The sequence below is a fragment of the Bacillus rossius genome, chromosome 6 (genome assembly GCF_032445375.1).
Source record: "Bacillus rossius redtenbacheri isolate Brsri chromosome 6, Brsri_v3, whole genome shotgun sequence".
NCBI lineage: Eukaryota > Metazoa > Arthropoda > Insecta > Phasmatodea > Bacillidae > Bacillus > Bacillus rossius.
In genome coordinates, this window is record NC_086334.1 from 1,808,272 (window position 1) to 1,952,450 (window position 144,179).

At 42.6% G+C, this 144,179-nt stretch overlaps 5 protein-coding genes across 6 annotated transcripts in view; 3 read left to right on the top strand and 2 right to left on the bottom strand.

Annotated features, from left to right (window-relative positions):
• Positions 1–10,899: 10,899 nt before the first annotated feature.
• LOC134532480 (sialin-like) lies at positions 10,900–38,212 on the top strand. Its single transcript, XM_063368901.1, has 5 exons — positions 10,900–11,166; positions 28,675–28,849; positions 30,918–31,051; positions 37,397–37,520; positions 38,030–38,212. The coding sequence occupies exons 1-5, from the start codon at positions 10,906–10,908 to the stop codon at positions 38,188–38,190; spliced, it is 855 nt and encodes a 284-aa protein (XP_063224971.1). The 5' UTR covers positions 10,900–10,905; the 3' UTR covers positions 38,191–38,212.
• An 808-nt stretch (positions 38,213–39,020) lies between these two features.
• On the top strand, positions 39,021–42,484 carry LOC134533362 (vesicular glutamate transporter 1-like). The gene is made up of 4 exons (XM_063370882.1): positions 39,021–39,035; positions 39,980–40,122; positions 40,661–40,781; positions 42,096–42,484. Exons 1-4 carry the CDS (start codon positions 39,021–39,023, stop codon positions 42,252–42,254), a joined length of 438 nt encoding a protein of 145 aa, XP_063226952.1. The 3' UTR covers positions 42,255–42,484.
• Positions 42,485–47,780: 5,296 nt separating this feature from the next.
• LOC134532481 (uncharacterized) lies at positions 47,781–68,316 on the bottom strand. Of its 2 annotated transcripts, none has more exons than XM_063368902.1 (3): positions 68,183–68,316; positions 54,755–54,910; positions 47,781–48,791 (listed from the first exon to the last, which is right to left on the bottom strand). In XM_063368902.1, the coding sequence occupies exons 1-3, from the start codon at positions 68,226–68,228 to the stop codon at positions 48,625–48,627; spliced, it is 369 nt and encodes a 122-aa protein (XP_063224972.1). In that variant the 5' UTR covers positions 68,229–68,316; the 3' UTR covers positions 47,781–48,624. The 2 variants fall into 2 exon arrangements, with proteins under 2 accessions (XP_063224972.1, XP_063224974.1); XM_063368904.1 differs by having other exon boundaries at positions 54,797–54,910; positions 68,183–68,313.
• A 646-nt stretch (positions 68,317–68,962) lies between these two features.
• On the bottom strand, positions 68,963–87,240 carry LOC134533363 (keratin-associated protein 16-1-like). Its single transcript, XM_063370883.1, has 3 exons — positions 87,100–87,240; positions 69,656–71,251; positions 68,963–68,971 (listed from the first exon to the last, which is right to left on the bottom strand). Exons 1-3 carry the CDS (start codon positions 87,238–87,240, stop codon positions 68,963–68,965), a joined length of 1,746 nt encoding a protein of 581 aa, XP_063226953.1.
• A 5,517-nt stretch (positions 87,241–92,757) lies between these two features.
• The window catches only part of LOC134533365 (uncharacterized), a 59,464-nt gene continuing 8,042 nt past the window's right edge, over positions 92,758–144,179 (top strand). Inside the window, exons 1-4 of the mRNA XM_063370884.1 lie at positions 92,758–92,889; positions 139,582–139,788; positions 140,338–140,637; positions 143,207–143,413. Of these exons, the coding sequence (XP_063226954.1) occupies positions 92,758–92,889; positions 139,582–139,788; positions 140,338–140,637; positions 143,207–143,413 (846 nt within the window). The remainder of the gene's footprint in view (positions 92,890–139,581; positions 139,789–140,337; positions 140,638–143,206; positions 143,414–144,179) is intronic.

Here is a 144,179-nt window from a genome sequence, read left to right on the forward strand (position 1 = left end):
GATTACAGTGTTAAAATTGTATTTGAGCTTATACACTCAATTCTGCCAAGTAATATTTTCCAAAGTTACTGTAATATCTACTTATTTAATTACCTTTTTTATACTGGTTTTTGGGGTATCCATACATCACAAAAATTTTAATATAGAATAACCATTAAAAATCATACTAGATTAGCATCAAAGTGTTCTGCAGTAGCTCCAACACATGTTCACAGAACAAGTTAAATTTGTCCGCTGGTCAGACAGGCCTGTATGCTTAGGCAGTGACCGAATTCGTGTGAAGTACATGTACTTATATGTACTTGTACCCAGAAGTGACATCACAAAGGCTGTCCGAACTGTGAGTGGTGTTTGCAAGTAAACGAACCTCTGTTCTTTTCGCGTACTTCAAGATACAGAAACATCACCATTTTGAAGAAAAATAGTTCGTAGGTTATATTTTATACAACATTTAAGTAATCTAAAAACTTGTAAAATTATTGTCACTTCATATTTGACTGGCATTAATAAACCGAAATAAAACACGTTTGAGGAAGTTTCAACAAATACATACACATACATGCCGATCACACTTAGAAAAATAGGCTAGAATTATAAGTGTCAATTACAGTAAATTTGTGTGGCACTGATGAAGTAATACCAATTACTAATTTCAGATAAACTATTTTTTTTTTAAATAAAACTTTATTAACATACCAACAAATGTACACAACTTGTTCGGTTAAATGCTAATTACAGTTTGAAGAGGCCAGACTTTAACTCGTGCGGATTCGTCAAGTACACCACAAGGCAAGTAAAGTACGCAACACAGCAAGTAGACACCTGCGTAATAGAATTCGGATGCAGCCCTTAAGCCATTAAGGTGACTGAGGCAGAATGCAAGGTACCAATCACAGCCATCAAGCATGGGACATGTCTGAACATAGAGTTGAATCATCACGAATGGCAAGTCCCAAGCCTACCAAAATACACTACTTTCTTGTCGGAGGAGTGGGGGAATCAATATTAACCCCCCCCCCCCCTCACTTTTATTAATTTAACACCCCACTTCTGACCCTTGCTTTTTTCGTAAAGCTCTGTTGATTTATCACCTTGACTTTCCCTTAAAGTTTTGAATAAGTTTAACTTCCAAAAGTACACAGTCACACACACAAACACTATTGGCAGAATGTCTATACGAATGTTCAGAATAATAATTTAAGTTTTAATAGTAAACAACAGAGTTTTCACTTTATGTGTCGCTTTACTAAAGCTTGCCCCAGAAAGAGGAACTAGAAGCTCAAGTTTCCCCTCTTCCTCTCAGCAATCCCAAGTGCTGCATGGTTCGTTTTGCTTTTGACTCGTCGTTTGACCTACATATCGGCTTTAAGAATAACCATAGATAACGAGCGTGGGTGCACTCGACAGGCACTGACGGCACTGACAGGTCACCCTGCGTGTCCCGCGGTATCGCGTGAAGGCAGACGAGCCAATCAGCGGGCTGCTGACGGCACTGACAGGTCACCCTGCGTGTCCCGCGGTATCGCGTGAAGGCAGACGAGCCAATCGGCGGGCTGCTGACGGCACTGACAGGTCACCCTGCGTGTCCCGCGGTATCGCGTGAAGGCAGACGAGCCAATCAGCGGGCTGGTGACGGCACTGACAGGTCACCCTGCGTGTCCCGCGGTATCGCGTGAAGGCAGACGAGCCAATCAGCGGGCTGGTGACGGCACTGACAGGTCACCCGGCGTGTCCCGCGGTATCGCGTGAAGGCAGACGAGCCAATCAGCGGGCTGGTGACGGCACTGACAGGTCACCCTGCGTGTCCCGCGGTATCGCGTGAAGGCAGACGAGCCAATCGACAGGCACTGACGGCACTGACAGGTCACCCGGCGTGTCCCGCGGTATCACGTGAAGGCAGACGAGCCAATCGGCGGGCTGGTGACGGCACTGACAGGTCACCCTGCGTGTCCCGCGGTATCGCGTGAAGGCAGACGAGCCAATCAGCGGGCTGGTGACGGCACTGACAGGTCACCCTGCGTGTCCCGCGGTATCGCGTGAAGGCAGACGAGCCAATCGGCGGGCTGCTGACGGCACTGACAGGTCACCCTGCGTGTCCCGCGGTATCGCGTGAAGGCAGACGAGCCAATCAGCGGGCTGGTGACGGCACTGACAGGTCACCCGGCGTGTCCCGCGGTATCGCGTGAAGGCAGACGAGCCAATCGGCGGGCTGCTGACGGCACTGACAGGTCACCCTGCATGTGCCGTGGTACTACGAGCGAGGCCCGGGAGCTCGCGACAGAACTGCTTCTGAAACCGACAACTGTCTTCAAGAGCCGCCACGGAAGACGAAGGTGAGAATTGCTTTCTTTAAATGATTAATTCAATGGGGAATTTTGAAGTGATACAATTTTTTTGTTCAATCGTTGCAGATTTGCACTGTTTGTCATGGAAAAAACTCAACAATGCAAAATAAGAAATAAAAAAACATAAACCCACACAAAGCCTAAATCAACTGATGTCGAACAGATGGACCTAACAATGAACCTTAACAGGTATTAGACCTCTTCTAGCTCAGCCAATGGCACAACAGGACTGGAGCTGTGCCACGTTTGAAACTGCAATTGTTTCTTCTTCAGCAAAACTACCATTTACAACCTGTTGCTGTTTCTGATATACCTTTCGAAATGAACATTTAGCCTAAAGGATCCTTGAAAAGTACATCTTAAAAAACGTCAGCCATTTTCGTCCAACTTCCATATAGTTGTAAGGAGCCTTGCAGGATTGTCGTATGTGTCCTTACATGATCCTTGTGGCCTTTCTGGAGCTTGTGGCGCTCTTTCTTTTTGTAGAAATATGACGATAGTAGGTATTTGAATCAGCGAACTGCTAAATTTATCAACATACACGAGTAAAAATTAAACATTGTTTGGAAATAAATCATGAAGTACCGTATTGGCCCGAAAATAGGCCGACCTCGAATATAGGCCGACCCCTTCTACAGCACACTCAAAATCAGGGAAAACTACATTTTTCAATTTATTTGCTTGAGCCCGCCAGCGACACACATTCTTCTCGTCAACACCATATTTACGCCCAGCTTCCACATTATTTGTGGTTTCTGTTTATCTTATTAAACTTTTAAAATTGGCAGGAAAAAAGCAAACAATGTTTATTTTTTGAATAATCAATAAAATAGCACCGTAACGCAAGAAAACAATATGATAGTGTTACAATTCGAAACACCCGTAAATTCCGCAGTTAAACTCGCGATATCGTTCACACGACAATCCGGATATTTGAAAATATTTTAAAAACAGTCAACACATTAGTTTTCTGTGCACTTTTCAAAGGCTTTCCCGTTCTGTTTTTTACAAAACTCGGTCCGGCGTCAGCCATAACAAACCGTGCGCGCACGAATCCGAAATACAACTTTTGCGCCGGGCATCAACTGTATACTGTACGTAAATACTTGCCGACACATTAAACTGTATTGGATATCAATGGTGAAACGCTATAATGCTATATAACAACAATTGTTATAAAAAAGGCATGGTAAAAATACTTACAAATGTTACGTAACCAATGGACTATTTCTTGCGCACGAATAATGTGCGCGGCGGCCGGCAGCCAATGAAAATGTTTGTTTACAAGATGCTTTGTTTATTCCAAAACTCCGGTAAGAGTGAACGGAGAATACGGTAAATAACCTTACGGCAAAATAATTGCTGTTTTTACTAATTGTTTACTGTAAATACCACATTTTACAAGCAAATAAAATTACCGCAGCCTGTTAAATACAGTTAAAAAATAACCAGACCGAGCTTTTAAAAGCTATGTGCTAAAAGTGACCACATCTGTGTACTTAACTTAAAATATGATACGTTATTGGGGTTAAGTGTGTTTACTAAATTCTAAGTTGGAAAAATTACTAATTACACCTAAGTACAGCGTAATTTTAGGTCAATGAATTGTATATCTGATAACATTTTTATGCCATAAGTGTTTCTCCTTGAAATGTATGTGTTTAATTATACTATTTTGGCTAGTGCCCCATTATAGGCCGACTCTAGATTTCAAGGTTGATAAAACTGGCAAAATAGGTCGGCCTATTTTCGGACCAATACGGTATGTGCAAACAGGAACAAATGAAAACCTAAAAGTATTTATTTGTTGATACATCATGTTGTGTTAGCATCGAAAAAATTCCTACACCCTTTCACAACAAGTTTCTCACTATATTCAGCTTTTATCAGTTGGTAAGGGACGCATCCTTACTATTTGGAAATAGTCTGTGTATCTACGAAAGAAAAGACAATCAAAGTTGACAAAAAATTTTTGCTTTTTAAGATGTCAAAATACAGATTATTCTATGCCTTAAATAATATTCATCAAGTAAAGTCCAGGACTACTTTTCAGCTCGGATAGTGATAATCTGTACTCAACTTAGCTAAAAATCATTTTACCAATAAAAAGTTAAGGTGTCCTCTTGAAGTCCCATTGTCGTACGGTGGGCAACGGAATGACTGGACACCTGTTCAGAGCCTTGTACTTACAGGTGATACCTGATCATAGGCCCCAGTGAGCATAGCATATACCATTAAGATTCAGTGAAGGCCCCCACTCAAGATGTCCTGCTCCCAGTTCGGACTAGACTGCAGCCTCCCACACACACGATCAGTCTCGGTGTAACTGACGCTGTTAGATGTATCGTTTCATCGAAGAATATGGAAGAAACTCTGCATGCTGTAGTTGCAGTTGCACGAAGGAAAAAAAAAAAAAAAAAAAACCAAAAGTATGACCAAAGATGACTGCTAATGGACTGATTGTTTGAACTGGCGAGACGCTGTTCCCACGCACGGCAGTTCGGACTGAGGGTTCTCGAGCCCACAGTCCGATTTGATGGAAAGCCACCAGTTCGTCAGTCCATCAACTCCGACTGTTCAGTTCCGACTGATAGGTCCAAACTGTCGGTTCGGACTGATCGTGTGGGGGGCCTTAACACAAATACACTGGTTACCTCTCCTCCCTCAATAAAGGCAACGGTACTCATTAGATGCAAAGTAGGCTCCGAATCATTTATGGTATCTCGACGAGTTGATTTGCTTGTGACGTTGTAACCATCGGTGCTTGGTTATTCGTAAGACAGTGGCGTCTTCGCGATCAGCCATCGAGAACTTCCCTAGCAAAATGTTACTGCAGATTAACTATTTTTTTTTTGAATATCTCGAGAACTCATGATCTTACGTCGATACGCCAAGATTTGGTGAAACTTTTACCCTATAAATACTTAAGAGAGAAAAAAAAACTAAGTTAAAAAAAAAGTCAAGACTTCTGTCGCCAAAATAGTTACGTTAATTACTATGGGGAAATTATAATTATGTCAATAAATATTCAGTATAAATTACTTATTATCGGGAAGTTTTTATTCCATAACTGCAGACGGATATCTTGATTTCATAAAAACGTTACTTTAAAAGTCGTCTAGCAAAAACCAAATTTAATTTAAAACAGTTCTGATTATTATAAAGAGACATCATTCCAGATGGACATAGGTTATGTTTATTAAAACAATAGATATATAATTACGTAAGATATCGCAACAATTATCTTAATACGAAAATAAAACCACCAAATTTACTTTCTCCCTGACTTACAGGGAGTACACATTTACAGATATAACAATATAAGTTTTCATTAAGAATGCATGAGAACACTGAGCAATTAAATTTAAATTGTCTATGATTACCATATTAAGTATAAATTATGAAACACCCGCGAGTCTTGGAATAAATGTAAATTTTTGGATATTCTATGCTAACAGTGCTACTTAAAATGAGAGGGACCCAAGACACTCAAGTAGCCAGCGCGCTCCGTGTGGGGCGGGACAGTATCACACTTCGCAGGGGCACACACATATTTATGTTCGGTTACACGGGTACCCGTATCAAGATTATCGTGGACTGTAGTTTTAGAATTAATCATGAGATGTGTTACAGGAAGTTTTGAACATGCCCCTGCGGGTCGCCTACAAGCATACTTTTCACACAAGTTTCGTTTCTGTGTGACGTGAAGTGAATTCCGAAACTGGTTTATTTTTACGACTTCCTTGTCTTAGCATGTCACAATTATAACCAACAACAATATTCACATATTGCTGTATAATATGATGCTTCCAAAAGTTGAAATGATTATTTGCTAAGAACAACTCAACTGTGACAAAAACTTGTCAGAATGGACCGAAAAAGTAAACAATTGAGATTCGTATTCAAATTCTTGAAAAAAATAAAATATTTTTGTTACCAAAAACACTTAGTTTTAGTCTAATTCGGAATGAATGGAAAGTGTTCAAATACTGTGGGAAAATTTTTTTAAAATTAATCGTTTAAATTAAAACTCTCTGTGGTTTTGGTTGATACCATGAACACCCAAAGGACTGGATTCAGTAAAAACAATGGAATGTGTTGAGAAGAAAATTGTGATTGCGCGAAATAGCTTGAAGCTCTCCTCAGCTCCCACCAGAGTGGTCGAAGAGCTTCTCTGCTGGCTGTGTCGGGGATACGTGGTCACCGAGAACTTCAGTTATTAATTCATAGTACCGTAATTATTTAATTTTATGTTAGGTTCACTTGCTCTAAACTAAGCCTTACAATCGTTAAGTGTACACTATCTATTTAGCATTTTTTTTGACTTGATAACATCTTATAAATCAATGAACACCGGCTGCATGCACGAAAAATTGTCACGTTCCGCCTAAGCCGAGCGTGCAAGAACCGGCCAACCACCGTGCGAGAAAATCTTCTATAATATCAAACATGTTAAGGCGGGCTTTTTAACCAATGGTTCGTGATTATGTTTAAACAAATTATTTAAATTAAATTTGCAAAAACTGTAAATAATATTTGAAAATGAAAAAGTATGCAATTTTTAATCAATGTTTTCTTATGACGTTATCACGTAAAATTATTGTCCGTAAACCGACTTTAGAGACAACCCCCTTTTTTAAATTTTATAATACACATTTGCACAATGTGTACAATACATTTGTCCAAAACTAATTAATTTTAATTTTTTTTTTGTAGATTTTAATTTGTGACTCAAGACTTCCTAGTTAAAGAAAAAAAATCATTTCTATTACTAAACATAAATTCCTATTCCTCAGTTAATAACGACGAATCAAATAAAAAAAAAATTCCCCTGATGTATTATTAGACTTTTTTTTTCCTTCAGGGGTGAATCCCAGAAATGGAAGTTCCTAAGACTTCTCGTGCGATCGCATCTTCGGACAGCCGGGATCTGCCTTGCCCAATAAGAATGTGAGTATAAAAGTAGCCGCGCATTTGATAAACAACGAAACAGCTCTAATAACATTTTGGGTGAAAAATTATGACAATTTTGCTAAACGTTTAACTGATGTGACAGGTGAATCAATAAAACAATCGTTTGTGGCCGCATGAAAAAAATATTAAAATCAATAGATATAAACTGTTAAAAAATATATTTGAATGAACCGCTGTTTGCGTATTTACTAGTCATAATGTTTTATTGTAATATGCGAAGAGCAACCGCACTAAATTATACATATGAGGAAACAGTTAGTCTAAGAACTTTTTTTATGCTTATGAGTAAAATACTTTAACTGGTTTTACTTTTGACATTATCAACATAAGATAATGAAGGCACTGTCATCACAGGTCCGTATGCGGAGGGGGGGAGGACATTGTTAGCGCAGTGGCAGGCCATGTTCTGCTCGTGTTTCGCGTGGAACACATTTGTCATTCACTGCTAGCAGGACTTAGTAGCTCAAGAGTGGAGCTTATGTTCACTATATATACCCCGGAGGCATAAGACACTATGCCTCACTAATCATATTTTTCATGAGAGCCGTTTAAAGAATTATAAACAGTACTTCTCTTATTTACTCTCAAATATGTATGTTTAAACCCAAAATATGTGAGTTTTCAACATATCGTAGATATAAGTTGACGTCGTCCGGGCCTGCGGCCCCTTTGAGCCCGATATGCCACCGCCCAACCACCATCCCTATTCAAACCTCCCACTCGTGTGTGCGTGTGTGCGTGTGTTGCTAGCCCGGCAAGAGGGCGCTTAGATGCAGTGCGCCGCACCCCTAATAAATATTAATTAATATTGTAATCCTTTTTCTTTCCGCCCCAAAACAGTGTAACGATGGCTATGCATGTGAGTGTATTTTAATTAATAACTTCATGATCTTTTGTTGTTTAATAAGTCCAAGCACGAACAAGGACGCTCCCTAGCGGGCGACGGAGGAACTAGCATGCAACTCATTTGAACCATGTTTTATGCTTATAAGTAATTATTACAGACGGTCTGGACATGGAAGTAATTTAAAAATTATTGTAAAAGGATTTATGTATTTTCTAATAGTAACCCGGGGCACGCTACAGCAAAGTGTAACGGTAATTGTGTTCGGCGCGAAGGGGCGCCATATTGCCTCCCGCGAGCCATGAGCTCAGCCCAGTCTTTCTCTCCCGCCGGCCGAGGGCGGACGTGTCTCTGCCTTGAGGTGACCACGTGCGTGGTTCGCCTCCTCACCTAATCTAATTCGTGCCTCGGGCGTTAAAAATTTTTTCAACGGAGGATCGTGTAAGGACGTGTACCATGAGTAAAATAAAACCAATTAACTGAGTTACGTGTTTTGTGTTCGGGGGACCACGTGGGTCCTTAACCTGGTCAGCAGCGTGTGGGACGCCCTAAGAGCCCACTGCGATAATTAGGAGCGTGCCCGACGCTGAGAGCGGGCCTAGTTAGGGACAGGTGATACGTAAAAAGTCAGGAGGGCTAATATCTCGCCGCACACGGGCCACGTAACGCCCTGAGTTATGAGTTTTCCAGCCGGGTCCACGTGCCCACTCACATGGTGGCGCCCATTAATCTCGACCGATATTCCCATCACAACACCGGTACGCCCTCAAAGTGTTGTATGTTGCTAGAAAATATGTCAAACTGTGGTCAATTTTATGGTCAATATTTACCCCAAAAGTGGACATAGTGTTTTATGCCTCCAAGGAACACATATATTAAATAAATAATAATGTTAGTAATTTGGCTTTATTCTGACACGAAAAAAAAAATTGCCATAACCTTAAATTATTATTAAAAAGCTAACACAGCTGCATAAGTTTATCGGATTGAGAGAATGCACATGAGTGTTTAGCGATAATAAATGGAACAATAAATGTCTCGGGAGGAAGTGCTGGTAGCTGTGGTCCCAAACACGCCCCGAGGGTCTGCCCTGCCACTGCTTGCACCACGCCACCTTACGTCACCTCATGCCACCTCATGCCAGTGCTGACTTCTCTGTCGCTGCTTATTCGAGAACCCCTTTCTCGATGGACCAAGGGGATACATTTTACACGTACTTCGAATGTATACTCTTGTATATAAGTATTGCCGTAATTAAAAATATAATTGAATATAACACAGTAAGGCCGGTGTCCGCAGGCTAGCTCTGAGAGATGCCGCGCTCGGCCCCAGGTGGATGTTCTGGCGCCGCCGGAGAGACCTGCTGGCGCTGCTGGCGTTCTTCGGCCTCTTCAACATCTCGGGGCTGCGCGTGAACCTGAGCGTGGCTGTCGTGGCCATGACCGCCATGCGGGACGTCCCCCTGGGCAACGGCACCGTTCTCCAGGCACGGCCTTCCCTCCCACGACCTCTCTAGTTCGGGCGAGCCCTCCAGACACCATTCACTACCACGACCTCTCTGTTGTGGGCAAGCCCTTCAGGCACGGCCTTCACTCCCACGACCTCTCTAGTTCGGGCGAGCCCTCCAGACACCATTCACTACCACGACCTCTCTGTTGTGGGCAAGCCCTTCAGACACGGCCTTCACTCCCTCGACCTCTCTAGTTCGGGCGAGCCCTCCAGACACCATTCACTACCACGACCTCTCTGCTGTGGGCAAGCCCTTCAGGCACGTCCTTCCCTCCCACGACCTCTCTGTAAATGCTATGACACTAAAAATCCCAGATTCTGTATTTACAGATTGCTACAATGTTGAACAATCTGTATCACTACAAAATAATGTTCGCAGTAATACTAGGTCTGTATTATTATTCGGGGATTTATGCTTCGTGTTGTTCCAGCAACTCCAATAGTTAAAAAGTTACTTGTAAGCCGTTCCTCAAATAGCTTACCAGCATTAGCTAGGAACTCAATATGCATAATAAAACCAAATGAAGTCGAATTATTCAACATTCGATGATATTTCGCATTGTTTAAAAAATTATTCATGAATGAAAAATCAATTAAAATACAGTACTACCACAGAATGTCCATGTCCATTGTGTCACATATGCAAAATGGAGACTCCTGAGAATTAGGCATTTTGTGTTTTGATGTTTGCTAAGAGTGAATCTGTAATTTCAATTACACGTGCATTATAAAAAGTTTAATTGCGGTTCCCCATGTGGCGAAACCATCCGCCGATGGTAGTGTTAATTCGAGAAAACAGAGCTCTTCTTCACTGGCCTCCACGTTCACCTGACATAACGCAATGCCATTGGGGCTTTATAAAAGATAGTGACTACATTCCGCCACGACTTAATGATTTGCCAGAGTTGAGACAAAGAATTAAAGAGGTACATTCATTCCGGTTAGAATTGGAATTCAGGTTGTATGTGTACCGTATAAGTAAAGGTGCACATATCTATTGAACTTTTGTAAGAAAATGTAGGTTAGTTTGCCTTCAATATGATGTATGATTTGATTTAAATGATATAAATTTAACTGTTATAGTATAAGAATGAAATTGGAACAGTCTTTTATGGCCACTCCGTATACTATAATACGCCCATATACGAAAGACATACTCTGTATTTCGTAAATGTAGAAGTTCTTAACCATAGCCATGTGTTGTACAACTAGTTTCAAAAGGAATACTGAGAGATGTACGTGGCGCTCTGTGGCGGGCAGCAGCGGGACTTCGAGTGGGACTCGAGGACGCAGGGGCTGGTGCACAGCGCCTTCTTCTACGGCTTCACGGCGAGCCAGGCGCCCGGCGGGTGGTTGGCCGGCCGGGTGGGCGGCTCCAAGCTGTTCGGCCTCGCCATCGGCGGCGCCTCCCTTCTCTCGCTGATGACCCCCAGCGTGGCCCGCGCCGGGGTGCGGCCCCTGCTCGCCACCCGCGCCCTGGAGGGACTCGCGGCGGTACTGTCCACGTCCGACCCACTCGCGTCCCTGCGGCACACCATGCCTACACACGTCCCTGCTACACTCCATGTCTCACACACGTCCCTGCAACACTCCATGTCTCACACACGTCCCTGCTACACTCCATGTCTCACACACGTCCCTGCTACACTCCATGTCTCACACACACACATCCCTGCGGCACACCATGCCTCACACACGTCCCTGCTACACTCCATGTCACACACACGTCCCTGCTACACTCCATGCCTCACACACGTCCCTGCTACACACCATGCCTCACATACATCCCTGCTACACTCCATGCCTCACACACGTCCCTGCTACACTCCATGCCTCACACACGTCCCTGCTACACTCCATGTCTCACACACCTCCCTGCTACACACCATACTTCACACACATCCCTGCGGCACACCATGCCTCACACACGTCCCTGCTACACTCCATGTCTCACACACATCCCTGCTACACACCATGCCTCACACATGTCCCTGCTACACTCCATGCCTCACACACGTCCCTGCTACACTCCATGCCTCACACATGTCCCTGCTACACTCCATGTCTCACACACGTCCCTGCTACACTCCATGTCTCACACACGTCCCTGCTACACTCCATGTCTCACACACGCCCCTGCTACACTCCATGTCTCACACACGTCCCTGCTACACTCCATGTCTCACACACGTCCCTGCTACACACCATGTCTCACACACGTCCCTGCTACACTCCATGCCTCACACACGTCCCTGCTACACTCCATGCCTCACACATGTCCCTGCTACACTCCATGTCTCACACACGTCCCTGCTACACTCCATGTCTCACACACGTCCCTGCTACACTCCATGTCTCACACACGCCCCTGCTACACACCATGCCTCACACACGTCCCTGCTACACACAACAGGAAATATGTTGCACACATGTGTCTCTAACAAGAGTTCATATAATTTAGTTTATAGTGTCCGTTGTTCTCACTCTCATAGATCGTAGAAGAATTGATAAAAATTATAGTTTATTATTACGAATATTTAATCCAGGAAAAAGTACCACGGCTTAGCTTTATGGTTGGTGTAAAGGTATTCGCCCCACAGTTAGGACACTTTTTGTAAAGGTATTAACCTTTTCTTACTTTCTGTACTGTAAACATAACCTTAAAATAACAAACAAAATTGTGCTCTGATATTTCGACTTGAGTAAGTTATACTAGCTACAATGAAAATCATAGCTTTCTCCAAACAAGCATAAATGAAATATTATTTTATTAATTAATAAGTTTTCATAACTACTCCAATAATATTTAAAATAAATATACATTATTAACTTCCATGTTGCCAGTAAGTTGCACACACGGTAAATCTGTATTGTACGGATTAGCGCCAAAAAAAATCGTACAAATATGAAATAACTTTCATTATATGCTATCTTACGTCCTCTTTTCAGAACCGCCTGCGGAGATAAAAAATTCCAATTACTTTTGGAGATATCGAATTTTTTAATATTAATTTTTTGGCGATTTTTTTTTAAAAAAATTTTAAAAATCCGAAAATACCTTTATTCTGTGCTCTTTAACTTCCTCTTTTCATTAAACCCGGCGGAGATCAGAAATTCCAAATACTTTAGGAGATATGGAATTTTTTAATTTTCATGTTGTGCACTGATGCGGCGTTCAGAGGGAAGCCTACGATTCACACATCTTTCTGGACATACCCGAATACTCACGTTGGCAAGCCTTCTTTTCTTAAAATTAGCTAGAAGTAATTAAAAATACTTTAAAACACTGTGGATGGTTGGTTATATTAGGTAAGTATAGCTACATTAAAAAAACTGTAAAATCATTTTATGGTTGCTTAGCAAATAACTTTTTAATATGTAGCTATCCAGCGCTAGGAAACCGTTTACATGATTTCACAGTATTTTTAATGTAGCTATCCTAACCAAATCAACCATCCACAATGTTTTGAAGTATTTATAATGTAGCTAACATAACCTAATTGACCATTAGTTTTCATGAGTTGCATATTTATTTACAATAAACAAAAAAAAACCGAAGATGCACGATCGGGCGTTCGCCTCTCGTCTGTTGAAAGAACGCTTGCCAACGTGAGTATTCGGGTATGTCCAGAAAGATGAGTGAATCGTAGGCTTCCCGCGTTCACAATTGTTGCTTGTTTACAAGTATTATTTTTTTTTTTCCGCGACGTAGTTGAACGACTACATCACGTAAAATGAAAATTACGTGAGTTCCTACTGTTCATCCTTTTTCCCGGTTTGTTAGGTCAGGTCAGCTACATTATAAATACTTTAAAACTAAACAACCATTAAAATTAATTTTTATTATTTTTAATGTCCGTTCAGTTTCAAAGTATTTATACTGTAGCTGACCTGACCTAATCTACCTTTGTCCCGTTTTGTTAGGTCAGGCCAGTTACATTATAAATACTTAAAACTATACAAGTAAAATTAATTGATATTATTTTTAATTTCCGTTTATTTTGAAGTATTTATCATGTAACTAACCTTACCTAATGGAAAATTTCTGTTAGTTAGGCATTCACGCACACACGGCAAAATATAAAATGGCGTCTGTTGAATGATTACATAGGGCTTGTATTTCAAAATAAGAACGGCGATATCTCCAAAAGTAATTGGAATTTTTAATCTCCGCAGGCGGTTTTGAAAAGAGGACGTAAAAGAGCATATACTGAAAGTTATTTCATATTTGTACGATTTTTTTTGGCGCTAATCCGTACAATACAGATTTACCGCACACACTTTATCAAAAGTTTTTAGATGCGTAATTTTTGCCAAACAAAATTAAATTATAAATCTCAGGGTATTTTTAGCCAGCTCACTCAATCGGTAGAGTTTGAAATTCCACCTATCTGAACTACTGAACTTGGTAGTTGTGTAAAAGAAATTATGAAGTTTTGTAAATTGAAACACAATTAGTTTATTAATAATTTTCCAAATGCAAGACGTTTTTAGCAGCAACACACGTCTTTAATAAACTAAATAAACAGTATAGAGTCACTTCAAAGTTATGATGTAGCCACACCTGAACAGAAGCATTAGTAACGTCTGACCAAATATTCGTGAATAATTTAATTCACGAATGAAAATGATTATTTCCAGACGTATTATTATTCAATCTTCTTCACACACAGTTCCACGAGACGTAGCAAGCAATAAAACTGACGAAATCACCAAATTTCGTCGCACACATTTGCGTCTCGTGACGCCATCGTCACTAGGCTTTAACACACTTTTTTCGTTCTTTTCTCGCCTCGGCCAAACACAATTCAGAAAATTAGCGTTACTTAATTAATAGCCAATCAAATTGTAATTTTTAAAAATGTTAATTGTTGTCTCTGGGCGTCCTAGCCGCGTCGACTGTTTATTTTGGTAGTTGTCCCGGCAACGCACGAAAATAAATACCGGCCTATAGTACCAACATACAAATAAACAAATACCGCACACGCAGTTGAGGCGGTGAAAAACGTAAACAAACAAAGAAAAATATTACTCTGTACTGTGTATCAGTATTTAGTACATTGGGTCGGTAGAGAAATGATAAGAGATTCCGTTCTCATTTTACCACTGGGTATAGACTGTGACGTGTATATGTAACGATTAATTAAATTATAATGTTTGTCTTTGAATTACGTTAATTAGTTCTCAATATTCACAATGTTTTCATTCGTATATACAATAAAAGAACATTAGCTTAGGAGATTATCTCTTACGACGGGAATTGGGATCAGTTTTTACTCACGCCATATATGCACTCCTAATTACATATCTTTCCAGATATGCCCTTCCAGTAACACATATAATTATTATTACGTCGATTTAAAATATTCTTACACTCGGATAACCTATTTTAGCTCGAAGATTGATGACTATCAAAGGGATTAATCCCCTGGCGATTTCAATACCGCCGCCACAATTACATAACTCCCTTTCATTAAGAAGTTCTAAAAACTATTAACTTTTGTAACTTGGCCTCCTATTGGCCGGAACAATATAACAGTTAACGGAAATTTACACATTAAAATAATTACCGACTTTCAACAAAACGTCTGAAGATACCAAAATACGTTAAAATTAAAATAATAATTTTCAACAATGAACACACTGTTATATAAATTACGTGGAAAAAGTTTCTTATGCAGTTAAAGTCAATTGTGCCGAAGACGGGTCTAGCCTATTGTTGCTCAAATGTCAGTTCGTGCTACGTCATAGAGTGTAGCGCACGTAGATACGCCAAAATATAACTATAGAGCGTGCGTAACGGATAAATAAACCAATAACACTAAATATAATTAAAATGTTATTTTAAATAATAATAAGTCACTTTCTGTGCGCGGAATCGATAGTCATGTAACAGCACACTGGATTATGTGACTCTTTTAAAAATTTGTTTGTACGATGCACCTTGTTGAGTCAGAGGGCCGGTTGCACCAATAACTGTTCGGATCCGAGATCGTAAGATCTTTGTTTCAGTGTGATCTCAAGTCGAATCTAAGATCCAGTGCATATGTGTTGCACCAAAGTGAACTTACGAGTTCAGACATTCGATCTCACGATCTAAGTTTAGGTTGGTAAAGATCGATTGTAAAATGAAAGCAAGTTTTCTATTGGCTACTGAATTCCGTCTAGTCACAGAGAATTTTCTTTAGCATGTTTGAAGTTCTTGCTGTAAATGTTGGCATCGTGATATACTGATATTTACATACAAGCCTATTTGTTTACTGATTACAAACTTGTGGCAGGTTGCGAGTTGACTGTAGAGGTGTAAAAGTAACGAAAAAAAGCGTACCCGTATGTATTCGTTACTATAACAATTAGTACTCGTTACTATCGTATCGTTACGTTACTCTTTACTTCTGATACCGCATAACAAGCTATGTTATGTTGCAGCAACGAATCGAGTCGTATTGCGTACGCGTACAGTATGACGTCGCGTAAATAATAATAAATAGAATATAAACAATTAACAATATTTGATAATTAACAGTTTTTGTTAACCAAGAAACAATTAAATCTGATTAGAGAGGTTTTATTATATTATCTCTTTTAAGATAAAAAAACCCGTGAAAATATGCGATAATAAAAAAAACAAAAACATACATATTTCTAATTTGTAAAAAATACTTTCTTATAAATAGTAAAAAACTTGGACCACGAATTCCCAAATTATACTTTACTTAATAAACAAACATCGTTCTTTGTAACGTAAATTCGTCGAATATGCGCGCGGATGCGTAAAACATACGAAAAATGCGAGTAACGAGATGCCGCCGTGTGTAAGGTTTCGTTACGTACTTGTTACTAGATGGCGCACCCGTTACTCAGTACCGAATACATACGGTTTGCTACAGCTCTAGTTGACTGGGTTACACGCGAGTACACATGACGATGGAAAAGAAAATTTCAGTATCTAAAAAAAGTTTTTTTCTCTGAAAAAGAAAAAAATCATCCTTGTCGATTTGGTGCAAGAAAGACAGGATATTTTAGAGTATAAGGAAACTGATGGCGTGTTTTGTAAGCAGAAGGAAGAAGCTTGGCAAGAATTGGCATTATATTTTAAATAACATTATGATGACAATTACCGTACTTCGGGCATACCTAAAAACATATCGGCCTAAATTTCCTGTAAACTATTGTAACCTATCAAAATATCAATTGTAAACAAACCAGTATCTATGCAAACACGACTACAAAACACAACAAACCAACGAAAAATACACAAGATCTCGGATCCAACTGCTCTGAACCATCAATTTCGGTGGTTCAAACAGAGGTTCACCTCAATCCTCTGTTAGAAGGTGAACTCGAATGGTGCAATCCGTTTGTGTGACTATCCTGGTTCATTACCTCGTATGATCTCGGATCGACCAGCGATCTTCAATGGTGCAACCGGCCCTTTTAGTGTTTGAATCTAGGTGCTCGTAGGCTAATTGCCATATCCAGTGCCTTGAACTTTTGGCGGCCATATTTCTTTCAGATAGTTTTTCTTAGCTCTCCAAGACCTGAAATTAACATTATTTGCTAAGTACAAAATGTTAGTTTTCAGTATATTTGTTTTGAATAATCGCATATCCTCAGGAAGGTTATGTAATAAAGTAAATATCTAGTATTATAAAATGAGATAAAGCAATTTTGGAACATTTTTCTTGTACCTGAATCAAGGAGATATATATCTATTTATTTATTCATTTATATTAAGATATATTTATATGACTGTGGTTATGGAGTAAAATTTTCTGTCTGAGAATTTTGTCCAGAGATCATATGATTAATCAGAATAAAACTATTATTGAATTTAATTTACTTGTCTTGTTGATGTTCTGCCACCTTCAAAAATGTTCAACATTTAGGTTATTTTCCTTTTTATGTTTTTCTAATATGCAGGTTAGGCCCCATCTGGGCAAGCAAGTTTACCTTGTGTATGTAAACCTCGGAAAATAGAGTATTACTTGCAGTAGGGATTTGGGACCAGATGTGACCGGCCTCAGTGTCTGTTGCACAATACTTGAAATGTAATGAAATTAACTACATACTGGACCAATGGTAGAGGTTTAAAACCACACGTTAGGTGACTGATGACACATCATTTTATTTTTTAGTTTAACACTTTAAACTGGTAGACTTTTTGTGTGGCCGAACTGAAACAAAATGAAATATATATATATATATATATATATATATATATATATATATAGTGCATACTTTTTGTACTATTAGCTGGCAAAGTTGAATTTTTCACATTTTTGTGCAGTATGGATAATGAGAACTAAATTGAATAAATAACTGAAACATTTGGGTTTAAAGGCAATGCACGTGATATGGTTTACAATTTATTTCAGAAACATTTAAAATCATAAAAATTCTGATTTAAAAGGCCAATTAAAATTAAATATTTAGTTTTCTGAAAGAAATTAGACCATATCACACAGCAGTCAGTAAAAATTTACTTTAAACATAAAAATTTCCAGTTATATATTCCATTTCATTATTCTTATCCATACTGCACAAAAACATTAAAAATGCCACTTGGAAAGCTAATTATGCAAAAAGGAAGCATATGTATATATTTTTCATTTCGTGAAAGAGTAGTATAGGAATGGGGCTTCTGGGACATGGCTTCTGGCTGTGGTGCTTGGTGCCGAGCCACATCTCTGACGTCACGTCTATCTGTGACGTCACGGCGGCCATCTTGGACTCAAAATTCCTCAAAATTACTCAAAATTGACTCAAAATTCCTCAAAATTGACTCAAAATGACTCAAAATTTCCCGTTTTAAGAAAAAAATTCCCGTTTTCGAGGGAAAAATTCCCGTTTTGATGGAAAATTAGGATTTCGAAAAACCACAAATGTCTTTTGCCTTAGAAAGAACACAAATTCCTAAAACTGGCTTAAGCATCCTTAACTCAAGCCAGCGTTAAGCCATTTATAGGATTATGACGTCACCGTTGCAATTTTCGTTACGTCCGCCATCTTGAAAATCCACAATTTTTATGTTAGAAAATCGGGAAAATTTTTAAAAATCATTAAAAAATTATTTAATCAAATTAAAAAAATATTAAAAACCACTGTTGCAGTTATCGTTACGGTTGCCATCTTGGATTATATAAATGTTACATATTTCGTTACACCCGCCATCTTGGTTGAGTACCATGTCATTCTTACACTTTACGTTACGACCACCATATTGGATCCTATTAATGTTGCAATTATCGTTATGGTCGCCATCTTTAAATTTGGACGCCATCTTGGAAATCCGTAGTTTTTATGTTAGAAAATCGGGAAAAATTCCAAAATTCATCAAAAAATTAATGTATTTAAATTCTGTATGATTATATCGATGTACGTCCTTGGTTAGATTCCCGACGAGAGTAAACGGTCGATCCTTCCTCCATGAAAGCTACCTAGACTGATCTACCACCACCAGTACCAAGGTTTATATCATCAACTGGTATGACATCATGTCCACCATCTTGTCTTCATCCGCTGGAGTCCACCATCTTGTTTTCGTCTGCTAGAGTGTGCAGATACCATGTAGTATAATTATCTGGTCACCATACTTTTGTCCTCAACTGTTGACATTGATCATTGACCTTGGCCTTTGACCTTGACCTTGAAATTTGACCTTGACCTTGAAATTTGACCTTGACCTTGAAATTTGACCTTGACCTTGAAATTTGACCTTGACCTTGAAATTTGACCTTGACCTTGAAATTTGACTTTGTCCTTGAAATTTGACTTTGTCCTTGTCGACCATCATGGATCCGACATTTTATGTTCAGTACATGCTACCAGGAGCTACCACCTGCCAGAGTACTCCATCTTGTGTGTGTACTTGTATTATGGAGTACATTTCCATCTGGTTAATTTTATTCTAACCCGCTACAGTGCAGTAATCATTTATTACCGAGGTGCCCCCGCCATCTTGAAATTCGACCGCCATCTTGAAATTCGACCGCCATCTTGAAATCATGTAATAATGTAGCTAGAAAAGCGGGAAAAAATCCATAATTCATTAAATAAATCACTCATTATCTTACATATTGATTCGATCCGCTCCCGTCCTTGGTTCGATACCCGATCGATGCAATAATGTTTAATTTTATGAAAAAATAATAATTTCAATATACCATGTTCATCATTCTTAAAGAGACTTTAAAACCTCTACTAACATCATCCTATTAGACATCAAGACCACCATATTGGAAATTCATAATTGTAATGTTAGAGATTCGTGAAAATATTCAAAATTCATTAAATAAATTTGTAATCTATATACTGATTGATTAAATCGACTAAGGTCCTTGGTTCGATCCCTGGCCGATACAAATCAACTTTAATTTTAAAAAAGTACCAGAAAAGTGTAAGGTTCGAGAAATAAAACACCTCAAAGTCTTTTACAAACATAATATTTATTACACAATTTCTATCCTACTACAGAATCACTTGCGAAAGCCAGCAATCTTATAAAAATTTAGCCCTGCATAGACGTGCATCGACTACTTCTTAGCTCCAAATGGCTACAAATGCTTCAAAAGGCTCCAAATGCTCCAACAGCTCCAAAAAAAGGCTCCAAATGCTCCAATAACCACCAAATGCTTAACACAGCTCCAAATGGCTCCAAATGCTCCAAACGGCCTCCAAATGCTTGACAGCCTCCAAATGCTTGACTGCTCCAAACGGCTCCAAATGCTCCAAATGTCTCCAAATTGCTTCAAATGCTCCAAACGGCTCCAAATGCTCCAAATTGCTCCAAATGTTCCAAACGGCTCCAAATGCTCCAAATGCTCCAAATGTTCCAAACAGCTCCAAATGCTCCAAACGGCTCCAAAAGCTCCAAATGTCTCCAAATGCACCAAACGGCTCCAAATGCTCCAAATGTCTTCAAAAGGCTCCAAATGCTCCAAACGGCTCCAAATTGCTCCAAATGCTCCAAACGGCTCCAAATGCTCCAAATTGCTCCAAATGCTCCAAACGGCTCCAAATGCTCCAAACGGCTCCAAATGTCTCCAAAAGGCTCCAAATGCTCCAAACGGCTCCAAATGCTCCAAATGCTCCAAATGTCTCCAAAAGGCTCCAAATGCTTCAAAAGGCTCCAATTGCTCCAAACGGCCTCCAAATGCTCCAAATGGATCCAAATGCTCCAAATGGCTCCAAATGCTCCAAATGGCTCCAACAGCTACAAAAGGCTCCAAATGCTTCAAAAGGCTCCAATTGTTCCAAGAGCTCCATCTTCAATTGATTCCAACTGATTCCAATTACTTTTCTTATCGAACTTGGCATGGTTACTAACATGTCTTTATTAGTATACATTTTGACTGGCAGTGGTAACGTATTTTGCACCTTTAAGTTATAAGTTTTATTTAGAAATCAGATTTCGATAAATGGTAGATACCATTTGGAAAGAAAATATATTAATTTATCTTCAAGTTTATACACATTTAATTTAAGCCATTATTGTATGTAGCCAGCTTCCCTCGGTTCTTTGAGTATGAAGGATATTTCTTTAATGTTCGAATAGTTTCCTGCACAAAGCGATCCATGTAGTAGTCGTAGCCTGTCAACCAATATGTTAGGATCTTCCCATGAGGTATAATCAAACTCTTCTGCTGCGTTCATCATCCTTGCATGTTTATAATAAATATTATTATCTCTGGTGTCTACCGTTTTAACACCAACCTCAAGGTCACTTTCGTCATCGTGACAGTGATTATCACAAGCTTGATCAGGATAATTTATTTTATTACGACGTTTCCATCGTTTTGGTCTCAAACCACCATCACAGTCTTCGCTCTTGCATGCTTTTGGTGCTTCAGCACAGTACTCAATCATGTCAGCCTTAGATGTGTCAGCACAGTCTTCGTTCACGCCAGCTTCTGATGTGTCACCACAGTCTTCAATCATGTCAGCACCACAAACTTGATCAGGATAATTTATTTTATTACGTCGTTTCCATCGTTTTGGTCTCAGACCGCCATCACAGTCTTCGATCTTGCCTGCTTTAGGTGCTTCAGTACAGTACTCAATCATGTCAGCCTTAGATGTGTCAGCACAGTCTTCGTTCACGCCAGCTTCTAATGTCTCACCACAGTCTTCAATCATGTCAGCACCACAAACTTGATCAGGATAATTTATTTTATTACGTCGTTTCCGTCGTTTTGGTCTCAGACCGCCATCACAGTCTTCGATCTTACCTGCTTTAGGTGCTTCAGTACAGTACTCAATCATGTCAGCCTCAGATGTGTCACCACAATCTTCAATCATGCACGCTTCAGATGATTCATCATAGTCTTCGACCTTGTAAGCTTCAGATGGTTCTCCATCTTTCTCATTTTCATGGAGACGACTAGATATTGGAGTAAATATATTTTCATTTCTAATGTGGTTACAACTTCCTTCGTTTGTTTTAGATTTTAAATTATTATCTTGATCTAGATCAGTAATTTTAGCATTAGCTTTTTCGCCTTCGTTCCTCTTCCGCGATGTTGTAGCCCAGTCTTCGTTATCTTTATTCATCTTAATTGTACAGGTCTTGTAATGTCTATCCAAGTAATATCTTCTACCAAAGGATTTCTGACACTGACTGCAATGAAATGGTTTTTGACAAGGACCCAAATTACACTCGCTTCTCTCATGTCGTTTAGCATTCTTTCTCAAGGTAAACACCTTGCTACAGTATCTACAGTGATGACGTTTCGATACAGCGTCAGATCCTAAATCGGAATTCATATTAGTTACCGAGACTAATGCCAGATGCAAACTAAGAGTTTTAAATTAGATATATTACTTAAATAGAATTTTTTAATTATTTCATCAGCGAGAATTAATTTATCTCATTCAAAGGTACTTTTTGCAAGTAGTTCTGCTTTTCAACAACAGATGTCGCCACATGTTACTTGCAGGTAAATAATATTTAGTTCTTTTATGCGGGATGCGGGATGCTCACTAACGATCGAAATAGAACGATGGCTTCGCTAGACTCCAAGGAGAAGGAAGTTCGTCCATCCTGTTAGTGCTTCTTAGATTTCTCAGAAATTATTTGACTGAGTAATGATAATTTTTTATTTTTAATTTCCGCCTGATAAAAATATTACAAGTAATGATTGAGTAGCAGAAGTTCACTAATTATATGCAACCTTGAATAAAAAATGACATGCTTCATTAAGTAAAAAAATCCTTCATGCAGAGATAAATTCCTCATCAGTAACCAGAAGCACTCGGAGAAAACCATCAGATGTATAGTCAGGAATAATCAGAAGCACCCAGTGAAAACCATCAAAATATTGTCAAGAATAATCAGGAGCACACGGAGAAATCCACCATAATACTGTCAAGAATAAACGGGAGCACACGGAGAAAACCGCCATAATATTGACAAGAATAATCGGAAGCACACGGAGAAAACCGCCACAAGTTTTCTTTGATATCATAAAATTTCAGGAAAAAATAATAAAAAATAAAAATAAATTAATAAAAGATTTAAAAAAATATAATAAAAAATACATAAAATTCCGGCTTGTACTAGAACTATATCTTTGCTCAACAATGAGAAGTTCACAAGCTAGCAGAATCTGTTTATGTATTTTTTATTTTATTTTTTTAAATTTTTTATTAATTTATTTTTATTTTTTATTATTTTTTCCTGAAAATTTATGATATCAAAGAAAACTTGTGGCGGTTTTCTCCGTGTGCTTCCGATTATTCTTGTCAATATTATGGCGGTTTTCTCCGTGTGCTCCCGTTTATTCTTGACAGTATTATGGTGGATTTCTCCGTGTGCTCCTGATTATTCTTGACAATATTTTGATGGTTTTCACTGGGTGCTTCTGATTATTCCTGACTATACATCTGATGGTTTTCTCCGAGTGCTTCTGGTTACTGATGAGGAATTTATCTCTGCATGAAGGATTTTTTTACTTAATGAAGCATGTCATTTTTATTCAAGGTTGCATATAATTAGTGAACTTCTGCTACTCAATCATTACTTGTAATATTTTTATCAGGCGGAAATTAAAAATAAAAAATTATCATTACTCAGTCAAATAATTTCTGAGAAATCTAAGAAGCACTAACAGGATGGACGAACTTCCTTCTCCTTGGAGTCTAGCGAAGCCATCGTTCTATTTCGATCGTTAGTGAGCATCCCGCATCCCGCATAAAAGAACTAAATATTATTTACCTGCAAGTAACATGTGGCGACATCTGTTGTTGAAAAGCAGAACTACTTGCAAAAAGTACCTTTGAATGAGATAAATTAATTCTCGCTGATGAAATAATTAAAAAATTCTATTTAAGTAATATATCTAATTTAAAACTCTTAGTTTGCATCTGGCATTAGTCTCGGTAACTAATATGAATTCCGATTTAGGATCTGACGCTGTATCGAAACGTCATCACTGTAGATACTGTAGCAAGGTGTTTACCTTGAGAAAGAATGCTAAACGACATGAGAGAAGCGAGTGTAATTTGGGTCCTTGTCAAAAACCATTTCATTGCAGTCAGTGTCAGAAATCCTTTGGTAGAAGATATTACTTGGATAGACATTACAAGACCTGTACAATTAAGATGAATAAAGATAACGAAGACTGGGCTACAACATCGCGGAAGAGGAACGAAGGCGAAAAAGCTAATGCTAAAATTACTGATCTAGATCAAGATAATAATTTAAAATCTAAAACAAACGAAGGAAGTTGTAACCACATTAGAAATGAAAATATATTTACTCCAATATCTAGTCGTCTCCATGAAAATGAGAAAGATGGAGAACCATCTGAAGCTTACAAGGTCGAAGACTATGATGAATCATCTGAAGCGTGCATGATTGAAGATTGTGGTGACACATCTGAGGCTGACATGATTGAGTACTGTACTGAAGCACCTAAAGCAGGTAAGATCGAAGACTGTGATGGCGGTCTGAGACCAAAACGACGGAAACGACGTAATAAAATAAATTATCCTGATCAAGTTTGTGGTGCTGACATGATTGAAGACTGTGGTGACACATTAGAAGCTGGCGTGAACGAAGACTGTGCTGACACATCTAAGGCTGACATGATTGAGTACTGTACTGAAGCACCTAAAGCAGGCAAGATCGAAGACTGTGATGGCGGTCTGAGACCAAAACGATGGAAACGACGTAATAAAATAAATTATCCTGATCAAGTTTGTGGTGCTGACATGATTGAAGACTGTGGTGACACATCAGAAGCTGGCGTGAACGAAGACTGTGCTGACACATCTAAGGCTGACATGATTGAGTACTGTGCTGAAGCACCAAAAGCATGCAAGAGCGAAGACTGTGATGGTGGTTTGAGACCAAAACGATGGAAACGTCGTAATAAAATAAATTATCCTGATCAAGCTTGTGATAATCACTGTCACGATGACGAAAGTGACCTTGAGGTTGGTGTTAAAACGGTAGACACCAGAGATAATAATATTTATTATAAACATGCAAGGATGATGAACGCAGCAGAAGAGTTTGATTATACCTCATGGGAAGATCCTAACATATTGGTTGACAGGCTACGACTACTACATGGATCGCTTTGTGCAGGAAACTATTCGAACATTAAAGAAATATCCTTCATACTCAAAGAACTGAGGGAAGCTGGCTACATACAATAATGGCTTAAATTAAATGTGTATAAACTTGAAGATAAATTAATATATTTTCTTTCCAAATGGTATCTACCATTTATCGAAATCTGATTTCTAAATAAAACTTATAACTTAAAGGTGCAAAATACGTTACCACTGCCAGTCAAAATGTATACTAATAAAGACATGTTAGTAACCATGCCAAGTTCGATAAGAAAAGTAATTGGAATCAGTTGGAATCAATTGAAGATGGAGCTCTTGGAACAATTGGAGCCTTATGAAGCATTTGGAGCCTTTTGTAGCTGTTGGAGCCATTTGGAGCATTTTGAGCCATTTGGAGCATTTGGATCCATTTGGAGCATTTGGAGGCCGTTTGGAGCAATTGGAGCCTTTTGAAGCATTTGGAGCCTTTTGGAGACATTTGGAGCATTTGGAGCCGTTTGGAGCATTTGGAGCCTTTTGGAGACATTTGGAGACATTTGGAGCCGTTTGGAGCATTTGGAGCCGTTTGGAGCATTTGGAGCAATTTGGAGCATTTGGAGCCGTTTGGAGCATTTGGAGCAATTTGGAGCCGTTTGGAGCATTTGGAGCCTTTTGAAGACATTTGGAGCCGTTTGGTGCATTTGGAGACATTTGGAGCTTTTGGAGCCGTTTGGAGCATTTGGAGCATTTGGAGCCGTTTGGAACATTTGGAGCAATTTGGAGCCGTTTGGAGCATTTGAAGCAATTTGGAGACATTTGGAGCATTTGGAACCGTTTGGAGCAGTCAAGCATTTGGAGGCTGTCAAGCATTTGGAGGGCGTTTGGAGCATTTGGAGCCATTTGGAGCTGTGTTAAGCATTTGGTGGTTATTGGAGCATTTGGAGCCTTTTTTTGGAGCTGTTGGAGCATTTGGAGCCTTTTGAAGCATTTGTAGCCATTTGGAGCTAAGAAGTAGTCGATGCACGTCTATGCAGGGCTAAATGTTTATAAGATTGCTGGCTTTCGCAAGTGATTCTGTAGTAGGATAGAAATTGTGTAATAAATATTATGTTTGTAAAAGACTTTGAGGTGTTTTATTTCTCGAACCTTACACTTTTCTGGTACTTTTTTAAAATTAAAGTTGATTTGTATCGGCCAGGGATCGAACCAAGGACCTTAGTCGATTTAATCAATCAGTATATAGATTACAAATTTATTTAATGAATTTTGAACTTTTTCACGAATCTCTAACATTACAATTATGAATTTCCAATATGGTGGTCTTGATGTCTGATAGGATGATGTTAGTAGAGGTTTTAAAGTCTCTTTAAGAATGATGAACATGGTATATTGAAATTATTATTTTTTCATAAAATTAAACATTATTGCATCGATCGGGTATCGAACCAAGGACGGGAGCGGATCGAATCAATATGTAAGATAATGAGTGATTTATTTAATGAATTTTGGATTTTTTCCCGCTTTTCTAGCTACATTATTACATGATTTCAAGATGGCGGTCGAATTTCAAGATGGCGGGGGCACCTCGGTAATAAATGATTACTGCACTGTAGCGGGTTAGAATAAAATTAACCAGATGGAAATGTACTCCATAATACAAGTACACACACAAGATGGAGTACTCTGGCAGGTGGTAGCTCCTGGTAGCATGTACTGAACATAAAATGTCGGATCCATGATGGTCGACAAGGACAAAGTCAAATTTCAAGGACAAAGTCAAATTTCAAGGTCAAGGTCAAATTTCAAGGTCAAGGTCAAATTTCAAGGTCAAGGTCAAATTTCAAGGTCAAGGTCAAATTTCAAGGTCAAGGTCAAATTTCAAGGTCAAGGTCAAATTTCAAGGTCAAGGTCAAAGGCCAAGGTCAATGATCAATGTCAACAGTTGAGGACAAAAGTATGGTGACCAGATAATTATACTACATGGTATCGGCACACTCTAGCAGACGAAAACAAGATGGTGGACTCCAGCGGATGAAGACAAGATGGTGGACATGATGTCATACCAGTTGATGATATAAACCTTGGTACTGGTGGTGGTAGATCAGTCTAGGTAGCTTTCATGGAGGAAGGATCGACCGTTTACTCTCGTCGGGAATCTAACCAAGGACGTACATCGATATAATCATACAGAATTTAAATACATTAATTTTTTGATGAATTTTGGAATTTTTCCCGATTTTCTAACATAAAAACTACGGATTTCCAAGATGGCGTCCAAATTTAAAGATGGCGACCATAACGATAATTGCAACATTAATAGGATCCAATATGGTGGTCGTAACGTAAAGTGTAAGAATGACATGGTACTCAACCAAGATGGCGGGTGTAACGAAATATGTAACATTTATATAATCCAAGATGGCAACCGTAACGATAACTGCAACAGTGGTTTTTAATATTTTTTTAATTTGATTAAATAATTTTTTAATGATTTTTAAAATTTTTCCCGATTTTCTAACATAAAAATTGTGGATTTTCAAGATGGCGGACGTAACGAAAATTGCAACGGTGACGTCATAATCCTATAAATGGCTTAACGCTGGCTTGAGTTAAGGATGCTTAAGCCAGTTTTAGGAATTTGTGTTCTTTCTAAGGCAAAAGACATTTGTGGTTTTTCGAAATCCTAATTTTCCATCGAAACGGGAATTTTTCCCTCGAAAACGGGAATTTTTTTCTTAAAACGGGAAATTTTGAGTCATTTTGAGTCAATTTTGAGGAATTTTGAGTCAATTTTGAGGAATTTTGAGGAATTTTGAGTCCAAGATGGCCGCCGTGACGTCACAGATAGACGTGACGTCAGAGATGTGGCTCGGCACCAAGCACCACAGCCAGAAGCCATGTCCCAGAAGCCCCATTCCTATACTACTTGAAAGTCAGGCCATTCAAAAAGTCGGCAGGTTTAACCATGGGGAAAGTACATATAAAATAATGGCCTAGGCGGAACATACACTCTTAAGGCCTCCACACATGATTAGTTTGAACTGTCAGTAAAAAATGAAGAGTCGGAACTGTCGTGTGTGGACAGATCAGTTGGAACTGGTGGACTGACGAACTGATGGCTTTCCATCAAATCCTACTGCGCTAAAGACCCGCAGTCCGAACTGCCGTGTGTGGGATCAGCACCCCGCCAGTCCCAACTGTCAGTCCAAACAAACAGTCCATTAGCTTATTGTCTTGGCAGACATTCTTTTTTTTGTACCCTTTGGATCAGTTCTATTTTTACCTTTCTTAAAAAAATAAAAGAGCTACTGCAGTTGCAACATCTAAAGTTTCTTCCATTTTCCTCGATGAAAAGATACAAGCAGCCACAAGGCTGATCGTGTGAGGGGAAGACAGCTCGGACTGAGGACCCGAGCACCGCCGGAGTGGTTGTGCCGTGCGCAGGGAGTGGCGCACCCCTCGCTGGACGCGCTGTGGCCGCTGTGGGCGCCGCCGCTGGAGCGCGGGCGACTGGTGTCCTTCGCCGTGGCGGGCTATGGCGCCGGCATGGTGGCGGCCCTGCTGCCCTCCGGCTATGTGGCAGCGCGCTTCGGCTGGCCCTGGGTCTTCTACCTGTCGGGTAAGCAACCACCACACCCTCACTCACCCGGCATGGAGGACCACTAGACTGCAGGAATGTAACTAGTCCACCATCCACTCCCCCCACCAGGGCTCGGCTCTACTGCTCGTCTCTCACCGCGCACCTCTGTCCCAGCACTGACCACACGGTTTGTGAAGTAATAGATGGGATGAATTAGTTTTAAAACCTGGCAACACTGTATACTGTTTCCAACGCGGTCGTCCGCCGCTCATACAACACCGTCCCGGACGCTCCGGTCCTCGATGCCACGGGGTCACTCACCCTCGCAGGTCAATCTCCTCGTTCATACACCAATCAGCCCCGCTGTAGAAAGATCTCGTAGCCCTTCGAAGTGTCATCAGTATCTCCGACTTAACACTAGAAGTGGCGAGGACAATGCCTTTATAGTTACGCCACTTTACGCAGACGGAGCTGCAGGAAGAACCGAGAGAGGCAGAGAGCCACCGCTGCTAATCGGATCAGGCGTGTAGCGGTAATGTAGGGACGAGCACTACCTGCAGGCCTGACTGGCCAGTCTCTTCGCCAGTGTCCTCGTAACATTATCATGAAAACAAAAACTGCCAATAATCTAATTGAAAAGTGTTATTTTCTTTAACTTTGTGAAAGTTTAACGACTGAAAACGAAACGAATGTAATAAAAAGAACACCGTGGGCTTCTATGCACAAAACGTTTGCATCTTTAACAGATTTCGAAACACTTCTCTTCAAATATGGCCGCTGGAAATGCAAGAAAAAACGCAAGAAATTTGGGGTAGTTCAACAAAACATGAATTGGGTTAATATGCCTCGCGTAGTTTATAAACCGGTATTCTAAAATACGGTTGCTGAACATTCTGCGTTTTGTGTTCTTGGGTTCTTGCGTATTTTACAAACAAAACCTTTAATACTTCCCTTTTAGATTTAGCCACCGAAGTAAAAAAAAATAAAAATCACTGCCGTGAATTGGCAGCGAATCTGGGTGTGTCGGTCCTGCATGCGGATACGAAATCCAGGACATCCGTGCTCACTTCTGTTTCCCTGAACCACTCCAGGCACGTGATGTGGGTGGTTCCTTGAGCAGGCCAGGACAGGGTCCCGCTGCTCCCGTGATGCAGACTGTTTCCGGAGGCGCCCCAATAACAACCAATGCGAGGTTTGCCCCAAAATGGCAAACCCAAATTCTACAGCACAAACTACAGGATATAGGTTTCATTGAATTATTTTATGAAATCAAAAATTAAAATTTGGCGATATTCATTAACGAAGCTATTTTTCAAATAAATAAATAACACGAGTTGGTAGAAAAGAAAAGATTAGAAATGAACATACAGAAACATTCAATAAAGCTTCAAATCTAGTTAAATATTTATAAACAAAAGTTTCAATTCGTTTGCTTGTTTGTTTGTTTCTGATTCAAATCTTAAGTTTTATTCCGAACTCGATGAAAAATTTTTCTCTTGACCTTCGAAACACGAGAAAGTTCAATAAGAGAGATTTCGAGAAAACCATACCTTAAATAAGAATTTTTATAATTCTTGGTGAAATTTCTCTATTACATTGTTTTATTTTATTTTTCTATGGGAGGTGCGTTAGTGGCATTTGCAGTGATGTTTACGAGTGTGTCATGCATACGGACTGCCATAGCGAAGTACGGGCACTTCAGCTAGTAAATGCACACTTGCGCACTTGCACACTTGCATATGTGCACACTCGCATACCTGCACACTTACACTTGCGTACTTGCCAATTCGCAAACTTGCGCAGTAACATCATTTAGTGCTCGCATATCTAATGCGACTTCCAACAAGGTTGCGTTAAACGTTTAACGCTACAATGGAGAATAACGCTACCATGGAGAATTATTTGCATGCAATTAAAAACTATTTTTTAATGATGCCAAAGAAGTATAACTTCTCACACGCGTACCTAAGTACGCCCACCCATTTTTTTTTATTGCGACCTCAGCCAATGAGAATAATGTTTCCTATACGATAGCTAATAATATAACCAGCAAGGAGTTTGACCTCAGTAGCGCGCTGATCGCTGTGGTGGCACGTGTGCCCTGCAGGCTCGCTGGGGCTGCTGTGGTCCGTGCTGTGGTGGCTGTGCGCGCGCAGCAGGCCCGGGCTCTGCGGGGGCATCTCCCCGGAGGAGCTGGCCTACATCACCGAGTCCCTCGGCCACTCCAGGGGCGCGCCCCAGGTCTGCCCCACTGCTGCCTCCACACCCTAGCATGCATGTTGTACAGGGCCGGCGCGTCCATATAGGCGAACTAGGCAACCGCCCAGGGCGCCAAGTAGCTGGGGGCGGCGCAGCACGACACATAACAGCTCATATCATATGTCTAACGATTATTGAAACTAGATGAAAATGGATTTTTTTAACAGTTTGGAATGTAATTATTTAAAGTCCACGGTGACCTGTTTATGATTTGTAATAAGTAAAAAAGTAAAAAAAAAATACGAGCCTGTTTACATTTGATTGTTGACAAATTCTTAGGCTTACATGATGTATTTTGAGGCAAGTAAAATTTTTTTTGGGGTGTCCGGCCCGGGGGGGGGGGGGGGGCATTAAGGTTTTTCGCCTAGGGCGCCAATTTACCTTGCACCGGAACTGATGTTATGTTATGTTATGTTGGCGTAGTGAAAAAAAAAAAGTTGTCTGTAAAGTCGGTTTACGGACGATAGTTTAACGTGACAACTTCATAAAACATTGAAGAAATGATTGCATACTTTTATGAATAAAATTGAATCATTTTTATTTTAACAATAAAAGAATAAATACTTGCAATTATACTAGTATAGTCCGGTCGATATACAAAGGTCCGTGCGTTTTTCTAGGGGACCTTTTTTTTATGATTGGAAATCATTTTCGGAATGCCAAGGATGAAATTTAGCGTGGGAGTCACCTTTGTAATTTTGGCATTTGGCCGCCATTTTGAAAAACAGAAACTAGTGTATGCTATATGAGCTTTTCAGGTTAATACACCACAGCCTGTGCATTTTTAAACAGGACATTTATATTTCGATTGAATTTCATTATTAACATTTAGAGAATGAAATTTAGCATGGGAGTCACATTTGTAATTTTGGCATTTGGCCGCCATTTTGAAAAACAGAAACTTGTGTATGCTATATGAGCTTTTCAGGTTAATACACCACAGCCCGTGCATTTTTAACAGGACTTTTTTTTACATATGGAAACGTCTTGAATGTAACAGCACACATAGTTAATGTTCACTGTACATGAAAATCATCTCACTGATCTTCTACTGAATCACTATACTCTTCATCTGTATCGCTGGTTTACACTGATGAGTCATACAGAATTCCACTGACTTGCTCCTTTTCATCTTCTAATTCATTACCACACTCCTATGAAAGGGTTTCATTGGATTGAGGCAATTGGGTTACAAATGGAAGTGCGGGTATGGTGTGTGTGACAGGTCGCAATCCATCTTTGTGCCTTTCCCACCCGATGTTAGTAGGGGGCAACTGCTTTAGAAGTCTCGCATTCTTGTATTCATAAGCTTGCAAATGACTTCGGAGACAGTGTTGTCTAAATGAGTCCTCGTCTGGAGGCAACCTGGCAGAATCATAATGTCGTAACTGCCTCCATTTTCGTTCTCGTGCTTCACGCAATCGTTGACTCACAGAGTCATTGTAGATAATCCTAATCGTTAACAACTCCAGTTGAATGAACATTTCATGGGATAGTTCTTTGCCGACTCCTAGTTGTAGTACTGTCTGTAGGTATGTCAGATTGTTTGATTGGAGAATGCGTTTCATTGCTGTCACTTTGCCACAGCCAAAGAAACCTTCTACCGTGTCACAACCGGTAAATGTGTAGAGACCAAGAGCAGCACATGCTTTTCTTTTTTAGAGAACAATGAGCGACAGATGTAGAATTCTGCAGAACTTCCCGATTTCATTTTATACATGTACATATCCTGCTCGGTTATGTGACTGATGTATGAAGCAATAACCCATACGTCTGTGTCTTAGAAATCAAGTACAATTGGATGAGGATCATCTAATTGTGCTGCTTGGAAGAACGCCCTGATATCTGCTTCACATGGCAGTGGTGCTTCGAATCGGGGATCACATTCGTTGGATGTGAGATCATAGCAGAGAAGATCTTTCGTGTAATACCAGTTAGTATTGTGCTTATAGGATTGCCACTCATTGAGAAGGAAGTGTTGAAGTCTTAGTTTATTTGCAGGCTTTGAGAGAAATGAACGCCATGCACTTCCTGTAGCAATTTGCTTGTCAGCAATGCGGTAAATGTTCGGCACGAACCCATACGATTGCATACGACGTTTTTGCTCAAGATATTTAGTACTGTCAATCAATGTTTCTTCGTTGTAAATATCATTGACTATGTTAAATGCTACTGCTTCAGGATGGCGACTTAGTATGAAGTTGTAGAGGTTGTAGGCATAAAGACTCCAAGTCTTGCAAGATGGTATCTTGTTCCAGGCCATTCCGAGATCTACGATAGCATGGTAAAGCAGTGGTGCCATCACAGGGTGAAGATCTAGTAATGTCATGAATTTTGACTTAACTGGTTTATGGAAAATACCATTAGCTGTAAACAATGATAAACACACAGTTGTTATTCTATACTGCATGATATCAAGTAGTGTCATGGTCGCAGTTTCTCCACTTGTTAACAAATCGACAACTTGCTTTGTTGCAGCATGATCTACCAATGTCCTCAGTGTTTGCCTGCTCTTTGCAGTGGAGACAGTCTTCGTCGCAAATGTTTGGCTTTTCCTCTTTGTAATCGAGTTGTGGAGTGATGTAGTTTCTGAAGATAGTCGGTTCAATATTGCTTCTGCCAAGGCATTTCGCTCATCATGAGCTGTGTCCAAACTTTTCCCTATGTGTTCTGGTGCTGGCTGTCCAGTGCAAAGTGAGCGTAGAGTTGGCCGACTTAGGTCCCATGGGTTCGCATCCCATTCCTCTAGAGCAAGTTTCACTTCGTGAATCACTCGCAAGTCTTTCTTCATCCTCGATGGACCCAATTATGGGTGGCTGTAAAGAGGCTTCTTCATATCTATGGCTTCTTGCAATTGCTCTCTTAAGTACAACACAGCAGGCCTTCTTAAAATTTTAATAGCAATCACGGAGAGATTCTTGGAAAATCCAACCCAGCCACCACTTCTGCGGTTCTTGGATTGTTTGTTCATAGTCATTTCAATGACCTGGTCAGGAGGCAATTTGCTGTAACTCTTGCCAGTCAATGAAAATGAGTATATTGAAGCCATATGTTTCTTCTCATTATCTGCCAAGTTGGACATTCGCCAATAATAGAGAGAGAGGAAGCGAAGGTAATTTATGTTTCCATATGATGCTAGTAGAGGAAGCATTCTACAACAACTATTTAAGTAGTCATCAAAATTTACTCCACTACATAGACAATGGTAGTGCTGAAAACAGACTTCCACATCAATAATATAAGAAAGCCAAAATTTTGCCATATCTGAGTTACTCTCAAAGATGTTTTGAAACATCAATTGCACGAATTCATTAAATGAGTGTGATGCAACAAATTCATCAAATTCTTTTTCTGTTGAAATATCCACCACCTTTTCTAAGCCTTCAAATATATCTGGGTGATTTTCAATGTAACTTTGTGTAAGCATATGTATTAAAGCTTCTGCTATCAATTTGTGCAGACACAGTGCCCTGTTGTAATGTTTCCCCGATAATGCTTGACTTAAACTTCCTACAGCTACAACACCTGCAGCAACAGCTAATTCTTCGATACCACTTCCAGAATATCTTTTTCCTACAGCAATAAGGTATGACAATTCTGTGTGAAATCCACCTAACACACCCTTTACGAGAGACCACCTATCCTCATCCTCGTATAGACATTCTTCAATATATTTATATATTGCTTGGTCACCAACAAGTTGAATAAGAGGCATTTTTTTGTGTTTGGCAACTCGTTGGCACCAATTCAACACATCTTTGACAACTTCCTTACCTGGTGGCTGTGAATAAGATTTGACATTATATGTTTCCCACTTGTCTGTATCACTTGAAAGGTGACATTGGTAACCAGTATATGAACTGTCATATAGTATATACTGGTTTCTTTTTTTACATTAATAGCAAGTAAATGCTAAAATTAAACAAATGTTTACCATGCTAACTACATTATATAATGTAATGAATGGAATGGAATTATTAAAAAAAGCCCCGACCTAAAAAAAGGTTAGTTTGGTGAAATACCAAGAATTATCATGTAAAAGACACTGGTTTTTGTTTTTTTCAAAATGGCGGTCAAATGCCAAAATTTCAAAAATGGCTCCCATGCTTAAATTCCTCTTTGGCATACCAAAAATGGATTGTAATAATAAAAAAAAGGTCCCCCTTTAAAAACGCACGGACTTCAATAATTTCTACTGGACTAGTAATCAGATTTTTAAAATGCAAGAATAATTAACCTTTATTGCCTAAATTTTTGTTGTAATAAGCAATGAAAACCACATTAACTTTTCACTTCACTATATAAACAGTCGAGTGGAAGAGAGATAGATGCGGCGCAAGCGTACAATGAGCGTAACGGGACACTTTTTCGTGCGTGCAGCCGGCGTTCATCGATTTATTAGACGTTGTCACGTCAAAACTAACTTTTATTGTGCATGGAAATACCTAATAAATAAAAATAAAATAATAATAATAAAATGACTGAAGTGATATTATATATACGGTTGGTAAAGTACATACAAATTCAATCAAATTTTTTTTAAAAAATTAACACTCCGTATTGAATATTAATATAAACATGCGTATAAAGATTAATTATTTAATTTATTAAAATAATATATACAAATTTGAATTTGAATTGTTGCATGCTGCGCGCGCATGGTAAAAATTCACTCTCGTAATTTTTTTCTTCATAACTGGCCTAAAGAAGTCTAACTTCACGATGCTAGAGCAGACAGTATTTAGCACACACTGCAAACTGCGCGTGCACGGACTATAGCGCTGCTGGCAAGGACACACTGATGAGGAGGGGGGGGGGGGAACCGGTAGTCATTCAAAAGACAGCCTCGCCACGTGGGAAACCTAAACCAATAGGGTGACGTGGGAGGAGGAGGGGGAAGAGCGGTGAATGGGCAACGAAACCAGACGTGCATACCTACCGGAAGTTGACCCCGTAGGTCTTGGTAAACGGAGATTGCGTTACGAGCATATTTAAATAATCTATGAATTTGTTGTGTTTCCAGGGTGTGTTTGAAAAGCAATATTCGTGCACGCTCGATGACGTCAATAAGTAACGGCTTGAATACGAGTTCCGCCTTAAATAAGTCTGTAAAGTGATTAGCGGGCAGTTACTGCAACAAAGAGGCGAAGACTGTACTATGACGTGACACGGGGGGAGAAAATGAAATAAAGAGGGTATTTGCAAGACTTGGGGAAAATAGGGTAAAACTATAGATGTAAAAAATATACGGTACGTAAATGTAATTGTTTTTATCGCGGAAAAGAAAATATTTTAAGAAAGCATGGAGATATGCCATTTACAACATACCAGTCTGTCTGGGATTATATGACTTGTATAGGTGTGTGTGTGTGTGTGTGTGTGCGTGTGCGTGTGTGTGTGTGCGTGTGTGTGTGGAGTGTGTGCGTGTGTGTATGTAGACCTATAAATGATGTCTCATGGGCCTTTTATTTTTATGTTTCCCATATCCTCCATGATAGTTTTCCTTAGGACTATATATTTCCACATGGCGATGTTAACATAGTCCATTATACTATTTCTAAATTATATATATCCAATATTTTCGAAATTTAAAAAAATTAATTAATTAATTTTATTTATTTATTCTGGTATGTTTTAAAACAAAACAGGAAGATACTCCGACACTACACTGCAAGGGCGCATATTGGGAGGGGAACGTTGAGAAATGCCGGCCGCAAGGTCGGAATATATCTGCTCCGGTTTCACCTACTCATTCAACCCATCACCGCCCCAAAAACAATAAAAAGAAGTTTGACTGTAAAGTCGGTTCACGGACGATAATTTGACGTGATAACGTCATAAGAAAACATTGATGAAAAATTGCATATTTTTTAATTTTAAATTATTATTCACAGTTTTTGCAAATTTAATTTAAATAATTTGTTTAAATATAATCACGAACAATTAGTTACAGAAATAAACTGAAATAAAATCATTGTCAATAAATTTTTACTTTGAAATGACGAAATTGGACAAATAAATCCAATTTTTTTAAAATTTCTGCTTTCAAAACGCCCGCCTTAACCTGTTTGATATTATGGAATATTTTCTCTCACGGTGGTTGACCGGTTCTTGCACGCTCGGCTCAGGCGGAACGTGACACTTTTTCGTGCGTGCAGCCAGCGTTCATCGATTTATAAGACGTTATCACGTAAAAAAAAAATTGAACTTCAGCAGCTAATCATGCAACAAGTGTGTGAATCCACGTATAATTTTAATTTCGTTAGAGTTGGACTGCGGGAAAAGGCCACAAGCGTGAGTGTGATCGCGGGAGTGTGGTTGTTGCAGGTGGTGGCCTACCCGTGGTGCTCCATAGCCACGTCGGCGCCAGTGTGGGCGGGGGTGGCAGCCATCTTCGTGGGCAGCTGGAACTACTACACGCTGGCGGCCCAGCTGCCCACCTACATGCGAGGTGCCCCGTCCCCCTCCCCCTCCGCCGGGAAGCCTATCATGTACATTCTGTATTGCACAGACCCGAACACTCACGTTGGCAAGCCTTCTTTCCACAGACGAGAGAGCCAAACATTATAAATACTTTAAAACATCGTGCAAGGTTGGTTATATTAGGTAAGTATAGCTACATTAAAAATACTGTAAAATCATTTTATGGTTGCTTAGCAAATAACTTTTTAATGTGCAGCTATCCAGGGCTAGGAAACCGTTTACATGATTTCCACAGTATCTTTAATGTAGCTATCCTAACCAAATCAACCGTCCACAATGTTTTAAAGTATTTATAATGTAGCTAACCTAACCTAATTGACCATTAGTATCCTTTTATCAACACCACCTTATTTATTTACAATGAACAAAAAAAAAAAAAAGAAACCCCGAAGATGCACGATCGGGCGCTTGGCTCTCTCGCCTGTTAGAAGGCTGCCCGTGCAGCTAGCGGCGACAAGAACGCCCCCGTGTGCGCAGACGTGCTGTGCTTCGACCTGGGCCGGGCCGGTGCGCTGGCGGCGGTGCCCTACATGGCGGTGGTGCTGGTGGTACCGGCGGCCGGGCGCGGCGCTGATTGGCTGCTGATCAGGGGCCTCGGCATCACCCAGGCGAGCATCCACCTCTCTCTCTGTATTTAGGGACCGGAACAATTCGCAGGTTCAACGACCTCCAGGATGAACTCCACAGTTCCACGTACACTCGGTCAAAAGCCACCACCCACTCATTGGCTGCTGTCTTGTGAGACGTCCCAACGTAGCAGCCGGTGATTCTATAAAGCTTTGGGTTGGGTGTTTCTCATTGGCCCAGAGTCACCCAGGTGAGTGGTGAGCCAATAGCAGAGGCAGCACTGAGGTATAACTATTTGTATTTTAGCCGATCGCGAAATTAATTCGCGAATTTTTCCGGTCTCTATGTATAATGCACGAGACTGATGAACTCAGACACCGTTTGAACGATCACCGTGGAAGTTGGCACATCGAAGTGTTTGTTTCATGGATAAGGTCTTTATGCTGGCCATTATCTTGTAACTCTCCACTAGATGGCGCATCAACTTATATACCGTTCGACCGATCGCCACGGGTAAAATCATTTTTACAACAAAAATATTATAGGTCATAGACATACAGACAGTGAGTGTGTGCCATTTCTCCATGTCCGCCACACGGTCATGTAGTAAGGTCTGGCAACTTCCTATCCTTCTACATGGACAAATGAGAGGCCCAGTAGTTGTGTGCGACACAAATGTCATTTGCTTACAAACAAAATAATAATGGTTAATCATACCGATGTCTAGCACTTTGGATGGTAAAATGTATTCCATTTTAAACTCACTCACCAATTACTCCAATTCAAAAATGCTAGTCATAGAAATTATTTTGCACACTTGACGTTCAAATTAAGAAAACAATTTGCTGGCTACATCTGATTTCGAAAAAAAATCTCATTCAACCTGTGTACAGCTTGAGCAATGCCGGGTACTGCAGCAAGTATCTTGGATAATTAGTGATTGATCTAATCGCAATCTTCTTGAATCCAAATATCAAATTCGAATTCAAGAGTATTTCGAATATGCCCTTAGAATTCTAATCTAGGTGTCAAAGGTCAAAAATAGAATATTGTAAAAGAAATGGAAAATGTTTGTAAGGTGTTAAAACATTGAACTCCTTAATTGTCAGTTTCACTTACTAATATTCAGAAATTTAAAAATATTCAGTTTTATTCAAATAATTACATATCAATTGTATAATATCCTGGCGAGCAAATAGAATTAGCCTAGTATACTTCAGACCTATCAGTGTTGAAATTTTCAATTTACTACATTACCTATACAATTTTCCCTCGAATATGGAATGTTTCGAATACCTACCGAGGGCTCAACTGGTCCATCCCTATGTATAATACAAATACTACGTGTCGACGTCAGAGAGGTAACACAGCGCCATGTTGCACTGTTGACACATTCCAATAAGGCGCGAGTAATGGTGGAGGGATATGTCCACAACGAACACGTCACTGGAGCAGCCATGTTGGTTTGACAAGCCGTACCGCTTTGAGTTTCCATCAGATATTTCGGGCACAGGACTGCTTCTAAACTATGTTAGACATTACTTACGTTTCCGTTTTCACTAACAGGTTAAAATATAACATAAATAAACTAATTAGTAATAATAATGAAGTCTGTAAATAAATTGATCTTTTAAAAGCAATTGATGTTTCGTTATCTTTTAAAGAGTGCAGAACATGTCTTATACTACAAAACCAGTGTTGGTATGATTTAAATACCCATGTTTTCATTGTTAAAGAAAACGCGTCAAAAATAGTAAGCTGGAATACTCCATCCAGCATTGTAAATTCAGTATCTTAAGTTGCCAATGCCACCGCAATGCAGAGGTTAGAGCGACAGCAGTGCGGCATGGCTGGTCGCAGGCCAGGAAGCTGCTGGTGTGCGGGCCTCTGTGCACCGGGGCGACACTGCTGGTGCTCGCCGGCCACCTCAGGAACACCACCGCCATCTTGTGCTGCCTCACCGCCGCCATCTGCATGGACGCCGTCAACTGGTCCATGGCCACGTGAGTCCTCGCCCACCCCACAGTGGCCGGGTGGCCGAGTGGCCGAGTGGCCGAGTGTCCTAGTGTCCTAGTGGCCGAATGTCCTAGTCTCCTAGTGCGACTCTATGAGGGGCATTGAAGGCTATCTATCCCCCCTCCAAATTAAGAAATTATACATACACACACACATAGGTATACAGGGGGGGGGGGGGGGTAATCTACTCCTGTCTGCAATTTACCTTTTAAATTAATTATGCCTCTGTAATGTGCGTAATTTTTTAAACTTAAAAACTCTTCACTATCAAATGAAACCATAGTTTTGGCAATGCATTTTCGAAACATAATAAAAGCGTTAAATTAACTCTTAGGCGGCTATTGTTTTTCAGAAATTTGAACTTTCTTTAACTAGAAGCATGGATTGTCAAGGTAAAGAGGGTGGGAGGGGATCTACTTTGAAGTTACGGTAGTGGTTGTTCGCGACTCCCGAGACGCACCTGTGAGGCAGTGTGTCGTGACCCGGGTGAAGCAGCAAGCAGCAAGTTGCTCTGTGTTGCCGCAGACTCAACCACCTGGACCTGGCGCCCCAGTACGCCGGCCTGCTGACGGGCCTCAGCCAGACGGTGTACGGCCTGGGAGGAGTGGTCAGCCCCACTGTCACCGGCCTCATCGTGCGGAGCGGGGTGCGTGTCTGCGGGAGTGCTTGCCCCAGTGTGTTCTAGGGGACGCACCACAACGCCGAAATACCACAACTCCAAACGTACAATAACGCCGAAAACCATAACGCCGAATGCCAAATTGACTACAACGCCGAAGGCTAGAAAACTGCTGTGTACCACAACGCCGAAATACATTAATGCTGGAAAATGTCATTGCAGGACTGCCACAAAGGTTAGGTTAGGTAAGGTTAGCACACAAATTCATTCAGTTGTTTTTCATTTTGCTCCTGTGGCCCCCCCATCCCCGTAGCAACATTTTTCGGCGTTACTGTATTTCGGCGTTGTGGTACACTAGTTTTCTAGCTGTTGGCGTTGCGGTCAATTTGGCATTCGGCGTTATGGTATTCGGCGTTGTGGTATTTCGGCATTGTGGTAACGACCCTGCGTTCTAGATGAGGAGTGTGGAATATGGCAGGTTGGTTGTATGGTCAGGGTTCCTACTCCTGTAAGCTTGGTACTCTGTCGCGCGCGGGGTCAAAGTAGTTCATTCGCATGCCGGCCTGTATAGCCCGCCTCTCGCTGTGGTCTTGTGATGATTATTATTATTATTATTAAAAAAAAACTCTTCGTTTAACATGCTTGACTCTATGTATTAAGATAGTTGTATGTGAATTCTTTTGACTATACTCGGATTCGTAATCAATATGTATCACGATGCAAGAGCAAAGTTGCTGTTACGTCTGAGGTAACAAACGAACACGCGACCCTCAGCGAGAGACTGGCATCAGACTTGGTGGCTTGAAGTAATAAAAAATATTTAAGGAATCTTGAGACGATCTTAGTACTTCAAGCATGCAACATTTTAGCGGATTAAAACGGGAAATTTTCCTTTGAAAACGGGAATTTTTCTCCCTCGAAAAAGGGAAATTTTTATTTAGTAATTATGGGGATTTTGGAATCGTTTTTGAGGAATTTTGTGGATATTTTCCAAGCGAAATTTAAGATGGTGGATGGTCATTGACCCATACACAATCCACAGCCTGAATCTTGTCCCGACCTGCTGTATTCCTACTACTAACACTTGAATACACCCTCCAAAATGAATAAGAAATAAAAAATTCATGTTGGGGTCCCACTCCCCCTTTCTTTATCTGGAGCCGCGCCTGGCACAAAACATGGAGTAAAGTTTGGCGTTCTCATTTTAGAAACAGTTTTAAAGAACTCTATTTTATGACAGTGACTGTGTAAACGAGAGAAATTTTAATTGGTGGTTGTTAGTCACGCTGAGACGTTGCAAAGTACCATCTCTGACAGTGTTGCCGTAACGGTGTTGTGCAGACTGCGGAGGAGTGGAGGCTGGTGTTCACCGTGGCTGGAGGTGTGGCCTTCCTGGGGGCCGCCGTCTACCTGCTCCTGGGCTCTGGCCGCCGGCAGCCGTGGGCGCGCGCCGCCTCGCAGGGGTGCCAACCTGCCGCCACCTCACTCGTCCAGTCCTAGTCCCTGGCTCCTGAGGAGTGGAGGCTGGTGTTCACCGTGGCTGGAGGTGTAGACTTCCTGGGGGCCGCCGTCTACCTGCTCCTGGGCTCTGGCTGCCGGCAGCCGTGGGCGCGCGCCGCCTCGCAGGGCTGCCAACCTGCCGCCACCTCACTCGTCCAGTCCTAGCCCCTAGCACCTGAGGAGTGGAGGCTGGTGTTCACCGTGGCTGGAGGTGTGGCCTTCCTGGGGGCAGCCGTCTACCTGCTCCTGGGCTCTGGCCGCCGGCAGCCGTGGGCGCACGCCCCCTCGCAGGGGTGCCAACCTGCCGCCGCCTCACTCGTCCAGCCCTAGCCCCTGCCACCTGAGTGGAGGCTGGTGTTCACCGTGGCTGGAGGTGTGGCCTTCCTGGGGGCCGCCGTCTACCTGCTCCTGGGCTCTGGCCGCCGGCAGCCGTGGGCGCGCGCCGCCTCGCAGGGCTGCCAACCTGCCGCCACCTCACTCGTCCAGTCATAGTCCCTGGCTCCTCAGGAGTGGAGGCTGGTGTTCACCGTGGCTGGAGGTGTGGCCTTCCTGGGGGCCGCCGTCTACCTGCTCCTGGGCTCTGGCCGCCGGCAGCCGTGGGCGCGCGCCGCCTCGCAGGGCTGCCAACCTGCCGCCACCTCACTCGTCCAGTCCTAGTCCCTGGCTCCTCAGGAGTGGAGGCTGGTGTTTTTTTACCGTGGCTGGAGGTGTGGCCTTCCTGGGGGCCACCGTCTACCTGCTCCTGGGCTCTGGCCGCCGGCAGCCGTGGGCGCGCGCCGCCTCGCAGGGCTGCCAACCTGCCGCCACCGAACTCGTCCAGTCCTAGTCCCTGGCTCCTCAGGAGTGGAGGCTGGTGTTCACCGTGGCTGGAGGTGTGGACTTCCTGGAGGCCGCCGTCTACCTGCTCCTGGGCTCTGGCCGCCGGCAGCCGTGGGCGCGCGCCGCCTCGCAGGGCTGCCAACCTGCCGCCACCTCACTCGTCCAGTCCTAGTCTCTGGCTCCTGAGGAGTGGAGGCTGGTGTTCACCGTGGCTGGAGGTGTAGACATCCTGGGGGCCGCCGTCTACCTGCTCCTGGGCTCTGGCTGCCGGCAGCCGTGGGCGCGCGCCGCCTCGCAGGGCTGCCAACCTGCCGCCACCTCACTCGTCCAGTCCTAGCCCCTAGCACCTGAGGAGTAGAGGCTGGTGTTCACCGTGGCTGGAGGTGTGGACTTCCTGGGGGCCGCCGTCTACTTGCTCCTGGGCTCTGGCCGCCGGCAGCCGTGGGCGCGCGACGCTTCGCAGGGCTGCCAACCTGCCGCCACCTCACTCGTCCAGCCCTAGCCCCTGGCACCTGAGTGGAGGCTGGTGTCACCGTGGCTGGAGGTGTGGCCTTCCTGGGGGCCACCGTCTACCTGCTCTGGGCTCTTGCCGCCGGCAGCCGTGGGCCCGCGCCGCCTCGCAGGGGTGCCACCCTGCCGCCACCTCACTCGTCCAGCCCTAGCCCCTGGCACCTGAGTGGAGGCTGGTGTCACCGTGGCTGGAGGTGTGGCACTCCTGGGGGCCGCCGTCTACCTGCTCCTGGGCTCTGGCCGCCGGCAGCCGTGGGCCCGCGCCGCCTCGCAGGGCTGCCACCCTGCCGCCGCCTCACTCGTCCAGTCCTAGCCCCTGCCACCTGAGTGGAGGCTGGTGTTCACCGTGGCTGGAGGTGTGGCACTCCTGGGGGCCGCCGTCTACCTGCTCCAGGGCTTTGGCCGCCGGCAGCCGTGGGCGCGCGCCGCCTCGCAGGGGTGCCACCCTGATGCCACCTCACTCGTACAGCCCTAGCCCCTGGCACCTGAGTGGAGGCTGGTGTTCACCGTGGCTGGAGGTATGGCACTCCTGTGGGCCGCCATCTACCTGCTCCAGGGCTCTGGCCGCCGGCAGCCGTGGGCGCGCGCCGTCTAGCAGGGGTGCCACCCTGATGCCACCTCACTCGTACAGCCCTAGCCCCTGGCACCTGAGTGGAGGCTGGTGTCACCGTGGCTGGAGGTGTGGCACTCCTGGGGGCCGCCGTCTACCTGCTCCTGGGCTCTGGCCGCCGGCAGCCGTGGGCCCGCGCCGCCTCGCAGGGCTGCCAACCTGCCGCCACCTCACTCGTCCAGCCCTAGCCCCTGGCACCTGAGTGGAGGCTGGTGTCACCGTAGCTGGAGGTGTGGCACTCCTGGGGGCCGCCGTCTACCTGCTCCTGGACTCTGCCCGCAGGCAGTTGTGGGCGCGCGCCGCCTCGCAGGGCTGCCACTCTGCCGCCGCCTCACTCGTCCAGTCCTAGCCCCTGCCACCTGAGTGGAGGCTGGTGTTCACCGTGGCTGGAGGTGTGGCACTCCTGAGGGCCGCCGTTTACCTGCTCCTGGGCTCTGGCCGCCAACAACCGTGGGCGCGCGCCGCCTCGCAGGGCTGCCACCCTGCCGCCACCTCACTCGTCCAGCCCTAGCCCCTGGCACCTAAGTGGAGGCTGGTGTCACCGTGGCTGGAGGTGTGGCACTCCTGGGGGCCGCCGTCTACCTGCTCCTGGGCTCTGGCCGCCCGCAGCCGTGGGCGCGCGCCGCCTCGCAGGGCTTCCAACCTGCCGCTGCCTCACTCGTCCAGTCCTAGCCCCTGCCACCTGAGTGGAGGCTGGTGTTCACCGTGGCTGGAGGTGTGGCACTCCTGGGGGCCGCCGTCTACCTGCTCCTGGGCTATGGCTGCCGGCAGCCGTGGGCGCGCGCCGCCTCGCAGGGCTGCCACCCTGCCGCCGCCTCACTCGTCCAGTCCTAGCCCCTGCCACCTGAGTGGAGGCTGGTGTTCACCGTGGTTGGAGGTGTGGCACTCCTGGGGGCCGCCGTCTACCTGCTCCTGGGCTCTGGCCGCCGGCAGCCGTGGGCGCGCGCCGCCTCGCAGGGCTGCCACCCTGCCGCTGCCTCACTCGTCCAGTCCTAGCCCCTGCCACCTGAGTGGAGGCTGGTGTTCACCGTGGCTGGAGGTGTGGCACTCCTGGGGGCCGCCGTCTACCTGCTCCTGGGCTCTGGCCGCCGGCAGCCGTGGGCGCGCGCCGCCTCGCAGGGCTGCCACCCTGCCGCCGCCTCACTCGTCCAGTCCTAGCCCCTGCCACCTGAGTGGAGGCTGGTGTTCACCATGGTAGGAGGTGTGGCACTCCTGGGGGCCGCTGTCTACCTGCTCCTGGGCTCTGGCCACCGGCAGCCGTGGGCGCGCGCCGCCTCGCAGGGCTTCCAACCTGCCGCCGCCTCACTCGTCTAGTCCTAGCCCCTGCCACCTGAGTGGTGGCTGGTGTTCACCGTGGCTGGAGGTGTGGCACTCCTGGGGGCCGCCGTCTACCTGCTCCTGGGCTCTGGCCGCCGGCAGCCGTGGGCGCGCGCCGTCTCGCAGGGCTGCCACCCTGCCGCCGCCTCACTCGTCCAGTCCTAGCCCCTGCCACCTGAGTGGAGGCTGGTGTTCACCGTGGCTGGAGGTGTGGCACTCCTGGGGGCCGACGTCTACCTGCTCCTGGGCTCTGGCCGCTGGCAGCAGTGGGCGCGCGCCGCCTCGCAGGGCTGCCACCCTGCCGCCGCCTCACTCGTCCAGTCCTAGCCCCTGCCACCTGAGTGGAGGCTGATGTTCACCGTGGCTGGAGGTGTGGCACTCCTGGGGGCCGCCGTCTGCCTGCTCCTGGGCTCTGGCCGCCGGCAGCCGTGGGCGCGCGCCACCTCGCAGGGGTGCTTCCCTGCCGCCACCTCACTCGTCCAGCCCTAGCGCCTGGCACCTGAGTGGAGGCTGGTGTCACCGTGGCTGGAGGTGTGGCACTCCTGGGGGCCGCCGTCTACCTGCTCCTGGGCTCTGGCCGCCGGCAGCCGTGGGCGCGCGCCGCCTCGCAGGGGTGCCACCCTGCCGCCACCTCACTCGTCCATCCCTAGCCCCTGCCACCTGAGTGGAGGCTGGTGTTCACCGTGGCTGGAGGTGTGGCACTCCTGGGGGCCGCCGTCTACCTGCTCCTGGGCTCTGGCCGCCGGCAGCCGTGGGCGCGCGCCGCCTCGCAGGGCTGCCAACTTGCCGCCACCTCACTCGTCCAGTCCTGGTCCCTGGCTCCTGAGGAGTGGAGGCTGGTGTTCACCGTGGCTGGAGGCGTGGCGTTCCTGGGGGCCGCCGTCTACCTGCTCCTGGGCTCTGGCCACCGGCAGCCGTGGGCGCGCGCCGCCTCGCAGGGCTGCCAACCTGCCGCCACCTCACTCGTCCAGCCCTAGCCCCTGGCACCTGAGGAGTGGAGGCTGGTGTTCACCCTGGCTGGAGGTGTGGCGCTCCTGGGGGCCGCCGTCTATATGCTCCTGGACTCTGGCCGCCGGCAACCGTGGGCGCGTGCCGCCTTCGCAGGGCTGCCAACCTGCCGCCACCTCACTCGTCAAGTCCTAGCCCCTGGCACCTGAGGAGTGGAGGCTGGTGTTCACCCTGGCTGGAGGTGTGGCGCTCCTGGGGGCCGCCGTCTACCTGCTCCTGGGCTCTGGCCGCCGGCAGCCGTGGGCGCGTGCCGCCTCGCAGGGCTGCCAACCTGCCGCCACCTCACTCATCAAGTCCTAGCCCCTGGCACCTGAGGAGTGGAGGCTGGTGTTCACATTGGCTGGAGGTGTGGCGCTCCTGGGGCCGCCGTCTACCTGCTCCTGGGCTCTGGCCGCCGGCAGCCGTGGGCGCGCACCGCCTCGCAGGGCTGCCAACCTGCTGCCGCCCCACTCGTCCAGTCCTAGTCCCTGGCTCCTGATGAGTGAAGGCTGGTGTTCACCGTGGCTGGAGGTGTGGCACTCCTGGGGGCCGCCGTCTACCTGCTCCTGGACTATGGCCGCCGGCAGCCGTGGGCGCGTACCGCCTCGCAGGGCTGCCAACCTGCCGCCACCTCACTCGTCAAGTCCTAGCCCTTGGCACCTGAGGAGTGGAGGCTGGTGTTCACCCTGGCTGGAGTTGTGGCGCTCCTGGGGGCCGCCGTCTACCTGCTCCTGGGCTCTGGCCGCTAGCAGCCGTGGGCGCGCGCCGCCTCGCAGGGCTGCCACCCTGCCGCCGCCCCACTCGTCCAGTCCTAGCCCCTGCCACCTCTTACTAGATATGTATCACCTTCTGCTACTTTACTGCAGAATATATTATAACAAATAATAAAGGAATAAAAACATGTTTACTACAGGTGTTCATTAATTATATTTATTGTCATTTGGTTTATAAAGTACCACCATATGTCAGAGCATCTATATGAAATATCAATATTATCTTCTTTTCTTATACACAGGAATGACATTAGCTTCATATATCGCGTTTTTTTGTGGCTGTATATCTTTGAACACAGCCTGTAAAATTAAAGTTATTAAATAAAAATAATATGCCTATAAAATTGTCCATCTTTCAAGAGACTAAACCCACTTTCAGGCACGCTGCCATGCAGAGAACGGACATGCGCTTCTGTGTGTAATGGAAGACAAGTTGTTCGATGTGAAACAGTAGGTAAGACACGGAGCAGCACTTGAAGGTAGTGTTTTATAAGAGTATTTTTGATTAGGTAATTGATAACACAGCCTCTATTTACAAAAGTTCTACCCACTCAGGGCTTTTTCTACATTCGAATCTGTCTCTTCAGATTTCAATTATTTCTAAAACAGAAACTTTCGTCCATCTATGGCCTTATTACAATCATTTATCGAGTTTTATCACATCAAGTAATATTCTGATCACGCTACCCTTAATACTGTAGTGTATTTTGAATTGTAGTTATTAAATAAAGTCTTCCAGCACTCTTATTATGTAAAGTTTTGCACTCGAAGTCCACCTTTCAAACACTATCGGTCGTTCAGTAAGAAAATTATCGTTCAACCTACACTTCAGCTCGTCTTGCACTTGAAAAAAGTCAAGGTTTGTAAAACAAGCTGAACGGCCAACCAGACCAGCGAGCTTTCCACCACATTCGAAACTCACTCACGTCCAGAAGAAGACCTCGCCAGATGTCTGAATCAGCCAAGGAGTTCCGTACAGCACGGAGTGTCTGATCACACAAACATGAGCTCACGAGACGCGCTATAAAGTCACGAGTGGACCCGGAGGGACTACAGTCAACTCTCTCCCACTCACTCGACCCGACACTCCTGCTGGTCTCCGCCCTCTCGTGAGCACAAGGTCCATCACAGGGCTACCAACTGGTAACTGATGGGTTACCCGAAAGGGTTTGGAGATCTTGGGTCGGTCGGTGGTTCAACCACACAAGATCACACCATCTGTCGGACGACCACCAACTTGTACTTGATGGACCACAACAACAGTTTGTTTCTGCACGCCCTTGGAGGGTTGGAGATCTTGGGTCGGTCGGCAGCTCGCTCGGAGGGCTGGAGGTCAGCAGAGAGGGTGCAGGGGTCACACGTGCACCTCCTGGTCGTGCAGGGGCACTCGGCGGCGGCACAGCACCGGGTAGCACAGCACCGCGAAGTAGGCCCCCGAGCCCGCCGCCAGCAGCGCCAGCACGATGCCCACGATGGCCCAGGCGCCCAGTGCGTGCCCGGACACCGGCCCAGCCCTCGCCACTGCAACAACCACCAGGCCCACCCGACTCACTTCGGGAAGCCTTCATGTCACAGGCGAGAGAACCACACCCGAAGTTCCCCGAAGTTCATGTTCGCTTTTTTCCCCCCGTTCTATCTCATTGTATAAACCGGTGTGGCATTACATTTTGGGGTCGATTAGGATAGGTTAGCTACATTATAAATGCTTTAAAACATTGTGGATGGTTGGTTATATTGGGTAAGTATAGCTACATTAAAAATACTGTAGAATCATTTTATGGTTGCTCTACAAATAACTTTCTAATATGTAGCTATCCAGGGCTAGGAAACCGTTTACATGATTTCACAGTATCTTTAATGTAGCTATCCTAACCAAATCAACCGTCCACAATGTTTTAAAGTATTTATAATGTAGCTAACCTAACCTAATTGAACATTAGTTATCATGAGTTACAATGAACAAAAAAAAAAAAAAACCGAAGATGCACGATTGGGCGAATGGCTCTCTCGTCTGTGATAAGAAGGCTTTCCACTCACTTCTGACCGCTAGCATGGCCGAAAAAATTCAACACCGACACGAAAACTAATAGAATCAAAATTTAAAAAAAAAAAAAAAAATATTATTTCTTTAATGATGTGTAACATCTCAGCTCTCGGTATATGGCATTTATTCATAAAACCAAAGGGAAACCTTATAGTATAAACTGTTTAATGAATTTCAAAATAGTTGGGCAGTATATTTTTTATACAATTCCTTGTCGAAAATTAGATCCAAAGACTATTTACTATTTTTTCAAGTTTTTTTTAATTTTTTTTTTACTTTTATCGGATCCGTTTCATTATTTAGTTAGAAATTTCGGTCTGCTAATCAAATGATTCGATAGCCGACATAGCTGCTCCAGCAGTGAATTCTAGCGGCGGGTAGGAAACTACGTGAGATTCGCGTCAAGAAATGTAGTTGAAAATACAATTTGCGTATATTTATCTCGCTCGGCATTATTTTAAATAATTCTGCGTTACATTTCAGGTCCGAGTTCCGTATTATGAGAGTATTTGAAATACGAGAACACATGCATTTTCTCATTACCGAGGATATATGTTACAAATCTCCGGCGAGAGCTGAAAGACTCGCCTACATTTTTATTTTGTTTTATCATGTTGGCTGATATTAAATCGACAGACATGTCAGATGCCATTGAGGCACTTTGCATTAGCAGGTGACTTGGATTGGGTAGCAGTAAGTGTCACATGCAAGAAAAAAAAAAAGGGGGGGGGGGGGCGATATTATAAGACATTCGGGTAAGATATAGAATAAGCATCACATTGTTGGGACACAACCGTAACCTAACTCGCAGACCGTATTCCAGTATGTGTCCAAACCCAATCCTTGTTATGTAACGAAAAAGAAACCGTTTTAATATTCTGTGTCCTGAACGAGGCTAGAAACTAATTCCAATGCATTCTAGCGGCCGTTTGGCAACCATCGATACATTTGCTAAGCCTAAAGTCCTATCACGCGAAATAAACGGTGTATTTTTAATTTTCTCAAGTACTATACATCTTAATGTAATTTTTTTTTTCACACACCGCATTATAATTATGAGCCTACGAGCGTGTAAATATTTCGAGTCCAACAGAGAATATGCTAGTTAAAAGAAATTCAAACAAACATCGTGCGTGCAATATTTTAAATCTATAACATCTGAAACTCTCGTTCCCAACATGGCTTCGTGGCTGTGCGGTTAGCGACGCTGACTACCAATCGTTAGATTGACGGATCAAATCCCGGCGGCTGAATTTTTTTTGGACTTGTAAAAATTAATACGGCGAGCACGACACTTCAAAAGTAATAAATATATTTGAATTAATGCATGCAAATAAAAGTAAATTTATTAATTAAATTGTAAATTTCATTTCACTCCTTCTTTGTATCCATACAAAATAGTGATAATTCAATACAAATGATTCAATTTTATTCATAAAAGTATGCAGAGGTAGATTTTAATATACAAAATATAGAAAAATTAAAAAAAAATTCTTCCTCAATGAATATAATATTTTTAATGCCTAAATGGTTTGGTTGCAAAAACCTATTACGGCTCAGTCTCAGGCCGAATATGATATTTCCTTTTCTTCTGGATCAATCATTTAATCAATGTTTTGTTATGACGTTGTCACGTTAAACTATCGTCTTTAAACCGACTTTATAGACAACCAATTTTTTTTTTGTTTGTGTACTATATAACTTTGGTCCTGTACACGAGGTTACACTTGTTTCAAATTTGTGACCAGACGTCTTGCAACCAACTTCCTGTCTCCATTGCTCGAGAGATAAGAGCTAATCTAACACCACTAAATATCGTAGACTTGAGGATTAAATAGAAGACTCAGGAATCCCTGTGTACACACTCTAAGTTTATTGCTTGCGTTGAACACATACAAACCTCATTACCGTATGAGACTTGTTCATACGACCGCTCTTATTCAACAATGCGTTGGCTGGCTTCAGATAGTGCATGCATAACACATAGGTCCATCTTGCAAAGTAATATTCTATTTTGCTATGTGGGATACAGCTTGCACCATAGGCCATATGCCAAATTTCCCTTATTCTAATCTCTTTATCATCTAGTTATCAATCAAATATGTGAATACAAACATTACACCCATGCCTTACCCGGGACTCGGACCCAGAACCCCTCGCACCGTAAGCCGGCGTGCATCCGACTACACTACGGAGGTCGGCCTGCAAAGTAAAAATACACAATGTAACGTTCCTGAACGCGCAATGACATCGTATGGTGTACTTACCATTCGCATATTATTAACTTTCCATATGAATTGTACTTTTATTTTAATTAGGGAGGATAGGAACTGAAAAATTCCATAGTATCATCAATAGTTTTTATGCCTCAAATTTTTTTATTGTTTAATACAAAATATTAGCCTTCCTTAAAGACAAAAAACAACGCTGGACAACACACAGACGCACAAGCGAAACACAACGATGTGACAAAACAGATATTCTGGACACCTCAGCGATAACAGCATAGACGACACAGCAGACTCTAAGACAACAGTTGCGACGTTTCGGGAACTGAAATCTGTTCCCATCCTCAGGCGCATGCCGCTGGGTTAGTGTGTTCTGTCGTCGGTGTGGTGTTAAAATATCTTATTTGTTTCATTCTTGGGTTTCGCATGTGCGTCTTTGTAATGAGTTGTGTTGTCCACATTTTTGTTAAAATCATCGTTGGGTTCGTCGGTTTGACGTTGTTGTTCAAGGTTTTTTTTTTTTCACTTTATTTGTTGCTACTGTCTCCATCTGTATCGATATAATTTTTTGACTAATTCTATCCATGGAAAATTGGCATTGGCTGATCTTGCCTAGTTTTCTGTGTATTGGCATGTTCATCGTTTTTGTATATTCGTCTTTTTTTTGTCTGTTATTGATGTTCTAACCAGCAATGGCGTATGTCCAAGATAACATCTTGAATCAATCTTCCCTATTACAAGAAACATAAAAAAAAACTTAATTTAATGGTTTTTATGAACTTAAAGACGAACATTCCTAGAATATCATTCATAAATCAATTAAAACTAGGTTTTGCCGAAAAATCCGGAAAACTTCGGGTTCTATGGTTTTGAGAAAGACTAATTTGTATTGATTTAATTAATGATAGAGAGTTTTAAGACGAAGGCTGTTAATCCAAAGCTGTATACCACATAATTTAATGATTCCAGTTCATGCTAGGGCTTACATAAAAATTTTCCATTGAGTTCACAAAAATTATGTTCGCATGCTTTCACGGCCATTGTCTGAAGTAGCTTGGCTTCTGGGTTGTAGCCGTGTCCTTGGAAAATAATTCACCGGAAGTTTCGGTCGACATTGCAGTCGCCATCATCAGGAAGCAGTTACTTACTGAGGTTCTCACCAGTTGTCCTACCTTTATATACTCTCGCCTGAGGGGGAAGTTACTTCCTGATTGGCTGCTGCTGTGGTCCAATCAGAGCCTTCCTTTCTTCTGGTTGGCTGGGCTGTTTTTGCCAATCAGGGGCGATTTGTCTGACCCAGAAGCCAAGCTACTTCAGACACGGCTACAACCTTTGGTTGTTTGTGTAATAAGACAACACTAATTACATCCATGTCTTACACGGGATTCGAACCCAGAACCTCCGCTACAAAGGCCGACACTGCGTCGCACCGCTGCCTTGTCAGACAGTCAAACAATATCCTTGGAATTTTATTTTCAAATCTTTGAAGAGCCTTTTCTCGCTTCTTAGGGTGGACTCAGGAGAGGGTTTTTATTTTTAATTTTGCAGGACGTTGAAAGGAACACCTGCATGCTTCTACTCACACGGTTCAGGTCCATGTCAGTGAGCCCCCGACTCCGACACTCTTCTTAGTAAGATTTCAACTCTTAATTTGTCTGATATTGCAGCTTGCCATCCCCCCCCCCCCTTTTTAACCAGATCGTTAGGTAGATTTTAAAAATTAAAAAAAAAAAAAAAACTTGACGCTTCTAAGCCGTATCCTCCATTACAGCCAGGCGCAATGCAAGGGTCAACCCGGTGTGGCCACCCTGTGTCGCGGTTGACACTCCCGGTGTCACACCACCACAAGTTAGACACCCGTCTGGGAACAGCCTTCAACACTCCAATCTTGTTTATCTTTTTTAAATTATTATTTTGCACGCTGCTCCGAAAAACGAGTGCCCCAAAATTCATAAATAAATTATTCAAAAAGTTTTTAGAAAAGGAAGAGATCAGATTAATAGTATTTAAAATGAAAAGAACGTAATTACTCGAAATGTGAAAAACTTTAATGAGACCATTTGCGCATGAGCATGGTAAGGAATTTAATATACAACCAAATATCAAAAAAATTACAATTATATCTAAAACCATTTGCCCTATAAAGTTATAGAGGCTTTTAATATAGCCACGTTTTAATATATACCAATAAATAATAAATACTGCAATAAACGCATAAATAAATTCAGACATTGATACAAAAACCGTTCTAAAATATATATATATATATATATATATATATATATATATATATAATAAATTACAATACTATCCAAGTAAAAGTTAGTAAAAATTAATGTCTCTCTAAAACATCTTGATTACACCCGGGTGAATTTATTTTACGGCGCTTCATGGCATGCTTGATGGAAGGTTCGGTAAAAATGAGTACGAGGACGCAACATACACTCGACGTGGGAATTAGGGTCTTTTGGCAAAAATCATTTTTAAATTGTTCACTGTTATGGTGGGCACAGTTTATATCAACGCCCCGGGGTTACAGGGGCAAAAGTTCGGAGCCGGAATCACTTACTTGGATTAAACGTTGTTCGTCGCATCCCACCCCGGACCTCCTGGCCCGGAGTTTAGCCGGCTGTACTTTAGCACACATGCTAAAAGCTTCATTAACGAAAAATGTAGCGTAGACTCTTCATCGCCTTGGCAGCATCCACCACAATCTAAGTATTTGCCGAAGTTCAATATACGTCAGCTGATTTATGTTCAAAAATATTCACGAGTCCCCGCCGGCCCAATACCACGAGCCATCACCCGCGCTCGTCACGCCCGAAGCGCATACACGTCCACCACGGCGATCAGCTGACGACTCCCTCATACAGCTCATTCCGTCCCTCTTGACGTATTTCCCCCACCACTTTATTGCCTTGGAACAGTCCATTTCAATCTTCACCGGGGGGGGGGGGGGGGGGGAGCGTCGTACACCGTATTATGATTCAAAGTCCAAAACGATATAATTAAATATCAAGAAACTAAACCATTTAAAAAAAACATAATATAAAAACATATTTAAAAATAAGATTAACAAAACTTATAAAAGACCAATACTTATAAAAAAAAGACAAAGGGCAAATACTAAAACTAAAATTACGTCACAGCCATAATTCAACATTAATTAAAATAAATATAAAATCAAGTGGCCATGCCACCTATGGCCACACCTGGCACCGGAGTGACCGGAGTGAGGTTGGGGCGAGGCTCACCGGTGAGGTTGCGAGGCTGCGGGGTGCCGTGGTCCTCGAAGGCGGAGCGGTAGTTGAAGCCGCCGTACCCCACGGGCGGGCGGTAGAAGGGCGGGGCCTGCCCCAGCAGCGTCCCTGCAACACCACCCCTCCACACTTCGAGGAGCTGTCTCCTTACCTGCACTCTTTCCATTTCAATTATTAACTCGAACGGACATATTCACGTAGAATTTACAACATACTTGTAAATTTGTACATTTGCAGTGAAACAACTGCGGCACTACAAAGTAGTGTTCGCAGTTGTACTGGGTTCGGATTCTCATCCGGGCATTCGTACCTCCAATAGTTACAAGTTATTTGGAAACCGTTCCCTGAATATCTTTCCAGTATTAACTGCACACGTTAATAGGCTCGATAACAGATAATAAAGTCCAGGTATTCAAATTATGCTTGAATGAAACATCAATTGCCACACTCTTGAGGAATTGTGCTCTCTCCAGATTTTTTTTTTGCGAAATAGCACGTGAATTTTTTCCCTCAAAATAAGGAAACGTTTTTATTAATTTTGAGGATTTTCTTAGGAATTTTGAGTCAAACATGGCCAACCTTGACGTCAGAGCGATGGGTCATTGACCCCAACACACTCCACGCTCCAGATACAGCATCAGTATGCCCATTTATTTATTACTGGTAGGTATTGAGTTTTCTTACTTCGAACATGAATCTTCGTATACTAACAACACTTTCAAGAAAATAAACTCAACTTTCTTGCTACCAGGATACAGTTACCCCCCTCTCTTTACACTGCATAAGTTCCTGTACTATGTACAAATTTTTATTTACTTTACAGACGACGTGGTAAATTCTGAGCCCAAAAATAAGTAATCAATGCATTTTCCAGGTCGGTAGCACTTTTGTTTACTTCCATGTTGAGTGTTCGTAGACATAGTTTCTGGTGATGAAATGCAACATGAGGTGATATAATAAATTTTTAATCAATTTTGATATTCAGGATAATTCGTGTTGCTATAACTATTTTTTTACACGGAAACAAAATCCATTTTCTATACCGGCATAATTCAGTATTGGACGGCTGTATTATGGTCCAATAATTTCCTTCCTGTGGCGAGCAAAATGCTGATGTCTCACCCCGAACAAATACATGACTCATCAACCAAATCTGAGATCTGAAACATTTTATCTTAAATATAGTTCAAGTATCTTGCCAAAACAAAATAATTGAGAAACACCAAAACTCATTTAAATGATAAAATAACTGTCACATGGACGCACATTACAACCCACTAGTCCACCGGAGTGAGTGGTAACACTGGGAACTGTGCCACGGGAGGAGTCTTGGCCGACAGCTAAGCAGGCCTGCAAACATTGTCGGCGCTAACGAGTGCTAACCTGTGGAACACATGCAAACAAATTGCACGAGGAGAGTTCCTCAGCCAGCGGTGCACGCTGATTATCACCCGCCTTTCTCAGTCAGCACCTCGCTGGCCATCCGGCACGACATTCTCTCCACCTCGCAGCTTCAAATAAACTATGTCCGGAACAGAATGCCCCAGTTTCAGTGGTGTATTATACTTTTCAATTAGACTATTTACAACAAATCATACATCTAACTGCAGGTAAAATAACCTAAGTTTTTCTTTCAAATGTTCAATACTTAGGCATAGGAAAAATTCGCGGGTCCAATGACTATTTGTATTTCAGCCTATCGCGAAATGAATTTCCGAATTTTTCCGGTCTCTACAATACCTGCACCTTTAGTAATACGGAGCACATCCAACCTATAGTCCAAATATTCCCACATTTTGACTAACAAGTCATGAGTGATGGAAGCAATAGCCTCTTCAACTCTTGTGTCTCAACTCTGGCGAATCATTAGGTAACGGCGGAACGTAGACACGATCTTTTTCATAGCCCGAAAGGAAAAAGAAAAGTCGAATGGCGTTACGTCAGGTGAACGTGGAGGCCAGCGAAAAAAGGATCTGTCAACTCGAACCGTTACAACAAACCCACCGGTCAGAGACTTTTACCACTCTCGTGCAAAGAGATTCCAATTGGAAGGGGCTCCATCTTGTTGCCAAATAAAGTTTACGGGTTCACCCTCTACTAATAAGTATTTTCCGTAGATGACGCTGCAAGCGAGACTACAACAAAGCAGTACTCGCGCATAAGCTTATGTAAAACTGTTCAGCCATTCTAGGCACGAAAGTGTTAACATATTTTATCAATACCTGAATTGCATGAGTTAAAGCAGTTTGAGAGAGAGAGAGAGCGAGATAGAGAGAGATAGATAGAGAGAGAGAGAGAGAGCAGTTGGCGAAGATTAAATCAATAATCTCTCAGATGTTGAGGCTAGGTCTCACCTGCTATGTTTATTTTATCGTTTCTTCGTCATTTCTGTTTTTTTAAGGCTATTTCAAAAAACTAATTCAAATCGTTATTTTATATACATTTGTAGTTCTGCCAAAAACATGTTAACATATATTCACCTATCGTGATAACATTGGTGTGAACATTCACGCAAGTGGTTATACTTAAAAAGACTGACGCGCCTTTTTTACAACCGTATTACAATCAGTGACTCTCTGTTGAAAATATTGTCACGTTCCAGAATTTCTCGGTGTGGCCGAATTCAGACTTCTGTGTTTCATGGCGCGAGCTGTGGGCGGGCCGCTGCGCCCGTGCGAGAAGCGGCCTCGTTTCGTCAGCAACCGGCCGGCGGCGTGTTTGCCCGCGCTGCACATTCCTCATGAGTCGCGCGGACCGGCGGTCTGCTGGCGTGACCGGGTCGCAGCGGTGCTCGGGCCCTCATTGCCCAGTCTGGGGGCGGCGGCCGGGATTCTCTGGGAACGTCGGCGGGGCCGAGAGAAGGTGGAGGTAGCTCGGGGCTCACTCTGGGGGAGGCTATGCCTCTCGCCAGCGGCAACGAGTCGGATAGGGTTTAAGGATGTTAGGCTCTTTGAGGCGGAGGCTATGCCCCGGAACAGCAATACGTTCATGTAAAGTTGGTTGGGGTCGCGGAAGTAATGTTTGCGTTATTTTTGGAGAGGCCGGACCCGAGCGGATATTGCTGACCTCATGCTGGACGTATAGTTTTACGATTTGACCTTAGATAATTAAAAATAATGTTTAACTTAACTTTAAGGACTTAGAATGAGTTCTAACGTCGTATAAGATTTTGATACATTCTAGCTGCTCGTTGATCAAAGCGTTTGTAAATCATGATCCCCATTTAGTTGATTTCAGTTTAAGTACTTAATTGTAAACCAACTAAGAATGATTTACAGATTACCCTAGATTTTATTTATTAAGTTTAAATGTAAAAGTTAATACTTCATGATTTTCTCTCATCGACTAGCAACATTTTGTATGAGGTTAAGGTCTCGTGTAATAAACGTACTTTCTTTAGAACTAAGTTTTAACTCATTTTAAGTAATTCCTTCTCTCTCCAGACCTCCTGTACAGGGGGCGGAGCCTATTATTTTAAGATCCCGGGTTGTGAACAGATTTGATTACAAAGTACCCTTTGTTGCCAAGCGAGTGTACGTTTTATGCCCCCCCCCCCCCAAAGTAATAGATTTGTTATTTTTTTGATTAATCATCAACGCCAACGTTACAATATTTATGGCAGAAGAACTGATTCAAGGAAGATATCGAGTTGAATTTTTTTTGTAAGAAGTAACGAAAAAACGTAAAATTAACATGGCGGGTGACACCGGTCCTTAAAGTCAAGCATGTTGAAGTTCCTAAGTGGGAAACATAGCCAGCTGTGAGTCCATGCCACTTCCTTCGCGGTGGAGCAAGTGGCTGTGCAGAAACAGGCCGTGGTCCTGTAGGAGGGACCCGGTCGAGGGACGGGACACAAAACAAGGAGCGAGGACAGTGTTTGGTTTTTTGTGTCGACTCGGAGGGGAGCGAGACGATAACAGCGCAGGGCAGCCCAGGGGTGCCAACCACGGAGTCATGACGGCGCAGACAGTCTCTCGTCCCTGTGGAAGGCCGCACCAGAACTTGCGTCCTGCCAACACGGCTGGCAGAAACTAGTCGGTGACGCGCTTCTTCTGTTTGAAGATTGATTCCAAACAGACCCACGCTTTCGTAAAACTGCTGAAACATAAATGAGCAGTTGCAAGTAGGCCTACTGTATGTAACCAGGGGTGGCTCCCCGTGACTAGCGCAACCCCGCTCAGGCGTGGTTCACGTTTACTTTACTTGTTCGTCCGGTGTCCTGCTAGAAACATGGACTTTCATGGAAAATAACAGCAGCGTTGACGTTCACGACGCCATGTGACGTAACTGCGAGTGAAGTGAATGCTCGGGGCTGGCTACTGGCCGGGGGGTCTGCCGCCACCAGGCCGGGCGCCTGCAGAGCGAGACCGCGGCGCTCCGACGCGCACTGCTGCAGCCACGCTCCGCCGCCTGCTGTCTGCTGTCACGCCACACCGCCTGCTGTCTGCTGTCACGCCATGCTCCACGCGCTGTCCGCTGCCACGCCATGCTCCGCGCGCTGTCCGCTATCACGCCATGCTCCGCGCGCTGTCCGCTGCCACGCCATGCTCCACGCGCTGTCCGCTGCCACGCCATGCTCCACGCGCTGTCCGCTGTCACGCCATGCTCCGCGCGCTGTCCGCTGTCACGCCATGCTCCACGCGCTGTCCGCTGTCACGCCACACCGCGCGCTGCCTGCTGTCACGCCATGCTCCACGCGCTGTCCGCTGTCACGCCATGCTCCGCGCGCTGTCTGCTGTCACGCCACGCCGCGCGCGCTGTCTGCTGTCACGCCACGCCGCGCGCGCTGTCTGCTGTCACGCCACGCCGCGCGCGCTGCCTGCTGTCACGACAAGCTCCGAGCGCTGTCTGCTGTCACGACAAGCTCCGAGCGCTGTCTGCTGTCACGACAAGCTCCGAGCGCTGTCTGCTGTCACGCCACGCTTCGCGCGCTGTCTGCTGTCACGCCATGCTCCGCGCGCTGTCTGCTGTCACGTCCCACCGCGCGCTGCTTGCTGTCACGCCACGCCGCGCGCTGCCTGCTGTCACGCTACATCATGCGCTGCTTGCTGTCAAGCCATGCTCCGCGCGCTGTCTGCTATCACGTCACGCCACTATTTGTTGATTCTTCTAAAACCGTAAAATATTGTCTTTTAACAGTATTATTACAGTTGTATTCATTCTGAAAGAGAAAGATATCAATTTTATAAACCAATTATTATTTTACAGGCGAAATTTCTCTGTAGTAGTCGGTTACTATATGTATATAATAAACAATGCATTCCATTAATTATGTACCGCGTTCAAATAGATCCAAAATTTCTAATATTAAATTATATTAAAATTAATAAAACAACGGTTGAATCCAATAAGTAAAAAATTGAATTTTATTAGATGATGATTTTATTGAAATACAAGAAAAATGCAAAAAGAAAAAAAAAATATTTTAATGTTTTATATTCAAGGAATGTTTTTTTCCGGACAAATATTGTACCAAAATGCATGGATCAGGAAAATTAATTTAATTTGTTTAATTGTGCATCTCTTATTTAATCAGTTCAAACCACAGATGCCCGCTAATTTAATTAAATTGTTCCGAATGTACCTTTTAAAGATAAATTTATTACAAATTATGTTATCGTAAAAATGCAGTACATAAAATTTCCCCCTATTTTGTGGAGTAAGTTTTACACAACAGCTTATATAAAAATTAAAAATAAAATGGGGTCAGGCTGTGTCATGGACACGGCCGTGTGTTGTACACGTGAATACGTGTACTAAACAGGTAATACACGCTATTTCATGTATGTTATAATCATGTTTGAACACCAAGAAGTCGTCATCCACTTGCATAATTTCAACCGCCCCAGCTGCAGATGTACTGGCACCGTCGTTGATCCGCTCGGCCGTATTCATTCTTTTACGTTCCTGGCACTGCTTCACTCGGTCATATTGTGTTTTATTGGTAACATTCAGTTGCTTTTGGGAAGTCCTTTCCAACCTTATACGATCTCTGTATTTGGATTTGGCTTTTTGACGCGTATAGGCCGACATTATATACATTTTATTTTAACACCATATATATTCACTGTAACTATTTTACAATAATTTTTTATATATGCAATCGATAGATTTTGACGAGAGCTGAAGATTGAAACTCAAACGAACGTCGTAGTATCAACGAGTCAAAAGTTATACTAAATGGAAATCTCGAAACGCAGCAAAATGACCTCAAAATGGCGGCGCTTCCCTCTCCACCACGAGCGATGCGTCACAGTCCTCACTTAGCGTAACTAATTATTTGATCCTTTAGCTATCCAGTGGTGTAATTAAATTCTGGATGGAGATGATAGTCATGTAGCCGCAACACTAAACTGAATCTCCCGATTTTGTTATCATTAGTTTTTTGAATTGCCTCCCAGTATGGAAGCAACTTAAAGACGTATACATGTTAAAAAAAAAAACATAACGCTGAAATTTTATGTTTTAAAAACCATTTTAGACTAAAATTAAAACCAGAAAAGTCTTGTCTATAGCTACAGGCAATCCAGTTGGGTTCTTGCAGGATTGGCCACCCCTCCTCAAATGCCGGGCCAATGGTCGGACTTGTTGGTAGCGTTGTGGCGGGGTTGGCACGGCGCCTATTTGCGGACGTGACATGACGTCCTGCCTGGACCCAGAAGCAGCACGTCCTGTTGCGCGGCGTGACGTCACTCGCGCGGTCCTGTTGACTCACGCCAGCGGCGCTTCCTGTTCCTGTCGGCGGACACCTGGGGCTGGGGGTCGCGGCCGGTCGCAGTCTGGGGAGCTGGTCTTGTACCGCGACAAGTCCTTGGGAACTCAGTTCCACGGCAGAGCTTAGTACCATCTGCCATTCGTCAAATCTCTGCCTCGCAGTTCTACAAGCGATATCGTTGGAAACTGAGTTCCTAAGGATTTTACTTGTAAAATAGTAAAAAAAAAAAAAAAAAAAAGGGTTGTCTGTTAAGTCGGTTTACGGACGACAATTTTACGTGATAACGTCATAAGAAAACATTGATGAAAAATTACAAAATTTCAAATATTATTTACATTTTTTTTGCAAATTTAATTTAAATAATTTGTTTAAATATAATCACGAACCATTGGTTGAAAAGCCCGCCTTAACATGTTTGATATTATAGAAGATTTTCTCGCACGGTGGTTGGCCGGTTCTTGCACGCTCGGCTCAGGCGGAACGCGACAGTTTTTCGTGGCGTGCAGCCGGCGTTCATCGATTCATAAGACGTTTATCACGTCAAAAAGCACAAACACCTCGTGCAGTGCATTGTGTTGTGCCACAAGCGCGATGCCAGCCGGCCTCCAGACCCGGGGAGCAGCGCCGGTGGATGCGGCCTGCCTCGTCTCGGCGCGTGGTCAGCATGCGGGAGCGGCGGGCGCACCGTCTACCTGCCTCTCGCCTGGGGGCCTGGGGGCCTGGGGGCCTGGGGGCCTGGGGGCCTGGGGGCCTGGGGGCCTGGGGGCGCGACAGCCCACAGCGGCGTAGCAGGCGGGTGGCAGGGATGGCCCCCGCCAGGGGCGCCTGAGCAGGGGGGGGGGGACGCTGCCGCGACGGTTTCGCGGTTATTGAACCCCTCCCCCCTTCTCTGTTTAAATCCAAGAGGGGGCGCCATTTTCAATTCTGGCCAGGGGCGCCAGTCACCTTAGCTACGCCACTGGCAGCCCATACCGCGGCAAGCGGCGCAACAGAGATACTTGTGACATTTTCAAATTGTTTCTCTAATTTCTTTCTTCATTTCTATGACTTTTTAAAATTAAAAAATAATAATAACAACGTGTACGTGGAATCCACGCGCGACAGAAGTGAAACTTCTTGCTTTTTATTATCAAGCATAGGAAATATAATTCTCTTTGGCTAAGGTCATAGATAAAAAAAAACACACCACACACACATACACACAAATTTATTGCAAGTATGCGAGCGCTAAATTATTATATTACGCAAGCATACAAGTATGCAAGTGGGCAAATGTGCAAGTACGCAAACATACAAGTATACGAGTGTGCAAGTATGCAAGCATATAAGTATACAAGTATACAAGAATACAAGTACGCAAATGTGCAAACATACAAGTGCACGAGTGTGAAAGTATACAAGTATACAAATACGCAAGTGTACAGGTATATTGCATTATTTCCACCTCTCCCCTTGCCGTCTTCTCCTCTGTCGGTTCCTCCCACCCCGTACCTAACTATTCTCCTCACGCGATCGGAATTTTCGTAACGCTCGAAGATCGCAGCCCCTCCAGCAAAGAAGTTGCGCTTGGAAAGAGGAAGTCACAGGAAGGCACATGTTCGGGCGTGTCGGAAAGACTCCAGCATAGCGGGCTTCCCTCAGGCAGGTCGCCACGGGACAGCTGGCGCCGTGACAAGCCTCGGCACGGCCAGCTACAGCAAGCTGCCTTCTGGGAAGCTGTCCGGCTGACCTCACATCCGCCAGCAAGGCTCGCGTTACTGACGCATTATAGACTTCTGTCAGCGCGAGTGTCACGAGAATACAGAATGTCCACAAAAGACCTTTACAACTTCAAACCTAAATAAAAAAAATAATGTGTCGAGGTATCTGGATGGGGTTTGTGGCATTGTGATCAGAATTCCTCAAAGTTTTTATGTGAATTTTTTTCCTGTTTTTTGCAGTTGTGAATGATAACTGACATCCAAACATCACAGAAGATGGCTACACCCCAAGAGAAAGCGCAATGTGTACCCTGTTTCATAGAAACAAAATCATATACGCAGGTGCAACGAAACTTTAGGCCCAAATATGCGAGAGAACCACCTTCACGACTCACAATTCATGAGTGGCACAAAAAGATTATGGAGACAGGGAGTGTTCTGCAGCAAAAAGGCAGTGGTAGGTCGAACCGGAATACCTCAACATTTACATGACAATTAAAATCCACGATATAAACACATAACCGAGTTGTTGTTAATTTAAATTAATATGTTAGCATATAGTAGGCACACTCTATCGAGATAAGATAAGACATTCTTAACAGGCACTGAAAGAACTTTCAGACTTCGAAAGCTAATGTTTTTTTTTTTAAATTTAAAAAAAAGTTAAGCTAGTCTGGTGCTATATGATTCTATGGTTTTTCTATTTACTACGTCACAATATTCATCTGTCAAAGTTTGAATATTCACTGCAGCATCTGTCATAAATGTCTCACCTCATCCTAAACGGAGAGTAACTTTCCAGTCTTATGCCCGTGGGGATAAGTCTGGGATGTATTATAACTAATTAAAATAATAACCGAATCCGAACTAAAACCCAAGGTTAGAAGTTTATGTCAATAGACCACAGAGCCTTCAGTGACGATATTCTGTAGAATGTCCTCGAAATTAATTCTTTCGGTAGTACTCTTGCTGCAACACTCTTTAGCTAACACGATTATGCCAATCATTTGCTGAGCCAATAGGATTATCGGGTGCATATTTCACTTCTGCTCACGTACCGCAAACAACCAACGCGCGAAAAAAAAAAGACGGGAAAAGTAAGTTTTCTAACCCACGGTAGTGATCTGATCTACAAAAATACCGTGTTCAAGTAAAAATTATATCAAAAGTATAAAAGTGCAATTAAATAGTGGGCGGAATAAAATACACAATGTATTGTGTAAACCAAGTTAATTTTATCTTTTATACCTCAAAATATATAATTGTCGACTCCTTCTTGTCATAATTTACAGCTTTAAATAAGGTCGCATCAGATATCTATTATCTCTGTTGATAGACAATATTCGCAAAACAACGAGCGTATCGCCGTTATCGCTGTACGGCGGTGTCGAACGTGAGGCACAATGGTGTATTCAGGATCAAGTCAAGGGACGGGAACAGAACAATAGAAATTTTCTTTACCAACATGTATTGCGCTATAAAATCCTATTAATCAAACTACCTACCCGCAAATTACAGTAGGCCTAACGTATTTTTTTTTAGGTCGCTTAAAATATTTTCCATATTAGTTAATTGCATGTTTTTTTTGTAACTCATATAAAATGTCAGTACTTTAAGAAAATACAATATTTAGGGTATATATTTTGCTTGTGTCGGTTGGATGTGGAATTAATATTAATTTAGAATTGTATTTGGCACGGACCCCTGTGGTACCTAGATCAAGCAGCTAGACGACAGATGGTAGGTAATACGTGTTTTTAACGGAATAGCTTGAATACAAAATGCACACTTTATAAACAAGGTTCTTCACATAAGCAACCACGCCCGTCACAGAAGCACTACAGTTGATGGTCTCGCAAAGAAATGGTAAGGGCAAAAAACGCCGGGACACATGGAGGCAGACGGCTGCTCTGTGCTGCGTAGCCTTCAAGGCCACACACAGGCCGCGTCAGCTGCCTGAGTCTTTGGTTGCCAGTAGTCCTTTACCACGAACCACACCCCCCTATCCCCCCCCCCCCAACCCAAAAAAAAATTCGCTTGCTAAAAAAAACCGCACATTGTTTCGACGGCAGGAAGCGCAACGATGCGTGCCGTGCAACCCATTGTTGCCAACGTTGCGGCTATCGCGCTGGACAGAACCTCCACGAAGAAAAAGGACAAATATTCGTGATATCGGCTATTCTCGCCACAAAGCGGTAATACCAAACAAATAATAAGAATAAAAAAAGATTGACTCAGTAAATCCCATCTCCCGTTTACTAATCTAACACTAACTGGACGTTTTGAGGTTAGGTGAAATAAAAAAGTTCTTATTGTGGCAACATACGCTAGAAAAAAAAAAGGTTGTTCAAGTACGCAGTGTATAAAAGCGAGTACTTAAAAGCGTGACTATTTTAACACACACAAGAGAAACAAGAATCTGAGTAAAACGGACAAAAGTACAGCTGGTCATGAAATGACGCTGAACGGAGGGAAATAACCACTAATAGAACTTACAGCAACAGCGACAAGCAAGTAATAGTATCGTCCAAAAAATTCATTGACAAAATTTACGAGAGAAAAAGTCCTGAAGAACATCATATGTTATAAACAAGGCTCATCACCGAATGAACAATGAAAGAAGAATACGAATACTAACTGTGAGAATAGCAAGAGGCACCGCAGTCAGACTCGGTGAAGGGAGATGATATGGTAATGAAGCATCGGCGGAATTAATGGATGTGGGAAACTGGAGTATCCCGTACCTGACGGCGTCTGCCAAGTTTCCCAGTTTCAAAAAGTCTTGAATAGAATCCGATAGGAGGCGAGGGAACTGGCCACTCGAACATCGTGGCCATTCTAAAGAGGACGAGAAGAGGAGGAGGAATGAGAAGATGGCTAGGGATGGGGAACAATGAATAAAGAATTTGGCTTGCATAAAGAAAAGGTTTTATTGGGTTATTTCATTTCTACCACCATTCTAGCAAAGTGCATAACAATTCAGTACGTATTTCATACTGTCTCAAGTTGTATTGCCACATATTTCAGTGAACTCAAAACGCTCCAATCTTTGCTTGCGAGCCGCTGACTTCTTTGTGTGCCACATATTACAAATTCAAATAAGCTGAAAACATACAGCTTTCACTCGCATTGTAAAACACGCGTGAAGCATTGGGCCTCTTCCATTTCGTTCAGAAAAAGCCGATCGATAGCGTTACAGATGCGCGCAGGTTCGAGACTTCACGAGGCGATGCAAGAGCAATGCCTCGCGACAAAAAAAAAACCTTAGAGAAACGGATGGTGGCGGCATTATTGAAATGTTTGACCCGTTATTCAGAAATAGTACCTAATGTACTTAATTTTTAATTTATATATTGCTAATCGAATGTATGTATTATTTATGTAAAACACTATGTCAATTTGTATAAAATACAATGATGATAAGACGTTTTAGCCCATTTCTGGGTGTCGTCATAGGCAGCACCAGCGTGACAACAGCCGTTACGTTACTATGATTGTCAAAGCAGAATGACTCCGCCATGGTTTTTCATTGCCTTCGCGGGATGAAGGTGAAAGGGATTTCACAAACAACACTGAACCCAGGTATAATTTTTAAAATTTTTCCCTCAGGCGGTGAATTTAACCCGAGCCCCAGCAACTACTAGACGGACACGCTAGCAACTGGGCCAAGTCGACGGACCATAACTGAAAAATGTGATCGAATATTACCCTGCATACATATAACAGGATGGTGTATACAATCTTCATATCACTGCAGCGTAAAAACTCAAATTTTCAAGTGTGATATTTTGATCTTAGCAAACCTGTTTTCCTCTAAAATCCAAACAAAATAATAATAAAATACTAAAAAAATAACACCACCTACAAACGTGTACGTTTAAAGAATTATAAAAATAATAATTCTATCATCATTTCATCCAGCACAAACGTTTCATAAATATTACTATAATGTTGCACAATAATAATTCCGACGTTTGTAAAAATGTAATGTTAAAATTTCTAAACTATTTCTGTAATATAGTGCCTTGTATGGCATGTATATTATTGAAACTACGATTATTAATTGCCTATTTTAATCAGATAAATTTCTTAATAACATATAAATGTACGGTGAAACGTTAGCTTGAATACGGCTTATTAAAGAGAAATGAACGTATCGTCTCTCGACAGTAAATAATATGAATTTAGAGACTGTTGGTGTTTAAACTTAAGATGATTTGAAAGACGCATGAACGAGAATATGAAAAAAAAAAAAAAAATATCTGAACGACTTGACAGGATTCGATGGGTTTGTTTTACCGGCTAGACATTTTCATTACGGAGACCCATGTACAGAAATAGTCAATACAGTAAATATTAAAAAAAAAAAAAAAAATTGCAAACTGATTTTAGTAAAATAAGGACTTAAAAAAACAATTTAAAAAAAATTGGCTGAAAAATTATTAAAACCACATAACTAACACCTCTATAACTATCAAATCTTAGAACGAATAACATATTAGGCCTACAATTTTACGCTAGTTCAACATATTAAAACATTATATTTTGCAATTGTAAATAAATAGTAATTGAGACATATTTAGATAAAGATAAGGTTATTATAGACGTTTTTCTTAAGTAATTTTAATTATATTACAGACCATTTTTTACATTATTTTTTGGTTCAAGCTCTTATTTTATAGAAAAATTGATCGCATTAAAAAAAAAATTATCTATACCCAATATTAATTATTTCTGTACATTAAGGTCTCCGACATGAAAATATCTAGCCGATAAAACAAACCCCATCAAATTCTGTCAAGTCGTTCAGATTCTAATTCTGTTTTTACATTCTCGTCATTCATGAAAGGTGCGATCTTCCCAATCTTCTTACAACGGCGCCGACCGGCGAACTTCGGTAGCGAGAAAATTTAAAAAAAAAAATGCGACACTTGTTTCCGCTGCAATCCAGAAATTGTAACTCACCCGAGAGAAGGGAAGCAATGCAGAAAATCGTCCAAGCAGTTTGCATCTTCGCTCGCGATGCGGCGCGGCAAGTCCATCCGACGCGTCTTACGAGGCAACAACAAACACAGACCGTGCTTTGTCGCAGAGATCGCCGCGCCGCCACTCCGCTCCCGAGCAGCGGCAGTGCTGCTCTCTCGCGGCGATGCAGTGAACCGCGTGCCGCAAGTCTCTATGCGCTCGGTGGCTCACACCAAGAGCGTACGCAGGATTTGATTTTCAATAGAGCCGTTGGCGGCATTTTTTATTTTTTTTATTTTTTTTTATTTATTTTTTGTTGGGGTTTGGGGGGGGGGGGGGGGGGGTTGGAGGGCGGTTATTAATTGAACTGCAATGGCTACTGTTTACTTTCAAATTATTTCATTCTGTTGGTGAAAGTCAGTGGCGGATCCAGGATTTTGGTTTGGGAGGGGCTTGACCCAGCTGAGGCTAGGCTTTATCAAGGCAAACACTAAAATAATAGTGTACCCAGATTCTTTTGGAGGGGACTTGAGCCCCCCCTCTGGATCCGCTACTGGTGAAAGTGATAGATTTTCTTTTGTTTTTATTTCTTAGGAATGTACAGTCTGCATCACACTCGATATACATGTTTGTATAATATTTCAAAACAAATAATTCAATTCATCTGACCTCCAACATTACGGTATTGAAATTAATCTAAAGTACAAATAACTCTCCCAGTTTAGCTCCCTTCCCCCCCACAAGCCTCGTCACCCTCCTTTTAGTTACGTCCCTGAACATCTACTGTGCCTACAAACACGTGACACAGCCGTTGACTGATCAGAATCAGCCGAGGAAACTGATTTTTAAAATTTTTATTTAATGATTAAGGGTTGACGTATGGACAGGGGCGAAGTAGGTGAGAGATTCACCACCCTACAAAAAACGTTATTCCTAAAAATAAATCACCATTCCCCCTCCCCCTTTCCGAAATGAAATAGAACGCACGCTCCCGCGCTGTGTGTGTGGGGGGGGGGGGGGGGGCAGTAATAGGCCAGTGCCATCTGTCGGCCAGCGCGGGGACGAGCGAAGCAGGAAGCGGGAGCTTGTTTGCGGGGCACGCTAAACACTGACACCGGCACACAAACTATTTAGGGGAGGGGGGGGGGAGGACTCCACATCTCCGGGCAGCTGGGCGCTTGTCGCATCCCACGGCGGGCAACTGGTCAGCTACCCTCCTCACCCCTCCCGGCAAGGCGATCCTGTCGGGGCACGTGATTTTGTATGGAAGTTTGTTATTTTTGAAATTATAAATATGGAAAGTTTTTTATTTTTTTTATTTTTTATTTTTTTTTGGCAATTCATCAAAAATGAGGATGTGAAAGCCCATCAGGTACACTGTTACTGTTGAAATATTTCGCCCTGGCCACGAAAAATAAGCTGTCCGTGACGCAGACAGTGCTCGGACAAACTGCAGCGAGGCGGACCGCACACTGTGTTCTCGCAGCGAGGCGGGCCGCACACTGTGTTCTCGCTGCGAGGCGGGCCGCACACTGTGTTCTCGCAGCGAGGCGGGCCGCACACTGTGTTCTCGCAGCGAGGCGGGCCGCACACTGTGTTCTCGCAGTGAGGCGGGCCGCACACTGTGTTCTCGCAGAGAGGCGGGCCGCACACTGTCTCCTCGCGGCGAGGCGGGCTGCACACTGTGTTCTCGCAGCGAGGCGGGCCGCACACTATGTTCTCGCAGCGAGGCGGGCCGCACACTGTGTTCTCGCTGCGAGGCGGGCCGCACACTGTGTTCTCGCAGCGAGGCGGGCCGCACACTGTGTTCTCGCAGCGAGGCGGGCCGCACACTGTGTTCTCGCTGCGAGGCGGGCCGCACACTGTGTTCTCGCTGCGAGGCGGGCCGCACACTGTGTTCTCGCAGCGAGGCGGGCCGCACACTGTGTTCTCGCAGCGAGGCGGGCCGCACACTGTGTTCTCGCAGTGAGGCGGGCCGCACACTGTGTTCTCGCAGAGAGGCGGGCCGCACACTGTCTCCTCGCGGCGAGGCGGGCTGCACACTGTGTTCTCGCAGCGAGGCGGGCCGCACACTATGTTCTCGCAGCGAGGCGGGCCGCACACTGTGTTCTCGCAGTGAGGCGGGCCGCACACTGTGTTCTCGCAGAGAGGCGGGCCGCACACTGTCTCCTCGCGGCGAGGCGGGCCGCACACTGTGGTCTCGCAGCGAGGCGGGCCGCACACTATGTTCTCGCAGCGAGGCGGGCCGCACACTGTGTTCTCGCAGTGAGGCGGGCCGCACACTGTGTTCTCGCAGAGAGGCGGGCCGCACACTGTCTCCTCGCGGCGAGGCAAGCCGCACACTGTGTTCTCGCAGCGAGGCGGGCCGCACACTATGTTCTCGCAGCGAGGCGGGCCGCACACTGTGTTCTCGCAGAGAGGCGGGCCGCACACTGTCTCCTCGCGGCGAGGCGGGCCGCACACTGTGTTCTCGCAGCGAGGCGGTCCGCACACTATGTTCTCGCAGCGAGGCGGGCCGCACACTGTGTTCTCGCAGTGAGGCGGGCCGCACACTGTGTTCTCGCAGTGAGGCGGGCCGCACACTGTGTTCTCGCAGAGAGGCGGGCCGCACACTGTCTCCTCGCGGCGAGGCGGGCCGCACACTGTGTTCTCGCAGCGAGGCGGGCCGCACACTGTGTTCTCGCAGTGAGGCGGGCCGCACACTGTGTTCTCGCAGTGAGGCGGGCCGCACACTGTGTTCTCGCAGCGAGGCGGGCCGCACACTGTGTTCTCGCAGAGAGGCGGGCCGCACACTGTCTCCTCGCGGCGAGGCGGGCCGCACACTGTGTTCTCGCAGCGAGGCGGTCCGCACACTGTGTTCTCGCAGTGAGGCGGGCCGCACACTGTGTTCTCGCAGTGAGGCGGGTCACACACTGTGTTCTCGCAGTGAGGTGGGCAGCACACTGTGTTCTCGCAGTGAGACGGGCCGCACACTGTGTCCTCGCGTCGCAACTGCCGGACCTCAGCTCGCGGAGAGGCGAGGCAGGAGTGACGGAGCTGGTATCCGCGGCCAGGCAGCGAGTGTGTGACCTGCAGACCGCCGGACAGGACGAGCGTGGTCGCGGGCAGTTAGCGCACAGTCGCACGCGGCCGCTTCCTGTCTACAAGCCCTCCCCCCTCCCTCCTCCCACGACCGGCACTAAGCCCTCCACACACGATCAGTACAAACCATCAGTTGGGAGTTACTCGTCGGAACTATCACGTTTGTGCAAGGACGGTGGACAGATCAGTCGGAACTGATGGCTTCCCATCATATGGGACTGTGGGATCGAGAACCCTCTGTCCAAACTGCAGTGTGTGGGCACACGTCTCGTCAGTCCAAACAAACAGTCCATCAGCTGGGTGTCGTGGCAGACATCTTTGTCTACACTCTTTGTTTGCTTTGCTATTTTTTGAAACTGCAAACTTCAATATTCTAAGGATGAAATGATACATCCAACATCAACCCCGAGACTGTTCGTACGTGTGTGTGTGTGGTGGGGGGGGGGGGGGGGGGGGGGAGGGGAGACTTCAGTTAAGTCCAGACTGTCTGCTCGGACTGAGCTGGACTGTCGTGTGTGTGGTCCCGCCAGGCCGAGGGAGGCTCTGATAAAAACGAAAAACAAAACATGGAGATAACAAACCCCCGGCATTGGACCTGATTTTTGACAATGAATTTTGTTTTTTTTTTGAAAATACTGCCCATCTTGTTCACGTCCAGTGAAAAGTTTATGCTATAAAGTTTCTCTTTGGCTTTGTGAACTTTGGTTCGCGCCATCCGCCACAGATGGCAGCACCGTGGTTGTTACACATTTCCGTTCCACCAAATGTCGTATTTCGAGAGCTTAGGCCTTACATATCAAAGATTATTTCGAAACTCAACGGGGCCTCACCCTCCCCCCCCCCCTTTTCTTACGGCCTGTCGCCACGACTCGTGAGGTCTGTGTGACTCGTGCGGGGAGCGGCACAGCTCGTGAATACTGAACAATAATGAACCTTATTCATCTGAAATTAAAATAAAAGGGTGTAAAATATTCTTGGGCCCAGCCGTAACGTACTTTCATTAAAAATCCCTATCTTTCTAAGCCTCGGCTAAAATATATTCCTAAGGATCTTTGGAGAACCACAGATTCAAGTAAACAGTAGGGGAAGCGAAAACAGTATCAGATATATCACTCGTGGAAAACCGTCTCGGCTACGCTTTTAAAGCACAATAAAAAATTACGCTACTATATATTTAATTACAGGTAATATTTAAAACAATTTAATACCAACTGTAAAACTGATGAACCCAATTGAATTGTTATACCTAACCTTACTATTAAAAAGGTATCATATATCATTTCCCGGTCAAACAAGAGGTGACTTGGCGTTTCTGTTCGTGCGCCTGGGGATTCTGCTCTAGGCTTCCCGGCAAACAGTTCCGACTTGCAAGTTGCTTGGTTCCTATTCAGCCAGGGGTCGAGGCCTCTCCGTCCCAGTAATTAGGGAAGTACGACAATAAACCATCAGCCGTCTGGTTTAAAGCCACTCTCTATACTTTTCACGTATCATCATGATGGTAGTTTTATAGATACGTACAATCTGTGCATGTTGTTCGGTTTAACTAGCGTCTTTAATAATATGTGTAAGTTAATTCGAACATTATAAGTCAAGGTTGTGTTTCTTGCCCGCGAGTCCGGGTGGAGCCACATAGAAGGGGGGGGGGATAGAGAGTGTTTGAGCTTGCAGAGTTTATACATATAAATAAAATAATGTTTCAAGTGAACGTTTTTTGACGTGACAACGTCTAATAAATCGATGAACGCCGGCTGCACGCACGAAAAAGTGTCCCGTTACAAAACATTGTTCCGTTACGCTGTGTCCCGTTACGCTCATTTTACGCTTGCGCCGCATCTATCTCTCTTCCACTCGATTGGCCTATGCATCCGAGGAGAAGAAAGACAGCGGCAGCACACAACTTACATCTACACGTGAACTGTTTCGTCGATTGTTTATAAAGTGAAGTGAAAAGTTAATGTGGTTGTCATTGCTTATTACAACAACAATTTCGGCAATAAAGGTTAATTATGATTGCATTTCAAAAATCTGTGTACTAGTATAATTTCAATTATTTATTATTTTATTACTACAATAAAAATGATTCAATTTTATTCATAAAAGTATGAAATCATTTCATCAATGTTTTGTTATGACGTTGTCACGTTAAACTATCGTCCGTAAACCGACTTTACAGACAACCAATTTTCTTGTTTCTTACTGAAACTATACTTAGTTACCTCACTGCATGCATAACAATTATGAGTATGTCACTCGGAATAAATAATTCAGCTCGGGGAACAGAATGAACTGGAGTGTCTCAAGGCGGCGGCACCAGGAACAGGTCGTGAATGGTCGCCAGCTACGCTAGGGAGCTCGCCCGGGACCAGGACAGCAGGCGTACCTCGCGCCTTCGCGCCTGCGCGCGCGCTCTTGCAACACGCTATCACTGTGCGACGCTACCTCGTGCCTGCGTGCCTGCGTCCCGTGGACCGCGCGTCTTCCGTCTGAGGGGAAGCCTACGATGTACATTCTGTATTGCACAGACCCGAATACTCACGTTGGCAAGCCTTCTCTTCACAGACGAGAGAGCCAAACCCGAAGTTCCCCGAAGTTCATGTTTTTTTCCGTATCTTTAATGTAGCTATCTTAACCAAATCAACCGTCCACAATGTTTTAAAGTATTTATAATGTAGCTAACCTAACCTAATTGACCATTAGTTATCATGAGTTGTATATTTATTTACAATAAAAAAAAACCGAAGATGCACAATCGGACGTTTGGCTCTCTCGTCTGTTAAAAAAGCTTGCCAACTTGAGTATTCGGGTCTGTGCAATATAGAATGTACATCATAGGCTACCCGGGCTCGAAGCACGGCGAGGCGACTTCTCTCCCGCCGCGTGGGACATGACAGACTGACTGTATGTCAGTGACGGGTCGCTGCTCAGTCAGCTCGCATACAAAACTCCAAATCGGATCACAAAGCCTGCAGGCGGGATCACAACAGCCCGTCGCCTCCGTCGACCATCAAAAGCTTGGCAAGCTCTGACCTCTGAAAGACGGACCACATCCATGGTTGTGGCCGCGGGAGTCAGGCTGTTGCGCTTGTAACACGTAGTTCAGATGTTTTGTATGATAACATTGCGGTTCTTAAGAATCATGTCCAAACAACTGAACAAACAGTGAATTTTTTCCCAAGAAAATGATACTAAAATATGTACACAAACCTGGCATGAGTAGCAAACAGGATCCGTGTAAATCAACGAGAGAAAAACCACGTCTCGCGTGTTTACCTTTGTTTGGAACGAAATATGCACCGGGGAAGACAAAAAAAAAATCAGCGTAGTTCTATGCTTCGTTCTGTGGGTAAGTTTATTCCTAGACAATACATGTTGGCGAAACACACTGTGCCGTGTAGCTTGTCTCAGATATGAGACTTTTCCACGTAGCTTGACTCAGATTTGACACTGTGCCACGTAGCTCGTCTCAGTTTTGACAGTTCTGAAAAGTGGTGCCAATCCTTCAGCCACAGTCAAAAGTGTCTGTAAACATCTTCACCTGGCTGTCAGAGCACGGCGCGCGGTGCAGTTGTGTCACGGGTGTGGACCGACAGCCGCGCAGTCTCACGAGGCGGGCGACAGAACACCGGGTGTCTGGGAAGCAAGGTCGCCCCACGGAGCGAGTGAGGTAACGGCCGCCATTGTGCCCCGGGTCTCCCAGCGCTGGGCCCGGGCTGTGTCCGCCGGCGCCGCTTTCCCGGTCACGCGACCTTGCCTCGGGCACATTGCTCAACAACAATGCCAATTATAAACAATACACGCCAGTGGTCGGCTCGTTGGAGACCGGGACTACCAACCATGTCGTAAATCCCGCGTGTGTTGTGTGTGTGCGGGGGGAGTTGGAAGGATCCTAACAAATAAGCACTCCTCTAAGCGACCCTCTTGCACTTGCAAAATCTTAAATACTAAACCGGAATTACAAACGTAATTTCACGGAACCCAACTTTTTCCCCCCCTTCATCCCAATTCAATCCAACAATTTTCGCCCTAGCTACCAAGTAAACGAGCCCCGAAAAAAAATTTAATTCAAACGTCCGAAAGCCAATATATTAGTTCTGATTTTCCGGGGGTTTTACGGAAATCATAACAGGATAATGCTGGGAAGGCAACTCTCATTCTCCATTTCGTTTCCGACATTCTGGAACTATAAAGTTTTTTTTACTCTCGACACCAATTGTTAAGCCATTTCTGGCGAAATATTTTGTATCATATCTTCGCAATGTCTCAAACAACAACACAAATTGTTCACGGACTCGTTACGTGAAGTATACAATAAATTTTAAAATAAAAATGGGCGCGTGACTTAAGTATGTGCGTTAGAAGTCATACTTACTAGTCGTAATGAAAATACAAACTTTAATTTTGAATGCAAATAATAATTATAAATAAAATAATAAAATGACTGGCGTGAAATAAAAAAAACCGTTGGTAAAGTATCAATTGAATCCAATTAAAAAAATCAAGGAATGTTATCAACATACTTCCCATTTTGTTAAAATTCATTAAACAATTAATACTACAAAGTTTACATTTTTTTGGTTCGCGTCATCCGCCGCAGATGGCAGAACCGATGTTGCACATTTCCGGTCCGTGCGACTTCCGTTCCATTCATGAAATTACTCCTACGAAATTCCGCAGACCGGGAGCTGGGATGTTACACATCAAAGAATTGTTATTTCAAGTTTTGGTTAAGTTCTCACTGGCACCGCCGTCATTAATTTTAATTGCCTGAAGCATCGATTATGACAGCTACCTTAACGAGATAATTCATTAGAGTACTCGCCTTGGCAAACAATGTCATTAAAATGTTTTCGCGGTAGGAAACGGAAGTAAGCCTTAGGGAGTGCATCTCGACATGTGGGATATTTCGCACGTGAGACATGTGCGCGCTCTCTCGCACTGAGATCTGGAAGTGGAACACGACGATGTTTCAGAGTTCAGCAATTGTCTGATCCGAACCAGAGGCCAGTGTTTCTGTTGTCGTGGATACACCCGTTCCATCATTCACCTGAGTGAATCTGCGTGTGTTTGTGAGTGACTGGTGTTAGTGTGATTTTAGCTAATGTTATTTTTAAACATTAATTATATTTGAGCAGGTGTATACATATGTTTCCATTTTGAGTTACATGTGAGTTATTATTTTTCTTCCCATTCAAGTTGGGTTACTATCATCTTACCTACTTTATCTTCAAGTATATTTTGATCATACTTTATTGTTTTTTTTTAATATGTAATGCAATGATAGAGAATATTTTAATGTAGTTAAGCGTACGAAAAGGCTCAAAAGAGCCTAAGCACAAAGCAAAATGTACTTTTTTCATATTATCCACGCTATTTTCTTTTAATCGTTATTTTCTCTACCGCCCACGATACGGACCATATAAATTGTCTCAATTTCGAAAGTTCTCCACAGTGGTACCAACGGTGCGTCACGACACGCATGTTCACGAGCGCCGACAACCACACGGTGTTGTTCGTAGACCAGCGGCGCGACTGTCGAATCAGAGACAAGCCACGCGACGAAGACTAAGACCCCTCCTAGACGAGGCAGTTTGGCTGACTGCCGCGCGAAGACTCCTGGTTGCACTGGTTGCACTCCGGGGCAACTCGTGCAAGCAACTTCTCTTCCCGACGGGAGTAGGTACTTCTTGTGCTTGCTCTCCTGCAAGAGAAGCATACTTACTTACTTACTTAAATACTAATTTTTATTTAATTATATTTTCATTTATTCATGTAACAATGTTATAATTTATACGTTTTTTTGTTTATACGTAATATTGAATTTTAATTAATTTCTCTTTTTAACTCTCATTTTTATATAACTAATGTAAAGTTTCTTGGGTTATATTTTAAATATTTATTTCTCAGATATTATACGTTTACAATCGTCAAAATATCGCATGTAATTTGAAGTGACTAGATTCACTCACATACAAGCTTGCTTTCGCGAGTGCTAAATTTCCTGGTTAATTAAGTGAATATTGTTAAAAAAGTGTAAAAAAATGGGAAATAAAATATTATTATTATTATTATAAGAGGAAAGCCGGTTGCAGAATGATGTGGGTTCCCTCCGTCGCTGCACACTCACACACACTGACACCGCCAGGCGGGGACCTCGGTGGACCAGAAGGACGAGTGTGGAGCGAGCACGTGACAGCGACACAGGCGCCCACTGGCCACGCGAAGGGGAACTCCCCGTGACACAGTGTGACCAACTGGCAGGGGTCTTGCGCGACTGTCCCGCGCGGGGCATTGTGGGCCGGTGAGCGGGAGACCCGGGGCGCGTCACGACCGCCGATTTAACACACTTTCCTGGGGCTGCGTCGCCCGCCCCTCGCTGCAGGGGGGGGGGGGGGAGCTGCCACCACCCCCTCCCCTTCCCCTAGTCACGTCCACCCCAGCACCAACAAAGATACTCGCGACGTTCTTTTCTTTTTTTATTAGAAAATAGGTAAAACATGCCTCTGTGGTTCCACAAAAGCATCAAAAGAACCCATTTATAAGGAAATAAGTGTACTTTAATAGAAACGAATTTCAATGATTAAATGCATGAATTGTAACGAAGTAATCAAAGGAAAAGACTGAAAATGTGTGGAAATGTTATCTACTTGAACATATTATTGTGAAATAACCGAAATAATCTTTAACGATACAAATGGAAATGAAATAAATCCACATATACCGAAATGAGTGGGAAACCTAGAGTTTCACGTCTTGATGGTTGTTTCCTTTTTCATGTCATTACTATAATTTAAGTGTAATTCTCGTGTAACTGTCACTATAGATCTTTTAGAAATTTTGTTTGGTTGTAGAAATACCAAGCAAGTGGTCATAAAGTGAAGGAAAAAAAACACTCGTAAGTCTTGTTACCACTAATTGTTACAATTATCTTTTTTTTTGTAATGAAAAGTATAATGCAAGAAAACTGTAGGAATGAAATTACAGGAAAAGCCCTTAAATAATTGAGCTAAAAATGTCGATGAGAACGGGCGGTAGTGTTCAGGTTTGCCAACACGACGTTTCGTAAATGTTACCGAGATTAAAAAAAAATGTATATTTTATATATACATATATGACAATTAGAGATTTAAAAATATATATAATTTTTTATATATTTTATATACATACTTCTCACTTCAAAATAACTGGCCAGGATATCAATAGTTATTGAACAACCAATAATGATCAATTAACATAAATATTACTCACCGTTGAAATAACCGCACCGTCAAATGTTATATTAAATTTTTCAGGAACCAAACTATAGCATGAAAACAATTCTAACTATAGTTTATACACGTTAGTATTTCTCAGCAAGAACATTGATACAATTTAATAACAAGATTAAAACAGCGCGGGTTTTTCGGCATTCATTTCTTTTTCAAGTATTGACGGGGCCTCCCTAGTAAAAATGTAAAAATGTGTAGCGCGCCGGGCTACTGGCCAATGCTGCAGCTAGTGGGTGGGCGGAGCTTCTGGGGGGTGGGGGAGGGGGTAGAAGCAAGCAGGAGGCTGAATGGGAGGGTTGGAGGGGAAGGCTCTAATGTCATTGTATCTGCTGGAGTCCAGTTGCTGCGTTATTTGCCAACAAGGTTAAATAATGTGTTAGTGTCAATAGCAACGCAAGTGTTTCTTGTTTCTGAATGTACGCGAGATCTTTTCCTTTTGACGTGATAACGTGTTATAAATCGATGAACGCCGGGGCTGCACGCACGAAAAAGCATGACTCATTGTCACGTTACGCCTGAGCCGAGCGTGCAAAAACCGGCCAACCACCCGTGTGAGAAAATCTTCTATAATATCAAACAGGTTAAGGCGGGCTTTTCAAATAATTGTTCGTGATTATATTTAAACAAACTATTTAAATTAAATTTGCAAAGAAACTGTAAATAATATTTTAAAATTAAAAAAAAAAATATGCACATTTTTTATCAATGTTTCCTAATGACGTTATCACGTAAAATTATCGTCCGTAAAACATCTTTACAGACAACCCTCCCTTAATTTTTAATTAGAGGTTCAAATGCCACCCGTTGCGTATAAAAGGTTTTGTCCCCACCACTGATGCTGCTCCGGCAGTAAGGGTGAACTGTAAGCTGTCCTACTGCGTGGACGTGTGGAGCCTCGTGGTGGCGCTGCAGCGGGAAGCTGGGGGGGGGGGGGCTGGTAGGGGGTTGGCAACTGCCACCACCCACGTTGCGCCACTAATTAGCGCAAATGAGCAGCCGCGACGCCCGGGAAGCGTCGCCGCTCGGCCTGACGAAACAGCGCCACTTTCTCCGCCGAGGAGCGGACAGGTGGTGCCGGGTGGTGCCTGGTGGTGCCGGGTGGCGCACCGTCAGCACCACCCAACACCCGGCAACCCCCTCCCCCCCTCCCCCGCAGTAGTCAAGAGTGTTCAGGCATCTCTCAGAGCTGTAACACAAAACAATAACACGCACAATAGCATTGTTTGGGCGCGTGTACTTATCTAGATACGCGTGTTTGAAGCGATACCTACTTACTAACTTTAATTTTACCCTCAAATAACTAACAAAAATAAAATAATAAAAATAACTGGAGTGACATTACAAATACGTTTAGTAAAGTATAATTTCAATCAAATTAATTTTTTTAAGTTGAATACTCAGTATTCAAAATTAATATAAATCCAAGTATAAAATTTATTATTGAATTAAGTAAAAAAAAGGCCATTAACATTTATATTAATAATGAAAATCAATTTATATGCTGAATGTTAGATCTAATTAATTTTAATCATGTGTTAAATAAAAATGTTAAAATTTAAAATCCAAATAAATAATACACACAGGAACATAACTTCACTGTTATAAATAAACTTTAAAATAAACTTTTAAAAAGTTGTAAAGAAAATTTATATAAATTGTATTCGTATTAAAAAAAATGATTTTAATGATTGTAGCAACGTCTGTGTTTCGTGATTGGTCCAGCCAGTTCCTGTCAGATACATGACTAATGTCATCACACCAATCACAGTATTTCAGCGCGGTAAAATAAGGCAATGTCTTGGCTTGTAGACGGCAGCCAACCACAGCGAAGAAACAGCTGGAGTGGTCATGCCACATTGCATTCTAATAGGCGTTCTTTTTTTTTTCTCGCGAAAAATGCCTGCCCCTAGGAGTATGTCATGTCATACACGTATACCACCTTGAGTGCACCTTGAGTGATCACGGGAAATAAATGAAGATCGAAAACAGTTTGAGTTCAAGTAGTTCATGTTCAGACGTTAGAGTAGAGGAGCTCAGAGTTTTATGTAATTTTCATGTTATGTTGCCTGCAATGGCTATTAGCTAAGCTTGTGGCATTTTTCAGGGGCTTGGCGAAATTTTATAGCAGCTCTGATAAAATTTTCTCACCAATTTGATGTTGGTGTAATTTTTCACCAGCGCGTGATTTCTTTTCACGGAACAGACCCAGCAGCGATGCGAACGAGGTTCTGAAAACACGCTGGGTTCACATGACAATGCAGAAACTTTCTAATGTCGGTGAATACCAGATTATCACTTTCCAATCGACCCACTTGAAAGCAGAACACGATTTCAGTTGTGTATTCACTGACCACCATTGTGAACACTTCTGAAACTAATTTAGTTAATGGTTTCATAGAAAAGTGTGATTGCATTTTTTTTTGCAAATTTTATTTTATCTTCTTAAATAACATATGTATAAAAAATTATGTACATTACAGCAGTAAAATTTTGGAAAATGACTCAGTTATATAATAAATAAAAATATGACCGTATTGAACAAATAAAAGGATTTAAAAAAAATCATATTGAATTTCGTTCTATTTTTAAATTTCCGGCTAGAATTAAAGAAATATCCTTATGACATCGGCAGTATTGCTAGAAAGAAAAGGCTTAAGATAATTGGTTATATAGTATTTTTAAATTGTACATAATTCTATCCTTCATTGATTTCTACTTTTAAACCCTCACTTATGATCTGAAAATTTAAAAAAAAATTTTCTAATCACACGCACATGAAGAGGAACACACTGACCTTTGCTTAGCGTCTACTGACAACTATAACTGTCATCAAACCTTAAATTATCACACTTCTTTTACGTTTTAAACAGAACCCATAAAAATAAAATGTGTTTGTTCCTATTGTGGAAGTTAAATTCATTGTAATTTTTAAAGAAATATTGTAAAATATACAGACACATGAAAAGTAACGAACTTAAACACGAAATTAGTTCATATTTCAAACAGCCGTTGTTCCTGAATTTTACTAATAGAATTCACAAATACATTTTTTTACTTGTAGTTAAAGTACTTGAGGCTCGTAGTGGGAGTGACTCCATTGTAACGTCGCTACTGGGAGCTGTCTCACTTGATACCTTCCCATCCATCACGGAGACGTGAGGTCCAGACTCTACCTTACACCCGGCTGACAGGGGGAAGCGCTGAGATTCACTGAGCCCGGACATGCCTGAAGTTAGTCGCGTTCACGGTGGGAGTTTAGAGTATTTTGGACGGCGTTTACCAAAATGTAACCAACCTTTCAATCAAGCTATGATCACTTAGACGTGTGGGAACTTACTCGCTCAGATAAAAACATTGAAAACTAATTTTAGGGAATTATTTTAATGATTTTATACTTGACCAATGATTTTACGCAATATTTATGCACTCGAGCTAACCTAACCAAGCAGTCAGGACCCCTAGACGGGAAAAATCTTACTTCCAGAAAAATAAAGTATGAAAAAAATGAAATTTTGCGAAAGTTGAAATTATGTAAAATCCTTAACCTTACACACTTTTTAGGTTAACGAAAAAATAAATGTAAGAGAGTCTTTCAGTATTTGCCAGTAATGTGCAACATTTAACCTGGGTAACGAGCAAATTCACGTGTTCTCATGTTGCAAATACACTTATAATTTGAAACTTGGACACCAAAATTCAACGAAGAATTCTTTAAAATAATACCAAGCGTGGTAAATATACGCACATCGAGTTTTCAACTAAAACACTGTACGCGAATTTACTGCTCGAGCAGCTACGTCGAATATAGATTCTTTCCATTTGCAGAGAGAAAGGTTAAACTATATAATGAAACGGCACCGATAAAAGCGAAAAGACATGAAAATAAAAATAAATATAGCCCCGTCATCGGACCTGTTGAATAAGATACACATGTGCTGTTCATTTTTCATGACTAAATTCCTGCCACGGAATTATTGTGCTGTCTGATATTTAAAGTTTGAATGTGTTTGTCCGTGCTGTGGTCTTGTGTTGTCCATAATTCATGCGTAGTTTCATCTTGGGTCCACATGTTTCTGCATCAGCTGATTTAGGCGTGTTCTCTGTGGGTTTATGTCTTCATTTTTATTTCTTATTTTGCATTCTTGTTTTTTAAATGACAAATAGTTAAAAAACTGCAATGGTTTATGACCAAAAAAATTTAATGAAATTATATTTTAAATTATCGATCGGTGTGTAAAATTTTGAGATAGCCTACCTTAAATTTTCAAGGCAATTAAGTTCCATGTTTACCTAAGGGTTGAGAATAAAACCAGGACTAAAGGTTCCGTGTATTCTTCACTGCTTGAAGAAGTAAGCGAGAATGTTCGATGATGTTTTGTGGCATTGCCGGCCCTGGCCATAGAAGAGCGGGCTTACAATTACTCAGTGAAGTCAGCTGATAAGCCACACGAAACTGGTTACTGTCAAGAATTACATTTATACGCATAACATATTTCTAAAGTGGAAGCTTTTTTGGACGTCAGACATGAAAAAGATTGAAAAAGGCTTTAACTAACAGTATTCGTACCATTGGAACATACATTTTCATTAAAAATTTATCGTGATTTTTTTTTAGTAATTTATTACTATTTAAGGTATCAGTTATATCCCACTTAGAAGATTTTAGATTCATCAAACATAAGTCATGCATGAAAAAAAAGCTACCAAATTTCACATTCCATTGACACGTTACAAATTAAAAATAATTGGTTTAAATACAAGGTTGAAAGCTGTTTACATTCATTGTTTTGAGCTTGGAGCTCTGTATCTGTCGGGAATAAAAATAATGACATGCATAATTCATAAATATATTCGCTTGTGGTTCTGGCCGACTTCCAAGTTACGTTTCCTGATGAGCAACAAATTTACTTTCTCCGCCTGCATGTCAATACGTTTGCCAACTTTCCATTCGAACATACATTTCCAATTAGGTAAAACCTATCCTCGCTTCGCATGGTTATTATTATGGACGGAATTTTTCCTTAAGATACCACATTACATATTTGGTAAATACTTTATAATTTGGCTTGTTATAACAATCCAATGCGATTTGTGTTTATTTTTTCGTAAAATATTTTATTAAAAACAGTCAAAATTTTTAACCCTTCAAATTAACAAACACTTCACTATTATTTTGGAATTTTGTGGAATTTTAACGTGATGTTTATGAACATTCATGCAAGTCAATCAGAGTTTTTTTAAATCTAGAAACATGAGTACTTTTCAGGAAATTGAATACAGTTTATAATAATTAATTGCTGTTTGTCTTTACATGGGTCCACATAACGAAAGTTTGAATCAATGGCAGAGTAATCTATTAACTCTAATACATTATACCTTTTTTATGAGTCGACCATTACTCACATGTGAAATGTTTTTTTTTTTAATCTGTACTCGCTGACAAAAAAAAAGGTTGGTAATAAATAAGCTTACTCTTTTTCACGAGTAACATTAGTTTGCCTCCTAGATTACCACCAGCCTGTTATGGATGCTTCTTTTTTATTCAAATCAACAGCAGTAACGTGCGTCTCATGAATACATGAAAATGATAACTTTCTTTAGTTGGGTTTAGGCTTACGAATACTCACAAGGCAAACGTTTGAAGTTTCATGGCCGTCGGTCAGTTAGGACCAAGTCTAGAAGATGCACGACTTTTCGGACAGTATTCTCACCGGCAGTTCATTCCTTTTGCTGCTTCGGTCAAAACCACAAGGGTAAGAAGCTGGGGGTTGAAGTCAAACTGTGAGAAACCCACCTGTCCTATTTGGACAATATAATTTTTTAGTTGTAATGAAGTTTAAAGCTAATTCCTTGCTTATTAGTCATTTACTTCTTTGTTTAACAATTTCATATCTCTTGATGATGACATGTTGACGATTATTCCCAGATAGATCCTTTCAAGCTGTCAAGCAAAGCTGTAGCATTAGCGTTCATACAGCTACAGTTTATTTTGCTAACCAAATTAGAACTGAAGTGACATACATTTTAGTACAGTACATGCAACCATAACCACTCCGTGGGACGAGTCAGTATCATGCGGGCATAGTTAGGACTTGACTACAATCTTACAGATTCCGTCGCCTAGACACAACCGCTCTACGTAAGACACACAAGTCTTTGTCGAACATTTACATTGTCAACGGCTATATTTGGCTGTTGGACAAAAAACTTAAATTTAATTTTTTTTTTAGTTTATTCAACAATAAAAGCAAGTATTTTTAAACATAAGTTTATTCTAATTTTAATATTAAAATGTTTGTTTGCAGTTTTATACGGCTGTTATGACTACCGTAATAAAACATGAGTTTCACTACATCGGACTTTTGAACGAAGAGTTCATCGTAATTTCAAATAACAGAATCTTCGTAGAAAATTCGCACGTATTTTGACTTGCGAGATTTTTTTTTTGTTTCGTTCTAAACAAAGGTAAACACACATACACATTAACAAAGTTAGAGTGTTTCACTGTAAAAATATTTGTTAATACACCAAGAATATTCTATTGGACTCATGTTCAAAGTAAGCGAACTCAGATGCCTGGACACTCTGTAACCAGTGTTGTTCGTGAGTGATAGTTGGAAACTGTCGAGAGTGTGGCCCTGACCGGGCCAGAGGACCTGGTCACTGATGAACAATAGTCCCCATCATGCCGGCGAGAGTGTGGCCCTGACCGGGCTAGAGGACCTGGTCACTGATGAACAATAGTCCCCATCATGCCGGCGAGAGTGTGGCCCTGACCGGGCTAGAGGACCTGGTCACTGATGAACAATAGTCCCCATCATGCCGGCGAGAGTGTGGCCCTGACCGGGCTAGAGGACCTGGTCACTGATGAACAATAGTCCCCATCATGCCGGCGAGAGTGTGGCCCTGACCGGGCTAGAGGACCTGGTCACTGATGAACAATAGTCCCCATCATGCCGGCGAGAGTGTGGCCCTGACCGGGCTAGAGGACCTGGTCACTGATGAACAATAGTCCCCATCATGCCGGCGAGAGTGTGGCCCTGACCGGGCTAGAGGACCTGGTCACTGATGAACAATAGTCCCCATCATGCCGGCGAGAGTGTGGCCCTGACCGGGCTAGAGGACCTGGTCACTGATGAACAATAGTCCCCATCATGCCGGCGAGAGTGTGGCCCTGACCGGGCTAGAGGACCTGGTCACTGATGAACAATAGTCCCCATCATGCCGGCGAGAGTGTGGCCCTGACCGGGCTAGAGGACCTGGTCACTGATGAACAATAGTCCCCATCATGCCGGCGAGAGTGTGGCCCTGACCGGGCTAGAGGACCTGGTCACTGATGAACAATAGTCCCCATCATGCCGGCGAGAGTGTGGCCCTGACCGGGCTAGAGGACCTGGTCACTGATGAACAATAGTCCCCATCATGCCGGCGAGAGTGTGGCCCTGACCGGGCTAGAGGACCTGGTCACTGATGAACAATAGTCCCCATCATGCCGGCGAGAGTGTGGCCCTGACCGGGCTAGAGGACCTGGTCACTGATGAACAATAGTCCCCATCATGCCGGCGAGAGTGTGGCCCTGACCGGGCTAGAGGACCTGGTCACTGATGAACAATAGTCCCCATCATGCCGGCGAGAGTGTGGCCCTGACCGGGCTAGAGGACCTGGTCACTGATGAACAATAGTCCCCATCATGCCGGCGAGAGAGCGCATCTCTCCGCGCGCCGCCGAGAGGAAGGAACGGGGAGGGGGGGAGACACCCGCGGCGCAGGAACCGGACCTCGGGCCTGACTGATATACGGCGCGCATGCGCGGCGGCGCAGATGAGCTATCACCGCGCGCTGATAGGTGCGCGCCTGCTGGGCGCCGGGCAGATGTCGGCCGCGCGCATTCTCTTCCGCGTTCCTCGCGCGCCCCTCTCGGTCCAACACGTCCCGCGACAACCAGCGACAACACGCGACAACACGCGACAACCAGCGACAACCAGCGACAACCAGCGACAACACGCTACAACCAGCGACAACACGCGACAACCAGCGACAACCAGCGACAACCCGTGACAACCAGCGACAACCAGCGACAACCAGCGACAACCCGTGACAACCCGTGACAACCCGCGACAACCAGCGACAACCCGCGACAACCCGTGACAACCCGTGACAACCCGCGACAACCCGCATCAACCCCTGCGACAACCCGTGTCAACCCGTGCGACAACCCGTGACAACCCGTGTGACAACCCGTGACAACCCGTGTGACAACCCGTGACAACCCGTGAAACCCACTACAACCAGCGACAACCCGTGAAACCCGCTACAACCAGCGACAACCTGTGCGACAACCCGCGACAACCCATGTGACAACCCGTGACAACCCGTGTGACAACCCGTGACAACCCGTGAAACCCACTACAACCAGCGACAACCTGTGCGACAACCCGCGACAACCCGTGAAACCCGCTACAACCCGTGCGACAACCCGCGACAACCAGCCCGTGGCTTCCAGTCCAGTGGACGAGAGAGCGGTCAGGGCGGACAGCGACGCAACCCTTCTGCGAGCGTGAGCCGATCTCGCCGAGTCATGGAACATAACAACCCCTCGCTGCTTCCCTGCAACCAGGAGTCGCCTGGGGTCTGCCACCCACTCGCACATCCGGCCGAGCAGCCTCACGCCTTCAGAGTGTGGCCTCCAGTAGCGACCAGTGCACGTCATCATCTTAGCTCCCGGTGTAACAGCCAGATCGAGAATGGAACGGGAAGTCGTATGTGCAACAACAATGCTGCCATCTGTGGCGGATTTCACGAACCAAAGTTCACAAAGCCAACAGGAAAATATGAGCAGTATCTTAATAAGATTCCTTTTAGAAAATGAGGTCCAAATACTTTTACAATCGCTTTTATAGGAGCTATTTCATGGCATAGTTTAACCATTCCGGTCTGAAGAATTGATAGTCGACGTACATCTTTATATAACTAATGTAAAGTTTGTTAGGTTATATTTTATATATTTATTTCTCAGTTATTATACCTTTCGTCAAAATACCGCATGTAATTTGAAGTGACTAGATGCACTCACATACAAGCTTGCTTTCGTGAGTGCTAGATTTCCTGGTTAATTAAGTGAATATTGTTAACACAGTGTAAAAAAATGGGAAATAAATTATCTCCCTTCATCGACGTCTTCATACCCGGGTCCGTGTTGCCCCATCGAGACCCGCCGCGCTCCTGGCTGTGAGAACCGAGCCTGCGTGCTCGCAGACTGACTGCTACCCACGCCTGGGGCAACAAGGCCTTGTCTCACGAGCCGTGTTGGTTCATTCAGTTTCATGTCAGCACTTCGAGTCGACGACTGTTTCTGTAGCTCTTTGGAAACTTCTTTGCGACCATGTCCAGAAGCGGGGTTCTCAGTTCACCTGTAGTTTTGGATCAGCTCTCTTTAGTATACACACATGGCTAGAGACAGGAAAAATTCGCGGATTCATTCGGCGATAAGCTAGAAGTAAAATACATATACCTTTCTGATGATTTTGCTATTGGCTTACTGTTCATCTGGACGAATCTCAACCAATTATAAACCTCCAACCAAAGATGGATCGAATCACAGACAAACCAGCTGAGACGACTTACAAGTCAGCAACCCGAGTGCACAGGGAAATGTGCAGTCTATCCTGAAGGCCATTGAAACCGCGAATTTTTTCGGTCTCTACACATGGCGTTAGTTGGGGAACCATCATTGTCAAGATTTATGGAAGGTGTACCATCGGCTGCGGGAAGGGGGGGGGGGGAGCCCTGATGATAGCGACGTTGAAAACTGCAGAGAACTTGATGGAACAAATACCATCGTCATCGGATATCTCGATGTCAACGACGCTAGGCTGAGCTGGAGGAGAAATAATCAGGCGCGGTTCCATCGGTCAATGAGTCTTTAAATCCTTCAGTGTCTTCAGCGGAGGAGACTTCGATGCCTACTTTGGTGAATCCACCAGCGGCGACCGAGCACCGATTCCCAAATAGTGTACAAAAACCACTTTATCAGTACATCAAATGTAATATACTATTTGGTCTCCAAGATAAATTAAGTTAAAGCGACATGATGAAGTCTGCACGGAACCAGGTGTCATAAACTCGAAGTACAACACACAATTGTAATGATACCTATGAACGTATGATGTAGCCAGTTCATTAAATACGGAAAACTGAAAAGGCACGTTAGGTTTTGCAAAGAGCTGGTTCATCAATATCAAACTGTCTATTCTGTGGCAAGATAAAAACTTCAACGAATCACTGCGCGGTCAAGAAAACTAATTTGATGTTAAAAAATTTATTTAATTAAATAAATTCTTGCGAGTCTTAAATTCATTTTTAATCGAAAAAAAGATCGAACCAAGGACAGATATCCTTCGAATAAATAGTTACATTTTCAAAAGTATTCTGTTCATAATTAGATTTTCAATATGGCAGCCAAAATATTTGACTATTTGGTGAGTAAACAAAACCAATTGCACACGCAGCCACGGTATCTATAGACCTTGTTCAGCCACAATGTAGAGGGGTGGATAGTATCCGAATACTTTTACTGCTAGCACCATCTGTTGACAGTTGGTCGTACTAACAACAACGACCAATTTAAAAAATTTAATGTACGTATCGTAGATGTAATAAATGTTGGCGATCAAAATACAAATTGTCATGAATTTGAAAACATTAATAATATATATAATAAGCACTAAACACCCCTATGAGCCTGGTTGTGGGGCGGGCAGGGACAGCTGTCCGTCTCGCGTCCAGGCGATGGATGGAGTCCCTGCAGGATCCTGGTAGTTACAATTGTCTAGACATGTGTTACGTGGCGACATAAACGATAACATTAAATAAACAATCAGCTACGTATATATATATGAATAAACCAGAAAGAAAAAATTAAAACCATAAATATACATAATGCTACATTTTAACAGTGAAGGAAAATTAATAATAAAAAATCGAATATATTTTAAAATAATAATGTACACACATTCGTGGAACGAGGCGAAAGTTCCTATAAATTACGTTGCATTAATCTAAGTGACACTTACTCACATATTGATCAACACAAATTCAAAAAAATATTTTTTTTTTTTTAGTATGTTATAGGCCTATAAATAATTATTTTTTTTTTTTGCAAAACTCCGTTCCCCCGGAGAAACCCCCGGAATGGCCACCGCATGGGGAGCCCAAGAAAAGAAACGGGCTCCCCATTTGGAAGCCACCTGGAAGGTTTTTTTCTGTTCCACCCACCGTTTCTTTGGTAGCCTGACTTGTTACAAGGGATTGTATTCCTACCAGAGAAAATGCCGCCATTTCGTCTGGGCAATCCGCCTTGGAGGAGCCGGGGCGCGAACCCGGGTCCTACAAGTCACAAGGCAGGCGCTCTACCCCAGAACCAGAGTGGTAGAGCGGATACTTGCAGTCTTCTTAACGGTGTTAGTATCACGCGCTCTCTGCAGTTTGATGTGTGTCAGTCACAAGTGCTTATTTATGGCAGTTAGGTAAGCAATCATTACACACAGGAAAAGTACATTTGATATGTTGAAAAAGTACGGAATTAAATTAGTAAAAAAGAACAAGCGAAGGAATATCTGAATAATATATAAATGATTTAAATGAATTTTTATAAAGTATCAATAAAAACTAAAGATATTAGTTTATTTTTTATTTATAAATTAACAATTTTATGTAATTATTTAATATTTTTTCACTAAACATAAAGGACAAAGCTAACCTGTATTTTTTTAAAAGTGGTATTGAATTTATACAACGTGTTTGTATATTATGTCTTTATCTCTCTTATATTTTTCTGTATTAATATACTACAACATATTCACTATTAAATTCAGTTATTATTTTTTTGTGTTGTGTTAAAACACGAAAATGTATGTAATGAAGAAAAGTAGTCTTAAAACTTGGTATTGAAATTAGGAGCATATTTATTTTGAATTAATATTTTGGGGTAATGAATTTTATTTGCATGAAAGATGTTATCTAAGTTACACACGGTGATTGAACATTGTCCAACTAGGAAATCTTTATGTAGTTTTGAAGCAATAAATTTTAGAGTTTCACCGAGACGAAGATTCTTTTCAAGTGTAAGAAATGTTAATGTCTTCACCTTCGAATGCATTTTATTCAGCTGAATTGTGTTGGGCACGAAATAGCAAAATAATAATAATAATAATTAGATTGAAAATCCAACAGTGCTTAACCTATGTACGCGAAATGCAATAATTGTTTGTAAAAAGTTCATTCTGGTTTAACAAGCCAGAACAGTTTATACATGCTATTAATTATTTAAAAAAACTAGCCTAATGGATCCCTTAGCTAAGTGCATGCATATTTGCGATGCATCCCTTCATGCGTTTCTAGTGACTGGACCCTACATTCATTGGCTTCGGAATCGGATAATTTTTGTTTGCATATAATATTACTTCAGATTTTTGGCATAATATACTTATTGGGGTATTTAGTGCTTAGTACACGTATTTTTAATGTTTTGAAATTCATAACAAAATTTGTATTTTGATCGCTAAAATTGATAACATCGTACGTAAATTAAAATTTTAAAATTGTGTCGTTTTTAATACGACCAACTGCCAACAGCTTGTGCTAGCAGTAAAGGTATCCATCCCTCAGAAATGCGTCCTCTACACTGTGTCTGCATTTCCTAAGGGATGTAGGGATATGTATGGGTTGCGGACGCACCCCTACGTATTCGGATACAGCTTATAGCTAGAAACAAGATTTAATGGTTTCACTTTCAGTCCAATTTAGTTTTTTAAAACAGAGGATTTCGTTGTTGTGGTCTAAACGCGATACAGCGCGAACGATAAAAGTAATTTGAGATAATAAGAGATTCACAATAAAACAATTTAATTTTTTTTGACGTCTTATAAATCGATGATCGCCGGCTGCACGCACGAAAAATCATGACTCGTTGTCACGTTCCGCCTGAGCCGAGCGTGCAAGCGAGAGCGCGGAACAAGGATAGAGAGGCACGATCGGGTTGAGACGCATCTATCTCTCTCCCACTCCATCGGCCGATGCGTCCGAGTAGAAGAGAGACAGCGGCAGCACACAACCTGCACGTGAACTGTTTTGTCAACTGTTTATAAATGACGTTATCACCTAAAATTATCGTCCGTAAACCGACTTTGCAGACAACCCCCTTTTTATTTTAAAATTGTTTACCTTGGTACACTGTTTTTTTTTGTCTGGAAATAACGACATTCGTTGATTTTAAAAAAGTAATATAACAATAATTATTTATTTACCATTTTTTTACACTTTGTTAACAATATTCACTTAATTAACCAGGAAATTTAGCACTCACGAAAGCCAGCTTGTATGTGAGTGCATCTAGTCACTTCAAATTACATGCGGTATTTTGACGATTGTAAACATTTGTAAATGTATAGTAACTGAGAAATAAATATATAAAATATAACCTAACAAACTTTACATTAGTTATATAAAGATGGAAGTTAAAAAGAGCAATTTATTAAAATTCAATATTATGTATAAACAAAAAAACGTATAAATTATAACATTGTTACATGAATAAATGAAAATATAATTAAATAAAAATTAGTATTTAAGTAAAGTACAGGTAAAAAGTTATAACAATATATAAAACCTACTTTAATACTAAAGCCATCTCTTCATCAGTTAAATTATGTAGCCAAATATTAACATACTAGCAGACCCGGCCACGCATTGCTGTGGCTGAGTAATCTAGAAAGGATTTAAAAGACAAAATTTAACACAGATTAACATAACGTTTTCAATTCTATTTTATTATTAAATTATAAATTATAACGACCATTAATCGAAATAAAACCATCCTATCTCTCAAGTTGGGAAAAAATTACACATGAATGCCAATTTTCATTGAAATCGGTTGACTTGGTGAAGAGTTCACTGGAAACAAACATCAGGACGCTGGATTTATATATATAAAGATTTTTTTTTCATTTGAAAATAATTTAAAGTTTTTAGTTTCGCAGGAAGAATAACAACAATTTTTGGAAACAATAATTCTAAAGATCTGTGAGACATTGTTTTGTGATATTGAGGGATGATAAGTTGAGAGGTAACTTGTATCTGAGTGTTGTCGTGGTACAGCTGGCGCGGGAGAAAGCTGCGCTACCCCCTCCAGGGAGGCCGGACCCGGGGGAGACGCGGAGGACGAGGATCGAGGATGCGGCCAGTCAGTGCGCAGCGCGGCTGCAGAGTGGTCGCACCAGGAGCCCAGCAGACATCACCCGCCATGCCGAGCCGGGGCCTCCTGCTGCTGCTGGCCGTGTGCTGCGCCGCCGCCGACCCCGACAAGGTAGCCAGCGCTCTCTCCTCGTTCGACCAGGGACCGCGGGTTCAATCACCTCCGGGACGAACTACACAGCTCCACGTGCACTCCGTCAAATGCCACCCGCTCGTCGGCTGCTGTCTTGTGAGACGTCCCAACGTAGCAGCCGGGTGATTCGATACAGCTTTGGATGGTCGGGTGTTTCTCATTGGCCCAGAGTCACCCATAGGTGAGTGACGAGCCAATAGCAGAGGCAGCACTGAGGTATAACTATTTGTATTTTTAGCCTATCGCGAAATGAATTCGCGAATTTTTCCGATCTCTACCTTCAACATGGTTCAGACAGTGATTATTACGGTAGTTTACAAAGTTCAGTTTGAATGAATAATGTTCGCAGGCTTTCACGGCCCGTTGTCTGAAGTAGCTTGGCTTCTGAGTTGTAGCCAAATACCAAGCCGAATAATTCACCGGACGTTTCGGTCGACATTGCAGTCGCCATCATCAGGGAGCAGTTACCTACTGTTACTACATGTATGTAACTGCTTCCTGATGACGGCGACTGCAATGACGACCGAAACGTCGGTGAATTATTCGCCAAGGACACGGCTACAACCCAGAAGCCAAGCTACTTCAGTTGAATGAAGTTATGCAAAAAAGTGAGAATTTGTTTCTTCCGCGAAAATATATTTCATTGAAATAATTGGGGATGGTAACACCTCACAAAGTTATATGAAAAATAATAATAAAGAAAACATTTAATTAAACATAATCCACACGCTCAGTGTTCAACCTTAAATACTTGCTCCAACTTCAAAGACATATTACACTGCAGGGAAGACTTTAAACGATAAGTCGTAGGTATATATATATATGTATATATATACACATATATACACAACCCAGAAGCCTGAGAAATGTATTGACCGCCAGCCAGTCTTGGCCGTGATCATTGTACTGACTTACAGGCGCGAAATGGTTCTTCCTTATTCGCAATTGCATTTTGTTTTCAGTGATATAAGGGCCCGCGGGCAAATAATTTACTCAGACACCCCTCCTCCCCCTACATTTAATGGTACACGTGATCTGTGCGTACTGCATAACTTGTAATGTTTATAGCGAATGATATCAGCAACATTATTGTATTTGAGTTTTATTATAAGAGTGAAACACGCTTTAAAAATACAAAAGTTTACTCCGATTCAAGGGAATTATCGTAGCCTTGAAACTGTAGAAAAAAATTTGACTTTACACCAGCACTTATTCACACGAATATATTTGGGCCTACTGTTTTGATTAATTCCGTAAAAATATATTCATGATTAAATTTTAATTCAAACGCACTTCGATGGAGGAGGATTCAAATGATTAATACGTGTGTCACAGTACTATGTTCAAATATAATTAAAATCCTGCCTGGGTAAAATAATAAACCAAACGGTAGAAGTACTCTATATTGAATTTCTAGTATAAACAGTTAAATATCTCCATGATTACATATCGATTTTGACACTCGTAACAGAAGAAATAATTTCGCATAAAATGAAAATAAATTTTTCATATTAGAAATAATTTATACGTACTTGAAATGAGATTCCATTTTAGAATACAATTAACAGCGCAATTTTGATTTCAACTTTCGACCAGGGATGTGACACGCTGAGAATATTTCTCTGTCGTGGCCGAGTGGATTATGAAAGTGCGGCTTGATGTAAGCTTTTGGACATACGCCATTGCTAAGCACATGTATGTCTGTAGAAGAAAACTACAAATAACCCAAAAGACAAAAACACAAATTAAGCAAACAATTGCTGTTGTCAACAGGATATAAACACCACATAATATTCCATAACAGGAATATGGTCAACAAACAAAGTAAAAACAAAGAAAAATGGACTAAGAGAACGAAAAACCCCCCACAAATGATGACAGCACAAAAATATTGAACCCAAAAAAATTCATCACAACAGTTGAAACGAGACAAAAACACGACAAAACGAAAAGACGAAACAAACACAATAGTTTTCCTAAACAGTAACACTAGCGACGTTTCGGGAACTGCTATCTGCTGCGGTCCTCAGGCAGAGACGCACATGGTACGAGAACACAGGTGCGGACACAAGCCCGGAAGCTGAACACGAGTACGTCCTCTCACGTGGTGTCTAACCCGCGGCCCTCCGCGGGGTCGCGGGCAGGTTTACCCGGGACTGCGCCCCTCGCACCCCCCGAGTGTGCACCCCGCTGGACGGATAGCCCCTCTCCCTTGAGCCCCCTTATGGGCCTTCACCTGACCCCCGCCTGGGTCCACCCGCCTCCACACACTTTGTCAGTACTGTACTACCTACAGTACAGTTCTCACCACTTATACTTACTTAATCCATTTGAAGTAGGTATAGAATCTTATAAAATTTTAATTTCTTTAAGAAGGCCTTAGCTGGGTCAAGCCCCTCCCAAACCGAAATATTGTATCCACCATTGCTTAAGGGGATTACACCTCGCCATGTTGAAAATTTTCCTTTGTTTTTGCAACTATGCTAACTGTTTAAATATTTATCCCAATTTTTTTTGGTACGTCAAGGCATAAATAATGTATCTCCACCTTTCATACCTTGTTGCAACCTCATCCATACGAACATTCCCTGGCCTGTAAGCGCCGGGTGGAAATAACTTATTATTTCACGTGGGCTACCACAACTATCACCCGTCCACAAATGTCGACTCCAACAAGTAGTTCAATGCCATGTCCACTCAAAACATTTCAAACGAAAAAGATTTATTGCAAGCGGTCTAAAATTATTTGAAATAAATTGCACGATGGCGGTACATGATTTCTGGTTTATTATGAGGAATAATCGGTATTTATTTTATCGTAAATTTTTATTTGGTTGGAACAAAAAAAAGGGGGCGGGGCAGGGTAGTCGTGTGCGCCCACATCCGTAGCGCAGTCGAATGCACGCAGGTACCCCCTAAGGTACCGTCGTTGATTCGTAGTTGTCTAAAGTATCACTATTCAAACTCGCCAAAATTAACTTTAAAGTCAGTTTACGGTCGATAGTTTAACGTGACAACGTCATATCAAAACATTGATGAAATGATTGCATACTTTTATGAATAAAATTGAATCATTTTTATTTAATCATCACTGTTTTGTATGGATACAAAGAAGGAGTGAACAGAAATCTACAATTTAATTGATAAATTTACTTTTATTTGCACTCATTAATTCAAATATGTTTATTGCTTTAACGAAGAGATTATTTTAACTATAACTTTTATACATGTTTGCTATTTAACTTCTTCCAATCTGTGTTATTCTGTTAAGGATAGGACGATGATAGGAAAAGTAGGAAACGAATAGGAGTGTTTAAAGTTTAATGTGTTTCGAAAAAGTCAAATCGATGGTTGTTCCAATCGAGTGGAAGAGAGATAAATGCGGCGCAAGCGTACAATGAGCGTAATGGGACACAGCGTAACGGGACAGTGTGCGTAACGGGACAATTTTTCGTGCGTGCAGCCGGCGTTCATCGATTTATTAGACGTTGTCACGTCAAAAAATGAAAATGAAATAACACAAACTCCGAAGAGTCACTGGCCTCCCACCGAGGCTAGCAGTATTCGTTCTCCGGCCGTGTAGCACCTGTCACTCTCAAGTGGGGATATGGTGGGCGTGGCCAGGCACCGGTTGCTTTTCTCGGGGTTATCCCACCCAATTTCATCAATTATCCATTGTCATTTCTATTCACCCTGATTTCGACACGACGCTAAACTCAATCCACTACAGTCTATTTATTTTTTTTGGATTTAAATTTCATCCTGTCTCAGTTTAAGTGGGGGAGAATTTTGTAACAATTATTACTTCAAATATAAAATCTCCTGCTTCTCTGATCTCACTGATAGTTATTATTGTGGGTTTTTTTTTGTGCGAGGTTCCTAACGTACATTTTTCGTTGGGGAATTCTCACAAAATATGTTCTACGTTGATTGCTCATTATATTCCGCGTGAAGACCTGTTCCTGATGAGTTTTTTTTGCGACGCGTGACGTAATATTGTAACCCAAGATGACTGGATTGAAGAATATCATAAACACCTGGGCAGGTTAGACATTATTTTTTTTCAACATAGCCTGAAATGTAAATATCATAACAATTTATTGTTTCTGAAATTTTTCCAAAAAAAGAATGATTTGGAATAAATTAGTTTATTGAGTGTAAGATGGCTGTATATTTTATATATGTTTTCTAAATATCTAAAATTTCTAATAACTTTAATAATTTTAAATGGTTTCATTTGGAAAACCCCACAATTTTTTGAATATGAAATTATCGAACGTGATAGGGAAAAAATATATTCTTGAATGACCTATACAAAGAATTCTAATATTTAAAATTTTATCATTAATTGAGACCCGTTGTTGTAAATCCTCAATCAATGAGTTCAACTTGAAATTACCTGTTTTATTTTAAACTTATTTTAAATAAAATAAAAATCTAAAATTCGTTTTTGTATAAATTTTTAATATTTTGGTTGGAAAAGTAAGCATAAACATGCCTTTCTGTGTTCAACTATTAATAAAAGGCAATCTCAATGGAGTAAGGGGCGGAATAAAAAGAAGCCATATTTTTTTCAACAATTATTATATAGGAAAACATTTTACATTTGTTACAGCAATTTTTATAAAACATTTTTTGTTTAATATTGAAAATATTTTTCTTTAAGGAAAATATACCACATTAAAATTTTTACAGAAATTATATCAGTGTCTACTGGCAGTATTATTAGAGTTGTCATTTACAAAAAAAATAACTAATTAAATACCTAACGACAATGACTAAATAGGAAAAATGTATTTGTTAATTTGTTTTAATTATTAACTTTACTTTAACGAAGTCGAATTTTGAAAATCAAACCGGAGAAATGTTTTATGGACTTACATCTGTTAAAGTTAAAATGGCGTCATTCGGTTTCGTTGTCCCCCTCCTTCATTGTTATCGATATATTTCTTATAAATATTTAGTTACAGGGAATTGTTTTCTTTCACTTGCCAGGAAGGTTCTCTTTTAGCCAGTACGCCGTTGCACTGCGCTATGTATCACACAAAGTTATATTTAATACCACCTCGAGTAGTTTGACAGATGGTGGAAGAATTTCTTAACAGAGAGAGGCAAAGTAAAACGTTTGAACAATGTATTTTTCTTCTTTCATAAAAAAACAATAATTTAAAAAAAGTTTTGCGCTTTATTTTAAGGACCTAGACACGTTTATTCGCTCCTGGATGGTAGAGGTGCTTTTTCCTTGGCTCGAGACTACTAACTAGTGTTTGCGGTTTTGGTTTTCAGTCGTTGGCTGGCTGGAAGAATCTTCCTGTTTCACATCACGAATCTTGTTAAAAGATTTATTAGAATTGTAAGCTTGTTGCTAGATTATGTTGCGGTTTTTATGTTCTCTTGTCATATTAATCGTTTCATTATTATAATACTACTAGAATAATATATATTTTAAAAATACAATTCAATATAATATAGACTGAATAGTTCTATAGAATACGTTTTGATTGTGTAATGAAAATTTATTATCAAATTTCAATCGACTGGTAAACTAAAGAATAAAAATGTTTAATTCTTTTGCAGAACTTCTACTAGAGTATAATCAGTCTAAAATTAATGAAATGCATTTTATAATTCAATAAGTTAGATGCACCAAACTACTGTGTGTTCAATGCCTCATTTATTTTTAGACAATGATAATAATAAAAATACTTGTATTTATTTATTTGTTTATTTATTTAAGTTCCAGCCGAACAGTGTTTGCAAACATGAACAGGAAGGCAAGCACTGCAATAATAATAATAATAATAATAATACATAATTTGTAATGATATAAATATAATAATAAAAACCTTTTCTCATAAAAAAACTTCTACTTGTATGCAGTCTTTGGTGGCTGTATAACATCAGTGAGAGTTAAACAAACATACAGTAAGTTTAGTTGATGTAATAATATAAAAGCTAATATTTTATGATTTATATAATTTTAAGATGAAACAATCGCAGTTTAAGAAGATAAATAATTAATAAGATACATATTTTCTACACACTACAAAAGTAAAATATATAAATGACTGTAACTACACATGTTTAAATTATTCAATTTCTCGGACTAATCTTTAGATCGTCAGTAGAACATAAAGACATATTCGCATTATAATAAAATAATCCAACTCTTGGTTGTCTACAATTACTAAATATCATGTCATATCTAAAGTTTGTTTTTAGTATGTTATTATTCATGTAGATTCACAACAGGTAGTACAGCAAAACAGCACTAAAGCAGCCAGAACTGTTGAAAACGTATTATTTTGGTTGCATAAAAATGATGTTTACATTTTATAACGTTACAAAATATGGTACATTATACATACACTTATTTGATAGGTGTTATTACTGTTAATTAGCAACTCTTAGTGATAGTATAATACAATAAATAATTTCCTTGAAAACGTAGCACTTTCAACTTTTATCGTTGCATTTATTTGAAATCAGATTATAATTTAGTATATATAGCATTAACTTTATGTAGCCAAAAAAAGTTCTTAAATAGTCCCGTTATTAAACCTGGGAAGTAAAAGTGTCAACTAAAAACAAATGTACAGTTTCAAAAGAGAAGATAATTAGTTGACTTATTTTAAATTATAACATTAAGATAGGCTACCTGTAAGGTCTCATTAGAACGGTCTCGGTTGATGTGGCGAGAGTTGTTTTGGTTTGTTGAATCCTCTGTGGTTACGAGGAGTTGCACCCAGTCTGAACTTCATCGCAGTGGCCAGAAGACCCGAGGAAGAGGCCTTGTAACAGGACCTCCGGACACGCTAAATATAACTCCACACAGGAACATTAACACTGCTGTTATTCCGCTAATAGAGGAAAGCGGGCCTCGCTGTATTCTCGAAACGTCTCGTTATTAATGATGATTGCTTCCTTTTAGGTGGATTTGGAGGAAAGACTGGCTGTTTTCCTTTCCAGACCGGTTCGCCATGTAACGTCATTAGGAGCGAGAAGTTGTAAACCAGCTCGATTAGCAGAGCGAGGAACGTGTGCGGGTTGATTGATTCCTCTGAAACACGCCATGCATCCTCAGCTGCGGAAAAAAAGTCTTTCAACATTTAAAGTACTTTTTTTTAATTCGAGTATTACATTCGCAAAGATGTAAACAATATTAGCTGTAGGCTTACGAAAATATCAACACGATGTGTTCAGAAGATCTAGCTATCTGTTCAAGGACCGTCTGTTGTAGCAGCTTGTTTTCATTCCTAGATAGTCTCTGAGTTATACAGTTACTCTACTATGTGCTGCCTTTTCTGTGCCCCAGAGCAATGAACAAACACGTCGGTGAAGGTGACTGCTGGAGAAACCCAGGACCCACTGTTGCACACACATGAATGTCACACAAGTAACAATTATTTTGGATTGGAGGATTTTCGCGTCCAGTAACTAAACACATGGGCTATTGTGGCATCCGGGTTGAAAACACGCCTACCCTTCATGACAGCTGCTCCAAAGTGGATCGAAACTTCAGGATATAATTGCCAAGAGGAGTGACCCAATCCAGCTAATATGGTTATTTGTTTTGATGGAAAAATTTCACATATTTGTGAGCACAAGCATTAGAGCGTTTATTCACATATTAGTGTGCATATGCACTAGCGTGTTTATTCATATACTAGTGTGCATATATACTAGCGTGTTTATATCAAGGCATATGAAAACTTAAGTAAAATCAATAAGTCTTGTAGTTAATGTAGTTTTTACTCAGAAGAGAGCGAAAGCTACTGATGAAATAAATGCCACATTTGTGGTGAAATTTTATTTAGTGAAACATTTTGATGACATGGATTTTTTTGTTCAATTTACACTTTCACGTCATTCATTTGCACTAGAATATCACAAACATACGAGTTTACCTGATTCATGTTTTACAGGCCTAACGGTTTACGTCACTTTATCGCAACCTTTATCTTTCTTGCTGCCATCTGCTTGCGTTTATGACATCTCAGAAACCAGCACCACGTGTCCAAGAAAATATTCTCTCCCTCGACTTTTGTAAATGAAACAAACCTCCCTACACTGAAAATAAAACATTAATTTTAATAAAATCTAATTGAATCCTTTCCTGTCTAATTGTGTCCTTTCCGTGAGCCCTCTTTTCTCTGGGAACTATTATAACCTTAAGTATTTGCAAAAGAAAATGGCCCATGGTCCTGCAAAGTCCAGGGCCACCAGTGAATAATACAGTACTGATTGTGACCAGGTGAATGTCTACTGATATTTGATAGTCCTTCTAATTTACTAACCAATAAATAGTTGACACTTTGTTTCACTAATGTTTAGTCGATAAGGTTTGGAACGCCAGCTCTGGGACGAGACTTGTGAGTTCCTCGCGCATGAAACACCCGGGTGTGGTCCGCAGGCGAGGGTTCTGGCCGCGGTGATGACCGTCGCTTACACAAGGCGCAGCGAGCTGAGCTGGGATTCTGACCACGAGTCAGCACCTGAGCCCGCAGTCTCATGTCTGGTCCACTCACCCGGCACTCTGCACAGTGACAGATCCGCGTGGAGGTTCAGGACGAGGCCGCGTCATAGAAGGCCTGAATCAGGACCCAGTTCATACGTTTTTAGTTTTAACACAATATTGCATTTTAATAAATTGCTCTTTTTAACTTTCATCTTTATATAACTAATGTAAAGTTTCTTAGGTTATATTTTTTATACTTATTCCTCAGTTATTATACATTTACAAATGTTTACAATCGTCAAAATACCGCATGTAATTTGAAGTGACTAGATGCGCTCACATACAAGCTTGCTTTCGTGAATGCTAAATATCCTGGTTAACTAAGTGAATATTGTTAACAAAGTGTAAAAACATGGGAAATAAATTATTATTATAGTTCATTCGACGCAAAGGCTTCTTTCTCGCAGTGGACGTAACACGAAGAATAAATGCAAACACACTAAACAACTATACATGACAATTTAATCATTATTGTGCGAAAAATCTGCAGTTGTTGTAACACCATTTCCATAGATGGCAGATTATATCGCTCTGTCAAAGTAATAAGGCCACAAGTCAAAAGTTTCAATTTTCAGGAGAGCATTATTCAAAAAGGTGAAATGGATACAAAGAAAATCTATTCTGATTTAATTCAAGCACGTTCACCCTCTTCGCCGATGTCACACTTCCCTTCACTCGCAGAACTCCTGGAACTCCAGCGGTGGCCGGCGGCGCTGCTTATATACCCGTGGCGTCCTTCCCGAACGAACGAGAGCGGCTGTGACGTGTCGCGTCATCCTCGGGGTCGACACGACGCCCGAAAAGTCCAGAAAGGCGGCGTCTATTCGCGCCACTCCGCGCGGAGGCCTCGGCCACTAGAAGTGCCAGTGACAATAGTCCGAGGCATGTGGGCGAGCGGGGAGCGGAGGGGGATGGCTAGCCAGACCCTTGTGGCATGCGTGACGTCAGCGCCCGTGCGGGGCCGCAGCCAGACTCACTGGAAGGCCCGCATCGCCGCCTTACCTCCCAGCACGCAAAATATAAGAGTGAATTGGTTGCTATCACACATACTGTTGAAATTACAAGAGAAAAACTAAGATAAATGGGAAAATAGAGGAAATTTTGTTCGATAACTCTAGATTCGGATTCAGCAGCCCAAAAAACACGGAGAATGATAATAAAACAAAATACTGGAATTTTGTTTCGACGTAAAAACCACCTGTTGCCTGTATTACTTACAGTCTTGTGGCGGTACGAAGGGGGGAGCAGAGTTTTTGCCCCTTGGAAGGGCAGCCCTTCAGGATTTTTCTGGCAATGGTTTGTTTGTACAGCGACTGGAAGGGCAGCCCATCCAGTTTCTGAAAACATGATTCTTTAAGTGTTTAAATAATCCTGAAAACTTGTTCCTTGGAAGGGCAGCCCACCAGGATATCTTTAACAGTGGTGGTTTTGAAAGGTTGTCTGAATTGTTGTCCCTTGGATGGGCAGCCCTTCAGGATTTTTCTGACAGTGGTTATTTTAGGTTAGGTTAGGTTAGGTTAGATCACTTCACAAACTAACAACTGTCAGAAAAATCCTGAAGTGCTGCCCTTCCAAGGGGCAGCATTTCAGTCGCCCCTTACGAAGCAGGGAGGACTGGCAGAGGGTGTTGTCCGGTGCAGGGTTGGGGAGGGGGGAGGGGGGGGGTGACCTTGAGAGCCTGCACGTGGCCGGGAGAAGGCGCTTTCGCGGCGCCTCGTGGCGTGTCTGGCCGCGACACTTGGGCGACCTTGGGCGACGAACACCTCGTGGGCCGCTTTCCTCCGGCGACACGCCATCTGGCGCCGTCAGCTCGAACCTGCGGCAGTCACTGGCGGACACGGGCATTTTTTTGGAGGGGGGGGGGGGCGGCATGGATAAAAAAAAATTGGTTGTCTGTAAAGTCGGTTTACCGACGGTAGTTTGACGTGACAACGTCATAACAAAACATTGATGAAATGATTGCATAATTTTATGAATAAAATTGAATAATTTTTATTGAATTATCACTATTTTGTATGGATACAAAGAAGGAGTGAAATGAAATCTACAATTTAATTGATAAATTTACTTTTATTTGCACTCATTAATTCAATTATGTTTATTACTTTAACGAAGAGATTATTTTAACTATAACGTTTGTATATGTTTGCTATTTAACTTCTTCCAATCTGTGTTATTCTTTTAAGGATAGGACGATGATAGGAAAAGTAGGAAACGAATGTGAGTGTTTCAAGTTTAATGTGCCTCGAAAAAGTCAAATCAATGGTTGTTCCAATCGAGTGGAAGAGAGATACATGCGGCGCAAGCGTACAATGAGCGTAACGGGACACAGTGTAACGGGACGATATGCGTAACGGGAAAATGAGTAATCCTTTTTCGTGCGTGCAGCCTGCGTTCATCATTTATTAGACGTTGTCACGTCAAAAAATTGAAAAAATAATTTAACTCGCGCATTAAAAAAAAACTAACTTTACGATTAACACTAATACACTGGCATTTGAGCCTACGCTAGTAGTCGTTGGCGATGTGGTTTCTCACAGAGGAACACACTCTCTTCACTGATAATGTCCAAAAAAAATTTCGTAACTTCGTGGGGAAGGGAGAAGAATATATCACCCCCTATCCCCCCTTCTCGGTATCTGCCACTGAAATTACTGGAATATCACAGGGAAACTTCCGGAACTGCTCCATAAAGATCCAAAATGTAGCAGTTTCAACAATTTTTCAACAAAGCAGATAAATGTTTTTGACGTGTAACATCTCAGCTCTCGGTATACGGTATTTGGTAGGAGTAATTTCGTGAATGGAACGGAAGTCGCATGGAACGGAAATTTGTAACCACGGTGCTGCCATCTGTGGCGGATGGCGCGAACCAATGTTCACAAAGTTAAAAGTAAACTTAATGTTATTAATGTTGAGTGAATTTTTACAAAATGGGCAGTATTTAAATAAAATTATTGTTGAAAATCAAGTCAAAGCTGGGGGTTTGTTATTTTTTTAAAGTATTTTTTCGCTATAATATATAGTTATCATTATATAATGTAAAAATTTCAGTTTGCAAATGGAATGATTCGATAGTCGACGAAGCTGCTCCGGCAGCGAATTCTAGCGGCGGGTGCGGAAACTACATGTGATCCGCGTCCAGAAATGAAGTTGAAAACAATTGAGGCCGGGACCCATCAGAGTCCCAACTCCCACTGCAAGCATAAACTTAACGTCTCGTGACCATACACGGTCACACAATTTTCGTATATTTATCACGCTCGGCATTATTTTAAAGAATTATTCGTTAAATCTATTTTCGGGGATTCGTATTACAAGCGTGTTTGCAACATGAAAACACATCAAATTGCACGTTAATGTCACCGAGGTTAGATGTTGCTCATCTCTGGAGAGTAGACCACTGAAAAACTCGTCCACATTTGCCTTCGTGAAGGTGTAGATCGTACATCCGGAGATCTTCCAAGCCATTAATATAGTGTATTATCACAGTAATGCAAATGCACCAGTCCGAAGATATTTTATAAAAATGAAATATTTTGCTCATTCCAGTAACATTGCACGCTCGATGCCATGGAAGCAGGAAAAAATTTCTGATCTCTGTCGCGTCCGCTGTTTTTAGTCCCTGTAACGCGGCAGGCCAGCCCGCAGAGCTCCTGTGATTCCAGCTCAGACAATGTGCTCTGTTTCTCTGCACGCGCTGTGGCGGGCTCTCGGAGCCGCCATCGACACGGAGGTAATTGCAATCGGCGGCGCACGAGAAAGCTGCCGCTGGAGGCAACTGTGGAACATCGACGTGGTTCATTGCCACATCGCGGCACGACGATAGACTCTGGCGACCAACTGCGCCAGTCAGCCCTCCTCTGCAGCCTGGCGGGGTGTGGGAGGGGGAACAACCTCCTATCACACCTCACATTCGGTCGATAACAGGAACCAATTTCGTCCGCTCATTAAAAAATTGCTTGTCTGTAAAGTCGGTTTATGGACGATAGTTTAACGTGCCAACGTCATAACAAAACATTTATTAAATGATTGCATACTTTATGAATAAACTTGAATCATTTTTATTTTAATAATAAAAGAATAAATACTTGAAATTATACTAGTAATCAGATTTTTAAAATGCAAGAATAATTAGCCTTTATTGCCGAAATTTTTGTTGTAATAAGCAATGAAAACCACATTAACTTTTCACTTCACTTTATAAACAGTCGAGTGGAAGAGAGGAAGAGAGATAGATGCGGCGCGAGCGTACAATGAGCGTAACGGGATACAGCGTAACGGAACAATGTGCGTAACGGGACACTTTTTCGTACGTGCAGCCGGCGTTCATCGATTTATTAGACGTTGTCACGTCAAAAACACAATCAACCCCCCCCCCCCTCCCCGGGCCAAACTTTCAACCATTTCCCATCTCCGCGTACAGAGCGAAAGAAAGTTGAATAAAATCGCAACTCTCAATTCGCGGCGGCTTCTGCAGCTGATGACGAGCCACAGAAAAAAAACAAAAAAAAAACAAGTGTCTTTGTTTCAAAAAAAAATTCTTGTCACAAGTCCAAAACTATTACCAAACATTTGTCTCTATATATGTATGAATGGTGAAAAGTTCCGCACACAAACACAAGACTAGTAGCAGTCCCGAACAGGCTAGCTTTAATAGTATAGCGCTGTTGTGGTATTTGTCCTGTGGCCACGCCACAGTAATATGCTGCTAGCAATTTTTGACGTAATTTATTCTACACCTTTTTTTATCAATTTTTTAAATTGTATATTACAAATTTTTTAGGCAGTCCAAATTTCAGTTAGTTAACTTTACTTTTTGCTCTGCTTTTATATTTAGTTTCCGTATCGTTCTCAGGAGTTACACTGTTGATTTATTTAATTTCGCGAGTTTTTGAAATGAACCTTTTTGACGCGGATCTCCAAACCAGGTAGCGACGAGGTGGTATGTAGCCTCGGCAGGTAGTGTGGTGACAGTCACAGCGGCACGGGGGGGGGGGGGGGGGGGGGACGCACTGTGCCGTGTGGTGTCCGGGCACAGACGTGACACAGCCTGCGGTGTCTGTGTCCGGAGGAGCGCCTGTCGCAAGCCGCGCAGACGCGCGGACACGAGATCTCGCCACTTCACACGTGTGTCTCGCAACGAGAAAGTCGCCGTAAACAAACCGCAGCGAGGCGAGAGCGCTGCGCAGAGACACCCCCTCCTCCGCCAAAATACCCCGTCACCATAGAGCGGTATCCAGAACCAACCACACCTTTCAAGTAAGTTGGATCTGTTTTTGTAAAAATTCAATTTTAATTTACATATAATATAAATAAAATTATTTTTTTAGTACCAATTTGCTGCACATTTTTTTTTTTACTTCTCATTACGTCATAAAGTGGCTATTATTTTGTTTCAAATAGTGTACTTCCCACAAGCCCCTCCCTAGACGCGAGGCCGGATCCGCCACTGGATACTCCTGCGTCAGGAGCTCGACTCTTTGCGGCCACAAGCCACTGCGTCTGCGCGCCATCCTCGCTTGTCATCCTTGGCTTTGTCTGTTCGTGGCTGTGTTGGCCGAGGTTGTTTTCTTTATTCATTCACCGTCATTCTCATCGTTGTCGGCCCACTTGTCCGTCTCTGCTGTGACTGATAAATTATTTTTTTTCTTATTGCTCCCACGGAAAATCTCTGTACTGTCCAAGATTTTAACTTTTGACCTAGACTGATTTTGGCTTATTTTCATAGTGTTTGCATACTCATCTGTTATGTGCGTTATTGGTTTGGTTTCTTATGAGACTCAGTGTAACCAGAAATGGCGTATGTATTTTAAAAAACACATGTGAGCGAGTCCTTCATTACTCGTCAGAGATGTAAAACTGTAACCTCGGTAGCAGGCAAACTCACGAGTTCTCATTTTGCGAATATACATATAATACGAAAATAACACATAATTTAACCTATTATTTTTTTAAAAAAAATGCCTAGCGTGATAATTACATACGCAAATTGTGTATTCAACTACCTACATTTATTGACGCGAATCCCACGTAGTTTCCTCACTTACCGTTAGAATTAAAACTGGACTGCCCGCTCCTGATAGGTTTCACTTAGAAATAAGCTAGTAGGCGTGTCGGCAAAACGGCGGACTCGCTTTCAGAAGTCCTAGGGATCAAATTCCGGGACCTCCCTCCTAATTTTTATTTTTCGGTATTTTTTTCGAAATATCCTTAGTGAAATGATGAGATGGTTCCTTAATATAAACCGTGGGCGATTCCTTCCTCAGTTTCCATAACACTCGTGGTGTGTGTCCACTTATATGTGTCATGTGACTTGCCTCAAAGTGACTGTTCCTAAAAAAAATAGCGCCAAACATCCTTCTGCTGCTGTTGTTTCTGTCCAAGTTTAATACGGATTTAATACAATTTTTTGAACATACGCCATTACAGTTTGGCCTGTTTGTAGTGGGGAAAAAAAATCAGGAATGCAAAATAAGAAATAAAATTGAAAATATAAACCCACAGAGAACAAGTCTAAATAATTCAGCTGAAGTCAAACAGATGTTTCCAACAATAAACCTGCGCAGGTATTATAGGACAGAACCGACGAACACAGTAGATTATATTTAGGCTTGTTCTCTATTGATTTATGCTTTCATTTTTATTTCTTATTTTTCATTATTGATTTTTTTATGACAAACAGTGCAAAACTGCAATTGTGTATGTCCAAAAAATTTTACAAAAGCAAAATCCCCCATTGCAAGAGTCATCTAAAGAACGTTCACAAGGATCGCAGACTTTCGTGACGATTGTCGGATTGCTTCGATTGTGTGTTCTAGCCGCCTCGAAAGCGACGATTTCATTGAAGTTACGGTCGCATTGCAGTCACCATCTTCAGGATAGCAGTTACCCTGTAGATGGTGACTGGAATTTCAGCTGAAACGTCGGTGAAATCTTCGCTGGAACACACAGGTCAAGCAACTCCTGTCAGATGTTATCTGTCTCTTGCAAGTGTCGGTTGGGTGACAGGTACGACTGGTGCTGCTTTAGAGAGCTGTCCGCCAACTGGACGCAAAAAAAAAATCAAAAAATAAATTTCAAAGCAGTCATGGACTGCCTACAGAAGTGAAAACTTAAAAATATAAAAAATAGTTGTTATTATTGGATATCCAAATTGATTGTTTCATATTAAATTAAAAACCTGTAAATCAAAGTGACTATTATTAATATTAAAAATAGAATTAAGAAAATACAAATATAATTTGGAATAAGAAATACTAACTTAGTAAAATATAATTGTGTAACATAAGAAAATATTTTTTTTGAAAAAAATCAGAGACTTTAAAACGAAAAAAAATATTATCACACTACAAATTTGTTTTATCACGTTAATAAAATAACTCCTAAATTACTATACAATACGCATTGAATAGTAATTGTAGGTATTAAAAATATAAATAACGATGTTCTTAATTTTTAGGTTATATTGCTACAAAGACTCCGTTTTCTTCGTTATTCAAACTATATATCTATATGAGAATATTAATTTATTTTACACTCACTTTTTACAGCACAGTAATAGTATACATAAGATTTAAAATAAAAATTGAACAAAAACACAATTTGAACACTAACAGGAACAGATATAGTGTTATCGTTAACACGTCACGTGACCATGTCGATGACGACTGCCATGAATTTACTCCCTATCCAAACCTTCCCATGGAAGTTTTCACTTCAAAAACGAGTTGGGGGTTTGCGATTTCGCAGGAAAGCCATCTCCAGGAACACACAGATGCTTGAGCACTTCAGTGAGGCACTGTGCGACCCAAGAGTTCTCCCCCCGAGACAGCTGAGACGAGTGCACTCCTGGGGAGATTGTGGTCAGGAGCGAAGCAACTGCTATCCCTTCGCCACAGCTGGTTCAAAATATGCGTTTCGCGGCTCCATTTCATTTAAGGCATTTTCTTGTAAACTTACCACGTTGGCTCTCTTGTATTTTACGTTTGGTCACAGCATTTCACCAAATGTTTTCTAAGTGCTATCTAATAGCGGTATAAAACCACGAAAGTGTTTATAACTATGATAAATTGCGTGACATTTTGCAGCTAGAAAATACATTTAAATAAATAATTGGTGAGCAAATTAATGATCAATTGCAAAAAAAACTATTGTGATGAATGTACAGGAATATCCCTTGAGAACGAAAATACGAACATGGCGCAGACTTAAGAAAGGTGAATTTTCTAGAGCTCGGCGACTGTTTTATAACGCAAAATGACCCGCAAATACTAATATCATGATGACTTTCGCTTTGCAAACGTTTTTTCTCTTCAGCAAGTTATGTATACAGTGGCTGTAACAGCTCATGTGCTTCAAGCTCATGTCATGAGGCAGGATGTGATGGCTCGTGGTTCGTCCCAAAACTGCGGGAAGACTCATGATTTATGACCACTGAGTCGCCACCAAAATGTCTAAGATGTTACTATAACCTTGACGGCTCAGTTATCTTAACACTTCTAATAAGTAAACGGATTGTCCCTTACATGAGGTTACTGAAAAAAGTTGGTGACTAACAAAAACACAAGTATTTTTCTGTCAAAAATGAGACAAAATTGTACTTGTGCCAAAATTTTGTCCATGTCTGAAACATCTGTAACAAGTATGCTTTGCACTTCCTGGTTTGTTTTAGACACACAAACCTACCTCTTCTTCGTGGTTATTACAGAACACTACATATATTTCAGAACTGGACTTACCAAAATTTCCAAATACCCCATGATTGTTTAGCTCTGAAAACATTCCGAACCGTTAAATGAGTGTGGTTACATTGTAATTTGTTTTTAAATTTAGTTTAGTGAAGAAGACGACAGTCTCTGACCATAAGTTGCACATAGTATGAAAACACCTCCTTTTTAAATCAGTTAACCTTTCATGTGAATTGATGAAGTGTTTGAAACAACTGTTTTGCTTCTTCCTTAGTACAGCTTCATGACTATAGGGTGCTTGATATGGCATATTCACAGGGCCAGACACTCACAATAGTTCCTAAAAAATAAATGGAACTAGCGCGTGATCCTGACATGGGCCTACCTTCCTCAGTTCTGTGCAAAAACTGCTGTCAAAAACAACTTTGGAATGTTCAGATTAGAAAATACGATTTTCTACTACAGAGAAAATGTTAAGGTGATTGTTATTCACCTGCTAGTATTTTTTTAAAATTTAGTGCGTATTACACTGTACTCTTGTTTAAAGTTTGTTTTCCATATTATTGGTAAAAGTTTTTCATTAGTTTAGCTTAGTTGTGTGTGTTTTAAATATTTTTCTATTCTTCGTAAAACTTTAGATAAGCCCATAATTTTTCCATATAGCTTAAGAACTGTAGGATGTGCATGAATGAAGAATTTCTGCGGTGTCTGACGCGAAGATGCCAATGGAAAAATTTTATTTTGTCGTCACGATCACTGCCGTCTTCGTAACTCCACTTAATGACGTAACTCGGACTGCGATGGAGTAGAGAACCGCGTGATTCAACAGAATACAGGCTGCCGACTTTCACGAGAGCACAAATAACGCTAACCGCGGGTTCAGGAGGAGTAAGCTGTGCAATTATAATTATTCTAAGGATTGGAAAACAAACTACTGCAACAAACAAACACGCAGCCGGGGCAGAAGCGAATCCGCGCAGACCTAAGTACGGAGGCTTGAAACCGCAGGAATTACCTCCCTCCACTGCGGCTATTGTCAGCGCCTGAGCGCGGGTTCGCGACGGGACAGAAGGTAAACACTGCAGGCCTTCTCGCTTCAAGGTCGCGGAGTGCCTGTTCCTCGTTAACCGCAGCTGGGGTGAGTCTGTGGTTGCTGCCCGGAGACAGAGTCATCGGGCGGACGATCACTGAAGACCTTTCAATAAAGCCCTACTCTGTCACGCATCTCAATGAAGTCACGGACTTTTCCTTCAAAGAATACGGCGCCTAACATCAGCGGATGGTTGTTTGAAGTTCCAGATTGCTGGATCTTCGCAGCACGCGGCCAAGTTAAGCGCGGAAGTCACTAACATCACTTAACATGAAGTTGGTGGGGACGTGAAGAGTTTGGATCGTAAAAAACCGGCTCTGAATGTCACGTGTCTTTGGTCCATGCCAGTAAGTTCTGCTGACATGTCGGTGCTCGAGCATTCATCCCACCACAGAAAATATAATGTCGGTATTTTTTTAAAAAAAGATTACTTTGAAAACCAGTTGCCAAGAAATACTACAATAAAGATATTGTAACGTTGACAACACATTAGGTTCGTGTATTTATCAATTATGTTGGTTTGAAACCCAGTATACGAACGGTTTAAAAAAAAGTTGCCTGTAAAGTCGGTTTATGGACAATAATTTTACGCGATAACGTCATAAGAAAACACTGATGAAAAATTGCATACTTTTTAATTTTCAAATTTTATTTACAGTTTTTGCAAAATTTAATTTAAATAATTTGTTTAAATATAATCACGAACAATAGGTTAAAAAGCCTGCCTTAACCTGTTTGACATTTTAGAAGATTTTCTCGCACGGTGGTTGGCCGGATCTTGCACGCTCGGCTCAGGGCGGAACGTGACAATTTTTCGTGCGTGCAGCCGGCGTTCATCGATTTATGAGACGTTATCACGTCAAAAAAAAAAATTAAAATTCCCATCGGTCCCACAGCTAGTGTGTGTGTAAAAAGCTGAACTATCACTTCACTCAACTCGACGGAGATCGGCCACTGCAGGATTGCGAGAGGGTTATTGCGCAGCGGCTGAGTGAGTTGGACTGTGAGAGTGTCTCACGCGAGGCACTTTGTTCCCTGGGAAACAGGCTGCTACCTCCGCACCGGAGACCAGCTCCACTCCTGTGCTGGTAACCACTATCGCGAGGGAAGCATCGGTGCTTGAGTTTACTCGCCATTTCATCCTTTTTTGTATCTACAATTCACTCCGAGACCACTGCATTAACTGTCTTTGCCGAATTATTTACATCATGTGATAGAAACTCATCTCTAATGTTGTTAATTATTTATGTAAACGATACAAATATCAAAACCTTGGCCTTCCTCAATAGTCATTCAGTGTAATCATCCAGCCTCGGTAACGAACATATTCATTCGTTCGCATGTTTAAAATACACTTGTAATACGGACTTTAACTCGGACATGCAATTTAACTTAGAATTTTTTTAAATATAAATATACGAACATTATGTTTACATTTTTTGACGCGAATCACACCTAGTTTCCGCACCCGCTACCTGAATTCACTACCGGAGCAACTACGTCAACTATCGATCATTCGATTAGCAGACCGAAATTTTAAAGTTTATAATGAAACGGCTCCGATAAAAGAGAAAATAGAGTCCCTTGAAATAATACTAAAACTTAACTTTGCACCTGATTTACGATAAGGAATTTTTTTTAATATCCTGCTCATCTTGTTGAAATTCATTAAACACTATAAATACTATAAAGTTTCTCTTTGTGAACTTTAGTTCGCACCATCCGTCAGAGATAGCAGCACCGTGATTACACATTTCTGTTCCATGCGACTTCCGTTCCATTCTACCAAATGCCGTATACCCAGAGCTAAGAGGTTATACATCAAAAAGAATCCTCTGGAATGGCATGTAACCTATTAAAAGGTTTCCAAACAGCTTCAGCTGCAGCTGAACACGGCTGCCGAGTAAGACAGAACACCACGCTTTCTTCCTTCACTTTATATCAGCTATTGATGTTTCTGGAGGAAATAAGTTTACTTATAAAAGTGATAACGTAAATTATTATTGGCCTAGTTTTAAAACTTATTTTGTATGTAATAAACATTTGAAAAATATGTTTTTTTAAACATTTTTATGGATAAAATTTTGTAGCTGGTATTTTAATTGGTTAATAATATTGGTACTGGAAGATGCAGCAATTAGACGAACACAACGATGAAGATAAACAGATATAGCGACAACGCCGACTAACACAGCAGGTTTCCAATGAGAAAACAGTCACGACGTTTCGGTAACTGGCATACGTTTCCGTCATCACGAACAAACAGACTGTTTTGCCACAAGTGTTGTCGCTGTGTTGTCCATACATCTGTTCAGGTCCATCGTTGGGTTTATCTGTTTGACATCAGCTGATCTAGACTTGTTCTCTGTGGGTGTATGTTTTCAATTTTTTTGACGAGACAACGTATAATAAATCGATGAACGCCGGCTGCACGCACGAAAAAGGGTCCCGTTACGCACATTGTCCCGTTACGCTGTGTCCAGTTACGCTCATTGTACGATTCCGCCGAATCTATCTCTCTTCCGCTCGATTGGAACAACCATCGATTTGACATTTTCGAGGCACATTAAACTTGAAACACTCCCATTCGTTTCCTACTTTTCCTATCATCGTTCTATCCTTAACAGAATAACACAGATTGGCAGAAGTTAAACAGCAAACCTTGTAAAAAAGGTATAGTTAAAATAATCTCTTCGTTAAAGTAATAAACATATTTGAATTAATGAGTGCAAATAAAAGTAAAATTATGAATTAAATTGTAGATTTAATTTCACTCCTTTGTATTCATACAAAATAGTGATAATTCAATAAAAATGATTCAATTTTATTGATGTAAGTATGCAATCATTTCATCAATGTTTTGTTATGACGTCACGTTAAACTATCGTCCGTAAACCGACTTTACAGACAACCAATTTTTTTCTCTCTTGATTTGTGTTCTTGAATTTCTTCCGCGACAAACAGTGCGGAACTGCAACAGCGCGTGTCTGAGAGGTTGTGGTGGCTGACGGGTCGAGGAGCAGAATGGTGCCATTGGTGCACGGCGCCAGGCGCTAGTGGCGAGGAGCGTGGGAACCAGACCCGCCAGAAGAGGCCATAAGGCCGTCTCAAGTCTCTGTTCGTTAGCGCCGTCGGAGCCCTGCGGCCTTGGGAAACGCACACAGCCATTAAATCACTCTCGTTCGAGAAGCCGTAGACCCGCCGGCGGGCACGGGCGAAGCTCGCAAGCATCCAGCCGAGGACGGCTCTTTGTCCGCGAGCCTTCGAGACGTGCGGCGCCCGTGGCTGTTGGCTCACGTGGCCAGGCCGGGTCTTTACCACCACGCCGAATGCCAAATTGACCGTAACGCCGACTGCTAGAAAACTGATGTGTACCACAACGCCGAAATACAGTAACGCCGAAAAATGTTGCTGCGGGGGGGGGGGGGGGGGGGGGGGGGGGGCACAGGAGCAAAATGTGAAAAACAACTGAATGAATTTGTGTGCTAACCTTACCTAACCTAACCTAACCTCTGTGGCAGTCCTGCAATGACATTTTTCGGCGTTAGTGTATTTCGGCGTTGTGGTAATTCGGCGTTGTGGTACACAGCAGTTTTCTAGCTGTCGGCGTTGTAGCCAATTTGGCATTCGGCGTTATGGTTTTCGGCGTTATTGTACGTTCGGCGTTGTGGTACACAGCAGTTTTATAGCTGTCGGCGTTGTAGCCAATTTGGCATTCGGCGTTATGGTTTTCGGCGTTATTGTACGTTCGGCGTTGTGGTAATTCGGCGTTGTGGTACACAGCAGTTTTATAGCTGTCGGCGTTGTAGCCAATTTGGCATTCGGCGTTATGGTTTTCGGCGTTATTGTACGTTCGGCGTTGTGGTAATTCGGCGTTGTGGTACACAGCAGTTTTATAGCTGTCGGCGTTGTAGCCAATTTGGCATTCGGCGTTATGGTTTTCGGCGTTATTGTACGTTCGGCGTTGTGGTAATTCGGCGTTGTGGTACACAGCAGTTTTATAGCTGTCGGCGTTGTAGCCAATTTGGCATTCGGCGTTATGGTTTTCGGCGTTATTGTACGTTCGGCGTTGTGGTAATTCGGCGTTGTGGTACACAGCAGTTTTCTAGCTGTCGGCGTTGTAGTCAATTTGGCATTCGGCGTTATGGTTTTCGGCGTTATTGTACGTTCGGCGTGGTGGTGCGTCCCCGGCCAGGAGAAGCTGTGGTCGCCCGCCGACCTCCAGAGATCCAACAGGCGACCCACGAGCCCCGAGGCACCTCGGCGGAGGAGGCGCCGTCAGCCACGCGTGTTCGGGCGAGACACCCCTGGTGCCGGACCACGGGAGGTGCTCGCCGGGGGCTGCCGGACTGCGGAGCCGCGAGTCCTGGAGGGCAGGCGGTCTGCAGCACTCCCCGGCCGGAGAGCGGGTGTGATCGGTAGAGACCGGAAGAATTCGGTGGTTCATTCGGCGATAGGCTAGAAGTCAAATACATATACCTTTCAGATGATTTTGCTATTGGCTTACTGTTCATCTGGACGAATCTCAAACAATTATAAACCTCCAGCCAAAGAAGGATTGAATCACAGACAAACCAGTTGAGACGACTTACAAGTCAGCAGCCAATGAACTGGCGTTATCTGGCCGAGTGTACAGGGAAACGTGCAGTCTATCCTGAAGGCCATTGAAACCACGAATTTCTCCGGGCTCTAGTGATCGTGCATTTATCTCCGCTGCAGCGCGCCGATTGCGAACACTCGGTGTGACCAGGGCAAACAATCACGTCATGGAAATAAGCCAAGTTTTCCGCTGGTATCAATGCCATTTTGAATGTTTTGCTTATACACCAAAAATTATTCTGGTAGGTTCATTTCAAAAGGAAGTAAACTTAGCACACTTAAATTTACGAATATCCCTTTGATAATTTGTAACCAACTTTCTTCGTAAATGGCAGGTCAAAACCTTTTTAGAGAGCAGTTACAATGTCATATACCTTTGACGGTTGAATAATGCCCTACATTAGGAACGCATAGAGAGCGTGGAAGAACACGCAGTATCACTGAAAGAACAGATTTTCCCGATCGTGATCATTTCGTTGCGATGTACATACCTACATTTCAATATTAACTAATTTCTAAAAAAAAAAACCCAAAGATTTTCTGCACTGAAAATCAGACACGCGGGTTTGTCATGATGTCATCAACGCACCAGCTGTGTTCGCCGACGCACGATGCCCACAGCTGCCCCGGCCATGGGCGAGTTTGCGCAAGTTGCCCCCCCCCCCCCAAACCAAAAGTCTCGCGGGCATTAGAGCGAGTCAAGTGGGGCAGTCGTGCCTTGGCCACGCTCCATAAGGCAGCTGCTGCATGCTTGCAGACTCATTGAATCACGAGACCAGGTAATTGCTACCAACAGCCAGTGAAGAAAGAAATTTTTGCAGAATTGAGTCATTCATTGTTACACTTAGGTGCTTGTTTCAGCGACGAACACATATTCTGTATGCACGAGCCGAGTCAGAACAATCTACAAACGACGGCTGCAAGATCTTCACGAAAGTCTAAGATTTTCCCAAGGCTGGTATAAGGCTTTATAAGGTTGGAATTGGACCCTTTTTAAATGAAAAGAATATAGAAAATATCTAAGATTAAACATTGATCATTGGGCTTATGTTTGATTGAATAAATTTCTACAAAACATAAAATATTTTAATTCAAATTATTGAGGGTAATGATGTGTCATAATAATGTACGCCTATGCTAAATATTATGTAAAAAACATTTCAGGTGGCTAGAGCCAATGGATTTAACATATGTGTAAAACACACCACTTAAATATTTTCACCTTAATTTGAATTTGATTTATAATTATTCAGGGATCTTTTTAAATTTTCATATCCGTATCTCGGAGGCAAAGGACGCTATGTCCACTTTTGAGCAAACTGCATTGTTAACCAAAAACTGACCACTTGACCACTGTTAGACGTTCTTTCACTAAGATCTACGATATTCCAAAAACCGCACATATTTTGCGTAGAAGATAGTTGATTTTATAAATGAAGCACCATTTAAAAATTTTTCAAACTGCTCTCTTGTAAAATATTGTTTTTGTGACATAGTGTCTTATGCCTCTGAGATATATATATCTTTGTATCGTAAATTTACAGATACTGAGTTTTCATGATTTCAATATGAATCACAATAATAATTTTCAAGCAGTAACAAAACCCTTTTGGAAATCATTTTAGGTCTGCAGAAAAAAACACTTTACTTTCACAGGTCTGTGCTCCATTTTTGAAAGTTGTGGTCCAGCACAGTTCCTGACATGGAACTATCTTGGACTACGAACAATATTTTAGTTATTCGAGGTGCGTCCTTCTTGTTGAAGTTTGTGAGTTTGCCGAGGTTTGTGACACTGCACTATTTTGTTTTGTAAATTGAACATAAATACTTATGTTAAATAACTGATATATTTTTTAATTTGTATATTTACATGAAAACAACTGTATCACTACAAAATAGTGTTTGAAGCAATACTGGATTCTTACCCGGGCATTTAGGCTCTGTGTTGTTCCAGCACCTACAATAGTTAAACTTATTTGTAAACCATTCCCTGAATAGCTTTCCAGTATTAACTGCGTACATAATAAGCATGATACAAAAAAATAAGATCACATTGTTGAATATTTGATTATCTTTTCCATGGTCAAAAAAAATGCTGGAATGAAAAATCAATTAAAAATATAAAATTCTCAGTATTATCTTTGAAAACGTGTTTCATAACCATAGCCACGTGTTGTAAAAAAAAAGGGGGATTGTCTGTAAAGTCGGTTTACGGACGATAATTTTGCGTGATAACGTCATAAGAAAACATTAATGAAGAATTGCAAACTTTTTAATTTTCAAATATTATGTACAGTTTTTTAGCAAATTTAATTTTAATAATTAGTTTAAATATAATCACTAACAATTGGTTTAAAAGCCCGCCTTAACCTGTTTGGTATCATAGAAGATTTTCCTCGCAAGGTGGTTGGCCGGTTCTTGCACGCTCGGCTCGGGCGGAACGTGATAAATTTTTCGTGCGTGCAGCCTTGCGTTCATCGATTTATAGGACGTTGTAACGTCAAAAAAATACAATACTTTTTTTCTTGTATGTAGTGTTACGAACTATTTCTTGCAACTGGTCTCCAAAGGAGTCTCTCGTGAAAGCACGGCAAGTGTTGTGTGCTGGTTGCTGGTTGCTGGTTGCTGGTTGCTGGTTGTTCGTGTCCGCGGCCCAGCGAGGAGGCGTGGGGGGCTCTGTCCTCCAGGGAGTCCGGCCCGGGACTTTCTCTCCGCAGCCCGATCTTCACCTTGGGCTCCGCCCCCTCCCCCCCCCCCCCCCCCCCCCCCCACACACACAGCACTCGCTGCATCTCGGCGACTGCGGGTCAAAACGCCTCCATCGGAATCTTTGAACCTCCACTCAATCTCCCCGTCAACGGCACAGAACAAATAATATTGTACTATTAACAAAAGTTTCCTTCGTCAGAAAAATTGTAGGCCTAAGCAAAATATTATGTAAAAAAAAACATTTCACTCGCTAGAGCCAATGGATTACACTTTTGCGCAAAACCCACTTATTGAAAATTTTCACCTTTATTAGAATTTGGGTACAAATAATTCAGGGAACTTTCTAAATATTCATATCTCTATCTCGGAGGCAAAAGAAGCTATGTCCACTTTTGAGCAAACTGAATTGTTAACCATAAACTGACCACTTGAACACTGGTAGACGTTCTTTCACTAACATTTACGATATTCCAAAAACGCACATTTTTTTTGGGTGGAAGAATGTTGCGAAGAAAAGGTTTGTAACACTACAAGGAAGGTATTGTAACTTTGTACAATACATGGCTATGGTTACTTTCGCATGCATGAAATATATTTTCGGTGCATAATTTTATCATTTAATGATATTTCATTCAAGCTTGATTTTTTAAACAATGTAAAAGATAATAGGATATTCGGCAATTGGACGTTATTTGTTTAATTGCGATTATTAATGTGCCCAGTTAATACTAAAAATGCTATTCAGGAAATTGTTTACAAATAACTTTAAATACATATTGGAGGTACTGGAGCAACACAAACCATAAATGTCCGGGTAATAATCCGAACCCAGTACTACTGCGAACACTACTTTCTAGCGAAACAGGTGTTTGCATGTAAATGTAATTTTACATTAATATTTCTGTTCGATTTACAAAAAAAAGGTGGTTGTCTGTAAAGTCGGTTTACGTACGATAATTTAACGCGATAACGTCATAAGAAAACATTGATGAAAAATTGCATACTTTTTAATTTTCAAATATTATTTACAGGTTTTGCAAATTTAATTTAAATAATTTGTTTTAATATAATCACGAACAATCTTTTAAATAGCCAACCTTAACCTGTTTGATATTATAGAAGATATTTCTCGCACGGTGGTTGGCCGGTTCTTGCACGCTCGGCTCAGGCAGGACAGTGACAATGAGTCATGCTTTTCCGTGCGTGCAGTCGGCGTTCATCGATTCATAAGACGTTATCACGTCAAAAATATTTACAGTGTATACAGAATATCGAGACGGAAGCTATGTAGCTAGAAGTAAGTAAGCGCTCTTGAGTGGGAAGGAAATGGCCGTGGTGGAGGGGTGGTAATAGCCCGCACGATCGCGCAGTGAGCCTTACCAAAGAAGGTGCAGAAATCAGATTCGTAACTGACGCAAGACTGCTACGAGCGGGGCAGGCAGGAACCGCCGGAACCCTCCAGCAGATAGCGCGGTGGACCTACACGCGTCGCTTCACACGGCTCCCGGCGACTGGCGATAGCTCATGGCCTGCGCACGTCAGCGCGCTCGTAACAGATGCTATCGCGACTTGCAGCGCCGCCTGCGAGCTGCTCATTGCGCAACCGCTTGGCAAGCGGCCGTGGGCAATTGGGAGGTTGCGTGCGCCTTGCACGTATGCAACACTTTCGTCAGATTTGTACAGCACGTTGCATATACACAGTTTTCAAGGGGTGTTAAACAAATCATTTCGTCTTGAAAACCATTACAATTGTTTAATCACGATTAACTATTCTTATTTTCTTAAATTATTTAATTGTAATTAAATTCGTAGTCGTTGCCACCGTAGAATTTGATAGCTCTGTTAAATCTAAAATTTGCTTTCTTAAGGAAATGTGGTTAAATACGTAATTAATTAAAAATTCATGCCTGTCAGAATATTAAATTTGCTAACTTCCAAAAACACTATCACTTAGACCTACTTTGAGATGTTTTATATTCTTTGTTTTTAAACAGTATTTGTGTATAAAAACCTGGCAGTCACACACGTTCGTGCTATTAAAACAATTGCATTCATTGCCTTAAAAATATTAAAATAATGTATGCTATGCCATACTAGCCCTACACTGAACATAGCATTTCGTTGAAAAAAAACCCATAGATTTTATGGAATAGCAACAAATAGTTAGAGAAAGAAAAATTACTCTTCACAGACTTATTTTAAACTGTACAATATTAGAGAATAACATAAATCCATGTGTGCACTGCGTTATTTCAGACCAGAGTAAGTAACTACGCAACAGACATAACGTGGAAAAAAAATGTTATTTTGTACTTATGTACGAGTGTTAGAAGTTATACTTACTTGGCGTAATATTAAAACTAATATTTATTATGCATGCAATTAATTAATAGAAATAAAATAATAAAAGGAATGGAGTGAAATTATAAATACGGTTCGTAAAGTATAAATTCTAAGAAATTATTATTTTTTGATAAATACTCTGTATTCAATATTATTAAAAACACGCGTATACAATTAATAATATGAATAGAAAAATAATCGAGATAAAAATTGATTAGGTATGAAATATATACGTATGCTGAAAGTTTTTTTATAATTTATTAATTTTAAACATTTATGAAATAATAATGTAATAATTTTATAGTACCATATTGCATATAAATTATTAATACGGATACATAACCTCAATTACATGAATACACTTGAAAAAAGTTTCTAAATGCAATTTATATTACTAATATTCACAATAAATAAATGTTTTAAATATATGAGCCAGTATCCAATATGAATCACTGAAGTATATGATTTAAGAGCACATATAATTTTTATTTGTATGTATCTTTTGATTCTGTGAAAATATATTTGCACGGTGAACGTGCATCGTAATAATAATAATAATAATTTATTCCCCATTTTTTTTACACTTTGTTAAAAATATTCACTTAATTAACCAGGAAATTTAGCACTCACGAAAGCAAGCTTGTATGTGAGTGCATTTAGTCACTTCAAATTACATGCGGTATTTTGACGATTGTAAACATTTGTAAATGTATAATAACTGAGAAATAAATATACAAAATATAACCTAAGAAACTCTATATTAGTTACTGTCACTGTCATAATTTGTTCATGACACACATTAAGAAGTATAAGTTCAAAAAGGTATGCTAGTTTATTTTTATTAAACCTGTGGCCGTGATGCCCCTGGACTGGGGCGACGCGACACTGCAGCGGTCTCCGAACCACTGGGCGCAACTCAGGGCCGGGGTTCGAGTCCAGACCCTCGCCAGGAGAGCATGACGGTTCTGATCATAGACTCCGAGGACCCCAATACTCACGGAATTCTTATCCCAGACACCAACTGATCTTCTCTCTATTTTCCCAATTTATTTCTGTTTATAAAATTCTTTTTTTTAAACTTATTTCCCACGATATTCTTTTGCGCCTACATAGTGCATAATGTTTAGGACCTAACAAGAATTTAAGTGAACATGTTAAGTAATACGCTTTTGAGAAGAAAGCTTTTGCCAGGTTACACAGAAATCTATTGTTTTAAGCTAGAATCTAATACAATGTTTATTTTTTATGGTTATGTTTCAGTGTTGATCAGGTTCATTGCAAAAATTTTTTTTGTACTTTTTCAAAGAGAGTTATGGGAAACACAGTTGCCAAAGATATCACTTGTAAAATTGCAAGGCAGAGCTTTGTACCATTTGAAATATTACAAAACTCTGCCTTGTATGAAGTGTTTAAGAGATATCATTGGAGAATGAGTTTCCAAGGATTTACCAAGTAAAAAGTACAAAATTTGTTTACAATGTCAATTCTTTAAGCACATGCTTCGGGCAAAATTCCACACGATATTTCTGCATTGCCATTCACTTACACAGGAAAAAAAAAACCAGTTGGTGTATTTTATCCACCCGTTGATATTTCTGCAGCTGCACAACTCCTGTTGTACCATCATTTTTGGCTACGATGATGTAACCAAAACCAGTCGCAAGCGAGCACACAAGAAAGTGTCTTACTGGGGTGGTTTGTAGCACCTGTTCATTCTGAGTGTGGAACAACCCGGATGGGAACATGTTCAGAGTCAACCATGTTCCAATGAAGAGAGGCCCAAGCAACGTGCACTCTCTCACTCTCTCTCGCTCCTCTGCTGAGAGACGTGTTTCATCGACACCTTGTCGGCCCCCTCACACGACCAGTCCAGCTCAGCTCGAGCTGACAGTTTGGACTGAACTGAAGCCTTCCTCACACACGGCCTTCCTCGTGGTTGTTGTTGCTGCTGGATGTATCGTTTCATCGTTGACCACGGAAGAAATTTGGGATGTTGCAGTTACACTTTTAACTAGAAAAAAATAGGGGGGTTGTCTGTAAAGTCGGTTTACGGACGATAATTTTACGTGATAACGTAATATCAATTTTTTTTAAATTGCTGCTTTTAAAAAGCCCGCCTTAACCTGTTTGATATTATAGAAGATTTTCTCGCATGGTGGTTGGCCGGTTTCTCGCACGCTCGGCTCAGGCGGAACGTGACAATATTTTCGTGCGTGCAGCCGGCGTTCATCGATTTATAAGACGTTATCACGTCAGAAGAAAGAAAATAGCAAAAACAACCTAGAAGTATAGACACGTATTTCTGCATGGCACTCAGCTGAAGGACTGATTGTTCCCACACACAGCCCACGGCCCGTAAGCTCCGACTGACCGGTCCTCAGTGCTTGCTCGTGTTCGGTTCCGGCTGATAGGTCCACACTGTCAGCTCGGGCCGGTCGAGCTGACGGGAGACCAGCGCCTTTCGCGCCGCTGGCCGGAGACCCGGAGCCACTGGGTCGGAACCGGCCATCACAATTCACGTCACGCCCCTTCGCCGCTGACGCAACTTCCGCGCTCGCCCGCCAGAGTCGCCTCGCGGGCCTCTTCGGGTGTTCGGTCCTGACCGGCGGTCCTCCGGCAGTACCGTCATCCCGCTCCCTCCTCCTGTTACACAGTTCCGTTCCTTCGCCGCCGTCACATTCTCGGGATTACTCCCGTCAAATGTCGTGTAGCCTGCCGATAGCTAGAGACAGAAAAGTATTCGCGGTTTCAATGACCTTCGGGATAGACTGCACATTTCCCTGTACACTCAGCCAAAATTACGCCAGTTCATCGGCTGCCGACTTGTAAGTCGTCTCAGCTGGTTTGTCTGTGATTCGACCCTTCTTTGGTTGGAGGTTTTTTTAATTGGTTGAGATTCGTCCAGATGAACAGTAAGCCAATAGCAAAATCATCTAAAAGGTATATGTATTTGACTTCTAGCCTATCGTCGAATGAATCCGCGAATTTTTCCTATCACTACCGATAGCTCAGATGTTATACATCAAAAAAAGGTGTTGTTCATAATTCGTTATGTTATTGCTCAACGAATGTTCCGATGAATCTACTATGTCTTGTATTTGACGTAACTTATTTCGCGGCAGCAACAACAACAACGCACAGATACACTGAATGCCGGCGACTGGTAATGAGGGGGAGGGGGGCGAGGGGCAATGGCTCGCATTAGTTCTTACGCGTCTGCCTGAACTGCTAGAAATTACAGTAAAATTCACAGACATTTCAACGAAGAATTTGCCTAAAATAAAACTAATAGTTCTTCGTAATTTCTCGTAAACGGAACTTCGCATGGACTGCGAGGTACTTAGAACGTTTGAGGTCTTTTATATATAAACAGGGTAAAAACCACACGTGGAAGAAATAAAGAGTTTTCTTTGCAAAGTTATCTTTTCAAGTTTTTTTGAAGGTTTGCTGATAAACTAAGTACCTGCGAATTTAAGGGCTCCGCCTACCAGGGCACACACACGGTGTACAGAGCTTCAGGAAACAACAACGCGATTTCAAAACTACTCGAGATATCCGAGTGGGGTCTGCTTACTAAAAGCATTTAAGAGTTCGCTGAGGGCCGAAAAGTACTTTTGATACCGAATTAAGTTTTTAAACTGTATTTTTAGAAGAGTTAAAATGGCTAAAACGCATGTTTTCAGAGTAATTTTTAGGGCGTAAAAAAAACCGGTACAGATTCTTGAAAGCAATTAAGGGACTTGCATTACACTTTTATCTTCCTTTCTCCGCAATATAATGTTACGGTCACCGCTCAAATTCCACAGTTATCCTGTGACGACGAGAAGACTGCGCGCCAGTCCAGAGGAGACACCGCGCTAGAAGCACCAGCGAGCGTCGCGCTTATCATCCCGCCTCACTGACACAGATACACCCCTGACGAGGCGGGCCCCTTAAATTACGTAGATCCGTGTGACCGTAATTTCGTAAATTTAAAGGTGAGAATATTTGCGACAGTAGGTGGACAAACACTCGGGGACCGGAACTCCGGGCCGCCAGGCGGGGGCGGAGGGGGGTGTGTGTGCGGGGAAAGCGGGTGGCCGTTGTTCGTCCTCCTGGCGCCTCGCCCCCCGGACCCCGGAGCGCCCCCGGCCGCCGGGAAAGTCCCCTGACGCGGGGGAGTGTTGACCCAGCACCTCGCACCTTCACCGCTGACGTCCTGCTCCGCCCTGTCCGAACCGAGTCCCGGCGAGGAAACACATCGGTAGAGACCTGAACAATTCGCGGGTTCATTTCGTGTTATGCTAACATTCTAATAATTATACCTTAGTGCTGCTTCTGTCATTGGTTCACTGTTACTCTGGAGGACTCAGGGCCAATTAGAGACCCTCACTCATAGAAGTGTCGAATCACAGGCCGCCCAGTCGAGACGACTCACAAGTCAGCAGCCAATGAACAGTTGGCATTCGCCAGAGTGTGTAGAGGATATTGAAGTATATCCTGGAGGCCATTGAACCCGCGAATTTTTTCGGTCTCTACAAATCGGCAACAGTTTTTAATAAACATGGCCCTGCGCGAGGCTACAAACTGGTTTCAACGAATGTGCTGGCAGGATCTTCACACCAGTTAACACAATCGATATATAACCGATTTCCGGGATTCATTCTTCTCCTAAATCCGGAGTTGGCAACACTGAATTCGATGTTGTGTTGGAATGAGGTCTCAACTTTTGTCTATGGTTTTTGTGTGAAAGTGCACACTGTCTTTGCCGCACATAGCCGTAGCCTATCTATGAGTCGTGACGTCACAAGATGTCAGTTTATTCTCCCACCCGCTAACATGAAAGGTAAGCTTCTTCATGTCCTTAAATGTTTGTGTGTAGAATCTTAAATTAACGTCTCATGACCATACACGGTCACATCGCATTGCACCGAACGTTTCACAACGATCCGCAAAAAAATACTCGAGATAGCAGCACCATCGCAAAAAAAATATAACGGACTTTCTAATATTCTCAAGTACATTTTAAGTTGCAATGACCGTTAAAGCGCACATAATGTATTACAGGATGGTCTCGCTGCAATAAAGTTTCATCCGGCACACAAACACGCTTGCTAGTCCCTCCGATGAGCGCGCAAATGACTATACATCACTAATATATAGAGACCGGAAAAATTCGCAGTTTAATTTCGCGATAGGCTAGAATCCAACTGTTTTTAACTTTTTTCTGCTTCAGTGATTTGATTACAGGTTGTCTGAAGGACACTCAGCCAATGAATAATCCTCAACGAAATAAGTATCGAATCAAAAGCATCTTAGTTAATAGGTGTCACAAGTCAGTAGCCAATGAGCAGATGTAATTTGTCCGCTTGCATAGAGGATCTTGGAGTCTATTCTGTAGGTCACTGAATACGCGAATTTTTCCGGTCCCTACTAATATTCATAATAAATAAATATTTTTTTAATATATTGTCCAGTATTCAATATAAATCACTAAGGTATAAGATTTAAAAACAAATATGTAATTTTTATTTTCATATAGCCTTTTTTTTTTTTTCACCCCATGAGATTTTCGTTGCGTGGTGCCCGCGCATCGGAAAAACTCACTCTCATTTTTTTCCATAACGCGCCTAAGGAAGTATAACTAAAAAAAAAGCGTTTATGTCGGAGTGCAATATTGCAAACAAAGACATGTGGTGTTATTCTCCTCAGCTGAATGTTGACAGAACGAAGCGAATCCTGGTGCCAATGACAGGGTCCGGAAAAATTCGCGGGTTCAATGACCTCCAGGATGAACTCCATAGTTCTACGTACACTCGGTCAAATGCCACCCACTCATGGGCTGCTGTCTTGTGAGACGTCCCAACGTAGCAGCCGGTGATTCGATAAAGCTTTGGTTGTGTGTCTCTCATTGGCCCAGAGTCATCCAGGTGAGTGGTGAGCCAATAGCAGAGGCAGCACTGAGGTATAACTATTTGTATTTCAGCCTATCGCGAAATGAATTAGCGAATTATCCGGTGCCTAGCCATTGAGAAGGGAAGAACCACATCTGGCCTGCGGGCGAGTCCAGCGCGCAGGAAATGTTACCTGAAGCGTTGCGCGCGCCCGGGCCGCTGTTGGCCAATCAGGGGCGAGCTGGCGGCGCGGTCCTGCGCGGGTCAGAGGGGGCAAGGACGTCCCCCCTCCCTGTGACGTCAGGGAACAACGGGGCCGGGCATGTCGCAAGCGCTGCGGAACTGGAGCCGTGTTTCCCGGCAAACAGCCGTCGTGTCCGCGAACTGAAATGAGAACACAAATAAAACTACCCTACCCGGTACACCAGCTAATCCATTCTTATTTTTACTTAACTGTCTAAATATAGACTAAAACTATTCTTAAAATAATTTTTTTCCCCAACCATTACTAGGCGCGGAAATAAAAAGTTTTAAAAAAATAATCATTGCTTTTTTTAAATAGATGTACCATCATAGCGATTATAATTTATTATATGAATCCTATACTTCAATTAAAACTTTGGTTGAAACAGTTTTCCATGAAACGAATTACTATCGTAAAAACATGGGTTGAAATAAAAAAATTGAAAACATTATTATTATTATTATCAATTTCTTTTGAATTTATTAACCATCTTAATGCTATCTTGAAACTTGGTGCACTGAGAATTTTTATTCGACTACGTTATTAGAGTGGACATTTTTTTTTATGTAAGAACGGGATTCTCATTGACCCATTAAAATGCGTTAGGATCATAGTATACAAAAAAAATTGGTTGTCTGTAAAGTCGGTTTACGGACGATAGTTTAACGTGACGTCATAACATAACATTGGTGAAATTATTGCATACTTTTATGAGTAAAATTGAAACATTTTGATTGAATTATCACTATTTTGTACGGATACAAAGAAGGAGTGAAATGAAATCTACAATTTAATTAATAAATTTACTTTTATTTGCACTCATTAATTCAAATATGTTTGTTACTTTAACGAAGAGATTATTTTAACTATAACTTTTATACATGTTTGCTTTTTAACTTCTTCCAATCTGTGTTATTCTGTTAAGGATATGACGATGATAGGAAAAGTAGGAAACGAATGGGAGTGTTTCAAGGATGATGTGAAGGAAAATGGCTTACCCAACACCAAGATGCAGTCAAAAATAATATATTTGCGCCACGGACTCTGCAACAATGCTAGGAGGAACGGGTTAGCAAAGAGCAATGAAAATGTTACATTGAAATGCATGAAAACAGAATTACGCCACGGACTCGGTCGCAATGCTAGGAGGTTCAGGTTAGCAAAGAGCAATATAAAATGAGTGTAACGGGACAAAGCGAAACGGGACAATGTGCGTAACGGGACATTATTTCGTGCGTGCAGCCGGCGTTCATCGATTTATTAGACGTTGTCACGTCAAAAAAAAGCGTTTCAAAGTCGCATGCTTTGAAATGAAACAATCAGCATAAATTTCACGGGCAACACATGTTTACTTTTATAATTAGTTTACGTACTTTTCAACGAAGATTGCATCTCAAATAAATGAAGATATCATTTCATATAACGGGATCTTCGTATTAACCACACCGTATTTAAACTTCCGAGTTATTTTATTTTTTTCGTTTTGAACAGGGTAAACACAAACACGTGTACGAAATTAGAGTGTTTTTGAAAACCATAATGTTCCTGTGGATTTATGTCCAAAGTAGTGAACTTAGGACTCGCTATTTTACGTAGATGAGGATACATTTTTGAAGATCATTGTATAATGTGTACCTGCTTTCTGGGTAAATTTAAGATGAAAAATTTTAACAGCGTATTTTGGGTTTAGTTTGACAATATATGATCTGGATTTTTATTTCACTATGTTTAGAAAATAATTACATATTTTTTCTGCAACCGACAAATGTTTTTCAGTAACATATGTACCAGCGGCGTCTGAGCACTCAAATCGCCACTTATTCGAGGGCGGAAAGCACAACTGCGAACCTGATTCAATATTTCTTCCCCATTGAGAAACACAGTCAATCGCAAAAGTATTCGTCCACGATCTTGGTTGGGACTGTAGTTAATAAATAATACTGTTTCATCACTTCTTCCTTGCGTTAAATACAAGTCGGCAGATAAACTGCCTTGACTGTGATCATGAACGCAAAATGTGTTATTTATCTTTGGAAGATTTGTGCAATGGGAGTGCATGACTTGATGTAAGCTTTGGGACATACGCCATTGCTAAGCACTTATTCTGTAGAAGAAAACTAAAAAATACCCAAAAGACAAAAAACACAAATTAATCAAAATATTTGTGGTTGTCAACAGGTTATAAACACCACATAACATTCCATAACAAGAATATGGTCGACAAACAACGAAAAAACAAAAGAAAAATGGAGTAAGAGAACGAGAAAAAAACCCACAAATGATGACAGCACAAAAATATTGAACCCAAAAATTCAGCACAACAGTTGAAACGAGACAAAAACACGACAAAAAGAAAAGACAAAACAAACACAACAGTTTTCCAAAACAAAAGAGAACGGGAAGCAGCACTAAATAAGACAAGAGTTCGTAAATGTTTTCAGGTAATTCCGGCCCTCCCTCCGCGGCGACTGCTGCGAGTCGAGGCGACACAGAACAGTATTCTCGGTGGGTTGACCAAAGAGTCGGCGAGCGGGCAGACGCGCAGAGAAAGTGGTGCGGAGCGCCGCGCAGGTTCAGTTTGGAAAGGCGGCGGCGGCGGTGATCGGCCGTCACTAATGACAACTCCCCAGTGTCCGTGGCACTCGCCAGCTGTCGCAACTGTTCCCTTCCCGACGGAACAGCACGGGATCGAGGCAAGGACGAGCCGGACAAGAACAGAAACACCCGAGAGACAGCGATATCGGCGCCCTCGCACGGTGCTGTGTCAGGCACAGGCAACCGTCCTGTCACAGTGGCATGTGGGTGATCTCACACGCGGAATGAAAGCACAGTTTTACGACCAACACCGCCGTGTTTTAAATGTGTGGACACAACGAGGACAAGGAAAACTATTTTAACATCATGACAAGTCTTCATTCTGGCTGCTGGCAACGGCGGTATCAACAGAATGGATAAGTTATTTCTGGTAAAGGCCCTCTGAATGGTATTTATACAATTTCAGGAAACATAGGACGACAAAGGCCAACTCCACGGTTCATCCAAAAGCAAGGGTGTGCCTGGATGGTAGAAGAAGAAAAGTAGTGCTCCTAGCACACCCTGACGAGTTCAGTCCTAGGTGGTGGTGGTGAGGCCAGGCCGGGCTTTGCCCGGAAATAACTTGCCCCGGCACACACAGGGCGGGTGGTGACTTCATACAGGCATCTTGGACTCACGCCGTCGCAGATTTGCGCTGTTTGTCACGGGAAAAAAAAAATACATAAATGCAAAATAAGAAATAAAATTGAAAACATTAACCCACAAAAATAAAAAAAAATCCTAATTTCAAACACATAAACCCAACGATGAACACATTAAAACTTAAAATTCAGGCAGCACAAGAATTCCGTGGAATTTAGTCATCAGCCTGTCTGTGCCTGACGACGCGACGGGAAGAGACGCCTGTTCCGCGACTGTTTTGTCTTATGAAGTCTGCTGTGTTCGTCGGTGTTGTTCATCGTTGGGTTGTCCACAATATTCGTATATCTTCATTGTTTGTGGTCTGTATGTTTGCTGCGTTGTTCAGGTTTTGTTGTCTGTAGGCATTTCCTGTTCTTTTTGAAACTGTAAAATTGACTTTAACCTTAAAAATTCCAGTTTTATACTCCATTTCACTCTCCTTATCCACACTTCACTAAGACGTAAGAAATGGAACATCGCCAGAAAATTATGTGAAAAAGTACGCGAATGACATGTATGTTTAATTTCGTGAAAGCAGAGCCTGTAAGAACGTGAGCGAGTTGACTCGTGCGGAGCGCACACGGACACTGACGACTAAAACTAGCCGTGCAGCCTCTAGACGGCGACACAGAGCGACACAGAGCGACACAGAGCGACGGAGAGCGACACAGAGAGACACAGAGCGACACAGAGCAACGGAGAGCGACGATAGCGACACAGAGCGACACAGAGCGACACAGAGAGACACAGAGCGACACAGAGCGACGGAGAGCGACGATAGCGACACAGAGCGACACAGAGCGACGGAGAGCGACACAGAGCGACACAGAGCGACGGAGAGCGACACAGAGAGACACAGAGCGACGGAGAGCGACACAGAGCGACACAGAGCGACACAGAGCGACGGAGAGCGACGATAGCGACACAGAGCGACACAGAGCGACGGAGAGCGACACAGAGAGACACAGAGCGACACAGAGCGACACAGAGCGACACAGAGCGACGGAGAGCGACACAGAGCGACACAGAGCGACACAGAGCGACGGAGAGCGACACAGAGCGACGGAGAGCGACACAGAGCGACACAGAGCGACGGAGAGCGACGATAGCGACACAGAGCGACACAGAGCGACGGAGAGCGACACAGAGCGACACAGAGCGACACAGAGCGACACAGAGCGACGATAGCGACACAGAGCGACACAGAGCGACGATAGCGACACAGAGCGACGGAGAGCGACGGAGAGCGACACAGAGCGACACAGAGCGACGGAGAGCGACACAGAGCGACACAGAGCGACACAGAGCGACACAGAGCGACACAGAGCGACACAGAGCGACGGAGAGCGACGATAGCGACACAGAGCGACACAGAGCGACACAGAGCGACACAGAGCGACACAGAGCGACGATAGCGACACAGAGCGACGATAGCGACACAGAGCGACGGAGAGCGACGGAGAGCGACACAGAGCGACACAGAGCGACGGAGAGCGACGGAGAGCGACACAGAGCGACACAGAGCGACACAGAGCGACACAGAGCGACACAGAGCGACACAGAGCGACGGAGAGCGACGATAGCGACACAGAGCGACACAGAGCGACACAGAGCGACACAGAGCGACACAGAGCGACACAGAGCGACACAGAGCGACACAGAGCGACGATAGCGACACAGAGCGACACAGAGCGACGATAGCGACACAGAGCGACGGAGAGCGACGGAGAGCGACACAGAGCGACACAGAGCGACGGAGAGCGACACAGAGCGACACAGAGCGACACAGAGCGACACAGAGCGACACAGAGCGACGATAGCGACACAGAGCGACACAGAGCGACGATAGCGACACAGAGCGACGGAGAGCGACGGAGAGCGACACAGAGCGACACAGAGCGACACAGAGCGACACAGAGCGACACAGAGCGACGGAGAGCGACACAGAGAGACACAGAGCGACACAGAGCGACGGAGAGCGACGATAGCGACACAGAGCGACACAGAGCGACACAGAGCGACACAGAGCGACACAGAGCGACGGAGAGCGCCCAGCCCCGAGCTGGAGGCTGCGGGAACGTTCAGCTGGAACAATGTCGCGGATTACGGCGAATAACTGTAATTTGTAGCTGGAAGAGCACGCCAGGAGGGAGAGTGGATGAGAGGGGGGGGGGGGGGGAGGAGCCAGCGGTGACGCAAGGCACATTCTGCCCGCGGCGAGGGCTGGCCGCTGGACGATACGACCATCGCTAATACTCGCTTATTGTCCAGGAGAGACCTTCCGCCCTCCATTACTGTTGGCCACTCCCGTCGGAGCGAGTAATACATTATTACATGTCCCTCATTTCTCGTCAGAGATGTGAAATATGTGTTCTCGTGTTGCAAATATACTTATTACAAAATTTAACGTAGAATTATTTTTTTAAAAAAAGGGGGGTTGTCTGTGAAGTCGGTCTACGGACGATAAATTTACGTGATAACGTCATAAGAAAACATTGATGAAAAATTGCATAATTTTGTAATTTTCAAATAATATTTACAGTTTTTGCAAATTTAATTTAAATAATTTCACGAACAATTAGTTAAAAAAAAAGGCCCGCCTTAACCTGTTTGATATTATGGAAGATTTTCTCGCACGGTGGTTGGCCGGTTCTCGCACGCTCGGCTCAGGCGGAACGTGACAATGAGTCATGCTTTTTTCGTGCGTGCAGCCGGCGTTCTACGAATTATAAGACGTTATCACGTCAAAAAAAAAAGTGCGTGTACGTAGGTCAGAAACGTTTCACGAAAAAGTTGCATTAAAATTGAGTGTTGGAGTGTTACTCTGGTCGCGCCCGAATGGGAATCGACAGTGGCTGCCCTGCTGAGCTAGCTGGACTGCGTCGGGAAGCCTTCATGTCACAGACGAGAGAGCCACAACCGAAGTTCCCCCAAGTTCATGCTCGCTGTTTTTCCGTTCTATCTCATTTCGTGGCATTAAATTATGCGGGCGATTAGGATAGGTTAGCTACATTATAAATACTTTAAAACATTGGGGATGGTTGGTTATATTAGGTAAGTATAGCTACATTAAAAATACTGTAAAATCATTTTATGGTTGCTTAGCAAATAACTTTTTAATATGTAGCTATCCAGGGCTAGGAAACCGCTTACATGATTTCACAGTATCTTTAATGTAGCTAGCTATCATAACCAAATCAACCGTCCACAATTTTTTAAAGTATTTATAATGCAGCTAACCTAACCTAATTGACCATTAGGCATCACGAGTTGCACAAAATAAACATTCACGGAATATGGGGCGTCCCGAGAATATTTGTGGAAGACAAAGACTTCCTAGATTTTATACGGTAATGAAAAATATACGAATCCACGAAGTACCTACGTATCTTCAATTAGGTATTTTCCTCTAAAAACAATTACAAATAAATACCTTTGCCTTTTTTGTGGTCTTTCCTTTTATCAACACCGCCATATTTATTTACAATGAACAAAAGTAGACCCGAAGATGCACGATCGGGCGCATGGCTGTCTCGTCTGTGAGCAGAAGGCTTCCCGCCCGGATGTGAGGCAAGTCCCGGAGGTCAGCGGCGAGTGAAGGGCGGCCACGAGGCAGAGAAAGCCCGCGGCTCGGACAGAGTGCTGTATCAGTTCCCGAGTGGAGCCGTGGGCGGGTCGCCGCGTGAATGACGTCGTTAGCGGCGCGCGGGACCCACGCGCCGGGCGAGCCAGGGCCGATTGGAGCTCAGGAATTCCCGCGGGGAGTGTTAGTTCCCCTCGAGCTGCTCAGAACAACACGACTACTGCTGTGTGTCAACAGGCGTACACTGTAGCTTGTTTCTGTTCAGAACAGAAATATTCACGTAAAATTACATATATTCGAAAATTAGTACCTTTACATGAAAAAAAAATTGGTTGTCTGTAAAGTCGGTTTACGGACGATAGTTTAACGTGACAACGTCATAACAAAACATTGATGAAATGATTGCATACTTTTATGAATAAAATTAAATCAATTTGATTGAATTATCACTATTTTGTATAGATACAAAGAAGGAGTGAAATGATATCTACAATTTAGTTGATAAATTTACTTTTATTTGCACTCATTAATTCAAATATGTTTATTACTTTAACGAAGAGAATATTTTAACTATAACTTTTATACATGTTTGCTATTTAACTTCTTCCAATCTGTGTTATTCTGTTAAGGATAAGACGATGATAGGAAAAGAAGGAAACGAATGGGAGTGTTTCAGGAATGATGTGACGGAAAATGGCTTACCCAACACCGAGATGCAGTCTAAAATAATATATTTGCGCCACGGACTCTGCAGCAATGCTAGGAGGAACGGATTAGCAAAGAGCTATATAAAATGAGCGTAACGGGACACTTTTTCGTGCGTGCAGCCGGCGTTAATGGATTTATTAGATGTTGTCACGTCAAAATTACTGTATCACTACAAAATAGTGTTGGCAGTAACACTGAGTTCGGATTCTCACCCGGCCATTTATGCTTTGTGTTGTCCCAGTACCTCCAATAGTTTAAGGTATTTGTTAACCGTCCATTAAATAGCTTGCAGTATTAACTGCGTATATTTAAATTCACGGTAAAACAAAATAAAGTAGTTTTATTAAATTTTCGATCATCTTTTGCATGGTTTAAACAATTATGCATTAATTAAAATGTAAAATTATGCGTCAATTTTAGTAATAAATACTTAAATATTTTCTCGAAAAATTTACTTCAAATAAGCAAAAATAACCACACCCAGGTGTTGTAAAAAGTTAAAAAATATTATTGTAGTATTACAAACATTTTCTTGCAGCTGGTTTCCTCAAGGGAATTTTTTGCATTATTCCAGTAGTATTTCTGTGTAGGACACATTATTAATTTGTTAGTTATTCCTTATTTCTCTAATATATAGTTTGGGTTTAATTTTTTATTGTGGGTGCAGCCGACACGCACGTGGAGGGGCGAAATGACAAAAATAATAAAAAATTGGGCTCACAACATTTTTTCAAATTATATTTTTAAATTTTGTTTAGTAAATAACTTTAGTAATGAACTATAAAATGGTCTTCTTAAAAAATGTTCAGACTATGTTGTTGAATATAAACCTTATATTTATTAACCAAAACTGACTTAAGCCTTAAGATTATCGCTAACGTTTTGTGTTTCAGTGGCGTCACGTGAGAGAAGTTGTTTCAAATTCAAATTAATCCCGAGTTTACCAAGAGTCCGCTTTGAGTCAAGCTCGCAGCTCTGGCATAGCCTTCTTGTAAATTGAAAGCAAAGTAGTGAAAGGAATATGTATTATCGATTTAGTTTCAAGATTTTCTGAGTACTATTTATTTTTTGGGGGGGGGGAAGGGGAGGTTTTTGGCTTAATAGGTTTCTAATGTTAATTAAATAAAACAGAAAGTGACACTTGGAACTATTCTTGTCTTATTTGTACTTCTTTCGATAACTCATTCCTGTGAGAAAGAGTGGGGGATGGCTAGAACGGCACCGCCTGGGTGCTGACACTAAACCGATCCTATTCCACGCCTTGCCACCACGTGACACGCGCTCTGCAGACTGACAAACCGCGAGCGCCTCGTGTTGCCTGGGAGGTAGGCAACTGCTCGCTCAGCGACACCGACACTGTCACACCCGCGCCAGAAACACAGCTGCCTTCTCAAGCAATGCTTCATGATTCAGAAAGAAAGAAAAATAACTACATGATATGTCATTAGACAGCACTTTCTGTACATTAATTAAATCTATAAGTATATTTCAGTTATTGTTACTTATTTTCAAAACCATTTCACGAGGATATAATTAAATTTTAGTAAACATGCATGTTTTCAAGTGTACAATCTAGTATTTGCTTTATTTATTTTTATCAAGTTTGTAGTCATGTATTTTGGCACTCTTCGACGTAATTTGTCTCTAAACTAATCCGTTGCAATTCTCCATCCACTGAGCTGAAATTTTCATGTGCTGTTTTATTTTACGTACAATATTCTAACTTTTTCCCCGTACACACCATTTATTAATGTAATTTTTACTCGCATGATAAATTAGACTTTCCTAGGTGCCTAAATCAAATTCAAATTCAAAAGATTTTTATTGACACATACTTTTTTCACTTTACACAGTTTTACAATCCAGCACATTGTGCTCTATTGTTAGATACCGGAACTATTCGCGAATTCATTTCGCGATAGGCTAAAATACAAATAGTTATACCTCAGTGCTGCCTCTGCTATTGGCTCACCACTCATCTGGGTGACTCTGGGCCAATGAGGAACACCCAAATAAAAGCTTTATCGAATCACCGGCTGCTAAGTTGGGACGTCTCACAAGACAGCAGCCAACGAGTGGTTGGCATTTGACCGAGTATACGTAGAACTATGGAGTTCGTCCTCGAGGTCATTAAACCCGCGAATTTTTACGGTCCTTGTCTATTGTACAACTTTACACTGTTGATAATGTTAATTAATGTACTGGTAAACAAAAGAAACCTAAGGAACAACCGAACTTCCTCCTTTACAGAAACCTTTGAGATGACGCGTTGCTTGTTGTATTGTAGTCAGTGTTGGCGTGAGGGAGGGTGTGTTGTATTGTAGTCAGTGCTGGTGTGAGGGAGGGAGTGTTGTATTGTAGTCAGTGTTGTTGTGAGGGAGGGAGTGTTGTAGTCAGTGTTGGTGTGAGGGAGGGAGTGTTGTAGTCAGTGTTGGTGTGAGGGAGGGTGTGTTGTATTGTAGTCAGTGCTGGTGTGAGGGAGGGAGTGTTGTAGTCAGTGTTGTTGTGAGGGAGAGAGTGTTGTAGTCAGTGTTGGTGTGAGGGAGGGAGTGTTGTAGTCAGTGTTGGTGTGAGGGAGGGAGTGTTGTAGTCAGTGTTGGTGTGAGGGAGGGAGTGTTGTAGTCAGTGTTGTTGTGAGGGAGGGAGTGTTGTAGTCAGTGTTGGTGTGAGGGAGGGAGTGTTGTAGTCAGTGCTGGTGTGAGGGAGGGTGTGTTGTAGTCAGTGTTGTGAGGGAGGGAGTGTTGTATTGTATTCAGTGTTGGCGTGAGGAAGGGAGTGTTGTGTTGTAGTCATTGTTGGTGTGAGGGAGAGAGTGTTGTAGTCAGTGTTGTTGTGAGGGAGGGAGTGTTGTAGTCAGTGTTGGTGTGAGGGAGGGAGTGGGTTTAGTCAGTGTTGTTGTGAGGGAGGGAGTGTTGTAGTCAGTGTTCTTGTGAGGGAGGGAGTGTTGTAGTCAGTGTTGTTGTGAGGGGGGAGTGTTGTAGTCAGTGCTGGTGTGAGGGGGGAGTGTTGTAGACAGTGCTGGTGCGAGGGAGGGAGTGTTGTAGTCAGTGTTGGTGTGAGGGAGGGTGTGTTGTATTGTAGTCAGTGTTGGTGTGAGGGAGGGAGTGTTGTAGTCAGTGTTGGTGTGAGGGAGGGAGTGTTGTAGTCAGTGTTGGTGTGAGGGAGGGAGTGTTGTAGTCAGTGTTGGTGTGAGGGAGGGAGTGTTGTAGTCAGTGTTGTTGTGAGGGAGGGAGTGTTGTAGTCAGTGTTGGTGTGAGGGAGGGAGTGTTGTAGTCAGTGCTGGTGTGAGGGAGGGAGTGTTGTAGTCAGTGTTGTGAGGGAGCGAGTGTTGTATTGTATTCAGTGTTGGCGTGAGGGAGGGAGTGTTGTGTTGTAGTCATTGTTGGTGTGAGGGAGAGTGTGTTGTATTGTAGTCAGTGTTGGTGTGAGGGAGGGAGTGTTGTATTGTAGTCAGTGTTGGCGTGAGGGAGGAAGTGTTGTGTTGTAGTCAGTGCTGGTGTGAGGGAGGGAGTGTTGTAGTCAGTGTTGTTGTGAGGGAGGGAGTGTTGTAGTCAGTGTTGGTGTGAGGGAGGGAGTGGGTTTAGTCAGTGTTGTTGTGAGGGAGGGAGTGTTGTAGTCAGTGTTGTTGTGAGGGAGGGAGTGTTGTAGTCAGTGTTGTTGTGAGGGGGGAGTGTTGTAGTCAGTGCTGGTGTGAGGGGGGAGTGTTGTAGTCAGTGCTGGTGCGAGGGAGGGAGTGTTGTAGTCAGTGTTGTTGTGAGGGAGGGAGTGTTGTAGTCAGTGTTGGTGTGAGGGAGGGAGTGTTGTAATCAGTGTTGTTGTGAGGGGGGAGTGTTGTAGTCAGTGCTGGTGTGAGGGGGGAGTGTTGTAGTCAGTGCTGGTGTGAGGGAGGGAGTGGGTTTAGTCAGTGTTGTTGTGAGGGAGGGAGTGTTGTAGTCAGTGTTGTTGTGAGGGAGGGAGTGTTGTAGTCAGTGTTGTTGTGAGGGGGGATTGTTGTAGTCAGTGTTGGTGTGAGGGAGGGAGTGGGTATAGTCAGTGTTGTTGTGAGGGAGGGAGTGTTGTAGTCAGTGTTGGTGTGAGGGAGGGAGTGTTTTAGTCAGTGTTGTTGTGAGGGGGGAGTGTTGTAGTCAGTGCTGGTGTGAGGGGGGAGTGTTGTAGTCAGTGTTGTTGTGAGGGAGGGAGTGTTGTAGTCAGTGTTGTTGTGAGGGGGGAGTGTTGTAGTCAGTGCTGGTGTGAGGGGGGAGTGTTGTAGTCAGTGCTGGTGCGAGGGAGGGAGTGTTGTAGTCAGTGTTGTTGTGAGGGAGGGAGTGTTGTAGTCAGTGCTGGTGTGAGGGGGGAGTGTTGTAGTCAGTGTTGGTGTGAGGGAGGGAGTGGGTTTAGTCAGTGTTGTTGTGAGGGAGGGAGTGTTGTAGTCAGAGTTGTTGTGAGGGAGGGAGTGTTGTAGTCAGTGTTGTTGTGAGGGGGGAGTGTTGTAGTCAGTGCTGGTGTGAGGGGGGAGTGTTGTAGTCAGTGTTGGTGTGACGGAGGGAGTGGGTTTAGTCAGTGTTGTTGTGAGGGAGGGAGTGTTGTAGTCAGTGTTGGTGTGAGGGAGGGAGTGTTGTAGTCAGTGTTGTTGTGGGGGGGGAGTGTTGTATTCAGTGCTGGTGTGAGGGGGGAGTGTTGTAGTCAGTGTTGGTGTGAGGGAGGGAGTGGGTTTAGTCAGTGTTGTTGTGAGGGAGGGAGTGTTGTAGTCAGTGCTGGTGCGAGGGAGGGAGTGTTGTATTGTAGTCAGTGTTGGCGTGAGGGAGGGAGTGTTGTGTTGTAGTCAGTGCTGGTGTGAGGGAGGGAGTGTTGTAGTCAGTGTTGTTTTGTGAGGGAGGGAGTGTTGTCGTCAGTGTTGGTGTGAGGGAGGGAGTGTTGTATTGTAGTCAGTGCTGGTGTGAGGGAGGGAGTGTTGTATTGTAGTCAGTGTTTTTGTGAGGGAGGGTGTGTTGTATTGTAGTCAGTGTTGGTGTGAGGGAGGGAGTGTTGTATTGAGTCAGTGCTGGTGTGAGGGAGGGAGTGTTGTATTGTAGTCAGTGACGGTGGAAGTGGTGTGAGGGAAGTTGACGTGTGCTTGCAGACCAAGAGGCAGATCTTCCGGGAGTACGTGAACCCGCACAGCGGCGGCAAGATCCCGGAGGGGGCGTTCCGCGCCGACCGCCTGGCGCTCAACAAGCTCAACAAGGACGGCATCTCCATCCCGGACGGCGTGTTGCTGGAGACCCGGCCCCACGACAAGCACCCGCACGCCGAGAGGAACCACGACCTGCGCAAGGCCGTCATCAAGGTGCGCGCCTCTCGTCCGGGTGGGCCGCCTCTGTGCTTCCATCCCCTCTCGTGTTCCGGCACTGTCTCAGCAAGCATGCTCGACACACCGTCTACCTGCGAGGTAGTGGCTTGGTTTCTGGGTTGTAGCCGCTTCCTTGGCGAATAATTCACCGACATTGCAGTCGCCGTCATCAGGGGAGCAGTTACCTAATGAAACCTACTACCTACCTCAGTAGGTAACAGCTCCCTGACGACGGCGAATGCCATGTCGACCGAAACATCGGATGAATTATTCGCCAAGGACACGGCTACAACCCAGAAGCCAAGCTACTTGATACAACGGCCGCGAAAGCCTGCGAAGTATTCACACACCTCAGGTGACAATCACTTCTGGGGACAACCCCATAAAAAGACTTAAAACGTGAATGACATCTATCTCAATGTTATTTTACGAACAACTTATCATAAAGTATGTTACATCACAAACATCTATGGACAAAAGTGGCTAGTGAACTGGAGTTAGGAACAGTGCCCTGTGTTTGACTCGTGGAGCTGGTGGTGCCGACAGGTGGTGCTGACCCCTGAGGGCAGGTACGTGCCGCCGGAGGGCCGCTACCACCACGCCAGCCCGCCCACCGTCGACTCAACCTATGTCATCCGGCCGCCAATAGGCGCCTACAAGCACGAGCTGCGGCGCCCACACCGCCCCCTGCCCGCCAACCTGGAGCTGCCCACCCGCATGGAGCCGCCGCAGCCAATCAACAACGAGCTGGGCTTCCTCCTGGGGCTGGGCAGCGGCCACCTGCTGCTACCGCACAGCGCGCACACCTTCTTCTCCGACCACCTGTACCCGTACTACTCGCCCCAGGTGAGCGATGCCTGGGTGTCCTGCTGCCATGCTCTTGTCACACACACTACTTCTTCTCCGACCACCTGTACCCGTACTACTCGCCCCAGGTGAGCAGTGTATGGGTCGTCCTGCTGTCACGCTCTTGTCACACCTCTTTCCTAACTACTTGCCCCAGAATATAGCTACCTGCCCTCTCATAGGTTAATTTTTTGAACTTTTATGAAATCATTATTTTATTTCTTTACGAATTACAGTTTACAAACAAAGTTTTTAATCATAGTTTCTTAATCACGAGAATATATATATTTTTTTTAGAAAATGTACCTTTCTATTTTTACTATTTAACAGTATGGAATTTATATTTTTCATTTTTTTTTAACTTTTAATAATGTGTAAATGTCCCGTAAATTGCTTGTATTTTATTTTTTGACTTTTATTGTGTTGATTGTTTTGTTTTGGAAAGTGTTTGAGAACAGGAGGTATGAAACATATTAATTTTTCATCTCTTTTGTTTATAATTATCATAAAATGAAAATAAATTAGTTTTTTATTTCCCAAATTTGAAGCATGCAGCTTTTTTGAGGCATTTAATAAATCTATTATTTTTTTTAAATTCAAATAATATGAAATCACATGTAATTATGCCAATGAGTGAACACATAATTTTTTATCAATTTATAAACAGTGATAAAATTTTTAATGTTCATTTTAAAGGTAGTTACACATGCCTAAAAGAAAAGTTATACTTTAAAGATATTTTTTTGCTATGAAAAGAACAATAAAAGCACCGAAGCTACCAAACAATGTTTAACCTTTCTTAAGGCTCGGATCTAGCACACATATTTTATCTCATTTTTCGATTATTTTTGTGAAGATATTTCCTGTAATCTTATATCTATAGCATTCTTGCAATTTATGTCCCGTCTAAAATTTTGTTGCCAGATGTTTGCTAAATTTTAAATAATATCAGCAAAATTTGACGCAAGTTTTTAAAATTATAATTACTGCCGTTTCCTTTTAAAGCTCGAAAATAACTTTGTAAATACGCTGTTAGAAATTTTCACAGCTTTACGAAGAAAGCTGGTTTTGAATTATCCATCAGCTTCCTGCGTAAGTTTACGGATTTCTTTGTCAATTTACGATTATTGAGTTTACCTACTTTGGACATGAATCAAAAATACTAATCCTATTATTCTAACATAACATCAGATGAAAAAAATTGAGACTACAGGAAAAAAAAACCTTATGTTTTCTTCCGTGTGATTGTTTACCTTGTAAACAATGAAACATACATTTCCGAAGTCAAGATCCGACCTATGTTCTACGAAGTTCCATAGTCATCTGAGATTTCGAAGAACCCATTGTTTATTTGAGGTCGGTTCTTCGTCGAAATTTTTCGAAAAAAAAAAAAATAATTTTCATTTGTAAGAGTGTAGACGGAGACGAAATGTGTGGCCCAAGAAGAAACACAAGGGCGCTGTTGGGATGCAGTCGCGGGGTTAAGGCCCCTGTCTGCCCGGGCGCACACACGGTGCGCAGGGCTCCAGGGAATATCCGAGTGGGGTCTGTTCACGTAAAAAGCATTAGAGAATTCGCTGACGGCCGAAAAGCACTTTTGATTCCGGATTTCGTTTATAAAACTGTATTTTTGACGCGATAACGTCTTATGAATCGATGAAAGCCGGCTGCACGCACGGAAAAAAAAATGTCACGTTCCGCCTTGAGCGCGAGCGTGCAAGAACCGGCCAACCACCGTGCGAGAAAAAATCTTCTATAATATCAAACAGGTTAAGGCGGGCTTTTTAACCAATTGTTCGTAATTATATTTAAACAAATTATTTAAATTAATTTTGAAAAGAAATGTAAATTAATATTTGACAGTTAAAAAAAGTATGCAATGTTTCATCAATGTTTTCTTATGACGTTATCACGTAAAATTATCGTCCGTAAACCGACTTCACAGACAACCCCCCTTTTTTGACGTGACAACGTCTAATAATTCGATGAACGCCGGCTGCACGCACGAAAAAGGATAACTCATTGTCCCGTTACGCTCATTGTCCCGTTACGCTCATTGTACGCTTGCGCCGCATATATCTCTCTTACACTCGATTGGAACAACCATCGATTTGACTTTTTCGAGGCACAGTAAACTTGAAACGCTCCCATTCTTTTCCAAATTTTCCTATCATCGACCTATCCTTAACAGAATAACACATATTGGAAGTACTTAAACAGCAAACATGTATAAAAGTTATAGTTCAAATAATCTGTTCGTTAAAGTAATAAACATATTTGAATTAATAAGTGCAAATAAAAGTAAAAAATTATCAATTAAATAGTAGATTTCATTTCACTCCTTCTTTGTATCCATACAAAATAGTGATAATTCAATAAAAATGATTCAATTTTATTGATAAAAGTATGCAATCATTTCATCGATGTTTTGTTATGACGTTGTCACGTTAAACTATCGCCCGTAAACCGACTTTACAGACAACCAATGTTGTTCTAAGAGTTGAAGTGTCTGAAGGGGCGCGAGGTGCTCGGAGGAGCCTGTAGCCGGGAGGTCGCGGCGTGTGCGCAGCCCTTGTCGGAGCTGGACGCGCTGCTGCGCCGCCTCCAGGAGCAGGGGCGGGCGAGGGCCGCCCCCAGGTCCTCGGCGGCCGCCCTGCGCCTCCCGGGGGTCGAGGGGCTGGACCACGCGGCGCTGGCCGGTCCGCCGAGCTCCTTCAGCTGCCGCGGCCGGGGGCGCGCCCCCGGGATGTTCGCGGACCGCGAGACCCGCTGCCAGGTGACTGCCCCCTGTGTGTCCACGTGTCCCCGCGTCATCGAGTATCTAACTATTGTGTCCTCATCACGATAAAGCTATTTAACATTATTTTGTACGTTATGAATTACTTAAAGAGGAGTGATATCCGAGACACGAGTTATTACATACTTGGTCCAGCATCTGAGACGTGGCGTGACATTGTAGAATCCATATTTGCCAGGAAAAAAAAAACTCACATCGTAATGCAGCTGGGTAATTCAGCAACTTTCGTCTCAGTTCGCAATAACCCGCTCCATCCAAGCCAGCAAACTGTGTCGAAAATGTGCATTCGCACGCAGTTATGTCACTTTCGAATAAACTTTCCGCCGTGCATGCAGCGAGCGACGTTCTTCCTCGTGCGCTCTCGGCTGACCTATGACCCGGGCGGGCGGCAGTACCTAGCCGGTGAGGTCACAGCCACAGGCGGTCCTCATCAGCCGGCAGGCGTGGCTGGCAGTCCTCCCGTCGCGAGACCACCTCGCGTGTCTAGACGCAGCTTCCCCCGATCACGTCACGGCTTGGGTCGACGTGCGCTCCTGGGATAGCATTACCACTGTCGTCCGAGACGCCAGCCGAATGTTATTGACTACGATGGCGGACCTTTGATACAGGGACGTAGCTAGAACTGAGGTCCATGCCCCCCTCATTTTCCCCGGATTTAATAAAGAAAAGTGGGAAAGATAGAATAAGTCATTTAATGACAGCAAATTAGCTACATGCTTTTAGGGAAAGATAATTTTTGGAGGAT

Coding starts and splice junctions, on each gene's coding strand:
- LOC134532481 (XM_063368902.1), bottom strand. CDS start 68,228: ATGCAAACTGCTTGGACGATTTTCTGCATTGCTTCCCTTCTCTCGG. Junction 54,911..68,182: donor CATTGCTTCCCTTCTCTCGG/GTGAGTTACAAT, acceptor GTGGTGTTGCAG/GGACGCTGCTGGGGCAGGCC. Junction 48,792..54,754: donor TCCGGTCACTCCGGTGCCAG/GTGTGGCCATAG, acceptor TGGTTGTTGCAG/TGGCGAGGGCTGGGCCGGTG.
- LOC134532480 (XM_063368901.1), top strand. CDS start 10,906: ATGTACGTGGCGCTCTGTGGCGGGCAGCAGCGGGACTTCGAGTGGGAC. Junction 11,167..28,674: donor CCCTGGAGGGACTCGCGGCG/GTACTGTCCACG, acceptor TGCCGTGCGCAG/GGAGTGGCGCACCCCTCGCT. Junction 31,052..37,396: donor ACTCCAGGGGCGCGCCCCAG/GTCTGCCCCACT, acceptor TGGTTGTTGCAG/GTGGTGGCCTACCCGTGGTG.
- LOC134533362 (XM_063370882.1), top strand. Junction 40,123..40,660: donor GTCAACTGGTCCATGGCCAC/GTGAGTCCTCGC, acceptor GTGTTGCCGCAG/ACTCAACCACCTGGACCTGG. Junction 40,782..42,095: donor GCCTCATCGTGCGGAGCGGG/GTGCGTGTCTGC, acceptor GGTGTTGTGCAG/ACTGCGGAGGAGTGGAGGCT.
- LOC134533363 (XM_063370883.1), bottom strand. CDS start 87,240: ATGATGACGTGCACTGGTCGCTACTGGAGGCCACACTCTGAAGGCGTG. Junction 71,252..87,099: donor TTGTTATGTTCCATGACTCG/GCGAGATCGGCT, acceptor GGCGGTCTGCAG/GTCACACACTCGCTGCCTGG.